The following is a 121,896-nucleotide window of genomic DNA, read 5'->3' on the forward strand; positions in this document are numbered from 1 at the left end:
AGAAACCTCGCAACTAGTTCAGGGCAGATCAGGCCACTACTTTGATTGTTTCAAAGGGCAGCGCGATGGAGAAACACCACAGGCTGCACATTTAAGAGAAACGCAGCCAGCTGCTGCAAGGGCAGGACCTCGTTAGGAAGAAAAGAAAGATGACGGCAAGTAAACAGACTCAGAGGAAATGTTGCTTCATGGACAAGATGCAACTTGAATGACTTGAATGTTCTGTTTCTGTAAAGTTGTCTCTATCTTGATTGTGGTTACTGTTAAATACTGTTAAGTCTCTGCTCAGCCAACAGAGAGCAACAGCAACCCGGCTTTAAACAAAACTTTGATGTAACTCTTGAGGATTTTGAAGTTTTTTGATACATTAATGAAACAATTAGTAGATTTTGTGATTTCATGGGTCAGAACATTGACATGTAACAATTTAAAATTGTTAAAATTGTTTCTTCTTTACGTATTAATTCTTCATTTACCCTTGATTCGGGTCAGACGGTGTTGTTTTCTTAGTGATGGTAAACTGAATTTTCACTCAGACAAAAAATAAGTATTCTGAATTAATCAACTTGGGCTCCTGACAGCATTTTTTAAAAATGATTCTTTGACATTTTAGACCAATTAATTGATTTAAAATAAGATCAATCAAAAAGTATCTACAGTAAAGTAACTGCACATAAAATACAGCTACTGCTCAAGTAGAGAGGAGGTTTAACGGCTGCAGTGACGGTCGTGATGTGGTTATGGAAAAACAAGGTGACGATAAAGAGTGGAGCTCAGAGTACAGAATGACTCACATGCTGCATATGATGGTGACCATGAAGATCATCAATGTGGACGGCAGACATCACTACATTGTGTCATTCGGGGCTGGATGACATCACAGGAAGTGGTGAAGTGAGGTGACCCTGAAGGCCTTTTTGATTTTCTTTTTTTATTACGTAAGCTACTGAAAAACACACACTGGAGAAAGCAGCATGGAGCCGCTTGTCTCAGTTAGCTTCACAACATACAAAGAGAGCACAATGAAGACAATAGCTGAGAGAAAAAGCTGGAGGAAGATGACTGACATGGCTGCTTAATGTCCCAGAGGCGAGGATATCTCTGAAGCTACCGCTGTGCCTCTGAACGGGGTTTGGCGTTTTTGAGAATATTCGTCACACGGAGGAGACGACATGTGTATTGAGGTCACGCAGAAAACACAGATGCACAGGGGTTAATGAGAACAAAACGTGTTCTATACCTTCCCTCTGTAACTGCTTTTCCAGACGTGACCTACTTACAGTGAAACAGCCGTGCTCCAACAGGAGCTGCTACAGAGCAGCGAGCAGGGAACTGGACGGAGGGAGACGGCTAATCTGTTCAATTCAGCATGGTGTGTTGGATTTGATCTTAAGATGGCTGACGATATATATATCTAATAATGTTGTCACGGACGTGTTGTGCCTTTTAACATTGTCATGGTCCTGAGTTTCGGTCATTTCCTGTTTTATGTTGAAAGCCTCTCCTCGTGTGTCTCGTTTTACTTTACACTTCCTGTCTTTGTCTCATTTCCTGCCTGTTTTCTGTGCTCACCTGTGTTTCATCTGTTAATCAACCTCAGGGTAATTAAGTCTGCGTTCTGTGTCTGTTCGCCTGGTCCTGCGTTAGCTCCACGTGTTCCCCCGTGTTCCTGCTTTTGTTCCCCCATGACTTTCTCTTCTTATTCTTAGATTTTTGTTTCACTCTGTAGTTTTTGTTTGGATTCTCTTTAGCCTGGTTTCGTTACATTTGTACCTTTCTACTGAGATGAAATACTTTCAGTGTCTTTGCGTATCACTTGAAACCCATCTCCCGAAGTTCAGTCTACTGTTTGCAAAATGTTGGGATCGCCACTAAATTTTGAAACACAGTTTTATAGATTTGAACACTTATTGGCTGCAGAGCATTAGCTTTTAACTTCTGGTAACTATGGCTATGTGACATACCTTGCATATTGTAAAGAAACAGTTAACCCTAAAAATGAAAATTCAGTCATTAGCTACATATGCTAATGGAAAGCCCGGCAGAGTTTTGAAGTCCAAAAATAATTTCTGGCGCTTCGCAGCAAAACAGGTATAATCCAAGTCTCCAGAAGCCCCGAAGTCGCAAACTGATTTTAAAAGATTAGATTAGATTAGATTATTTAAAGCGAGCTCTATGTTTTTTGTTGTTTTTTTTTTTTTTATTTTAAAACAAGTCTCTGTCTATTTCAGTTGTTTAGTTGCTGTGAAGCTCCTGAAATGTTCAACCAGCTCTCCATCAGCGTGGGGGTGAGTAGATAGTGACTGCATTTTCATTTTTGGGTGAACTGTTCCTTTAACGTTCTGCAGGCTGAACTGTCAGTTCATGTACACATTCAGGTGTGCACATAAGCATGAATTCACATGTGTACCTGTGAGCATATGTGGCCCCTTACCTCATTGTACAGGTCACTGAACTCCTCCACCAGGTCCTTAGGGATCCTCTTCCCGGCGTTGGTCTGGTAATGAGCCACGCCGTTCTTGGCGTACAGGCTGATGCGTCCCACGCTCCTCTCCTCGTCCGTGGTGTCCTCCAGCAGCCCGTTTTCCTCCGCCAGGTGGTACACTGGGTTCCCATTGGCACCATGGATCCAGGTGGCTCCAAGCTCCAAAGTTGCTTTGCCTACAAAAACAAAAACAAAACACACACACACACACAGATTACTATGTATTTCACAAAAAGTGGTCTCTTTCATCCCAGCATCTCCTGAATGAAACTTTATATCTGTCTGCTTTTGTAAAGGCACATTCACACTTGAGTGTTAGATAACTGGCACGTTCAAGAGAGGGTCAACTCTATTAACACACTGCACCCTGAGGCCCACAGGACCACCATTAATTAAATATTCTTCCTGAGGACGATGCCATTGCACACTGTATGTTTTGTGCAGCTGTTTATATAATAAAAACAGGCCACTGCGAAGACAGAATTGGCAGAAATGCATCTATGCTTATGTAACGTCTAAGTGTATCAACATGCATTTACATAACAGATGCAGTTAATTGTGTGCCTGACATATGGCTTTATATTAAACAGTGTTTCTACATGTGACCTCTTTTATGGTCCGTGAGCAGATGCTGATTTCATACTCCCTTGTTCTCGCCAGTTGAAAGAACTCACATAATGGTAATCACCGACATTCAACCTTCGTCGGCCTGCAGTTCAGCCGACTTTGTTGGGAAAATCTACCAGCGTCGCTCAAGCACATCAGCTGAACAACCTCTGTTATTTCCCTCGGAGCCAGACATGTGTCCGATCCAAGTGTATTAATTCAGCTTATTAAGGGAAACAAAGTTGATGGAGCGATTGTACGGTTGGCTGATTGGACTGTTTTCTGAAAAAACTGTTCTTAGATATTAAAGATAAAACTGTTTAGTGCAGCACGGCTCCTAATCATGTAACTTGTATCAATAGATTCTTTGTTCATAAATCAGCCGTCCGCTGGTTCTGGCATCATGTTAAGCATTCCCAGAGGAGTAGGTCCTCTCATCTCATCCTCTGCAAGACTGCAAATGAGCATATTTATGTATGTATGATTGATTGATTGATTGATTTAAAGTCGATAACAAACCATGAATTGCGATATATTTAGAAAAAAAAACGTAAGAGGAAAGTTAAACCCCCGTGTAGTTCAGTGTTCTGTGAATGTGTTTGAGATTCAGCCTGCATGTGAATTAATGCACTTCACTCGGGGTTTAGACTGTAGGTGTTGGACAGTGATTGATTTTGCACACTTGCGCTGTTAAGGCGTCATAAAAAAAGTTGAACACAAAGTTTAAGGCGACAACAAGTAAACACAAGGCGCATCCTCTCACCGTGCTGAACACTTTGAACTCTCCCGCCGACGTGGTCTGATGCCTCTAGGACAGTGACATCCGTGAAGCCGCTTCTCAGTAATGTCCTGGTCGCAGCAAGGCCGGCCAAGCCAGCACCGATCACTACTATTCGAGGCTGCCGATGTGTGCGTAGGCCGCTACTAAGAGGATCATCAGTGCTGTCTGAGGAAATTTCACAACTTTGCATGCCGTCCAAGCTCCTCTTCGATATAGTCTGAGGACAAAGGAAAGAAAAAGACCCAAGTTAGATGTTAATATTAGCAGAATATTGAGTGAAAGAGAGATTTTTTTATTGTCTATAAACGACACGTAAACCCTGAAATACCTTGGAAAAAACATACTGTATCCTTTGATGCAAGTTATTTCTTGACTGCTACCCCGCTGGTTATTTTTTAGCTACTGATCACCATTGCTGACGCGGACTGTTAGGTTGGTAAATGTTGCCCACATTTAAGTTATTATTAAACTCAATGTAAAGGAATTTTGTTGAAACATAACAGAAAAAAATCAATACATTGTGTTCTGTAACTATAGAGCACCTGATTCTTATCACTGGAAGCATGTCATCCTTCGCCCGGCAACCCCCACCCGGACACGTATATGGTGGAATCTAGCCGTAGAGTCAGTCTCAGGCCCACAAGATGTGGATCTTATCCACATACGCTGCTATCTCGCCAATGTGAACCCAGTGTACCTCCTGCCATGTAATATATAATCTACACGATAACAAATTATGATAATAGGTTAATCTTGTCAGCGCGACACATTATCTTGTGCTCACAAGGTATCGGGCTTGTGAGCACAAGATAATATGTTGTTGACTTATTAACTTGTTCACAAAATATATACGCTGTAAAAATGATGACGATGACCTGGATGACTGTACTGTACAGAGTTCAATCAGGTCGTTAAAGAAACGGTATCAGCATTTAAGATGACTTCCCAGCAGGCTTTGTTTGAGACTCAAAACTGAAGAAAACTGTGAAAGCTATCTGATATGTAATGAAAACACTGCTAACCATGAAAACTTTTAGTACTGAATTCAGTCGTCAGCGCCTCACACTTTGAGACTGTGAAAGAATTAACTTGGAAACGTGTCATTTCAGTGGTTACGGGCCCCCTTTGGCACCCTGACTTGGTGTTCCCCCCTTGTCAGTGGCCATGACGACATCTCTCATTCACAAAGTTGATGTTACTAAGTTGGGTAAAGTAGGTATTTTAGGTAGACTCAAATGTAAATTAAGTCCTGTGAGTTTCAGAAAAGTTGAAAGAAATTGTAAAAATTGTGTTGACTCAACTAAGACGATCCTGTAGGAAACAATTTTTTGTTTTGTTACGTAAACCAAATAATTTAAGTACAACTGAATTAATATCAAGTTTACAGGATGAGAAAAATGTGGTTTGAATCATAACACACCGTGTGGAAAGACACCATACTGTCAGTGTTTAAATCTCATATTTCAGTGCTGGGAGGCACACAGGCTAAATCCGCCTGACCTCCACTGTGGAGCCAGAAATCTCAGAGACGTATCTCAGAACTTGGCATGACTAGATACCATTTTGTTATATGAACCGATCCTTTAAAGAAAAAAAAAAAAAGACCAATGTACCCTCAATCTTGGCGCAGATAATTTGGCTTCTTTAGAGCTCCTGTGTCTCATTAAGTGCTTACTACACAGAAGCCTTTTACAGCTGACACGTTATCAGCATTCACCCGAGTATGACCTACATTTACAGCTGTATTTGTAACAGATTAACTTAATTAAGAATCTTTTTACATGACGTGACTTCATTATTCTGTATTATTATACCTGCTGTTGTGTAACCTTTTGTACGACGCTGTTGAATGAGCCCAAATTAGGAGTCCTGACACAACCTTGTTATTTCTGTAACAGAACAGACAACGTATACAATCAAAAACTGGATTTCTCTAAACATTGTGCTAAAATGTATCCAGGGACACTAACAATCAGAGCGAAGAATAACACCAAACACAAGCAACCTTGTTATCCCAGCACACAAGGCAGCTTGCTGTGGATGTATGGACAGCTGTGTGTGAGAATCACACAGTGGGAGTCTATTCAGGAGACACCCCTGTTGACCCAACAGAGAGATTTACAAAGAACAGTAATGGTAATTGGCCGTAAGTGTTATCTGTGAGCTTTAAATATGAATTGGGTCTGTTTCTTTCCACGTGTGACATGTAGGAGAAACAATATCAAGTTCTCGGAGGCTCTGTTACACAACACACACATGCACACAAACACATGCATACACATGCTCCCTGCTTTGTTCCCACAGCAACACTGGACACAGGGTAGTACATATGGTGTAGAAAATACACACTGAGTTTCCTCCTCGGCGGATCTGAATATCTAACTCGAACTGGTGTGGCGCCCTGTTCATCTTAAAGGAGGCAGTTTATGCTAATTTCCTGGTTCATAATTTTATTTCGGGGTACTACTAGAATGCTTTAGTGCTCAGAAACACACCAGGCTTCTCATGTGTTCCTGCACAGCGGCACTGTCCTCTCCTTCTGTCTGAGAAGCTTTGTATTAGTTCTCGTCTCTTTAAGGCCCCTCCTCCTGCTCTGATTGGTCAGCTCACACGCGCCTGAGTCAGCACCGCTCGCCGTGTCTGCGCTCAGCTAGGTTTGTGTTTTTCGCCTTCCAGTTAGTTTCACTTCGACCGTGAATATAGGTATAAATTGTGAAAATGTGATGGGTGGTGATGGGTGATGTCACAAAGTCACAGATTTAAGGGGGGGCTGCTGACGAGGCATTTCAGGGGCAGTGTTTTCTGTTGGAGTTGGTGTGAACTTTGGACTTTGTTAAGTAACACAGAAAGAAAGTAAAAAAAAAAAAAAAAAGAAGAAGCATAATAGGTCTCTAAATTATATGAGGTCCTCTGGCAGGAACTCTACAAATCAAAGCACTGGGACTACAGATTACTGTGACCCAAGATAGAGGCTATCATCACTTGCTTTGAATCTTGACTCAACTTTTGAGAAACTGTGCTGTTAGCAAGTTGTCACTCCTGACAACGCAGCTGGACGAGTCACATGAACAACAGGCGCTGACAAAGAGGAAGCAACCGGCCAACTCTGCAAGAAAAGATGCTTATGGGTGACATATGTTGAAGTAGGAAGGAAACTGTGGTGTCAGTCGAAAGAGAACATATGGAGGGATTTCGGTAAAGCCCTATAGGTTCTTGTTTCATACTGACCTCTTACACAGATCTTGATTACAGCTGCTAATCTGGACGGGTCAACACGCAACATCTGACTTCACGACCCCTGTCCCGAATGTGGGTCGGACACGGCACAGATTTATTGAACGGGCGTTTCTATTAGAAGTGTCATTATGAATACAGGAGACAAAACCTGCCTGCTGCTGCCTGAGATTCTGTTTGTAATGGAGTTTCCATCATCTCATTTCCAAGTGTTTTAGTCCACTGACCCATATTTCAAAACTGACTCCCAAGACTTCCCAACACATCGCTGCTAAACCACAGACTTACACTGAATTACGTCTTTCTAAGAGCCAAATAAAGCCCAGTTTCAGTTTCAGTTCTGTGTCTTACCCCTGATACCGGCTGTGAATGCTTTGGATTAAATCTCTGCGGTGAGTACGATGTTAATCATCAGCTGGGTTTCCGGAATCTGACCTGAAAAGTCGATGCAACACCAGCATGAATACACTCATTCTTGGGCTTCAGAGAAAAGTACAGGCTGATGTAAGATGATGTTGGTTCAACTTGTTCTTGTGTACTTTTGTAACAACTATATTAACAGAGGAATGACCTTAAATCATCTATCCCGTCAGATTTTTTAAAAATTAATTTGACGTCACACAATCAAGCCTTCCAGTCCCTTTTGCATCTGAGCATTTGAATAATTAAGGTTTTATAACTTCGGTCGTGTGAAGTTATATAATTGCTATAGAGTAAAAAATACTGATATATGAAAATATTCCCCTGGGACCAGCTCTGTCTTTATTTATGTATTTATTTATTTATTTATTTATTATGTATTCATATTCAGTTTTTACTCAGAACGTCTTGTTGTTGGGCTCGGCCTATAAAATAAACCTCGTTTCATTAGGATTTTAAATGAACGGACGGATCTGATTCAGGGACAGCGTCCGATGACTTCACCCGCTGGCCTCTGTGACAGATTGTGCATCACTCCCCTGTGGTTGCTTGTAATTCCAAGGCTGGTAAATACACTCGCCACATGCCACCACTCCACGCTTTCCACCAGCACCACCGCAGATTAATATGTGGGGCTGGCCCTGGATAGATAGACGGATCAGGGTGGGGAGGATGAGGAGGGAGGGAGGGAGGGAGGGGGCTGCTGCTGACCTAGAAATGGCAGTGCAGTTCGCCTGTCGGTGGCCTTTTCAGGAGCAGGACCGGCCTTGAGCGGGAATATCTGACATTACTGCGTCATCTCTCCAGTGTTGCTCTTTCCAGCTGTTTCCACACTCGCATCTGCATTTCCTGTATCAGTCCCATGTGAGTATCAACATAGGGTCAAACATTTTCTACATCATAAGAAGGGGGAAAAAAAAAAAAAAAAATCCAGTGGAGCCTCAGGGCTTTGTGCCGAGGGCCAGACATTCCACACTTCTTTCCCAGCTCCACTTTTCCCAAGCTGGGATGATGGAGTGGAGACACCACCAACACCACCGACACCACCACCACCACACACACACGCTCCACTGCTGTGCTACTGTGCACCACACTGGTTGTTTTCCTGAGTTCCCTGACACTATTGTAGTATTTCCAAAGACACACATAAGTGTCAGAGACTCAGATGAAAAGGCTCAATATGTCAGGGAATCAGAAATCCACTCTGTCCTTGTAACACATGATTTTTTTTGAGCTGGCGTGTGACATCAGACGCAATGCTCCGTCTCTTTTGCAGTCAGCTGGTATGCATATTTCAGTTTCGTGTACGACTACACTAACTGGTTTAAATTGGGCATGTGGAAAATGACAGACTAACAGCGTAAGATAACGTAAGAGAAGTTCCTCGAGGGTGGGAATAAACAAAGAGAATTTTTTTTAAAAAAAAGAATTTTTAAAAAATCCTCAAATAAATAGGATGAAATAGAATATAAATGCTGTATACAGCAGATGGATCTGTGTGTGTACACCTGTGTAAACATGTGATATATGAGAGATATTTCCAGAGGCGCTTAAACAAACTAATACTAATAAAAACTAAATTCGCTTTAAGGCAAACTTTAACTCTTGTGGTTGTGAGTCTATTGTGTGCCCTGATTTGTGTGACAGGCCAGCCCAGGGTGAGAAACCACAAACTGTTGTCTTCTGTCACTGTGACATGCTGCACAAAAAGTTGTTGACTGTGTGTACTCCCGGTCCAGCTGCGCCTTTGATTATCAGAAATGTATAAATCATTCACCAATGCCTTATAGACGCATTACGAGGTGAGGTTGTATGAAAGAAACCCGGTTGCACTAAAATCCACTTTTAATAAACAGCAAGTTCACTTGCAGAGCCCCGGACACAGACGGGATTAAGCATATTTTAAAGATTTTCTCGTTCCTTACCTAACCTGACCTGTTTTCCTACATGTCAGCTTGCTTTAAAGTGGTGCCAGAAATGTAAAGTAGAGTAAAGACATATGACTCAAGACAAAGAAGGGGGGGGAGAAAAAAGAAAAAAAAGAAAAAAAAAGAAAAAGAAGTGTTCGACGTCCTCTGTGTCTTCCTATAATAACACGCTGTCGGGCTCTATATGAAGAGCGTCTGCTGCCACGTATAAGCTGTGATGCCAAAGTGGCAGCAGTTCGACTCAAAGCAGGCAACTTTCACTGAGAGACTCCGAGAGCCCCGCTGATCATCTGCGAGTGGAGGCGATAACAGTAACACATTTTAAACACAAAACCGTCAAATCAGGCGGAAAAACCACTCATGAAAAAAAAAAAAAAAAAAAAAAAACACAAATCCACCTTGTTCCAGACAAAACAGCTGGTCCCGTTACACGCACACACTCACACTCACAGCGACCCACAATAACGCATCGGTGTCAGTGACGTGTGCCTGTGATGTGCAGTACACAGGTTGTTTTCGCGCAGCCTTTTCTCCGTCTTACCTACACAAACTGTGCTGACATGTAGTTGGACGCGTCTCCGGGTCGCTCTCCGCGCTGATAACTACACTGAACCAGCTTCCCCCTCCCTCCCCCCTCCACCACCACCACCACCTCCTCCTCCTCCTCCTCACTGTGTTCACAGCGATGAACACAACTGATACAGCAGCCCGGTCAACATGTACCACCGCAGCTCTCACCATCACACCGTGTGTGTCTCTCTCCGCGATACCCTCCTGTGAATGTGTGTCGCGGTGTCGCGGCTGGTTTACCTGACTCTCCTGCTCTTCAGCTTTAAATCCTCTGAGTGCTCCGCTCTCCTTTGTGCCGATTTTCCCTCAGACCCGGCTCCGCTTTGTATTTATGCCTGGAAACCAGAAGCAGCCAGTTTTTCCCCGTGGCCGCTGCCCCCTCATTAATTAAACATGAGCAGCGATGACGACAGAGGACCAGCCCTCCTCTCTGAGTAAGCCCACAGTCACACCGCTGCCGCGTACACACACATACACGCACACATTCTGTATGCTACATGTAATAAACACACACGCGCGCACGCACACTGTATCAATAAATTATATATTTTTGGATTTCACATTTCATTAGACGGACACATTGATAATATCTTTGCCGTCTCACATACATCTGAACACGTCATGCACCGTTTATGTACTCAGGCCAGTGGTGGAAAGTAACTAAGTACATTTACTCAAGTGCTGTACTTGAACATTGCCAATAAATGTCATTTTATAGCTGCTTTAATCCACTGCAGGTATTTGAAAACTCAGTTTACTTGATCATTAGTCGATAGATAGATAGATAGATAGATAGATAGATAGATAGATAGATAGATAGATAGATAGATAGATAGATAGATAGATAGATAGATACTTTATCGATCTCCAGGAAAAATTAGACATCCAGTAGCAACATACAACTGACAACAACAAACATGACATGAAACATCTGTCGCATCTACCATCTAAAACCCCGCCAATCTAAAACCGTTAAATAAAAAATACATTATTCTGAGGGTCATCCTGCATGTACTTTCATTTTTTCATACATTTTGATAGCCTGAGTCAAATATTGTGCTATTAACAAATATATCATATTATAACCTATAGGCCACACAAACACATGAATTGAAAAGAGGAAAATAGGATTTTCTTCATCACAAAATTTCTGTCCTCATGAAAAAGCAAACACATGCTGTCAAGCGATGTCAGGCGCATGCCACGGCAACAGGTGGGGATATAATCTCTACAGTATCAGAAGCCTGCTAAAAGGGGAGGGAGCAGTCTTCCAAAAGCTCCATTATCAGTGACCTGAAACAAGGCTTATGTGTGTACAGAAGACCAAAACACATAGAAAAAGCTTTGTTTTAAGAAACCCCTGTGTTCGTGTGTACAGAACTTATATTATATCACAATAAACAATGCATAACCATCTGCTTTAGGGATGGACTATATGGCATTCAAAAAATATTGTGATATTTTTAGGCTGTATCGCGATATACAATATAAACCTCTATATTTTAAAATCTTCAAGGCACTTAACACGTGCAGGACTGGGAGACAAAATCAGATATCACAATATGTTTGACCAAATAGGCTTTACTTCTATATCGACGTTGCAACAATATTGCTGGTAATAACCACCTACTTACCCTGATGTTTCTGGACCTGTAAAATGAAAAACAGCCAGTCTGCACAAGACACATTTAACATTGTTTTGTTTTTTTTGTTTTTTTTACTACAACACAGACTGGTGATGCTGCAGTATCTGCATGTCCATGTCCTCTCTCACTGTTGATGCTGATGTATTATCAGCTCATTGTGACTTTATAGTGCATGTCTTGTTCACTTATAGTTTTAGTAAAGGCATTACATATTCTTCAATGACCGGAGAGAGAACAGCGAATTTGGTCAGCAGTATGCGTCCCAGCAGCCCACTCGCAAACTGAAACAGACATATTAGAGCCAAAAGGGGGGCAATCTGTTGTTCATTTGACAGGCATAATTGAAGTGAGGATAAATGATACAACACTGAGTCTCTCACCCGTTACAAATCTAGTTGTTGCGAGAAGATTATGAGAATATAAAGGTCGAAAAAACACTCTTTAATTTTCTGAATAAAGGTGTTCACAAACTCAAGAAAAAAAAACAGCAAGGAAGATTTTTCTTTTCTGATTAGCGTTTCTTTTGCGTACAGTGTGCTCCTTTAATATCGGATCCAATAATCAGTCGACCCGTAGTATGCATGTGGGTATAATTGTACTTTTCCTTAAGTACATTCATTGCCAGAAAAAAAATCCTCTGATACTTTAGTTCATTTAGTTTCAGAATAATTTCATTGGTGTATTCAAACAACTGGTATCCAGTAGAGCTGATGACATGGTGTCGCTCTGGTCAACTCTGGTTGACTCCCAGTTCATTTGCATTGTGGAGATATGTGAAATCAACAAACTTGTTTATCTTTGCTGTCATTTTCAGCCGTAACTTTAACATTCAAAGATTTATAGTTGAACACGATGGTCTGAACTTTCTCACGTCTCTGTTTCTTACCTCAGGCCTCAGACCTAAGGTTAGTGAAATTGCTGTGATTAATGAGAAATGACAGCACCAGACGTGCATTTTAGATGAATCAAATATATACACTTTGAAATAACATATTAAGAAAAAAGGCTGTTACATTTTTGCAAACCACAACAAACATTCGTATTGTTGCTATAGCAACAAAAAGAAGAACATCACAAAGGGAACATCAAAGCAGAATGTATCAAAGCATCAGTGATGTCATTCAGACATTCTAGAATCTTGAAATAGTATTAAGGAGCTTTGACTTTACATTTGCCATTTGTGCACTGACAACTGTTTGATTCGGACACACTTTTCTTCGTTACAATGGAACGTACACAGAGCAAGGCAAAACAAGGCAAGAGAGGAAAAGCAAGCAAGAAGGGAGACGATCCAGAGGAGAGTAGAGGAGGAAGAAGCAGTCGGAGAGATCGCTCACAGGGTAGGAGAAGACCTACAAGCCTCAGCAGACAAGACGCTGAGGACAAACAGTGTAAAAAGCTGCAAGTCTCCAAGAAGGCCAAGCCTTCATTTGCTTCTTTTTCGCTTCACCGAGACTTGCTCTGCGATGAACCAGAGGAGCAGACTGAAGTGAGGACTGAACTTAGCAAGACCCTTCAAGACACATCACAGGAGATGAAAAATATGAAGAATCTGAAGTCAGAGGAGATCGATGATCTGAAATCACAGCTCCATACGGTCTCAGAGAGATTGAAGGCTCAGCTCCTTGACATGGAACAAGCTGAGCTTGAGTCTCGCACAAAAGCCGAACAGCTAGAGGCCGATCTTGTATTCGAGAGGGCTCAAGTTCAGAAGCTGAAGGAAAAACTAGCCAAGAAAGAGAAGGATGCTGAGAAGACCCGGGCTTCCCATCAACTCCAGATTGAGAAGCAAAGAGAGGAGAACAAGAAGATCGTATCTGCCCTGAAAAAGGCAGAGGATCTGCTGGAGATTGAGCGCCGCTGCTGGCAGCAGGAGAAAACCTCCCTGCTGGAAGAGACGGAAAAATCCAAAGCTCTCTTTGAGGCTCAGCTGGACGAGCAGAAGCACCAGAATGACACCCTCGTGGCTGCTCTGAAGGATGTTGAGCAGAAACTTGAGTGTAATCAGGTGGAGTGGCAGGAGGAAAAGACATCCCTCATTCAGGCCACAGAAGACTTCAAGAAGACGCTGCAGGATATGCAAGAGGAAGCAAAGGAGGCCGTGGAAAGATCCCAGGCTTCTCATCAAGCCCAGCTTGAGGAACAAAGAGAGGAAACCAGGAAGATCGCATCTGCCTTGAAAAATGTAGAGGGTCTGCTGGAGACCGAGAGCCTCAGCTGGCTGCAGGTGAGAACCTCCCTGCTGGAGGAGAGGGACAAATCCAGAGCTCTCTATGAGGCTCAGCTGGATGAGCAGAAGCGCGAGAACCAAACCCTCGCGGCTGCTCTGAGGAATGTTGAGCAGAAGCTGGAGAGTCATCAGGTGATGTGGCAGGAGGAAAAGACATCCCTCATTCAGGCTACAGAGATGATCAAGAAGATGCTGCAGGAAAAGGAGCAGGAGTGGGAGGAGAAAGAAAGCTCCATGAAGTCCCAGCTGGAAGATCTGCTGACCAAGAAGAAGACAAAGAAGAAATGGTACAGGAGGTTCATCTAGAGCCCAGATCCACGTTCAGGAACCGAGACAGACTCTAACACAAGCATTTGTTCTCCCTGAGCTACAGGTGGTTTTCCCCGGGTGCTCCGGTTAGCCAACCTTTGTTGAGGAAGAAATTCTTCAATGAAAATTAAGAAAAAAAAAAGGCCAAATTAGTTCAGGTGTGGAAAACTATCACCTGAACTAGTGAGGAGCTCACAAATATGCAAGAACAAATGCACATCACACACCCAGCCGTCCGAGGAGAGGGGATCTCTCTCTGAATTGCCTTTCCCGAGGTTTCTTCCCATGTCCACTCGAGGTTGTTCTGAGGGTCATGGGGAGTTGTTCCTCGTCTTCTTAGAGAGCTCGGGCTGGGTACTGGTTCCTGATCTGTACCAACATTGTCATCAAGGCTGAACATAACAATAAAATGAATTTGATGAATTTAATGAATTCAAATAAAACAAATTAGTTTAAAAAGAATAATAATAAACCTAAATAATGTCACGTTTGTCACTTGAACTACACACAGGTCATCTGACTGCAGAACCCGTGCTTTTACTTTGGATACTTGAATTACATTCAGCAGGTTACACCTTTACTTAAGAAAGGTTTTGAATGCAGGACATTTAATGAATGAATTCTATAAACTTATCATATACTGTGGGTGTTAAATCTTCATGTTAAAGTAAATAAGTAAATGCAGTGCAACAAAAAGTACAGAAATCATACCTAATTCGAGGTTTAGCTACTTTACACCACCATCCAACTGGAGAGGAACCAGCAACCAAGCTGTGTCTCCTGGCCTAAACCGCACCTCCACACCTCCGCCCACACAAAACAATCATTGACAATTTATAGAAACAATATATCCATTAGCAACACTATCAGGATTGTTTAGCAATTTGTCTGCTAAAAATATGTTTCTGGTGTTTTCTCACTGACGAGACACAGCGTTTTAAATTGATGATGCTGCCTGTGGGGGATTTGTTTCATGTTGTCGAGCAGGAAGTCCCTCAGGAAGCAGGCGCTGTTTGTTTTGGTGGGTTGACCCTTTAACTTTTTTTTCCCCAAAAGGCCATCCCCAGCTGTTTTGTCTACAGGTCCGAACCCATAAATCAACAGGAAGTCACAGGGATGATTCACTGGTGCGGTGCAGCTCTCGGATGTCATCAGTGTTTTTCTGCGCGTGTGTGCAAATAATCGCTGCAGTTCATCTTGCAGGTCGCCTCCCTTCCTGCGCTGAGCTTTTGTCTGAGCTTTGTTGAAAGACGGATGTTTGTCAGACAAGTGTTTCAATAATCAGCAGAAAATGGTGCAAGGTGCTACAGAAAAATAAAGACACTTACATCAACCGTTATACTGTAGGCTGTAGGGAAACGTGAAAACATTAGTTGAAATATGAATAAAAAAACTATATCATACACAGTGACAATTTTAGTGCTTTTTAATATAGGATGTCGTTACAACCATCTGGGGCAAAATAAACATCAGCCACTGAGGACGCTAAAGGTTTGTCCCTGGAAGTGTCTCTGGATATTCAGGAGTCTACACCTTTGAATTTTACTGTTATAGGCAAAAAATCTGAGCAGCTCTATTTAATATTTTTTATAGAATAGAATGGAAAAGAATAGAACATGTCTTTGTTGTCACTATACACATGTGCAGCGAAGTTGTGAATGGCTTTCTCTTCAGGTCAGTAGAAACAAGTACTGCAAAGTAAGAAAAGGAAAGTACACCAAATTAAATATTTACTAAAAACATACGCACATATACAGTAAAAAAAGAAAAACAGAATAAAAATATATAAGCATATACTACATACAGTAAAGGTATACACATTCACAGTGTAACAAACGATTTCAAAGAGGTCAGTCGCATAAATATTGAAAATTATATATTGATTGACGTTTGCGGGGGGGGGGTCATTCACAGGGTTTTCCCTCCAGAGACTTGGATTTGTTTTTAATTCATGTTACGTAACAAAGTTAATGTATGTAAATTAGGTACCTTGAAGTGATCGTCTTTTATGTTAGTAAGTGTTGGTTGCGTCACATATGTAACTTACATTACGAGACTGAATGTAGTTATTTAAACCAAAAGTATTTTCTTTCCTAACCTCGCTAATATTTATAGCATGTCATACTTTGTGATCTGTTTGCTCCGTGAGCTTCATTTTGACAGTCTAACCAGACGCTGCATATCGCTGTTATTGCTCACTAGACTGTGAGCAATTATCTGAAACAGCCTTTTGGATTATCATACAGGGAGATTAAGTCCACACCAAACAGTTGAACCAAATTAGGGGTTTGGGGAAATTTGCACTTATGAGCTCACTATTTCAGGTTTTTGAAGTGATTTTCAGTGTCACTGCTTTCACATGGATTTTAAAATCTGCTTCTCCAGAGTGCAAAGTCCTCTCAACTCTCGTCTGCTCGCATGCAACATTATCACACCTGAAATCTGATTTCCACAGAACCAACCTGACAAACAAAACAGCTTGAAGCAGCGAAAGAAGAAAAACATAAGACAGAGCACACTCATTACATATATATATATAAGGATGATACTTATATGTTTGATGGAGTCTGTACATCATAAAAGTCAAGATCTTGAAGTTCCTCTACGTAACTTGAATACATGAACGACTAAACATCAGTGTCCTGCTGGAAAATGTAGTGTATTTTTTTCAGCTAAAGGTATCCTGAGGAAGAGGTAACACTTCTCTTTGATCAGTGGATGATTGTTCCCAACTCTAAAATAGATTAAACATCCTCCCTCATGACTCTTTCACCACCTTCACTGACCTCTCATGCAATATTTGAACAATATTTATGTTCCACTTCTCATCTGGGAACATTTAAATATGTGTCGGTCCATGTTGGAGTTCAGATTCGAGCCTCTTGGTCATGTTTTTTCTTATTATTCGGCCCAGATGTTGCTCTTCTCTGGATGAATGTATTTCTTTCTACTACGATGGTGGTGTTTTTAAAGGTCAGCCTAATCATAATGCTTTGAATTATTTAGCGCTATGAAAATTTTTTGAGTGTGCTTATCCTCATAGACATTGTACTGAAACTATAGTGCGCTGTCAAAGACCTCATTAAAGTTCATCAACCTGTTTACAGCTCTGTGGAGGAACAGTGTGTGGGCAGAATACAAGCGCTTAATTACACGTATCAGTGAAGTAAATCGTGGTTTGGTTTTCCTCACCCATGTTTGAACATCATGTGGGCACATTAAATGCATTGATTGGCATGCTTAAGGCTTTGTATGTCAAGGTTTACTTGTATAATACCGTCCAAAGACAAAGCAATTCAATGCGCTTTACAGAGGACAGCAAAGGACGCTGAGACAAGATGTGAAAAGAGGCAAAATAAAAAGACACAAAAAGAAGATTTAAAAAGAATAAGAATGAAATCGCATCAAACCGAATCAGACAATATTTAGATTAGTGTATTTAACACTTGCCTTGTATTAGTAGAATATGCATATTAATAGGATTTTTGTTTTGACATGAGATGGATCCATACTGTGCTCACTGGAGCTAAAATTGTGAGGGCACAGCAGGAGAGCCTGCGGGTCGCTACAAGAAGCATCAACACTGATTAACCAGTCGGCCTCAGTCTCTTATTGACAGGATTACACAACAACATTACAAGACAGTTATGTCCTATCTATGCATTGGTCTGCTTTGATCACATGTGCCTTTGCTATCTTAATTACTTTACAGGGTGTCCCGGCTGAGGTGACGTGATCAGCACGTGAATATGCATGTGTCGGCTGCATAATTAAAAGTGCTGGAGGAATGCTGGCGTGGGATTGGTGGAGCGGTCGGATCATGAGAAAGGCCTCTCTGTTTGTTGGTCCACCAGTGCACAGAGACCTCACATTGTGAGTCCGGCCAGCACTGGGTTAGTGTATTGTCCGTGGTTTTCCCACCTCCCTTTCGCTCTCCTGCGCAGCCACGCACCAGAGAGGGGGAAGAAAAGTGGCTTTTCATTGATGGATCAGTTGGAACACACACAGGAACTCAGTGAAGAGGGGAGTCAGTCAGCTGGCTACAACTGCCTTTCATGATCCTGCGCCATTACCCAGCAACCAGCAACCTGCATGAATGCTACAGAGTGACTCATTACTGCCGCCACCACCAAGAAGGACCAATCAGAGTGCACTCACTAATGGAGGTTTTATTGTTACAGTGTAACTCGCTCAGTGGTCAGACTTCAAAGTCCGCTGCAGAGTTCAGTGCGGGACAGAGGGCATTCAAACTTATGTTAGAGCAAATAAAAACCTTTTCAAGTTGAATCTCGTGACGTTAAAACACATCTCCAGTAAGTAGACTTCATCCAGCACCTGACGCTTGCTCATCAAGGTGCTAACAATGGTGCTGTCGCCAAAATTGTAGACATATTAATGTCAAGAGTCAAACCGATCAGTTGTTAACAGTCCCCAAGATCAAATGTTGGCAGTTAGCATTTCTCCAAACCATCGATACATTCACATTTCTACGTCATTGGCAATGTGCCGTATTGACATTTCTTCAAAACACATTTAGATTAAATGTTTATGATCTGAGTTATGGGCGAGAAGGCTGTTAAGCCACAGACTGCAGTTCAAGACTGTGTTTCAACATTTGTAAACGTGACATCACTGGATGTTTTCAAAGAGACTTAGGGACAATTCCCAGCTGCACGAAGAAAAACCTATTTTTGATGAGAAGACAGAACCTTTCTAGCCCAGTTAGTTGCAATGAAAACACTTATTTTAAGACAAAACATGGTGTTTTCCTATCCCTACCCAAGTGGTTTTTGTGTGAAAACTCAACCTGGAGAAACATAAAGATGGAAATATCTGTAGTATGCAGAAATGTGCCAACATTAATTCTTTTGTCGCTCTTATCAGCTGTTGCTAGCTAGCTAAGTGGGCTAATGTTAGCTTTATGTGTTGGTGTTAAAACAATTCTTGTGAACAACTTACCTTTTAAGCTAATATGCCAACATGGCTAATATCTGCAGGGGGGTTGGGCTTTTCATTATTTATTTTTTCACTTAAGAATTCAATAAAATGTGATATATTGATGCTAAATTGCAATCAGCATGTAAAACACCTAAAGTATTTTAGGTCTGAGTGAGGTCCTCCCCCATGGCCCTCCCAAGTTGATAAAACCCTGGCATTCACAGAAAAATACTGACGACATTTCCTCAACTTCCTCAGCAGTAAGTACAGCCCTGTCCATGAAAGTATTAAATTACAGTAACTCTAGATTTAGTCACATCGATAAAAGGCACTCTCTGAGGTAAGGTAGATGTTTCACTTGATGGAAAATCATGTGTAAAGGAATTTCACCACCGACAAAAAAAGTTAGGTATGGATCACTTAAATGTGAAAGGCACAATAAACACAACATAACACTCACTATCATTCCCAGATACCAACTGTTTCTCTCCTCCCCCCTTCATCCCCGTTGCCCCTTTCTCCTTTCCACTCCCTTCTGTGTACACTATCACACCACCGGTTGCGCAACAGGTCTTGGCCAGAGGTCTGAGTTTTCTGTTGTTGTAGTGTAACAAGGAGCCCTGTCACAAAGTGTTTTTGCCAAATCCTTCCCCCCCTTCGCTGAAACTGATGCTCCCTTCCTCCTCCTCCTCCTCCTTGTCCTTTACTCCCTCCACTCTCAAGTCTCTCTCGATCACACATGTTAACCAGTAAGCTGCCTTTCCTCACAGAATGACCCAAAGGCCAAGCAGCTTATCCAAAGTCAGGCTGAGGAGTGGTACCAATGTGCACACACACAGTCTGAACAAAACATTCTCCACCCTCGCTTTATATTCTGTTATGTGTTTTCTTTTTTTCTTTTTTTTTTTTTTTAAAAAAGGCAAATATGTAGTGATATTGTTGATACATGGATCATAAGACCCATGTTTGTGCCGCTACTGTGAAAAATTGTTGCTCAGAAAAGCTCAATAGTGACCAAATAATCAGCAAATAATGGGGAGATTTCAAATGTTATATAGAGATTGTTGTAAGTGTGTTTGTTATCAGCACAAAGTTACTGGAGAAGTCAGAGAAAGAAAGAAAGAAAGAAAGAAAGAAAGAACAGGGAGAGGGCTCACTTCTCAATGCTTTACCTACATTTAACATGTCTGTGACCATCTACATGAAGACTAAAAGCATGTTCTCAGATGTGTACACTGCCACCTCCATGTTCTGGCTAAATTTAGCCTGACAGACCTCCGCTTTCCCTTTTAAAATCATCGTGATTGAAGAAAAACGCACGAGCAAAGACACGAGAACCCACTTTTTGATATTCGACTGAACCGCATCTTGTAAATAACGTTTTGAGAGGCCATGTTGCCTCTGCGGTTTTTCGAGGCATTGCTGCGCCCTCTCTAAGAATTTAACAAGGTTTAGCCTACAAATTGGAGGATTATGTGAGTCTACACAGCACCCACGTAAATCTGCTCTGGGAATTTCAGTGTGAGAATGAGACAAAGGGAGTGAGAAACAGTGGTACTTGAAGGAGCGCGGCTGAGCTGTGCAAGGCTTGCTTAAATTCATGTGAGACACTATGGCGCACGTCTACGCAGATTGTACGCCAAGCTAGAGGTATTTACGCTCTGTGCTTTGCTGGCTGCAGTAATTCTCCGTAACGGCAGGGGGAGAACAAACCAAACATTCGGTGAGGAAGAAAGTCGTTAGTGAGTGCTTGCCAGAGGAACGCAGCTAAGTGCGCTGGCCTATCGGTAATCACTGCTAAGACCTGTTTCTAGCTATAAAAAAGAGATAAAAGCGACACAAGTGACACGCCTGAATCAAAGCCAATCGTGCTCAAAGTGAGAGATATGATGACTTTTTGATGGATTCTGGTGCGCACATCCTCGCGAGGGGGACACTGTGTCAAATATAAATCTAGCTTGTAATAAACAAATCATCAGAATTTCATTTAAATAAAGAACATGAAAATATATACTTAAATATATACTAATAATCAACAATTACAGAAAGACTGTCTCTTATTTTAATTCTGTTTAACTCCATGAATTATGCTCATTTGATTTTTGGGGGGACAAAGACACCGAACCAAATCCCAACAGTAAAAGTGTTACTTCTTTCCTTCATCTTGTTTTTATGTTTTGTGAGTATTTTCCTTTTTATTTTATTCGTCTTGATACCAAAAAATAGATCTCATTACAGTTTTTGCAATGTTTTATATTTCCAAAGCTAAATCCAACCAACAACACATTGTCATTAGTCATACTTGCTCAGTTTGTCAGTGCCCAATCTGTTATTTGTTTGTCTTGTCTAGATGTTTGTTTAACCCAGCATATTCAATTCCTTGGTCCGTTTCCACTTCTCTCTCTGGATAAGCAGAACAGGCTGCAGCCCTCCTTGTACTTGTTTTTTGATTTGTTTTTCAAAACTAGTTCTGTCTGGTTGAATGGAGGAAACAAATTTGCAAAGAGGACAAAGAAAAAATGCTGAAGACACATTTAAGGTCAGCTCTTCTGGTTTCATTTGTAACTCATGCAAAGAGCATCATGTTTGTCACACTTACACTTCGGTGTCATCTATTATATGCACCCATGTCATTTCAACTGGTTTAAGATATAAATTTTTTTTTTTAAAAACTGAAGAGTGAAAAGATTGGTAAAGAAGTTGCTGATGTTTGTGGTGATTTAATTCTGCCTTGGACACACTCCCTCATCCTATTTATTTCAAGCTCATTCAAATATACAATAAAGCAAAAGGAAGAAGAGGATGTAAGATGAGCTTTGGGTTTTCAGGAGGTCGGAAGCGGACAAAGATAGAAATGAAATGAAGAGGGAGGGGCGGGATGATAAAGATACCAGCTTCCTGCCTTATCTTTGGCCCAAAGAACAAACAAAAAAAAATAGATGACGTATGATGATTACTGTATTGTCCCTTTAGGGTGTCTCATCCGGTAGTCGTACAGTGAGGACATGAATGGGATGGGAGAGATAACCCTCTGACCTGACCTGTACACATGAAGGGGTTATTTTAGAAGTCCAGGAAAGGGATGAGGGACCAGCGCCCTGACACAGTCGGACAAGGTGCGGACAACATTTCTGAAGTTTTAGAAACACTAGACAAAAGGCATGGAAAGGCAAGGTGTTACAGATCAGAAGTTGCGGCCTTGTGAGGGGCTACAGAACAACCTTTAAACACATTTTATTATCTCATAAGGTTGATGTTTAAATGGACCTGCATTTCTATAGTGCTTTTACAATCTACATACTGCTCAAAGGGCTGTAAAACACTGGTCATATTCACACACTGATGAGGCTGCCATGCAAGGTGAGAACAGCTCATCAGGATAAATTTAGGGTTCAGTATCTTGCTCAAGGATACATGAGATTCAAGGAGACCAGCAGCCTTCCGATTACTAGACGACCCGCTCTACCTCCTGAGCTACAGCCAAACAAATGGCCCAAACACTTCAAGAAAGTCCAATATTTAATTGTTTTTTGCTCAGTTTTGGTCTCCATCAACTCCTGAGTAAACAATCTTTAGCTGCTAAATGCTCCAGTAGGTTCACCATCTAGTCATTAACTGTATCTGTGGGTAGGTATTGCAGATTCAGTTAAACAGAGCTGAATAAAACCAAACATACAAACAAAAAAGCAACTCTTTATGTTGCAACTTTTATGATTCTTTAGGTTTAATGTTCAGCTTTGTGTTGCAGCGACAACTCGCCCTCGTACCCAAATGACTCAGTAGGTTGCTTGTCACCGTCCCCCTAAACAACATACAGAATATCACCGTTCCCCTCCACAACATCACCACTGCAGCCTGCCAGTGACACGTGCACCAGACCTTTGTCGCACAGTCAAGGTTAGGTTAGGTTTAGGTTTAGGGTTCAGGGTTTAGGTGAGAAAACTACTTGGTTAGCTAGATGACAACAATATGGTTTGGGTCAAAATCCCCATGTTATTTTTGTCTTTTCTGTAACAGACATACCAATGTTGCCTAAGTAACTTGCCCACATCACTTTGCTATGTGACTTTAAAAACCTCACTGTTGGCTTCTGGTTTCATACCAAAGCAGTGGTTTCCTGAATGAAACTCCTGTGCCTATTCGAAAACCTCATACCCCCCTTGCTCTGTGAACTTCTCACTCTTTGTACTACTTCTCCTCACTTCCTCCTCTGCAACTTTAATGATTGCTACAACCAACAGAACTCATGCCCAACAACAAACAGGTCAGTAGGACTTTTTTTTTTTTACCCAATGAGGATATGCTCTGAGTCAACACTTAGCTTATGGTCTAGGTAGATTAATAGAAGAAGGGATATGAAACAGACGGTAATGCAAAAAACAATGCTTTTGGGTGATACATAATTTTTAATTCCCAGAGAAGTTTATTGTTTCTGTGTGTGGACATCATTTTGTTTTTGTTAAGCTGTAAAATATCCTTCCCATATTACATATGAGTTTTAGTCAACCGTCTTAACCACATTTGAGGGATCACATTGCCCAAGGTCCTGCTGTTAAGAGAGATTTCTCCAGATCTCGGTGACAGGTGATCGGGAGCTATTGGGTGCACCTGTGATCAGCTGTAACGGGGTTGGAGTTCCCCCGCTCAGTTGGTTGTGTGTCTTCAGGGAGTCAACACCATCGGTTGTGTTGTTCTGTCTGTCAGTTTCTATACATTTTATTTCCCCCTTGTTCAGTGACTCCAATTTCACCTTTAGTTTTTGGGTCCTGTCATTTTGTTCGTCTATCGTTTTGATAGAATCAGTCAGTGGCTGTGTGTTTTATTTCCGCCGCCACCTTCGCTCTGATCCTTTTTGTGATTCATGCAGTAGCACCTGTCCTTCAGGTTTTGCTAAGGTAACAACTGTGGGTTTGTCCGGGTTCTAGGGGTAAACCAGTTTTTAAGGAATTTGTTTATTGTTTCTGCAGTGTGAAATAGTTTGTTAACTGCAGGTCAACTGCAAATTGCTCGCCAGTTTGAATCAGAATCAGAATTCCTTTAATGTCCTGCAGACGGGGAAATAACAATAGCAATAGCGAAATAGACAATATGAAATAGACAATATAATTAAAAAGGAAAGAAAATAGAATTGGATTTACGTATATACATATTTACATGACATAGTGCAAGAATGGACAGTCATTTTTTTATATACATATTTTGAATGTGTTTAATAAATATGGGTGATGAAATGAATTTGTACAGACTATTGCACAGTGCAGAATACAGAGTGAGGTCTATATGGAGCAGTGCTGATTGTACAGTCTGACAGCAGCAGGAAGGAAGGGCCTGCGATACCTCTCCTTCACACACTTTTCACTTGCCATTGCAGTGACAGCAGGAAGTGGGAGAGATGCAGTAAAACAGGCTGTGGTCACCGGTTTGTTGGATGAACTGATCCTCACTGACGAATTTGAACCCAAATCAGGAAGAGTGGATGAGGACGGTGACAGTGAAGGGAGGGTCACCGAACCAATGGCTTTTTGTGACTTGTGCAGTGTTTTTGCTAGTTTCCCAACTTGCGACCCCTGTCCTTCAGGTTATGCTTTCTGGGGGAAACATAACACATGTATTGTACATACAAGTCTGAACATATCTTTGGGTTGTGGAAGCATAAAACGAGACCCCTCTCTTCCAGCAGTGACTGGGCTGTATATGGAGGTGATGGGAACAGCAGAGTCTGATAATTCTCTGTAATGACAGTAATTATGAAAATAAAGATTAACGGAAGCTTGAAGTGGTTTGAAGTCAAATGAAAACCAGTGTTTGATGAGGGGATAACAGTGTACAAATGTATTTAATTCTACCGCAGTCTCTCAGACAAATTGGCACGTCATACAATGACACAATGCAAAGAAAAGAAATGTAGCTGTTTTTCAATTAATGGTCCTTTTAGCATACTGAAGATGCAGTTGTGCAGTGATTGCAGCAACCCTCCACCATGCTCGGCTCCATGTGAGATCAGCAAACACACTCTTGTTTCCATCTCGCCTGTGTTTGTCACTGGATACGCCGCATCGTCACAGGCGAATCTGCTATGTGTGTCTCAGCGGGAGAGCTGTGGGAGTTATGTGACCGTGGACCTCTCCTGTTACAAAACACAGACTGCAGCCGCACAACCTTGCTGATTCTAAATGTCACAGAGACTGCAGGAGATGCTGACTCTCTCATGTCCAAGGTGGCTGTTCATTTAATTTTCAATCCGAGCTGGCAGACTTGTAAACACTGAACAAAGTACTGTCTGGCTGTGGCTGATTTGTAACAACGGCTGCAGATTTGTAGGCAGAAGGGTGTTGACTCTGTGTTAAGGTTGGTTAATAAACCACAATTTTGTGAAAGAAATGCATAACATTGACATTGCGCATCTCTCAAAGCCAGGAACAACATAAGAAAAAACAAATAGTCAGAGCATCTGAGGATTATATGCATGTATTGTATTCAGCATTATGTCACTGTAATACATACTTAATAGACTCACTGTTCTGATTCTACCACTGCTCAGTCAGCTTCGGATTATCTTAGGTTGTCAGAGATGGCTGTTCACTCAACAGGATTTATTTTGTTGTTACAAGATAGCATGAAGCCAAGCAGATTAGCTACATCAGTGAGCCACTGATGCAAACACGAAAGTAGTGCTCGGCCTGAACCAAAGTATTATGCAACACTTTTTTTTTAAAATTTAGGTCTTTGAAATAAGAGGTAGTTAATACAAGATAACACACAGAAGGAGACCAGATACCCAAAAGATTTTATGCTTTTATAAACGAGCAGTGACATTTCAAACGATCAAAGTAGTCCAGTGTACTGGGGTGAGGAGCTCTGCTTCATCCGTCCCAGTAACAACTCTCATAACTCAAGTGCTATTTTGAACAGTCCTGGACACAAATACACTAGTCCAGTACCTGAAACATAATCATGACATTTGTAATACAGTAAATGCTCCGGAGTAGAGGTCATTTTCAGGAGACTCCACAGTTGCCCGAAAAAAAGCCCCACTCTGCCCTCTACCGCTGCTCAAACAACAGTCCAACACAGTGCAGCTGAGGATGACATGAATCACTCTCTACAGCCTGCTTTCAATGAATAGAAAACTGTATAAGTACATAAATAAATGTAAATATTCAAAAAAAAAAAAAAAAAAAGCACAACAATGGGTAAAGACAACAATTTAGGAAATATCTCATAGGCTACATATGATAATCTGACATACAACACATAAAACAGGATTATTATTATATAAAATCTTTTATATACATGACTTTATTTTTTCTGTATCTTTTTCTGATTCCTTAAGTGACATTGCATGAAATACACCACATAAACATAATTTCTGAGTGTTTTTTGAAATCTTTCACATACTGTACTTTGGAAGCAAATGAGCTGATGGTGTAACACACACTGATCAACACTAGAGGGTAGCATATAAATGTTAATGTGCAAAAAGCAACATTCAGCTATTACAAATTGTTACCTCCCAGTCTCTCAGTCGTCTACATAGTACAGTATGTCTGTGAGATGAAAATGACGTGAACAATTTAAAGGTTAGTTTTAATGTTTTATTTGTTTTTTTCTGGTAGTTGACATAAATCTTCAACTTGAAGTCCTGAAAAACAACAGGGTGTCACTGAAATATATGTGGTGGAGGTAAGACACTGCAGGGAAACAATATGCAACATATCTAGTAGATGTTTGGTGGAGTGTATAATCTGCTCTATTGATTTGTATTACAGTAAGTGAACTATGTGTGTTTGATTGTGTTATAGTGCTGTGTTACTGTAAGTGCTGCTGAGGAGCTTTACTGAACCTGCTGCTTCGGAGACAGAGTGCAATTTTCCTCATGGTCTCCTCATCCATCCTCTGTGCACAAGCTGTCAAACAGTTACGACTGGACAATACAAAACCACCATTATATCTGTTTTAATGCAGGGATAAGCACATTTTAAACTTTCCCCGTCATATCATTTCTTTAGCAGCTTGGCTAGTGTCAAAGGCCAAAACAAATTTGACTGAGAAAGCCTGATATGTGGTATGAAGAGGTGGAGTAAAACCCCTGCTGTATCATCAGTTAGGTAGGTTTGGTAACTTTGTGATCCAGTAGAAAGAAGTCAGTTTTTAACCATCTTCAGTCCTGCTGGCAAGTGGTGGGGGACACATACAGTTTCAGCAGAGTAACAGACTTTGACACAACACTGCCGATCTCTCTCTTGTTTAATCTTGGTTTCTATCACACTGCCTCCTTCATCAGCGGAGTTCTTTTTTTATTCCAGTTGTTTTACTGTTACCTTGGCAAAAATGCCTGTTTGAAAAAGGCTGACTCTCGTGCACCTGTGCGATATTGTGTTAGAGTTGCGGAGATGATACATATGGAGGACCTTTATTTGGTTATTGTGTGTTTCACGCTTGGGATTGTCACATTGTTGATTCTGTAATAGACTAAGCTACGCCCTACTGATGCACCCTCATACTGATCTTCATATTACTCTGGCCAAAAGGCATGTTTCATACCATATAAAAGAAGCCTCTTCATCTGAGCCCTCGTATCCTCTCAACGTATCAAATCAAACTGATTTTAAAAAGCTGATGCCCTGATGAAGTTTTTCTTGATTTTTTTTTTTTTTTAACATTTTATAGCCAGTTTAACTGGTATGGCAGCATTCATGAAGTTGCACCATTCTTCAACCTGACAGCGCACACATTTGCAAATTAAATATTTGTTCTAGAAAGAACCGGAGACAACAAGATTACGATTATGGACCGTATGCAGTATGTTTGATCCCAGAGAGGGAAATAGTAAACTATCATTACTTCTCCTGATGAAGCAGCTATCATTTTAGGGGTGCCAGATAATAGAAGTGTTGTTGAATGCATAAATTGCCACATGTTTTGCTTTTTTCGATCACTACTTTTTGTAACTGAATAAAATGTCAGTATTTGTCAGTTATTACTTTGACCGACGGCAGAGTCAAAAGATACATAATTACATCTCCACAAATCTCATTTTGTACCCTTTTGTGTGTTTGTGGTGCGGAAAACACAATAGCCTATTATTAGGCTGTGTGGTAAATCACACAAGACAGTATTGTATGTGCAGGAGCGGACATAATGGCCATCAACAGACTGAAGGAAGTGTAACATGGTGATTATAAACCTCCTCTCTCCAATTCTTTCCGAATAGTCCCTCCATTCAGTCAGTACCAAGCAGCAGCCTCCTCCTGCCATCCCCTGGAAGGGAAGGAGCACCAGTGCCAGTCTTGTACCTAGTCTACAATCCCTCAATGGGCCTTTGTGGATGCTGCCATCCTTCCCCCCCGGACAACCCCCGGCGGCCCATTCAGGAGTGTCACATGGCACTCCCACTCTGCACCCATCTCACAATGCAGCCCCTGTCATTGGCACCTCATTGACATGCACTCATAGTGATGTGCATTGGGGAATGGTCGTGCTCCTCCACTAGTTTCAAAGGAAATGAAGTGCCGGGCTGGGTGGCCAAAGTGTGGCTTCCTGGATACGGTATTCATATTTCTTAGGAGGAAGTGCTCAAATGTGTGTATGTGTGTGTGTTGGGAGATGGCAGTGAGTTTCAGTTAATGTGTCACACCAACCTCCCACAACCTTCAACTGTCAGTTACTATGAGAAAATCTTTGATTGTTGTAAATGTTCACCACATGATGTTGCTCACATCTTACAATGAAGGATGGAAGTCAGATTTGAGTCTTAGTGCTAGACTTTTATGTGGAAACTGTTACCTTTTCATATGAGAGATAAAGTAAAAGAAGGATGGTGTTGATCAGGAATGAAGACTCTGGCTCCAGACCTCAATTTCACCTTCCACATCTCATGAATCACATTATCAGGCTGTAGACATTTGTGATTTTTTAATCTTTGGTTATCCCAAAGACTAAGCTGGTAACTAAGGGTGACTCTGGAACAGAAACGTATCAAACCTTTTCTTTGAAAACTCTAAATATTTTTTTTCTAGGCTCATTGCTTGTTTAAATGTGTTATTGTGATTGTTCTGGTATTCTGGTTTTGATGTCTGTGTACTTGCATAAAATGATCTCATGGTTTGTTTGTCAGCAGGATTGCACAAATGCATTTCCATGAAACTTAGGTGGAGGATGGGTCTCACTGTTATAGGGTGTCACTGAGATAACAGAGAGAGAGGTGTTTTTAGACAATTTTGTCAATTTCTTTTCAGAGAAATATTTGTGAATGTTAATGGAAAAAAAAGATGTATTTAGTCGGCTGGTATCTATGAATGCTTTTCATGATCATGTAATGTGTGAGAATTGAACATTTCCCATACCCACATAACAACAACTGAAACATATCATTTTCAAGAGCATTTCTACATCGAGTGAGTGATCAGACGAGTACAGCTCTCTCTTGGACAATCAGAGGTGAGCTTGCAGCTCTCAGCCTCCTGCCTCTTGGTGGTAATCTTGTTAAATGTGAGCCGATAAATGACACTGAGTCTTCGCGGGGCAGGCAGCGCGGATTACTCCATCGTCAGTCTTTCAAAGCTGAGATGAGTGTTTATGTCTAGGTGTTTAATTCAATGTGGACTCAATGGAAGTATCTGATGTAGTCGCAAATCTGGTATATTTCATACCTAATACCACAGAATGAGGGGCAAATTGTTGGCTGATATTGATGACATTGGTTCTCTTTGCATCGTAGTAGAGCACAGAGAAGGACGATTAAGAGCTGACTGTGGCTTAATGTCAGAAACTTCACAATACAGCGGCTCTACGACATCCATATTTGACTATTAGCTAATTGTAAAACGCACAGAAAAACTTCCAAATAGCTATATAAGACAGGCTGAGTTTCTGTTGTAGTTTAGTGTTTCGATTAGAATTAAGAGTATATTATTGTTCACACATGATCTTCAGCATACTGGGAAAGTTATTCGTGGTCCCTTCAATCAATAATTAGTCACTGATGGTGTCTGAATTGCCCCCCCCACAAAAAAAGCCTCTAAACCTCAAGGTCACATTAATTCACATTTGGGGTTACATTATCTATCTTTGTTGTGAGCTCATTTTGTTCCATCCCCGCACATGACGTGTTCCAGAACAAACTGACTGTGCCTCCATTTAACAGTAAATGCCCAAAATCACATGAAGGGGACAAAAAAAGCCCTAAAAATAACCATGACGTCCATTTCATGCAGTTTTGAGTTGATGACTGCCATTTGTGTGACTGTCTTTCTCAGCCGTCTCCACCCCTTACAGAAAGAGTTGAGAATCACCATCATCCGTCATTGAGAAAGGGCCAGCAGCTCACTACAGCAGGCAGACATGAATAAACACTGCTCCCTGCTTATTGTAACAACTACGCTCAAAAATAAAAAGTTCAATTTAGAACCAGTGGTGGTTCTCAATGGTGAAGAATTTAACTTTGTCTTTTTTTTGTTTTGTTTGGCGCCTATAACAACATATACTAGTGTGTTGTTTTTTTTTAGATGGTTCTTAACGGTGTATGTACTTTTGTACGGACATTTATATCATCCTCATTTCCCCATTTACTGTGATTTTCTGTACCTAGATGGCTGCCATGTTAGCGTTGGTGAAGTGGGAGAGGGAAGATGTAGTTCACTGAGCGGTTACATACAAAACTAGCCAATATTTTACTGTAATTAAGACAAACAGCGACTTTCTTGACTTGACAAATGAGCTTTTAAATGAATTTTCTCTCTCCATTCACAACCATAGAAAGTTGTTCTTTTCGAAATAAGGTACCATGGCACAAAACTATTAAATGCCACAGACTAAAATACTCTAAAGTCTGGGTGAGCGGCGTCAGACAATGCTCGTGTACGCAGGGACCACTTTGTCAAACAAGATGGCAGCCATTCATGTTGCCTTTAATCCGATGTTGTTGACCCAACCTCGCTTGAAATAGTTGCATTGCCCAGGACTTGCATAGTACGCCTTCATCAGGCTAGACGTCTGGTACAATAGGAGGCCTACTGGACTAAATTATTTGTGATATCGATCGCCTCCACGCCAGGATAACCAATCAACCTGTGCGGAAAAAAACACTTTCCCGTAAAGTGTCGGGATCATATGTACCAACATGTCTAGACATTTTCTGCTGATACCTGCAGGTCCATCTAGGACTTTAGCATATTCACTCTCCTCCGTTGTTCTTCACTTCCTGCCCCCCAGTCGAACTTTCTCAGGATCATTAACTGCAAACAAGCTACAGACTATCTCAGGCTGAAGTGCTTTTTGTTTTCTCCTGAAGACAAATGTGACTAAAGCTCAGCTGAATCATCCACTGTTAAACTGGAGGTAGCTGTCTCCCTGCTAATTTCATCTGATCTCACCACTGAAGAACCAGCATTGGTTCCAACTTGAACCATTATTTGGTTCAGGCTCACCTCACAATCAGCTACGTGACCATGTGCAGCATCCCCTCCCCTCCCTTCCCTTCCCTTCGCTCCTTCCCTCCCTCTCTCCCTCAGCATCACACCCCTCGTACACGCTGTCCTCAAAACCTCCGGCGGCACTGTACGCGTCGGTCTGTGTGTGCTGAGCCGTCAGGGAGGAGGAGGAGGTGGGATCTAAGCTTCTGGTGGTAGTGGGCTAGTATACGTTGACGGGCGAGACGTGCAGGTCGTCATTAACCGCGATTCTCACTGGTTGTTTTGGGCCCATCGCAGGATTCCCTCCCCCCCAACCTCCCCACGCAACATCTCTGCGAACGACATACACTCATCCACCGCTGTCTTTAATTATCGCCGTTTTCCTCTCCCCGCGGAGATCCCAGCGAGGCTTCCCGTTAACCGCAACCGCCACCATCGTCAACATCACGGGCGAACGGGGGGCTGTGTTGATGACCGGGTCGCCCTGCTGCGGTGTTTTGGTGATGTTGAAATAAGGCAGCTCTCGTCGTCAGGACAGTCTTCGCTTTCACTTTGGGGTCGGTTTGTCGCTTTTTTCCCCCAACTTCTCTAAAATAAAGCCTTCCAGCACCCCGAGAGTGTGTGTGTGTGTGTGTGAAGAAACACACACCAGAAGAGCACGGCTACTACTGGGGCTGAGGGAACCGCTGGTGAGTGAACGGTCCTCTTTCTTATTAACCCCATCATGTTTTAGGTTAGCTGCTAACCGTGAACGGTTAACGGCCGAATGCGCTGAACTTGGCGACAGTCATTGTCACGTTACGAGTTCATTATCAGAGAAAGGCACGGTTTGTTTACTAGTTTAGCGTGAAAGTGATTATATAATGTCATGCAGACTTTTTTCCTCCCTCGGGGGAAACGTGCTAATGTTTGTGCTTTGACCTAATGCTATTTAACATGATTTTGGTTCGTTAGATTCGGACCAAACGGCTGCTCTGGTTTAGACGTTAAGTAACGCTATGTCATTTGTTGCTAGGTTAGCCGTTAACGCTGCTAGTTAGCTAGCGAGCCCACGCCCAGTTATCCCCCTGTCCTGCAAGAAGCTGTGAACGCACCGAGAATTGATTAGCCTCAAGCAAGAGGAATTCCAGCATGCAGTCATGCAAACAACAACAACAACGCTGTGTGAAAACCATTTAGAGTTAGCTCTCAAAGCGCCCACTGACTGGCTTAATGATGTCCTATCACCGTGACAATCCCAACATTTTTCGCTCATTATCGTCTTGTCAGTGTGCTTCACAGTGGCGTGCACTGATGGTGATAGTGGCTTAAAACCTCAACTCCACTCTACTGTTATCCAGACAGTGATGACCCTTGTGAAAACGCATGGCAGGGGGAAAACAGTAGGGCTTTTCTCTGCGTTTCCGTCAACACTGACAGCATTGTTTGGGCTGTGCACGCCTGTGCTATAACACGCTAATCCTCCGTGGGCATGGTTGGCAGCGGTGCAAGTATGAGACTGTATGGGGCTGTATGGGAAGCCTCTGCCCTCCGCACTTTGCCTCAAGAGAGAAAAAGGTATATGCGTAGAAAATGACTGCTCCCATCTGATTGAGTGCTGCGTGCGATGCAAGAGGGGGTTTGTGAATCATTGCAGTCCTCATGGTGCAGAAATGATCGTATTTTTAGCTTACTGTTAAATTAGTCATGTCAGTAGCCTGCCAAGCTGTCACCATACCGGGATCTTAGATTTTGACATAATACCAGTGTGAGAAAAAACCCCACTTGATTGCCTCTTTCGACACAACAAACACATTTCGATTCATTTGTAATAATGTTAATATCTGCAACCATTTAAAAAAAAAAAATGTTTTAATAGATTTTGTACTTTTGATACTATCAAAGATGGATGTCATATTATTTAAAGTACCAGTACTTTTGACTAGTGATAGGGGTAGACCGATATGCCATTTTTGAGTCAATACCGATCAATAGAAATCAAGGAGACTGAAAACCAATATTTGGGACCAATATGTATTTGCAGTAAATCTAAATCATGGTGTCAAAATAAAAAAATAAAAAACAGTGAAAACAGTAAAATTTCCAGGTACTTGAGTATTTCCATTTTCTATACTTTCTTTCCACTATATTTAGTTACTAGTTACTTACCAGATTCAAATTATTCAATATTTAAAGGTTATTAACTGTGGTGTTTTAACAATTGTAAATATTGTTGTGGGCAGGACATTGTGTGAGAGGATGTTTCATCATGGCCAATATCTTTAGATTAGTTGTATTATCAGCATTCTGACAAAAGGATCACTGTCAATTGGAAAATGCTGAATATTGTCCCCAATAATCGACCATGGCCGATAATCGGTCTTTAGTAATCTTTAGACAGAATATATTAAATCTCAACATACTTTTTACCCCTTTTCTTCGATTAAATAGTCTAAGGATCAGTGTTGTTTTATGTTTCAATTCCCTCAGTAGTTTTTACATCTGTATGTCTGATTTGCTTTACTTAAAAAGTTACGCTAAATCGTGTGATAGATGGTGACCTGTATCAAAAGTTCAAATTGATTAAACCTTATACGCACTGACCTTGGTGATACCATGATTGTGCATCTTGTCCAAAGTGGAGACTAAATCGATTGGCGGTGTCCTTGAAAACACTGACTATGCTCATTCAGACACAAGTAGTATTGTAAGTGAATCATGCAACCCTGATGGTGCAAGAGCATGAATACATTTCTGAATAGTTACTTCTTATTGTGAAAGCACAAGGTAAAAAAAATCAGTGTCCCAAAAATCGCTATCCATCTTAAATCTGCGGACAGACTTTTGTCTTCATCCACATTGTATTGAATTTAGGTAATTTGACAGATTACAATCATGTGCCAATGTGGGTAATGGGACAATGAACTTTGCCGAAAGCTCAAATTTGATCAACCTTATGTGCGCTGACCTCTGAGAGCGATGCCATTGAGTTGACTGTGTAAATGATTGGACCTCTAGTACAAAATGGAGAAAGGAATGATTATACATTATACAGCATTCTAAAAAGTACATGGACTACGGATGGCAATTATACCTAGGTAAATGCCATATTTAGGTGTAGAACTCAAGTCTTGAGGGGCTTTGAGACTATATTGGCAGAGTTCAGACATGCTTTACAAGGTACCTTAGCACTCACTTAGGGCTGGAGGGGTTAAACATTGCAGTGCACTTTGCATTGCACAAATTTGAAAGCACGCTAGTATTAGCATAACCTGCTCTTAAATGCTGCTCTTGAATTTCCTCCGGGATCAATAAAGTATCTATCTATCTATCAATACATTAAGCTCTTTTCAGCAGCCTTCATGTTCAGAGACCATTATGTGTTTAAGCAGTTTCAGAAACGGTATCAATAAGGCAGGAAAAATGAAAGGAAAAACAGACAGAAAGAATCTGCCAAAGAATCAACTCAGTCAGTATGTCAAAGCAGGCAGCAAACGGATTTATATATGATCTGCAGGCATAAGCTACTTTACAGCTATAAGGCTTACGAGAAATAAATACAGTACACAATAATACAGAGCACTTAATCATCTGGCCTACAGCTTTTATTACTTTGTGCTGCCAAAGAAGCATCGGGGATCTGTTTTCACAGCTGTTGATTTGCCTAGTATTATATGGACCATCTATCTAGCAATATTAGTAAATCATTTAGCATGATTTTGCTTCCCCTAGAGGTAAACCCAGAAAATATTTTCATTTTTCAGTAGAAGGCAAACCAAATTACATCATTATTAAAGTAGCTCATTTACATATGACGAGTGCAACCAAATCCTTAAGAAAACAATTGTAGCTGGCGCCTTCTGTCATTTGCATATACAAAGTTATAGGGTATTTTATCCCTGAAGGGATTGTGTAGTTGCTACTAGGCTACACTAGGCTTCTGTCACTACTGTAAGGGTTTAGTGCTTATACAAGTTGTGTAATTTTCCACTAAGGGGAAATGAGCATTACTTGACATTCATGAAGTGAGGGGAACTTACTGGAGGCCCTCACATTCAAGGCAAAGGTTAAATAATCAAATACCACGTTAGATAACAGATTTAAGGGAGACTTGTTGTTTCCTTACAACAACATGTTAAGCCAGTCCATCGTGTTTTGAATACTAGTTTCTCCCCCTGGAGACAGTACAAGCTTGACTGCTGCAGCATTTGAGACGTAGGTGATCAAGAGACATCCTTCAGTCTCCTCCAGTCTCCTTCAGTATCTGCATATCATGAAGGAACAATATGAAGAATTAGTAAAAGTGGGAAAGGACCTAATGGGGATTTTTTTTTCAGTGTAACACATTATTTTCATATGCTCTTGTAATTGGTGGCTAAATGTGACTTGTAGAAGCATGTAATTGTCTGAAATATATTGGCTGTGTGCTTATGTTAGTTTAATATAATAAGAAAGGATAATGATGGGACAGGAAAATTTGGAGCGATAGGTGTACAGAGGACAGGAGCAAGAGGAAAGGGGCACAGTAGATAGATTGGAGAAAGGCTGTATGGACAGGTCTTGAAGCATTTTATTAAACGTAATCTGACACCTTCAGCTGTGTACGAATATTTGTCTGAAGCCCTTCTTGTGTCACTGGACGTGTTAAATATCTTATAACAATACGAAGGGGGGGAACACTTAAGCAACCAAGTACCAAAGGCTTCATTTGAAACAATACTGGCAGAGGTGCTTTGCAATGGTAGCATTAGCACTTACCTGATCTTGAACTGGAGTGGTTAAATATTTAGCTGCAATATGTGGAGCACAAACGTGAAGGCCTGCCAGTATTATGTGCTCTTATACACATGAAGCTCTTCTTTGCAGGCTTCAAGCATTAATGTTTGGAGACTGTCATGCTCAAGGCATTTCAGGCACCATATCAATAAGGCAGGGGCACAACAATACAAGTAGATTGCCCAGAGAAACGGCTGGACGCTATTGTGTGTATTCGTATTGACACTCCACATCAGAGAACACAGCAGGTCCTTTGTTTAGGTTGCAGTGTCTTTTATGTAAGCGTGTAGGGGACAGCTTTGTTTGAGTTAAATGCCAGCAGAGGGTCATGCCTGAAGCCTGCATGTGCATTTCATGTTGGTCAGTGATAGATGACCCCAGGTTATCTGACATGACTTGCAGAGGTTGTTTTCATGTTTCAACTTGACTCACTCACTCTCACATGACTACAGGTTTTATTTATAGTGGATGTGACCCTGCGTTTGCAGGCCAGGTCTCAAGTTTCTTTGTGGAAGGTTGCTATGTACATTTCATAGTATTAGGCTTGGTACAAGTTGAATATCATATTTTTTCAGTGATTTTGTATTAAAAGTATTTTTAAATGTATCCTCTCAGTTCATTATTTAAAGGGGCATGTGTGTGGATTCTAGATAAACCTATCTAAGAGTCAACAGACTACAGATTAAGATGAAGTAGAAAAGAAAGTAAAACTAAGACAGTTAAGTGGCTTCAGGTCATGAGGTGACATGGTACACTGCGATTTGAAACAAACCCTCCAGAACGGGCACTAGATACAGGGAGACAAGAGTGCCATGAGACAGCTGTGTGTGTCAGTTCCTCTTGTTTGTGTCAGCTTGTGTTACTATCAGAGTCCAATGAGGAATGGGCTTTAAGGGCAGGGAGAGAGAAAGCAAAGCAAACGTTTTCAGTTTGCTCCCATTTAGGTAATTCAAATAAGAGGTATTAAGAGGTTTGGTACTCAGTTTGCCTTTTTATAGATAGATATTAGGCCTATATTCAAAATTTGATGATACTCAATACGTTTACAGATTTCATACCATTTAGATATATTATTTAGATACATTATGATTATTTTAAGTCAGTCATAGTAATCAGACACTTTACCACTAACCCAACTTTTCATACTCCGTCAACTACTTCCTCATACAAAATTAAGCCAGCAATGCAGTTAAGCTTCAGTTTTTCAACAAACCTTAAAACATTCCACATCTTCCAAACATTATAGGAATTATTTTGACTTTCGAGGCTAACAATGAACTACATTGTTAGCTTCGAAAGTCAAACAATTCTAGTAAATTATTCTAGTTATGACATGCAGTTCAGCCCCCAGTTATTAGTGAAGACATGTGGTTTTGCTCCCAGCCATTATTCAAATCATGCAGTTCAGCCCCTAGGCATGAGTGAACCATAGAATTAATCTCCCAGCTTATACTATGTTTTGAATCCTTCATTCCTTTCCCAAGTTTTCAACTGTTTTTACTTTTCTAAATTTGTATCTACTCATTCATACTTTAAACCACAAATTCAATTTGAACTGCATTCAAGTTTAAATTCAATTCAACCATTTTGTTCCATGTCGTTCATAGAATATGAGTTTTTTTCAGCTTTTAAGTCCAATGCATGTGAATTAGACCCTTTCTTGCTCTTGCAACTCCTCATTCTCCTTCATTTATACCACAACGAACAAATTACAGTTAGCAGTGCAGTTCAGTGTCAGCTTTTCAACATCCAGCATTCACGCCACAATTTCTTTGCAAATCCCTCCTTGATAACAGCATTCGATGCTTTCAGTAATGTGAGATTGCAGTGACAAGACACTGAGAATTTGTTGCATTAGAAGTGAGAAATGATGACTGCCAAGGTTTGATATATGCTTGTGAATATATAAGTGTTTGGTGGTACATGTAGTGGCATTAGATGTAAAGCCAGTAATTGGAATTCTATCAGCAGCTGACATCAGGTTGACCTTGTCAGCTCCACTCAAGTCCTGTGCCTCCCACATCTCCATAACTGGAGTTAAAGTTACAGCGACCTACTTACTGTAGAACTTGGCCCAACTTTAGAAAAACAAGCGTTTTATAATGCATATTTCAGGGCTTCAAGAGGAAAGACAGTTGGCCACTTTCATAAGTAATGGGGTATGTGATCATTAATATCATCATCTTCATTCCTCCTATGAAGTAACACAATAAAATGCATTGCCTTTGTTTTATCAAACAAAGGACCTTTTTGTTTTTTTTTTATAGTTTTCTACACACATCAGTCACAGTTGTATCCTAGGTTTGGATTTTGTATGCTTTCTGACTAATCGGTTTACCTCCTTTCTGGCTAAAAGGATGATTTACCAAGCCACTCTTGTCATAAAACATTAAAACTAGGAGCCATTATGTTTTGATGGATGGTCAGGTATCTAAATGGCCAGTTCCCCATGATTTACCCTGCTGAAATGGTTGGAAATGTGGTATGTTTGTTCAGTATCATCATGAATGTGGGCATTTCATTGACCACAGCCTGCACATTTTGAAGAGTCTCTTGCTCTGCCTCAGAGGCCCAAGTTTTTGTTGCTGCCCTTTGGTATATTAAGTTTCAGATGTGCAAATCTCACGGCTGGCCGTTGCTGCTAGTGGAAATTTCCACTTCTCGTTTGGACAGCGTCTTGTGAGTATGATGATGTGGGCTCATGACAAGAATCTCCTGAACAGAGTTAAGGTTTTGGGGTTGTTTCTAAAGAGAATTTGATGTGATAAAACAAGGGAAGATTTACAAAAAACTTCAAAAAGTAACAAAGGAAAAAAGTACATTAGAGGCACATTAAATTCCTCCCCATTGTTTAAGGATATGGCAACCTTTTTGTTGGAACAAAACAAATGGTAATCAGCAGTTGCATGACACTTATTTGTTCACATGACAAATATGAAATGTCATGGGTCTAAAGTCTATTATCGGTTCATGTGATGTATCTATGGGTATAAAAGAGCACTAGGGAGGGTGGGAAGAGTAGCTTGTTCCTTAGGTTTGATTAAGCTCAGTCATCACATAGCATTGACAAAGCATGAAAACATCAAGCTGAACTGTGATACTTTTCAAAGTTGGTTTAAGGAAATCTGTGTACTTGTTTGACAGGGCAAAGTTCACAATGAATCTATGTTACCCAAATAAGTGATTACTCATTGGCCTAGAAACGATAGTCCTTCAGTCAGTATTGAAAGTTGTAGGATGGTTAATAAACACTCGACAGGGGCAAACGTTTCATGCTGAGGCAGTACCTTTGCTACACTTATGGCGAGATGTTATCCCCAGGCACATCTAAGAGTTCCCAGCACAGCTCAGTGGAAGCAAAGAGTATAGTGTCCCAATTCCCAACCCTAACACAATTTAGATTTCATGTTGGACTGTTTCTCAGTCCAGCATACAAGGAAAGTGAAACCCAAAATACAAATGGGTGACGTTGTGTGACATGACATGTGTGCAGTTGTGTCCTCTTTATAATTTCACTGTGTCTTGATGGCCAGGTTTGGGAAATATGGTTCTCTGATAATTAATATGTTTTGAGAAAAATGGAAATAATTATTTATTTTTTATAATTTCGGTGGACGGATAATTTAAGGCTAGCGGAGGAGGTTAAAATATACAGTACATATTTTCTGTTCCATTATACCACAGGAAATGGTGCACAATGAATGTGATTTGCTCACTTGCACTCATTTCCTATGAATGTAATGTGCTGTGCGTGGTCTCGTTGCTGGTTATGTAATAGGGTGAGGCCATGTGAAAACGTCTGAGTGAGAGAGGCAGATGGTGGCAGAAATGTTGGGATGAGGAGAGCAGATGCAAATCACATCTGCCCTTTACAACCAGAAGATGCGGTTCCTTGCCAAGTCATCACATTCACTCTGAATGCTTTTTAGTCTGATTGTTGGATTATCCTCTTTGTGAGAGGCACACACAAAAACAACAAGCTTGTAACTGGTTTACATCTCTACTTCTGTAGCTGTGCAGTGGAGATAGCTCTGTCGGCATTGCCTTACTGTACATTCACATTTCACAACTAGTTTTAGGCCAATACCCAGTGAAGCATGCAAGTTTGGCTTTTGTCCTGAGTGGGCCCTTCAGTTTCAAAGAGGGAGAGGGGCAATGGGGTATTTTTAGATGCACAGGAAGCTATTTAGTTGCAGGAAGCATCAAGGAGGGAATTTTGGTCCAAATGTTAGACCTTGTGCCTAGACTGCATACAATTTTAAAAGTCATGGCTGAGAATTGCTTTTCTTTTTTTTATTTGACTGCAAGATGTGTTAAAATTTGTGGAAAACAGATGTGTGGCAAATAAAAACCCAACATTAGTTGTCTTTTCAAGCCGCCAGAGGAGCTTCTACAGGCCGTGGCATAGACTACAAATCTGTTTAACTCAAAAGACTAACACTAATTTTCCAAAAGGTTATTCCTCATTAGGTGTTTTGATGATGGGGATCATACTCATCCAGTCATTCAGTCATCTCCTGTGGCCTACAAGCAAGCAGTTGTAGTTCTGTTCCTCCAGTCGCTCAGTCAGATTTTTCCTTAAATTTGTGTGTATGCTGAATTGTATCTATATTTATTTCTGATTGTTTCACAACAGTTCTTACAGGGAAGAAGGAGTTTAACTATTTTGCTCAATGAGTGGTTGCACTGTCACACTTTTTCAGTTTTAGTTCAGCAGTTGGTTCATTTGTAACAGACCCCCTGAGTTTGACGATGCAATGCCCTCAAAAGTGTGCTTCTGGTATGTGGGTTGTTTACTGCTAAGGGGTCCGATTTCTGGATTGCCTGATGAACCCATAATCCACTAGGTCAGTGAATCTTGATACTGTAGGCGTGTTGCACTGAGCAAAGAGGGACAGCCTTGGAGCAGAAGACTGACTGAAAGTTGGACCTTTAAAATCTGTCATATGCTCTTACCCGCATTGAATTACATACTCTCACCTCCTAAACTCCTGCCAGCAAAATGACGCGCCTGTCCTGTAGCTTTTCATAGAACTGTAAAGGTTGATTTATGTGTTTGCATTGGGTATTACAGCAGTTCTGCTATAGCTCCCTTAGAGGCAGAAACTGAGTTACACTTTGGTGTAGATATTGATCCATTAATTGTCATCACCCCACAACTACTTTAGATGAATGACTCATAGATTTTCAGGCCATGTCATGCATCTATTATATACATTGATTTAAATAAATTGTTATAGAGCGATGTTTAAGAAGGGTAGCCTTGTTTCAGTCCTTTTTTATGGTTATTTTTATAGCTAAATGTTGATGGTTTAAATCATCAATCGAGAAGCCCCCAAGGAGTGAATTACCCTAAATGTTTGATAAAGAAAGAGAACATGGGCCACAAGTACATGACACATTAAAACACCCAAATCCCACCTACCTAGCTTTGTAGCCAGCTAGCTATAGGGAAAGATGATGTCTGACATATTATCTTAGCCTCTCCAACTGGTGGTAAACAGCTGACCATTAGCACAACACTAGACCTATTTAAATGACTGAACAGACTGGAGATGTGAGTTGTGATTCTGAGGTCTGGAGCCAGACTAGCCCCATCTGGCTTTTGAAATGTTAACTACTTTCATGCATAATTAATGTATCTATTGTAACGTCAGATTGATTCACAATGTCTTCACTATCGATAGTACACAGCTCACTATTTAAAACTGTTGCCAACAAAGAAGTGCTAAAAATGTCCACATCACAATGTGGACATGCTTTTACATACATAGGAATTAGCTGTTGGTAATCCTAGTGGCTAAAGGAGTTGTAGCTGACCGCTGGCAATAGAGATAATCAGTTGATGGCTGGATTACAGTTTTCCTTTGTCTTCGGGAACAGAAATGGACTACTACTAAGGCTCCAGAAGAGTTAAGAGTGATGTGAAGGTTGAGAGTCAAAGAGTTAAGTAGAGATTGAATTATATGTGGAGCTTGTTTGAACAGAGAAAAAGAGAAGGCTATGAGACACACAAGTCAACCAGAGGCAACCAACTGAGAGGGTTCTCAAGGACAACCCAAGTAACTCCTCAAGGACTTGAGTTATAGATCTACAGACATTTCTGCTCTTCAGCATGAAGGCACCGCTCGGGTATGTGTACAGCACGTTCACCACCAGGCAATCTTTATTTAAAACTGGAGAAAAGTAAATTTATCAGTGCACAGTGAAGAAGTTTGCTAGTTTCATTTCATTTGAGCTTGAACTATTTAGTAATTTCTCTGTTTTGTAACCTTTTCAATTATATGGAATTATTTCAAATATACAAGTTGACAAAGGTTACCTAATCGCATACTGAGGAATGGAATGTCAGCATGTCGGTGTCATGTCTTTCCAGAGGGGCTTGTTAGTTTGTATGAAAGGCATGTAGCACTGTAGCATGATTGTGTGTTCAGATAAGCAAGGGGAGGTTCTCTGGGCTGTGGAGGCAGAGACTAAGACAAAAGCACGGCTTCAGTTTGGCATGGAGCCTTGAAGTTGAAGTTGAATACCAAAAATGTACCGCTTGATTAATCTTGATACAGCTGGTAGTTAACTGGCGTAATCAACAGCTAAAATGTTTGCCAAATTGCACCTGCTCGAGTCATCATTCGATATAGATATGGTGGGGAATTGTGCGCACAACTATGGCTGAATGAATCATCATGGCTACACCTGGACCGGAAGGGAGACGTTGCCTCTCCTTCCAGAAGCCTCAGTTTATAGGCATTTTATTTGACTACTGCTGAATTTAATTTCAGTGCCTCTGTTCAGACTCTCCAGGCCCCAATATAATGTCCTGAAGACAAGAGCTGCGGTAAAGTGTTCCTGTGTCAGTAATTCTCTCCCCTCATGGGAACTGTTGGATGAAGTTCTCATGGCAGTCCTGTAAGCTTGTGGGTTTAGTATCTTCTTGTTTGCCTTTAAAGCCAGCACACTCAATCTCTTGTCTAAGCTATTTGTCCCATAAAATGATGTATCTTAAATGCTAGACACAGTGTCCCAGCCACCTTTTGAAACCCAAGGACATGATGATGCTGTCTTTTGGCACTCGCATCAGCAAAACATGCCAATGATATTTACCCTGATTGCACACACAATGTGTTCGATTTGCCAACTTGTATATGTTTGTATATGTTTAATCTGCCTGACAACATATGGTGTGAAAAGGCAGTTGTTGGAATAAGATTATCTTGTAATATGGTGAAAATTTGAAACATGGAAAAAACACTTCAAGTTACAAATCTCATCAACCCCTGATATCAAGAGCCAGGTGTCACTGACACTGTCTAGTGGCTCCACTTTGAGGCGTCCATCATGACTGCCAATACTGTCTGGAGTAATGTTACATAGTGATATTGAGAGAGTGTCCCCCATGCTGACATACCAAAGTTATTTAATACAAAGCAAGGTTTGGGGGCACTGTCATATACATATGGTGTAATCATGAGCAGGAGAAGATTGTTAATGGCCTCAGCAAAACCTTCAAAACTTTCCACTGTCCAGAGTGTGGAGGAATGAAGCTCTCTGTTTAGTGAAGAGGAGGGGCACAAGACACGGTTCCCAAAGGAGCAAAGTTATTCCTGTCCTCGCCTCCTCCTCTTCTCTGGGTAGGTGTATTCATGTCTGGTCTTGTCCCTATGGTGTATTGTGTAAGAGAACTTGACCAATGGATCCTTGTTGGTGCGCTCTGGCTTTTTATGAATCACCTTTTCAGAAGGATACAGACACAGACACAGTATGAGCAAATACATGTAAATATCTTGTATTTATAAAAATTGTTATTTTTTTACTTCTTTGTTAGCAGTGCAACAGTATGTATTTTAAAAAAGTATATTTCAAATAAGAAAAACATAATCAAGAGCTTTCTTTCCTGATAGTGACTCGCCTTTTTTCTAGAAGATAATCAAGGCAGTTGAATATAAAGCTTTAGCTCAAATTCTTTTTTTATATTGTGCCATTGCCCTACTGTTGACTTTCATGATATAATTTGAGGTTTGGGCATCAGACAGAATTAAGCAAACCCCAGACCATGAGGGTTTTGCTCTGTCTCCTAAATCAGCTGTGTAGGAATGGCCATTGGCTCATTACTGGAGGGAGGAGATAAAGGGGCGAAGTGCATATTTCTCCATGACCTACTCTAGCTTTGTATTGAATTACTCTAATTTACACTATCTGTATTTCTGGGAACCAAATCACCTTTCTACCAATACTGAACCCACTTAACCTAGTTTGATAGAACAGGTGCCTCAGCTGCCATGGCATGTAGAAACCATGTATGAAACCTATTAGAAATTGGAACAATTTCATAAATTGATATGTACCCTGCCCAGCCTATATTATGTATGTTTATTAATGTAAATTACATATATGTATTTGTATAAATGTGTTATATACAAACTATACATAAGCATAGAAAATTGTGAACATATATATGAAATTGTTATTTTAATGTATATATGTAATGTTTCCTCACATAACCCAAGGATGTGAGTAATATCATATATTGCCTTATCAGTAACAGTTCTGAACAGCTGTAGCTGAACATGTGGAAATGTTCTACAAGCTGATAAAGCCAAAGATAACGTCAACATTTACAATAACACTAAACTGAAAATGAAACCCAACCCTGATATATGTTCCTGTAGTACTGAGAGTGAGCTAAAGTTAAGTTTCAGTTTTCTTCTGTGTCATTTATTGCCATCTCATTATTGGTATAGGTTTTTTTTTTCTGTCAACAGTGTATTTGAAGGTGTGTTTAAATACTTACAGAGTCATTTGTCTCTCTCTACCAGAATATCCATGAGCTCCGACTTCCCACACTACAGTTTCAGGATGCCAAATATAGGGTTCCAGAACCTTCCCCTTAACATCTACATTGTGGTGTTTGGGACAGCCATCTTTGTCTTCATCCTCAGCCTCCTCTTCTGCTGCTACTTAATAAGGTAAGACCCATGCAACCATTAGCTTTGGATTGGTTCAGCGTACAGTTTGGTTTTTTTTCTTAATCGTGTTTCACGTTGCTTTGCTGTTGGATTTTGTGGCAATAAGTGTCATACAGTGCTCTCTCTTTGGCGAGTCAACATCGTGTATTCAATGTTGCCGACATCTTATATTAGATGGGTGCAACAAGTCAGTAATCTGGTGGTAGTGTAATACTCACAGCCACTTTCCAAAAAAACAGGTTGTAAAACACCTAGAAATATGTATTTTTCAGCCTTTATTGCAGCCTCACACATAGATACCTCCACAAATATAACAGCACTGAAAGATTGCTGCAGTTTTATTTTGTAATGATGTGGTGCACTCTAGTTTTGCTTGTCCTACAAGGTCGCATTTACACATTCAAATAAAAACGCAAATTCCAACCATTGTTGTTTATCATTTAAACAGATTTTAAATTTACATGTGAATTTACAAATCAAGGTGCTTTGTTCAGAAAAGGCTTTGTGCAGCCTGAAGACCATGACAGCTTTGAACGTACTGTACCTCCTTTGACAAGCAGATTGTCAGAACCACCACTTATGTGAGACTGGAAACATATAATGAGGACTGAATGTTGATTGTCCCTGACTGTCATTATGCATCTTTCCTCATAACACCTCCTTGTACATTTCAGGTCATGTTGGCTCATGAATTATTTGTTCAGAAGTGCCCGCATATACTTCTTCACTGTAGTTGTATCGTAATGGCTCATTACTAATTGCAGCTTCATGTCTGGTAATTTAAAAAGTAAAAAGACTTGAAGGTCAGTACTAAACTTGTGTGCAGCCTGAACTCATGTTCTTGAAATCTATGCAAAATAATGAAATGAAATGTCTTATCTTTGTGTAGTTCCTATCCAACAAACTGTATGACACTTGTCGCAAGAGCTTTTAGTTGTAGTTGAACCAAAAGGATTTCTTTTTTTTCTCCTTTTGGAAATGTGTGATTTTGTATGTTGTGCTAATAGTTATTTCACAGGCGGGCAACATCTTTCAACAGCACAGTTTGGAGAAGTTTGCCATGATACCTCAATTTGGTAACTTTAAAATCTAAATCTATAAGAAAAACAGTAATATTCCGAGATCCAAAGCTGCTTGTCTTCATTATTAAGATCATGGCACTTGGCGTCAAAGAAACTCTAACCCACTTAACCACCTTAATGTCCTCACGAGTTCTTACTATTAGTCAATTACTATAATACTATATATAGTATATTATATACATCAAATTTGCCTTTGGATGTTTGAATAGCTTATTTATAACCATTCATATTTACAATGTTGAAGCTTCCTTCTCAAGTGTTAAGCCTTGAGTGTAATCCAGTAATTATTTCCCATAAAGGAAAGCTGGAGGTGGTTACTAGTCCTTCCCTTGCCCCTTTTTTAAACCTCACTGGTGTAATCAAATTTTCTGTTGCTGCAAGAGGTTTTCTCCTGGCAGCAACAAACTGAACCTAAATAATGTCCAACATTTTTTTATCTAAGACAGTGAGAAGCAGCAATTTCCAACAAATTTCACCCCTCACCTCCCTGTCATATCCTATCTTGCAGGGCAAATGGTAAGTAGGTTAACAACTACTCTGTTCCACCAATTCCTTATCCAATTGTAAAGTGACACTTTATGACTTTGATGCAGTACCATGATTCATCACTGAAAGTCAAGATAACCGGCGTCAATCACTTAAGGAAAAAGAGCGATTTTGCTCCATAAAAGGCATCTAAAGATGCAGTCTCCCAAAGAACCTGCCCAAATGACTTAAATTATTTGGACCATGATGCATGTTGAAACCACAAATTGTTCTGGCTTAGGTAAAGGCCACCGTAACAGGGAAAACCTAGAGTCTCTATACAGTAGTTGTTTACATTGACAGTTGAACGAAGGGACCAGGGAATTTACGTTAGAACTGATGTGTGAGGAGTCATCATTCCAACAAAAATAAACATTCACACGTAGTTTGACACAAGGCAGACTCTCACAGAAATACTCAACCACCTCCATCGCTGAGTCTTCATTCCACACACACACATGTGTGAAATATGCAATGCAGTGTACATTACAAGGAATGAAAAGTGTTTATTGAGCATGGGGTGTTTGTTAATGTAAGGGACAAGAGGATTGATGCACTTGGCCTAAAGGTTTTTGAATAATCAATGTAAAGAAACCGGTTAAAACTACAGTTTGTAACATTTATTCAGTGCTTATGATTGTTCAGGGAAGTGACCTAACCATTTGGTCGTGTTTTACTACACTGCTCAAAAAAATGAAAGGAATACTTTAATCACATATCGGATCTTGATGAACAAATCATTCAAGTTGAAAATCTTTACTGATGTATATTCTATAATTTGTTGCGAAAACAAACAAAACAAAAAAAAAAACAGCAGTCAGTGGAAACCAAAGTCATCCACCTATTGAGTGCTGGATCCAAAATCACACAGAAGATCAAAGTAAAAAGAATCAATTCAGGCCGATCCAACTTATGCAGATTTTATTATGGCAACACATAATGCCACTCAGTAGTGTATATGGCTCCAGAGTGCCTGTAAGCACACCCGACAACATCTGGGCATGCTCCTGATGAGTCAGCAGATGGTGTCCAGGGGGATCTTCTCCCAGTCCTGGATCAGGGCATAGTGAGCTTTCCGGACAGTCTGTGGCCATACCTGGGGGCGTTGGATGCACCGATACAAAACATCTCGTAGATGCTTAATTAGATTTAGGTTTAGGAGAGGGCGAGTTCTACCTCAGCAGCGTAAGGTCTGATACTCGCTCTGAGGATTTCAGCCGGTACCTCACAGCAGTCAGGGTACCGTTGACTATGAAATGGAGGTCTGTGAGGCTCTCCAAATATGCGTCTCCCCAGACCATCACTGACCCACCACCAAACCGCCATGGTGGATGATGTTCTAGGCAGCATAATGTTCATCACGGCGTCCTGTGGCTGCAGGTACTGCCCCATGCTACCAGTAATGACAAGGACACTAACAGAACACAAAACTAGAGAATGATCAGTCAGGAAAGATGAGGAGAGAACAATTGCCTGTGACCACCACATGCAAACGACAGCCTTTTTCAGGGTTTGTCTTGCTTTTGCTTCTCCATTGCACCTGCTGTCACTTTCATTTTGCAGCAAAACAGGTGAAACTGATTCACAATCACATTTGTTATCTAAATGGACAGTTTCATATCCCTGAAGTTAAACTGACTCAGTGCTACACAGTGACGATTAAGTGTTCCCTTGATTTTATTGAGCAGCGTATAATCATGACTGTTTGATACATTTATGATTCATAACAGTCAAATTATGAGAATGATGATTTAGCTATGGTTTTAGAGGAAATTGGGATGCCTGATTCAACTTGGCTACTCTCCTTGCTCACTTTGACTTTGTACTCAAGGGTCATTGAGCAACCCCCATTAGTCACCCAAGACCAACTCACCCATGACCAGTTGTCAACTAGCCTTGGGAGTATCTGCACCTTTTCCTGCTGACCTCTTTCCAAATGTCAGTTTCTCTCCTAGACTGTGCTGCTTGTTTTACAGATCCCTCTCACTCTGCTGCGAGAGGTTAAGGTTACTTATAATGGAGGTAAATCTTACAAACCTATGAATTTCTCCTATCTCTCTTGTTCTCTTCCTATTTTCTACATGTTGTATTCTCCTTCTCAGTACCTAGATTATTTTCTTCTCCAGTGCTCATGTTTTGTTTTACTCATTTATAAAAGCGATGTTAAGAGTTAAACATTGATTGCATCTGTTATGAGTTTAGCAAGCCATTTTAAAGTGTTTCAACAACCTGCAGTAATGCTGTTATTGTCTGATTCAATACATTTTGGGTGATATTTTGAGTTGACCTATTATTTTTCTGTATTGGAAAGAAATAGGCCTAAGGCCTAAGCCCTTAATCATATCTGTCAATATGTGACTTGGATTTCTGTTCCTGTGCTGAGCAAAACAAACATAACAGAGTACAGGAGGGTGTTATTCTGGCTCTTTGTATTATTTGTGAATCTAATTAATATTTATTCTATCAAAAAGTCACACGCTTATTTTTCTACTGCCTACCTGAGGCATAATGATCTATAATGCAGAGCATACACAACCCAGACATGTTTATTTAAAATGGTTGTCTCTTTTTCAGACATGTAATTTTTATGAAATATAAAACTGGTATGCATGCCAAGTTATTATTCTGTTCTGTATGGATGGAGAATTGCCTTTTAATTATAATTATTGGACACCAGAGTGTTAGACTAGAGCAGACTGGTATCTGAAGGCAAGTATTTAATAAAGAAACTGCATACAGGTGTGTCATTTTTCTCTCCTTTTCAGGGATGTAGAACTTATTTGTCTCTGTTTTGAAATAGTCAGTCTGAGCCACTTGGTAATCAAAAAGATGCTTTGTCTTTCCATCTCCCCAGGTTACGGCACCAGGCACACAAAGAGCTATATGCATACAAACAGGTAAGCACTCCAGTGACACACACACATATGCACACTGCAGTTCAGAAAAGTAAAATAATATGTGACCTAATGTAAGCAGAAAATAAGTGTCAGAGTATTGTGTACTTTAGTCAAGATTATCATGAAGTGGTCCCTAAATATCGCCTTAGCTGGTGCAGGAATTCATTTGCTGACTCTTCTGGCAGTTTCAGGTATTTCGAGAGTGCCTGTTGAATCTAGCCCATTTAGAATTATTTACAGGTTTTTGGCGAGCACAAGTGTACTACCAAACATTATGAACTGCACTCAAGCTGAAGGGAAACCAAGTGGCTCAGCTCTGCTTAACAGTTAACTCAGGCTGAGCATGATGGCAAAGTATAGCCTGCAATGCCAGTAAGAGGGAATGATTGAGGGCATAAACATGACTCTTGCTACCTTCAATTATATAATAACAACATGCAAAATGAAGCCAAACATGTCAGAGATAAACACACACTCACACACTGGTGACGGAGATACAATTAACTCTGTAATTTGTTTCCTTACCCAAACCCTAACGCTGTTTATCCAGAGGAACTGATTGCTATGAGTGTATAACAGCGTTAGTGACAACGAGTGACTAATCTCTCCTCATCTCTTATTACTCCTCTCAGGTCATTCAGAAGGAAAAAGTCAAAGAGTTAAATTTGCATGAGGTAAGCAGCTCTCATCTTCTTTTGTTCAGTTATTATCAGTGATTACAACTATCTTTTATCTTGTGGACAGAACATTCTGTAATGTAAGATGGAAGTACAAAATGTACTGTCCTATAAACAATGCTTCTGCCACAATGTTTACTATATACTCAGGCCATTTCTTTGTACTCCCATCCTCGTTGGAAGTTCTGATACATGGGAAGCCACAAACCCCACACTGTGCTCTCCAATAATTTAAGATAAAGGGCTAAGACTCGGGCTGTCATTATCACAAACGCTGTCTGTTTCAATATGGATAATGAAAGGTTCCTAATGGTACACATTATGTAATATGGTATAAGCCTGCAGAAGGTTAATTATCTGTGCTTCTGTTTTTCTGGGTTTTGTTTAGATGCAATGATGATGGCCTACAGATGATTAAGGGTGCACAATAATATCAGTACTTCATTGGTATCAGCAGATATTGGTTTCAAAATGGAACACCAACATCGGCCTTAGATGAACATTACTGCTAATATAACTTGCTGATAAGATGACACACATGACTAAACTTTTTCATTGATCGCACTGCAGCGTCTGATATCCAGGTCAGATTTTAAAATATTTTTCTTTTTGTGTGCTGTGAAGAAAAAAAAACACATCTACTCCTTCATTCATATGATTTGGTTGGAATCTAAATTAGAATGTGTTACTGGTTGCACGTAAATTATGTGCTGGTGCACCTAAATGAAGAAGTTAGGCACAGCAGTGCAGCCAGCTCAGAAGGTTAATTTGGGGTTATCTATGTACATGTAACAAACTTATTTTTGAAAATAATTATGTTTCTGCATCTGCCTGTAGGCTATCATCATAGAAGTAGATATACATATGTTTATTCCACTGTAGGAGAGTCTTGACGCTTTCTACAATTAGGCTGAAAAAATAATTGCATTTGCATTGTATCAGTTTTGGGATCAGCATTTGACCAAAATTCAATATCGTGCATCCATGTTATTAAACATTTATGTGTCATGTGTCTTTCGATGTGAAAACTACAATCTTGTGGTCAAGTCATGAGTGTTTATCCTTGTGATTTTATGTAATGCTGTATGTCAGCTCACCTTGGTTGGAAAGTGACATCCAACAGTTGGTGAGTCAAGTGGCATCACTGGCTTTGGAGTGGAAAAATGGTAGTCCCCAGCCAGGAACACTATCCCTTTAACACTGTGGTGCAAATTAAATGTTATCAATAGCGTCTTCATGTGTGCTTGCACACAGTCCCTTGTCATCAGTGTTGGAATTTCCCACTGTTCCAACAAGCCTCAGACTTTATTGTTTATGTTATTAGAAACTGAGAGAGAGCATCAGAAGGTGTCATGTGAGTGAAAACTGTGACAGAATAACCAGCTGTATTTGTTTAAGGACAGTAATACACACATGCACTCGCACAAGCCTGGGTGGATGACCCAGTTTTAGAGGCTCCCACACCAAAGGATCATCCTGGAAAGACGAGTATAGACTGATCTGCGAGGACTCAATCTCAGCATTTTAAAGGAATTTGTTGAATAGGAGTGCTAATATGGAATCAGTTTACAGCCCAAGTCATGTTCAGATTTGTTTGTGTAACCTGATCAGTTTGAAGTGTGTCTTTGACCCCACCCCCAGTTCTACTGACCTGTATTTGCGTGTAAAGAATACATGTCAAGAATTCATTCCATACAATACAGTATGAGAGTAAGTTTAGCTGTGGGATTTGCTTCAAATAAGCAAGCTCAGAACACAATCAAAATGTGCTAATGTAGAAATATAAACACTCAGCAATGGATTAAGGGCATTAAAAGATGAACAACTAAGGCTGCAATTACACTACACATTGAATAATTACATTAAATCAGCAGTATACATTATCTCCTGTTACTTGTTCAATCCTCATTTTAATGCATACAATTGATGCATAGAATTACACTTTGTATGCATCAAGTGTCCTGCAGTCCCTTTGTGCAGTGTCCTCTAATTAGTCTCCTTCATCGTGTGCTGCTTCATTATCATTTGATGACTCACTATCAATTTTTAGGTTGGCTTTCTCAATATTAATGGATAAGATTGTTTCCTGTTGTTTTTTTTTTCTATCCATATGGGCTTGAGTTAATGACATCACATTTAAAACCTTTATGATAAAGTAGTCATATATGGCATCATAAAGTTCAGTATGACCACTGCTGTTTTCATTTTGATAATGTCACTAGTTCTATGTTGACAGTGTTTTTGGTAATAGATTAGATTGAAGGCTTGTTAATGCTTATGGCATAATATAGCTAGGAAATGGCTTTCACTCATATCTCCATGCTGAATATTGACTTTAGTGCCGACTTTAAATGTTTACTTAAACACTGTTAATTTGTGAAGAGTTTTTTGCATGTTTTTTTATTGTGCAGGAAGTCCAGTACATCCAGCACCCCATTTATCCATACTAGTATCTTCTCTGTAACTTACACGTTTATTTTATCTTTGTGTCACTGAACTAGTTTGTTGCCACATGGACTTGAATTCTTTTTTGAGGCAATGACTTGTTAATTTTTCTTTACACAACAGAAAGTACTTAACTTTGTGCCAAAGATAAGAAACCAGTGGCATCATGACCCTATCACTAGACATCCAGAAAGAAAGGACCTGTTTGTGTGAATACCCAATTAGGATAACTGTCGTTTTTGAGGATTATTCTAAACCTTGGTACTTTTCTTCTTCTCACTAAATCTTAACCCCACTCTATTGCTTGACTCTCTTGGATTAGGCCGTTTTTTAATAGTACATTAATTTTGTAACTTATTTCTCCTGAACATCTGTCAAGTAAGTAGAACCATGAATCTTAAGGTCTGCTTGTCTTGATGAGCATAGGTTAATGTGTTGTTCTCTGATCTAATCCATGATCTAGGAACGTTTTTCCACAAAGTTGAGTCCATGCGTTTTGCATGGAATTTGTAACGAAAGCTTACAGGGTTTATTCAATTAATTGGGAGAAAAGGGTTCTGTCAAAAGTTGGTGTAGGGTGCCAGATCCCACTGTGAGTGTGACACCGTAGACAAGGCACTGAAAAGAACAAAAACACTGATCTATTCACAAATAAAGCGAGCAAAGCTGACATCTTAACAGAGGATTGTTCTCCTTCCAAAAATGATCAGGAGTGAGAGCTAAGAGCCCCCGTGCTGTTCTTTTCATCCTTCCTTGTCCATCCATTCCCAATCAAGTAGAGCTGAGAAAAAGAGAGTCTGTGTGGCCAAAAGAGTAATAGTTGCAGGGTTAGACAGCCAAAAAACTAGTGTGCCAATTTAAAACCCTCTCTCATGAAAGCAGTTATCCACTGGTTGGATGAGGTTTGGTGGTGGGAGGGCTGAGTAGACTGTATCCCATTTTCTCACAATTTGGAATCTCCAGTTCAACGCTGTTGTCCGTGTCATTGCAACTCTGATGTTCGTCTGGTGATGATGTGATAAGCCATCTGCTACCGACATTATATGTGGTGTTCCAAGTAAGAAAAAGGGAACTACATTGCAGATTGGATTGGGGCCGATATGGGCATTTTTCCACTGACTGGGAATCAGCAATTTTGAACGTGGACCCAAGTCTGATTTCTTTTTTTACATCAGAGCACAATTTGTGGCAGAACGCAGATGTGCATGTTATGTTACTCTGGCAAACATGTGGCAAAAATGTCTGCTTTGTGGAAATATTTTAGATAAGAAAGCGAAAGCAGTCCAGCGACATGTAACATCTGCAATACGACCGTATCGTGAGGGGGTATCAAAAGAGCTGCTTTTAATTCATCACTCTGGATAACAAGCTCATCTCCATGGTAGAGGATCAGGGTTTTCTTCGTCATCTGGAGTTTTTGAATCCCTGGTATGCCCTACCATCTTGGCATTACATTAGTTAAGCCAATTATCTCTGATTGGGATCGGGGTAAAAAAAAAAGCTTGATCGGGACTTCCCTAGTTAGCACCCATAGACACCCATTGTACTTCCCTTTGGATGTGTATCAGGTTTAATAGTTTATTGGGATCCCCAACTTGGGATCTGTAGGAAGAGCTGGAAGATGGAGATGGCAAGAACATCTGCTTAATCTGCTGTTACTTCGATCTAAAATAACAGGGAAAGATGGTTGGTTGGTTGGTTGGGTGGCCATTGTAGCTTGTGTTTTGTTATCACATGCTTCATACTTTTTCAGCAGATTCTCGAATAGATAGTACCTGGGAGATATGTAAAAATTGTACATGCATCTTATTTGCAGTATAACAATGATATTCCAGCAGACAGTTGTTTAAAATTCAACACAACAAGACAACAAAATGAAGGGAAATTGACAATTTTGAACTGGAAAAGACCTCCTTTGCTCCTCCTTTTTTAGTTGAGACCTACAGGTCATGACCTGTCAGTGTTGTTCCTGCTGAATGCCTGCATGAGTATGTGTGTTAAACAAACCTATAAAAAGACAAACAACTCTAACCTGTCCATCAGGATTTCCTCAGTGACCCCTAAAATGACACAAGTTATCATTCATCTGTTTTGACAGAAACCAACAGCACTGAGATCATAGACTCAAAGAGTCTGGTAGAATGTCCTGAGATTGATAGCCAGTAGAAACGTGGTGATGGTCAACTTTTGTGCATCTAGGTGTCTTTCAAATCCTTCACTCGTTATTAGTCTTTGGCTTTTCAAGCGAAAGCTGAATAAAAGATTCTTCCTCTCTATCACAGTGATCTTTGGCCACTAACGGTAGCCTCCGTCCACGAACTGAACAAGTCCCCAGTGTCTGAGTTATATAACAGAGCATAGCTGGACGGTTACAGCTCTGTTGTTTGTGTCAAATTCTTTGCAGATGTTGGCCAAAGTTGTTTTTTTCCATGAGTTCTTGACCTCGGCTGTTTGGATAGTTTGTTTCCAATCTGCCAACACAAAGATCAGATTAAAACTGAGAGAAACAATCCACCAAAGAACAACCAACAAATTCAAAGCTGTTGCATTGCCTACTCCAGAAAATGTGTCTAACTGCCACTCTCTCTTTCAGATATGTGCAGTGTGCTTAGAAGAGTTCAAGCAGAAAGATGAGCTGGGGATCTGCCCATGCAAACATGCCTTTCATAGGAAGTAAGTATAAGGTTTTGTTGACATTCATTTACACACAAACACACGTGTGAACACACACAAAGTCAAGGACACATACATCAGTCCAGATAAAAAAATGATTTTTTTTTTATGTTCTTATTACTTACCCCCGTAAAGACAGACTAAAGACTAAAATGACGTTATTGAAAAGTCATTGCTTGGATGAAGTATATGTTTGTGTCCTGATACAAAGTTCATAACTGTGTATTTTTATACACAAAACTAAAGCCATGTGTGTAATGACGGGAGGAACTACACAGGACATGATGGATTGCTTGAGCCAGCTTTGTCCCACACGCCCCCCTCCCTGTGCCCCGACCGTTTCGACTGAGTTGTTTATATCAGCACGACACCTCCCTTGGCCTAGTTTCTTCCCCCAGTTGCAGCAAGAGTGGTCACCACTCACTGAATCCACTGTATAAACACCCCCTTCAGTGTGTGTGTGTGGACACAAGTCAAGCCGTGCTGTTTTCCAGAAAAAACAGACATTCCAGGCGGACCGTTACCGAAAACATTCAGTGGTGAAGAGCATGCTGTCTTCTTATACAGATAAACATAAAACGTTAACATAGATACACTGTCAAAATTAAGGTTAAAACATCACATTGAAGAATAAATGTAATGCTCATGTCACGCACACTTTTGAAGTTACGACTGAAGTTACTCTTTGCAAACTAAAGGGGTTCTTGATAATCTGAAATTAAAATACCATTGTTAATGGTAGTCTAATAGACCTCGCACTTCCCTACTCAGACACAACTTCAACAATAATGTGAGGTTGCTATTAACAATTCTTTTCATTATTGATTAATTAAGAAATAATCGGAAGATTGACCGATCAGTTGTTTTGTCTTTATATGCCAAAAAAATGACCCGTTAAAATATCCCATGGACCAAGGTGATGATACCTTCAAATTTATTTTTTTTTACTAGTCAACAGTCAGAAACCCAACCATGTTAAACTAACACTGATTTAAAATAGGCTTAAGCCGCAAATCCTCACATTGGTTAAGTGCGAGCCAAACCGGTGTTTTGCTTTCTGGCTTGAAAAAAAAAAATAGTCTAAAAAAATAGTAAATAATTGTCGATTCATTGCCTGTCAGTTGGCTGATCAGCTATTGTAGGGCTTTTTAAGATCTACATGAAATAGGTCATGTTATGCTAATTTTCAGGTTCACACTTTTATTTGGGGGTCCTAGTAAAATAGGTTTACATACTTACATTTTGAAAAAAAACAAAAACAAATTATTTTTCTCAAATAGTACATTGCTGCTGGATCCCTTTTAGACACTATCTTGAACACCTCTGTTTTAGCTACAGAGTGAGACATCTTGCCTCCGTTCAGTCTTTGGTGAGAGTTGCACATGTGCATTAATTAACAGCCAGGATGTGGCTAATCAGAGGCAGAGTAGAGTGGGTCATGCCGAGCAAGGTAGTGTGATCCAAAATAACGCTGCTACAGCTGGTAACCATGACTGCAGTAGTGTTTTCTGTGGGAGAGAGAAACTCCCTTTGGTGTGGACTCTGGGCCTTTTCACTTTGCAGACCTTTTACATGAACAAAAGTGCCAGATAACACAAAGAAGGACAGGCAAAACCCCAAAAAACAGAATATGAGCTCTTTAGAGTCGCTCATAGATCAGAGAACTGTTGGATGCAGTGGTAATATGGAGGCTAGAGAGTGCACAGCTGCTGCCTCTATGTCAGTGATTGACAGTGCTGGCACCCCAGCTGGATGTGTTGATGTGCAATGTGCCACATAATGTTTGACCTTACCCACTTAGTCAGTGTGGTTGTAGAATGTGATTGTGAGCTGAGTATATTTAGCCGTGGTACGTGCATAGCCACCACATACTGACTCTGAATAGCTGCCTCCTCCTATCCCAGTGATTCAGTATTCCTGTGGGCAAGGAGGGTGAAAGCTGGGCCGATGAGCTGCCCCTGAGCCACTCAGGACTACAGCATAAACAGCAGCTCATAAGAGTTTGTATACCACTGAACATCCACACAAAAAGTATTTTTTCTACTGTGACATAGTGGCTGCAAAGGTTTGTAGTTTGCTCCTTGACAGAGAACAGAGGCCGTGGTCAGCTTGGATTCTTGGCATTTACAATGGATTCCTATAATAACAAGTTTCCTTTGTGAAAAAAAAATATAAACATAAAGGAAATCAAACCACTCATGCACTGTTAAACACTTACCTGCAGTCTGTTTATATTACAAACTTTTTAGGGTAATACCAATATCATAATTGGAGAGTTATGATGGGATAAAAATGGGATATACCATGATGATATGTGTTAACCATCTTTAACTGTCACTTTACAATGGTTCACTTCAATTAGTTTTTTTCAGAAATGGTCAAAGAGTGGGACATCATGCATGTTGTAGGTACATTTGTCTGTGCCCTCTGGTGGATACATTATGTAATGGCAATATGAGCTAATATGATACATTTATGATAACCTAAATGTATCTGAGAATAACAGATATAGTACTTTGTATAAGGGCTTGACAGGTATATTGATTTGCTGATATTATTGGCCTATCAGCTATACATCAGTACTGGCATATATTTTGTCCGATATGCAATGATATGAAACCATTTTCCTGCAGCATACGAAGCTCACTACTTTTTCTTTTTTCCAGGTGCCTCATCAAGTGGTTGGAGGTGAGGAAAGTGTGCCCGCTGTGCAACATGCCTGTCTTGCAGCTCGCCCAACAGGCCGGCAGCATGGATGCCACAGTGCCAATAGAGCAGCCTCTGCCTGGGATCGAGAACCTGGTGTAGCGGACTCAAAAACCTCTCTTACAGTACACTACAGTCACACAACCCATCACTCATACGCTCACCTGTACAGGTACACTTCGGTATGAGTCTGTGGACCGACCGGAGAAAACTGGAGTTACTGCGTAGATACTCATAAGAACTGTGAATCTGCGCCTCTCTTATCCTTGTATCGTTCTCAGAAAGGATTTCCTGATATCAGTTCAGACTGATAATCAACTGCTTTCATGTTTTGGTTTTTTTTTCTTTTTCTTTTGGCGGACAATGAAGAAGATGATAAAGAAGAAGTTTCGTTCTTGGCCAAGACGTGGTCGATAACTTTCTCACAACCAAAGCACTTTTTCTGGGAACACCAGCTAAAGACCAGGAGAAATCACAAAAGCCAAGAACTACAATACACTAAAACATAAATTGTTGTTTTGTTTTTTTTAACAAGCACTTTATGAGAAGTCGAACCTTAATTGCTTGTGATCTTAGTAGCAAGGTCATGTTTTATATTTTATCATTAACTATTATTTCTATGTACAGTACAGAGCCACATGAGTTTTCACTTTTAATTGGTAAACTTTTGATTTTTAAACATACAAAATATTTGAAAGGGACAACAATACCTTCAGTATGTCGGTAGATGTCAGGAAATTGGACAGTGCTTTGTGGCATAATTGCACACACACACACACACACACAAAATTAAGCTCAAAGCAACCTCGAGACATTACGTCTGACTAAATGTGAAAAGTTTGAATGTGTTGAAACCCAGAAATCTTCACACAAAGCCTACAGAATTTTGTTTACCCTCTTCACCTGTTTGTCATTCGCTAACAATGTGACTCTTGTTATTATCCATTTATCTTATTCTGTCAGTACAGGAAGGGTTAGGGAGATGCAGAAGAACAATTTTATTTTCATTAAAGGACTATACCAGATAGCTTCCTATACATACGAGTACTGGTAGGTAAGTGCAGGCTTGATAAACCCTGGACAGAAAAGCAATCCAGGACTTCTCCAACAAAAAATCAGACTATTTCAACTACTGTGATTATCAGTATTAGCGTTATAAACTGGTGCTTTATATATAGACCCGTTAAACAGAACAAACACCAGAAATGATATTAATGATATTAAACGGAAAGATCTAGAACATGTAACCTTAATGTTTCAGTTTGATTTTGGTTAGCTGCTGCATCGAGCTAAGTAATTGTTACAGTGGCTTGTTTCCCAAAACAGAAATTCCAAAAGTCTAACTGTCCTGATGATTTATCTTGAACTAGTGTTGCATATCCTGCAAGAAAATGATTGCATATTTAGGAATAGACCAGGATGAAGCAAGCTTTTGCCTTCCCAGCTGTTTAACACCTACGTAACACGTGCTGCAGACACAGTTGCAGTTAGTTTTGCTTCCGCCCTGAAAGATCATTCGTATTTTTAAATTTTTTATTTATTATAATGTCTTGGTACAGCCGCATAGATCGAACGAGTAAGCAGACCGACACCTGTGTCAGAATCACTGCCCTCAGCATATCATCAGCATATTGTTTGCTTAAGATACACTCTACTTTGTAAAACACACACACATGCGCAGAGGGAGGGGCTCGAGCCGTCCCCTGCCCGGGCTGCCAGAGAGTCTGTGGTCAGCAGGTTGTAATAATGCAGCATTTTCATTCATACACAAACACACACATACAGGGTAGTTGTGCTTTTTTGGCTGCAGCATTCTGGTGCTTTCGCCACTCTCTCCCTTTTTCTGTACGGTACAGGGTGCTTTTTGTTTTGCGCCACACTACAGTGACTCTGAGCCCCCTCTCTTTTTGTCCACGTCCCTTGTTAGCTGCATTTAGTGAATGTGTTGTGGGTAAATGTGCTGATCTACAAGGGTTGCTTTAAAAACAGCTGCGCTTCAGAGTGATGGACCTAAGATAAGCTGGAGAATGTCTTTTACCTGTGATATGTATTGTCAGATGACAATCACACATTATGTTTAAAGGCACAATCTGTCCAAATGTAAACAAAGGATTAGTCCCACTATAAGAAAATAAAACTTGCTCAGGACTGACACAATTTATCTAATTTTGCAATGTGTTGTGGTGCTGTAAACAGCTTCCAAAATAACCAGAGCAACTAATAATCAATTGATTGATTCCTTGTCAGCTATTGTATACATTTTCAAAATACTTTGATAATCAATTAATCATTTTTTAAAGAAAAAAAGCCAAATTCTTTGATTCCAGTTTCTTAAATGTGAATATTTTCTGGGTTCTCTGCCCCTCTCTGACAGTCTACTGACTATCTTTAGACAAAACAAGACATTTTAGGCCTCTGGGAAACACTAATCGACATTTTCACCACGGTCTGACATTTTACAATTCACACAACTAATTGATTATTTGAAGAAAAAATTGGTCAAATGGATTAATAAACAGTGAAAATAAGCTGCAGCCCTGGAAGAACAAATGACTAAACAGGCCTCCAATTGGTGTAGAAACAACACCACCAAAATCCAGTTTTAGTCAGACAACAAAATGTGTCTGGATTGTGCTTTAAAAAATGCTAAATCATCTAACTCCAGCTACTCTGTCATGTAGTTAAACAGGATTATGGACGGTTTTAAAAGGAGACAGTGCGTGTCATCTTTTATGGCAGGTGAGCATTGTGACTCCGACCTCTGTGGTGCGAATGTTTGTCATCTCTGTTGAATGTCTGCCCAACCCCCCACAGGTATGACCTCCCGCGGTTGGGTCAGAGCTTGCTGCAAGGTGAAAATGTCAGCTCTGAGATGAGAGCCAAAACAGGATTTCTCTCCCCTCTGTGAGTCAGTTGTTCCACGCCCTTAACGAGGTCCAGACCTCTGACACATGAGGAACTATTAACATTTTAAAGCAGCTCAAATTCAATTGTCCACATTTGCGTCATTTCAACAAAAACTGGCACAGTTACAAAAAAAGAAATCAACCAGGGCTGTGTTCATTCGCAATATCATATAATGATAATACTTTATCAGAAAGTCCTTGTTATTGCCTTGTCTGTCAATGAAGAGGTTGTGGTTTTATATACAGTGTGTTGTGTGATGTACAGTGTTTGGTACCTTTTTTTTTTTTTTGTTGCCTCGTTAGTTCTGAAGAGGCTACGACTGTTTCTCAACGTGTATCTCAACATTCTCTCTCATACCCTTATCCCCAAAGCCTCACTCTATAAACAATACAACGGAGAGTATTTCTGCCCATCGCCAGAAAGATGACATATTTTGTAGCTCAATGCTAGTAACGCAAGTCTTAAAGCTTTGTTCCTGCTAACGATGTGTCTCAGAATGTAAGGTTCGCGAGTGAAAACCAAGAATACGAGGAGATTTAATGTGAAAGCATGCTATTTTGCATAGTGAAGTTGCCACTGATATCACCATTTTTAAATGTATGTAGAGAGTAGTATCAGTAGTAGTGTATTTATACATGAGGTGCACAAAAAAAAGCTCCTTCATAACAAACTAAATGGCAGCTGAACACTTCCTGCCATTTGGCCATCTTAAGTGTTGTGTTTGATTGTAAACACTTTTAGCCTTTTCCACCTGAACTTTCCTGTTTCCTTCCTGTGTGCCGTCCTAATCCCACTGAAAACAAAGTGCCAACTCAGAATGAGCTTAAAAAAAAAAAAAAAGATGAGAAAGATGAGATTATAGACGAGGGTCGAGCGTCAGATTTATGTCCAAAAACAGAATGGAAACTGAGCCGGTCGTGAATATAGTAATAAATGGCTTCCCGCAACTGAAATGGCCATTGACGTCACTGCTGCTGCTGAGTAAACTCCATTATAAATAGACGAGACACAATCAGATGGAATACGACGGGCGGGAACACCGATTTGCATCAAACATTTAAGAGAAGAAAGTGTCTGAATGATGGCATCAGAGGCCATTTATATTATTGTCCCTTGATGGCGGACATTGTTGTAGAAGAAAAAAACGTTTTAGTTAAAAAAACAAAAAGAAAACACACACACACACACACACACACACACATCCTCTGTAGATGAGGACTTTCACCGTTCATCCATGGTTGGTTTTAGCGACCAGACCCTTTAGGATTATCAATCTCTATCACTGCCTCCCTGAAGTGAACTTTCTCTGTTTGTATGGTGTGTTATTTATTCCCATGTAGCTCTCGTAATGCCCTTCCAACTCACAAATAACTTCTCTGTCCAAACAAACCTCCCACCTCTACTCCCCCCCCCAAACCTGCCCACACACCCCTTTTTGTTAACACTGATTATGTTTGTGGACTCTCACAGACATTGTTTGTAAAACTAAGAATTCTGCAGCAGAATATTTTTGGAGACAATTGCTGTACAGTATTTGTAAGCTCTATTTTTGTATATTGCTATTTTGGAGAAAATAATATGCATTTTTTTTTTCTTTTCTTGTTTTTGCTAATTTCATGTTTATTCATTTTAAGAAAATGTTGCATGTGACTGACTTGAACTGTAAATAAAATTTCCAAGTTTTGGGAAGAGCCGAGTGTTTTGTTTTTGTTTTTTTTCTTTGCCCACACAGTCAAAATGTCTCTCAGGAAAATCTACGCCAAATATGATCCAAAGTTATGTAATGCTTCAGGTAGATGTTTAGATTGTTATATTTCTACCTCATACAAGTCAGACATGGTTTGTTGTCCACATTCACTTCAGGACTCATCACAGTCTGACTGAATTCAAACTGACTCAAGTTGACAGCGACATTTTTAAAGATTGTGTCATACCGCCACCTTGTGGTTAAATTACAATAGTGTAAATGGTTTGAATTACCCCTCTATCTGATGGCTATATTTACACTGTCCTCGAGGTTTCATTAATTAATTTAATGGGGACATGTTATCGTCTTTTATACTGAGTATAAACTTGAGGCCTTCCTTTAAAAGGCTGACGCTGGAAAGGGAATTTTAACCGTCCAAACCACTGACACACGAGAGACATCAAGTGGGTCTGGAAGCCCATTTCCTCCAGTAAAGGAAACAATGTGATAAAAATTAAGCTCAATTAAAAACAAATACCCATGTAAGAAAAAAAAAGGAAAAGATTTGGGGGGAAAATAAGATGTATGAGGTAAAAATCTAGACTATGAGATTTAAAAAGTGACGTTAAATAACTTGTCATTATGAGATAAAAGTAATCTTTGGGTAAGGTCGTGGTTATGTAATGCAAATGTAGAAGATATGAGATACAAAAGTCATAATTTTGAGAGAAAGCATCAACAATTATTTAATGATTTACCTTTTGTCTTTTTATCTCATAATTTATTTTGATCTACTATTTATGACTTCAGTTTTCATCCATTTTTTTTTTCTTTAACTGGCAGAGACAGCCATCCTCTAGACTAGGGTGGGAACAGCAAATCAAGAGGCCTAAAGTGACGAAACAATAACAGGATACAGTCAATCAGACTGCTTCTAGCAAACACTGGAGACTGAAACATAAAGTCAAATCACATCAAAAAGAACAAAATGCTTCTGGAGCCAGAGTTTGTGACACTTTTTGCTTTATTATCAAGATTTTACACATAAGAAGAATTTGCCCTTTTATATTGGTAAAATGGAAAACTCTGGTAAAAGTTTAGTTAAAGTGAGTCATTTAAAAATCATTTTTAAATGAAGGGAGATGGAGAAACTTTGAAAAACAGCAGTCAAATGTTTTCGAGGTGGTGACGAAAAACTAGAAACCGAGATACTCTGAGTTCAACCAAAATTTTATTTTAACATGTTAACACACTGGATCATCTAGATTTCCCAAACCTATCAACACTTGTGCGTCATAACATGATGATTATATCCTAGCATAAATAACATCCCCAGGTGGGTAACAAAGACTGTAGTCCATGAAAACAGATAACATGACCCAGTTACACTGTAAAGAGGAACTTGTAGAGCACAGTGCTGAGGTAACACACAACCAGACTGCTCGTGTACATGATCCCGGCATGTGCTGCAGCAGCAGCGCTGGTAGCAGTGGTGTTTGTCGAGACTGTCGTGGCAGCAGCAGTTGTTGTAGCTGCTCCAGTCGTGGCTGTGGTGGCTGCGCCTGCAGTTGTCGTGGCTGCGCCTGCAGCTGTGGTGGCTGCGCCTGCAGTTGTCGTGGCTGCGCCTGCAGTAGTCGTGGCTGCGCCTGCAGTTGTCGTGGCTGCGACGGTCGTAGCTGCAATGGTCGTAGCTGCGGCAGTGGTGCCGGCCGATGTAGCTGCAGCGGTCGTCGTGGTAGCTGCTGCGGTTGTGGTTGCCTGGCCATTTGCTGATGCTATCAGGCGATAAATAGTGTGTCAGTAAAAGAGAGGGCTTTTCTTTCTTTAAAACAAAAACTGCAACACAAAAGAAAAATGAGTTTTACTTACCGAGGATCAGGAGTTGTATCAGAATTGGAAGAAGCATCTTGAATCTCTAAAAGAAAAAAACAGATTTTTTTTTTACATCAGCGTTTTCTAGCGAATTTCACTTAAAGAATCAGTCTGAATGATGCAGTTAAGTCTATGCAGTAAAACACTGTACACACCAAGCGTCTCTGGATTTCACTCATTAACAGACTAACTGACTTTGTTCACTTGTCTCGCTCTTTAATCACTTCACCCCTCAGATGTGCACCAGTCTGAGTTTGTCAGTGTCTTTATATAGCCAAAGACAGACATGAAAAATGATGTGAAAGAAACACAGCTTAATGTACATGTGATGGATGATCATTCCTTCCACGTTGTTCACCTCTGTGTTACAAGTTGCTTTGTTCACCTGCACATTTTAAAAGGACGCGACATTATTCTGCTGCGGCTGAAGGGATTTACAAAGCAAACAAGTCGGTGACTAACTCCACGAGACCTCAGTGTGTCCTTGGTGACTGTGAATTATCTGTGCATGGGATGCTAAGGCAGATGAAACAATGACCGTGTCATGCAAAGTCAGAGGAATGAGAATAAACGAGAGCGGAAAGAAGCGTGTCTTTGTACTCGACCTGCTCTCCAAATTTACTCTGCTATTTTAGGTTCCTTCAGCACAGTGTTTTTGACTAAAACTATGACTTCATTCATGCGGCATTACAACGCCATGAGTCACAGTCGTTAGCAGTTTGCATGAATAAAGCTGTGCCAGTACTGAACATTAACAAAACATTATTATTCAGTTTCAAAAGCTGCTCCAACCGCTTCAGTACGTTCATGTCCTCATGCGAGAATCTCAGTCAACCTCATGTTTTCAAAGGACTTTTGAGCACCTCAGTTCAAAATGTCCAATAACTATTGATGAAGGTTTAAAAAAGATTTGCTAAGCGATGAACAAACAGGTGAAACCGTTGGATAAAAGTAACAAAAAAGTGGTTTAAATAACTAAATGCAATGGATAAATGGCTGAAATGTCCTGACATTTGACATATGTTTCTGACACTGAACAATATTGTCTTACAACTCACAATTCCTTTTCAGGCTCAAGACAGAATATATCTTCATATCTTTAAATGTCCTCAGAAGGACTTCATGAATGCTAGAACTGGGCGACGAGATGACCATGTATTTTGACCAAAGACAATAACTTTAGGGATGACATTTTGTACTTTCAAAAACAGTCTACTAAGTTTAAAAAATTACCTCAGTTACTGTATTTCAGCCTTAAAATCCAGGAAAAGACAACATTTGTGCCATGTCACAATATAACAATGTATTAAATCTACAAAAATATAGAGTCTCATATCACAATTATTATAAAAATGGCAATATATTGCCTTGTCTTGCTCCAAAGTGATAGTAGAGTGAATATAAAGTCGACCAAACATGTATGGATAAAAACCGTAAGAAAAAAAAATCTCATCCAGTTGAAAGTATGTTTATAATATAGGAATATAATTATTACTGTTATCAGAAATATAGTTAGGTATATATTTCAGCTTATCTATTCACATTTCGGTATACACTTATATATTAATATTGTATATTCATAAATATATTGACATTTTAGTAAGTTTTAGATGGGAAATACTTTTAGATTTGTGTATCTTTAAGACGTATGTTGTTACATTATTTGAAGCAGGCACTACTTTTCCGCTCTGTCGGACTCAAGGGTGGCAATAAGGCCCCGAGGCATGTGCCTGGATCACGCCCAGGTGTTGATGTAGGGGGTAATTCAGTTTATATGACATGGCTGTAGGGCTGCATTAGAGAAAAAAATAGTTTGTTTCATTCATATCAAGGGTGGATTGTGACCGAGTCTCTCAGAGCCATGACGGCAGTATCTCGCTTGACTTGTTGAAAAATAAACAGTGAGTCTGTCCCACCCTAAACCCTCACACACTGTACATCCCAGGTGATTCCACAGTAGATAAAAGTGATTATTGTTTTGATTACTAGACACATTGTTTTGCCTGTAAAATGCCAGAGAGTTATCATCTCCACAGGTCAACTTCAAATCGCTTGTTTTCAGTCTGAAGTTCAAATATATTAAGCTAACTACTGGATAAGAGAAAGAAAAATGTTGAAAGCCTCACAGCTGAGAAGCTGGTAATGTTAGGGTAAGTTATTTGTTATTTTAAAAATGAAAAATAAGTCGGCCTTCTGATTCTCTTCTACTCAACGAATCACTTTGTTTTGTACCTCATAAAAATTGAGAATATTAACTTGTATACATTTTTCCTTCCAGCTAGTTTTTAAACAATAAGGATCCAATAGAGCAATATCAGATCTTCCAATATGATCTGTGATACACTTTTAAATATTTAAACTTGTCCAATTCATCAGTTGAGTTTTACAGTAAACCTACAGCATGACTTCATGGGTCGACCCAAACTTGAATACAGTCATAAAAATACCATTTTTACACATTTAAGTTGTATTCTGTATTCTATATTTGCTAAAATTGTCATTGTGCTCTAGCAGAGAATAAGATACTGGACAGCCCTCTAAAAATCCATTGTCTGTGGCTCCACCCAGTGGCCCTAATATGATTTGCAAGAATCCACTGCTCAGGGATGAACACAACCAATCAGAGCCAACGGGCATGTCTGAGAAGTGTCAATCATGCCCGTGCTGGCAGCCCCCCTCCCCCTGTGCGTAGTTACTTGGCAGTGCCCCTCCCCCCGGGTAGGCAGCGCCAGCTCTCACCTGGTCAGATAGCTCAAGCTCAAACTGTAAACAATGGTGGAAAAGCAACAGCAGAAAAATGCCCCACCATCCCCCACGTCAAAGAGGAGAAATAAGCAGACTGATGAAGGAAAGCAGTGTAAAAACAAAGACTTGGACCGAACCAGAGAGAAAACGAGGACAAATGTTTAAGCGTCATTTCAGAGGTGGAGGGAGCTGCGGGATTTGGAAGGACCCAAGTGCTACGCAGAGTTGGACGCTTTTCTGCTAAAACAAGTAAGGACCCCTGCTTGATATATGGTTAATTCTATGTTTTAATCACAAAGCTATGGTGGTGGCGGTTACAGTAAGACTCACAATAGCGCATATCGCCATATGATGTTGCAGTCGCGCTACATAGCTTGTTGGTAAATCTGGCTTGTTAGCTTGTATGCTAACTCCTGTGTTTAGCTTTGTCTTTATGGCTACTGGTTAGCAAAAATGTGACCAGGCAGTTATAATTAGGGTTGCCAACTCCCTGAATAAGTAAATAAAATATTTGACTCGAATCTGAATTTAATTCAATGCATGTTTTTGAGTAATACGAATACATATGATACATATAATATACAAAAAAATATTTAACAGAAATCTGTCCTGCTTATCTTGACAGAATAAAATAAATATGTATTTGACAGAACTGTCCTGCTAAACTGAAAACAGTTTAAAAATAACACAAAACAATAGAAAGTTATTACTTCTTACTTTTTATGTATAGTTCATGTGTAGTATGTCAACTGCCTGTGCAGTATAAATTATTCACGTTACATCCATCTGTCTGTCTATGGACTGTTTGAACTGACATGTGTAAGATTGTATATGTATGTATACAGTATAGTCTGTATTCTTTATCTATTATTCATCTTTTTTATGTGTTCATCTATCAATCACAACATTTTTTTGGCCATAAAATACTGGTATTCACTGGACTTACCCTTATTAACCTTAACCGGCAGGTAAAAAATTTTTTAAAAAATCTTATTTTTTAACATACCATATCTGCCTCTGGGGTTGTCTGTTTGACAACAAACCTGTCAAGGCGACATTTATTCTGTGTACTGTGTAGCATAAAAACTTTAATAATAATAATGGATTTGTATGGCGCTTTTCTAGACACTCAAAGCGCTCTTACAGGGTTCCAGGTTCCATTCATTCACACACAGTCATACCGGTTGTTGGAGCCATTTTTAGGTCATTTTTTGTTACTCATTTAAATACATGAGAAAACTGCCAGCCATACATTAACAGCAGCTGAATATAGTTAACCTAATAACTCCAGCAGACTGTGAGATAAAGTGCTAAGTTGTGAGAAATGTCTCAAGGTTCAGGTTTCATTTAGGACTCCTTGGTATGTGCAAAACTTAGAACTTACAACAGAAGTCTTAATAACTCTGCCATTTAAGGCTATTGCTTTCAATAGCACAGAGAGGCACATGTACATGACTACAGACAGTCACGAGCAATAACAGTGTGTTCTTATCTGGGAGCACATGCTCTGCCCCCAGAGCCCCTCCCCTTTGCTGTCATTTGGCAGTGTGAAACTACCAGTACTAAGTCAGGATGGCCGAGCGGTCTAAGGCGCTGCGTTCAAGCTGGGGAACACTCGTCCGTCAAAGAGGGGGAAGAAGGGGGAGGAAAGGGGGAAGAGGAAAAAGGGAGAAAAAGAGGAAAAAAGGGAGAAAAGGAGGAAAGAAGGAAAACATTGGCCATCTTGCACATTTATAAAGCATTTCTAGCCGCCTGAACGCAATTTGGAAACTTTTGATGCGTTCAAGTGTTTTTGACACACCGCGGCCTGGATTCGAACCGACGAACTGTCGCTCCTTGACGCACATTGCCTTATTTGGACATAACCACCGGCGATAGGGGTATTCCCTAGCTTGGGCGCTGACGGGGCCTCCATTTCCTTCCTTAGGTTGTAAATATTTAGGCAATAATTAATAAATGCTTCCTCACTTAAATGAGGATCATTTGGCATCTTTTTATAAATAGTGACACTGCCCACTGACAAAGGCTCATCACTTGGATGGCAGATCTTTCCATTGCTGACTGTCATTCTGAAATTCCTGCGCATGTTTACAAGAGACCACCTCCATCATTTATCAGTAAAAAAAAAAGCCTTTTCTGAGCATGTTTCTTTCTCTCTGTTTTCATAGAGAAAAATGAACATGCTGTTGATGTGCTGCACAACACTGTAACAAAACTGTAACAACTTAACTGTTGCCTGTAACTTTTAATCTTTTCCTGTATAAATGAAATGAAATAACATGCTGTTTTTTCAAGAGTTGTCAAGTTAATTAAATTGTAAACTGTTACTGTTGTTGAATGTTGTCGTTGTCATCATTAAAAACATCCACTTGTACATTTGGTGTACACCAGCTTTGTTTGTTCATGGAGAGAAGAAACAGAAACTTTGGAAAGATTTAATTACAACAGAATCAAAATATAGAAAATTAGATTTTTTCACACCACAGTAGCCATACTTCAATAAACAACATTTAAGTAACAACCAAAACTAAACCAAAGTTTACAATACAACTAAACAACTAATAACAACTAGCTTAGTAACAACTAAACTAAACTTTACATACAATACAATTGTCAATTACCATTATCTATTTACAATGGATATAACTTTTCTTTTCTATCAAATGTAGAAATATTGAGTTATCATACAACTATTCACAGTAAACAGGATAATATATTAATACTTAAACAAAGAATATTTCAAACTATTTACAATTTAACTATTATTTACAAGGATTATTTATTTACAATATATTACAAGTTATTTTGAGAATTTCTTCCTCATTTCCTCCAACCACTGCTGTTTGGTGAGTGTATCAAACGCAGGGCAATACACTCTGCCACGGTACTGGCTGTGTCCAGTCTCAGCAGTGCGGAACTGGCCACACCTTTTACAGGTGTTTGCCTCCACTGTTCTCCTGTAGGGCCTCTTTGGTGGAGGTCCAGACTCCGCTGTGGTGTTGGGCTCAGTTATTTGAGGGTTGGTGCCCTGAACCGGTGCAGGAAGGGCCACTGTGACAAAATGAGGAAGAATTTGTCCTGTTGCCGTGGCGATCTGAGGTGCTGGGGGCATGACAAGCACAAGCCTCTTCACTGGTGCCTTTGGCATGATGGGGTGACTAGAGGCTGTCGGCCTCTGTTGTGCCTGACCTGCTGTGCTCTCCGGCAGGTGGTACTGGTGCTCGTGTCGAGCTGACCTGGGCTCAGCAGGGAGAGCTCTCGCTTCCTGAAGAGGCTCCTCAGACTCAGGAAGGGCTGGAGGCAACACAGTACCCTGAAGCAGCACAGAGAGCTCCTGCCTCTTCTGCCTGCTGTTGTGCCACTGGATGAGGGTGTTCTGATTCACCTCCACCAGCTGAATCTCTGATCCCTGCATCACCAGAGAGTTGCCAACAACAAGCTGCCTGATTTTGTGGTAGTCTCTCAGAATTAAGGACCACCTTGAGTCAGCCCCCTTGCCTTTCCTCACTGGGCCTTGGTGGAGATCACAGAGTCTAATAAAAATGTTCTCCACCAACCGACAACAGTTTGGCCACTGAGCAGGAGCACTACTTGCACCTAACATGCAACGGGTGGTGCTCTCCACACCAGGAGTTTGTGAGGGCTTCTTCGGTGTCCTGAACCGTCCACTCAAAAGTCTCCCCTGGTGTCGTGCTGCATAAATCACCCGCTGCTTGTCACCTTCGTCCAGCTTCTCCCACAGCGCTATAATGGCACTGGTCTGCTGGTTGGTGAGATAGAGAGACGTCTGCTCCCGCAGCTTCACCAGATACTCAGCCAGTCTGTCCACGTGCTGGTATCCAGGAATATTTTGGTCATCAACAGCCTGTGAAAATAATAAAACAACAAACCTTACTACCTTCACAGTTTATTTAAAATAAATATCATCTAGACTGTGTGCATCTATACAATGTTTAAGTGTGTATATGTAAGAGTTGGGCTCATATCTATACACCTAAATAATTAAAAGTGAACACACACACACACACACACACACACACACACACACACTTACCATATCTTCATCTTCAGCCTGCATATCCACTCCAGCCTCAGCAGATGAAGTAGAGGGCATGATGGATGCACCAGAGGCCATGGAAGATGTGCGAATAGCCAGGACTGATGTTCCAGGAGGCAGGGCTGCAGGAAATGTTAAGAAAAATCACAACAAGATTATTTTGTATTGATATTACAGCATCACAGTTTTAATTTTCACTGCAAAAAACTATTGGAATTATGATGATGCAACATTTTTTGGGGTCTGTACCAAATGAACATGTTCTCTTACATCTGTGGAACATGATTTGTAGGCCAGGCATCTCTGCGCTACATCATTTTAGTGCAGTTTTGTCATTGCACTTGCAATTTCACTAGTATTTTGAATAGTTCATCCATACCAGTATCTATGGTGGATGAGCCGAAAACCGCTGAGGATGTGCCCACGCTCAGGGTGGATGTGCCAGGAGCCATGCCAGATGTGGTGATCACCAGGGTGGAGACGGTGGACACCAGACTGGATGAGGGAGCAGGAGTGAGAGACGCTGCAGGGACCTCCAGGTCCGCCACTGTGGGGTCGTCTGGGATGTCAGCGAAGCCCTCATCTGTTTCCACATCATCCTCGTGCTGTTCAATCAACTCAGCAGTCTCCTCTGAGTCAGGGTGCATGTCCTGCAGTGCCTGACCAGTCTGCCGGAACAGATACTGAAGCCCTATGAGCTCTCCTGAAATAATTGAAGTAAAGTGGATATTTTACAGTGTTAATAAAGGATTTTAAAACCGAGTTGAATACCAGTGTTCACAAATGCTTACCAGTGTAACGTGAGGGTGGACAGAACTCTGGTGCCACCTTCTTGCCAAACAGCGTCTCGAAGTTTTTGTTTACGCAGTGAAGCAGGTCACCCGAGTAGCTGCGTAAAGGTGATGGTGTAGTAGATAGCGCAGCACTACCGCGGTCCTGGTTCCACCTATGGAGTCCCTCCAGCAGGTATGCCTGAAAATTCAGGCTGTTGGCACTGGTCCCTAGAAGGACATTATCAAATATTAAATTATGAAATACTCTTGGATTACACAGCACATGAAAGACACATGTCTGAAAGACACAAACCTGGTATGAAGCGGTTCAGATGGAGATGAAAGGACTCCAAAGATGTCGAGCCTCTGGCACATCTGTACGTCGGTAGCCGCAAACCTCCCTTTGTGAGTTCCCCTGTTTTGGTGTACAAAGCAACACCTGGCAGATCCTGGATGCACTTGATGTGCTTTTTCTGGACATGCCAGATGTGCTGCATCCTCTCCCTGTCAAACAGCGGAACTCCAAGGGAGTCGTTCCCGCTATCACCCATCAGCCCCTGCAGCAGCTCCTCCAGCAGCTTAGTGGTGGTCTCCTCACCACGGGTCCTCCTCCGGCAGTGGAGAGCCAGCTCCTCCCTGGACAGGTGTCTGCTGATGTCCCCATCGGTGAGACAAGGCCGGCCCTGAGACTGAAGCTGCTGTTTTTTTGCTTCACGCAACAGAGCTAAATCAGCTGCATCCCACTCAAACAAGCATGATGATAGGCGCGACATGAAAACTGGGTACAGCTGATGAGCATCTGTTGTGCATCCCAGGGCAAGTCGGCGCATGAAGTGCCAGATATCCAGCCTTACTGTCAGGTCTGGCCACCCACTGAATCTGACCTTCAACTTGGTCTCCACCGCCTCAGCACAGCAGCCACAGTCCACATACAGGATGACAGGGGGGTCCACACCTGCCCGCTGGTACCGCTTGACCAGATCCGCCGCCATCATGTCCAGGCCAGTTCCCTCCTGAGCAGTCAGCACACTCATCAGTATCTGACCATACTCATTTCCCACTGAGGTGAGCCAGAGTGCTGTGCCCTTGGCAGTCCCGGCAAGCTTCTTGGTGATCTGAAGCACACAAAATGTATAGGGTCTCTGTCAACATGATTCAGAAATACTGAAAAACAGGCATGTATGTTTTATATATATATATATATATATATATATATATATATATATATATATATATATATATATATATAGTATCAATATGTAGCCAATTTTCTGAAGCAAAAAAGATTGTTTAACCTTCTTAGTGGAATCCATCTTTAGTATGTTGCCATAGATGGAAGTGATTCTGGCCTTGATGTCCTCCAGCCTCGTCAGAATATCCTGGCTGTAAACGGAGAGGAGCCACTTACAGCTCGGCACCACAGCAGGCTCTGGAGGCTCAGGGAACGCCATGGGCAACAGTCCGGGCCGCTGGAGGAAGTCCACACACTCTGTGGTGTACCGTGCCACACGGTGAAGCCATTCCTCTGTGTGGTTCTCCCTGAGCTGCTTCAAAACCCGTGTAGGGCTGTTCCCCAGGCCTCTCTCCCGCAGAAGTCGGATCACCCGGATATCACAAGCAAACCTTGGCCACAGACAGATGTATCAGTAAAAGTGTTTAACATAACTCTGTTTGACAATGCAAGAAAGACAGGAGATGTTACTCACTTTTGTGTTAGGATGACCCGAAATTCCGACCTGTGTGCCAAGTCCAGTTGTTTCAGGACAGTCTGACTCCAAGACACGTGGTTGGCTCTACACTTGGTGCAGGTTAGAGTCTCTGTCACCATGTTGTAGATCCTGTCCACATCCAGAACCCGACGTGCCCTCTTGTGCAGTCCTGCTCCTGTGAGTTGGTGGCGTCCACAGGCAGGGTTGGGACAGACCACCCTCACCTTCCACAGTTTGTAGGGCATCCAAACAAGAAGTGGGTGGGCGAAAAACCGGTCTGGAGCAGGAGCCTGGTGGTAGAGGGGACTTGGCTGTGGTGGATAGTACCAGAGCTTCAAGTTGTCTTGAAGCTCTAGTTTTCCCCTGGGCCCCATCTTCAAAACATATTTTTCAATCCATTTGTGGTCTGCAGGTGGCAAACCCTCTGACCACAAACGGGGCAGCTGAAGTGATGTCTCTGTCCTGGGTTGCGCAGCCTTAGTGATAAAAAAAACAAAACAACAAAAAACAAAAACACAATGCATAAACACACTTAGTACTTGTAGAAGACTGATTATGCTCTACACAGAATGATATTAAATGTTATATTACTTACTGTGACGGTGGCACACACTGCTGTGGTGCTGAGGACAGGCACTGGACCTGGAGCATCTGTCACAATGTCTGGAGACTGTAAAGGCAGGGAAAAGATTCAAATTCATATTATTAACAACATAAAAATTGCGTTGTTATTTCATATAGCTGCTCTACATGAAACACTATTATTTAGCTTTCAGGTGTCATTTCTGATTTGAGTGTGTCTTTTTTAATACTCTTAATAATCTTGAGAAAAATATGGACAGAAATACATACACTTTAACTGTCTGAAACTGAGTTATATCGTGACTTACTGAGACAGCAATGCTGGCTGGGGAGCTGGTGCATGATTCAGTGGGGCTGACGACTTGGGTCTGTAAAGAATTCAATCCAAGTAACTTGTACAAACGAACTTAAATTTGAACAGTTCCAATGTGATCTCCATTTACCTCTGTTGCTTTTCTGGCTCTGCTCAGATTTGGCTTTGCAGCAGCAACATGAGCGCCACCAAATCTCGGCTTGGTAAACTGAAAGGAAATAAAGCAAAGGATGGTGTCATGACAGGACCTTGTTGTCTAACTATCATTCACTGAAGAAAATGTCAAATATTCATCGTCAAGTTATGAGTGTCACAAATACCATTGACAAATTTAACAATCTCTGTTTATGGCCGGCTGTCACTTGTCCCACGGCTGCACTCTGCTGGCCTGCTGCTGCACTCTGTGGGCCTACAGAGCCCTGGACGGAACCTGATGCTGCTGCACTCTGTGGGCCTACAGAGCCCGGGACGGAACCTGCTGCTGCTGCACTCTGTGGGCCTACAGAGCCCTGGACGTAACCTGCTGCTGCTGCACTCTGTGGCCCCACAGAGCCCTGGACATGTATATAAAAGTATATAAAATCACAAATTAGCTTGTGTACTATTACACACACTAAACTTGAGTATTGAATTGACCAGTGTTACCCTCTGCGTGTGAAAATGACACACACACTGCCTCTCTTGCCCAAACAAAGACCTCTGTCCTGGTCTCTGCATTGGACATCTCTCGATCTAAAAATAACATTTGTACATTTGATTGAATCAACCACAGATTAAATCACTGATTTTCATTTGTGTAATTACACAGATCTAATACAAACTATGTGTTCATGACATGTTTATTAACTCATAGGAACATGGCCTTTAGTGCATTTTATACAAATTATAATAAGTTAAATGTATTGTGAGAGTAAATAACAATGATTACAAAATACTGTATACAGTGAATATACTGAATATACTCTTACCATCTGATAGAGGGCAAACCATTTCTTCTGCCTGGGAGCTGGCCTGTTTCCCTCACCTGCAGGCCAGACGCCACTGCTGGCAAACTTCCTCAGGCGGGACATCCACTCTGAGTCCGCCATCGCCTTGTGGGACTTGGAAGATGTTGCCTTTGGTGACATAAATGCATGAACATTTTTTTAAATGAATGAAAACAACGTGAATACTGGAACATGACAGCTAGGACATGACAACCAAAGCCAGCTAGGCTTTGATTGCATCTGTGTTTGTAAATCAGCTGTAGAATTAAACTGATTTATATCAAAAAATATGTATTCTTATAGTATGTTGCGGGAAATATCATGAATTAGAAAGTTAATGCCTTTACAGTTTGAATAATCTTATTAAAACAGAATGAAGTTTTAACGAGTCAGCTTCTCAGAAGCGTTATAAATCGCACGACACAGTGAGTTCAGGATTCCACTACCACCCCCATCCTGACAGTGAACTTCCTGTGACAAACAACTTACGACTTTGACTGTGTAAGGGATACATGGAACACTTAATGGACACAATTAAAGTATATCTCCAGCGATGAAAACGAGCGTTTATCATATGAAAAACACTAGAGTGAGTCTTATGAATTGGCTTAAGAGGCAAATTCAAGCTAGCCAAGCTAACATTCATTCATCGTAACATGAGTGTCAGCAAACGCGACAAAAAGCAAACTGTCAGATATATAATTTAACACAGCAGGTGTAATTACTTGTCTATATAAAGTTTTAATGTGTACAGCAGTGTGATAAATGTGTAAATACTCGCCATTTCACTTGCTGTCCAACTTTTCTCGTTAGTCGCCTCAAACTCCGTTTCAAAAACGACGGCCGTTACCGCAAATCTTCTCGGCTTCCCTCGGCTTCGCTCGGATTTCGCTCGGCTCCGTCCAACATTTCTCCGTCGTGATTGGTCAAATGTTGGAGCTGGGCGAAGACGATTGGTGGGGGAATGTTGGAGCCGCGGATTTGATTGGCCGTCATCCTCCAACATTGCGAAATGTTGGACGGCCACGCTGCCGGCTGCTGGCGTTCAGGTCGCAGTCTCCCCTGGAGGCGTGGGTTCGAATCCCACTTCTGACAGTAACCTTTTTGCCTTCTATTGCCAGGCAAGAAAAAGTACATTTTAAGACTTTTAAGCTGTAGTATGTCTTCAAAGTAAAAAGTAAAGAATATTGAGCTATTGAGCTACTTAAACTGTCACACCAGTTTAAGTAGCTCAGATTTCTAAGTACGTCCTTCCTGGACCTTGGCATGGTTCAGTCTTCCTCCACTTAGTATGATATGCTGTTGTCATAAAAAGGTCTGAGGGTTGGTGAAAGCACATAATTCTCTACCACAGAATGTTTCCATCTATAAAAGCAGTTCAATGTCAGAGTAAGAGTAAAGACCCAATGAAGTCGATGTGATGAAGAGACAGGCAGAATTTCAGATGATACTGGACTAACCAATGTTTCAAACAACGGGAGCAGTCAGTAGTTGAAAGTCTCAACTGTATTGAAATGAGAGTGACATTCACCTGTCAGGAATGTAGTGTTTCGCCGAATAAACAAATTGCGAGTGAACGTCCAAAGAAAATATTCTGAGCTGTTGTATGCCATAAAAGGACCTTGTTTATCTTGTGAACTGCAGAAAAACAGTATTTTCTGTAGCAAGAATCACAACAACCTTTTAGTTTGTGGGGACTAAAACTCTTACATTATGTACTTCATTAAAACAATCATTAGAGAAAAAAAATGGCCCTTACCCCTTAAAGTATTGTGTTAATGACAAAACAGATTATATTGTAAATCAAACATTTTTTGAGGATTATATTTGAATTCAAGTAAACTCCTAACCTTAAAAACACAACAATTTAAAATTAAACCCCAACAGGTCAAAATGAAAATATTTCCAAATATGAATGAAAGCTATTCTCACTTTAATTTCACAACTTCACTCATACTTTAAGAATAAACTTAAGACGAAGGTAATGTCACTCTGAAGTGCATCCATGTCTTTATGTGACATGGAAAAGCACATACTCAGCATTCTTTCATTGAGCCTTTTTTATCCTTCATGCAGCTTTCCCAGCAGACCATTGGTGTGATGATTTTAACAACAATTAAAATGTTTTTATTTAAATACATTTTAGAACCCTGCCAGTGAAACAGTGTTGGTCACATGTGATGCTTCACAGACACACAGGATCTTCCATTGCCAAAAAAACTATTATTTGTGATATTTCTGTATTTCTGTCAGACACATGCTTGTTGTATTCCAGACATCCAAATATAAGACGTGTACACAAAAAACTGAACAAATGCATTTTTTATTATGTCACAGGGTCAAGCTTATTACTTTTTGGCCCTTTGGCTTTCACAGTCTGCTTCTGTGACTTCTGCAGCAGGGCCAGTGTGTCTCGCTTCTCGATTTTCCTCAGTTGTTTCTTCTTCATCCTCTTGATCTTTGCCGTGTTCTTGATCTGTGGTACAAAAGAGAGAAGAGAATATAAACAAAGCTCAAATCACCAAAGAAAAAGACTTTGTGCCAGTGTTAATTAACAGCTCTCTTTTCACTTGACTGCCTTTGCGTTTGTTGTACAAATCAAATTATGAAGCAGCTTACAACTTTCATTGTAACTTTGGAGCAACATTACGTAGAACTGTGTCTGTGTTTTGTGCAATTTGGCTCCCTGAATTTAATGCAGAAACAAGTGATAGAGATGGAGACATCATTCACTCTGTCACAAGATGCTATACCATCAACATGATTTTGAAGCTGTTATTTAAGGCTAAAACGTGACATAATGTTGCTTTAATCATACTCTAAACAGTTAGAGAACATATTTCAGCTAACACTACCTTGGTAAACTAGGGCCATATGGTATGACTGAATCATATTAATATTAAAAATGTGTATTTCTATATAGTAAAAATGTGGCAAATACATGCAACATACATTAAAATAAATCAAGTAAAACCAATTATTAGTGTTCTACTTTTTGTGCAATTAATGTTAATTATTGTGCGGGATTTTAAAAATGTGCTTACTCAAGTTGAATATTGGCTCTTTGTAAAGATTTTATTAATGTTTTTTTAGAGACTCATGTTCCATTCTATGCTTCAGACTCAAATTCTCAACCTTGAATATATTCAATACTAATAAAAAAGGCATGGATGATGATCTATATTAGCACTTTTATGCCAAAATTAGCATGTAAATATGGGTATTGTATGTTGTAATATTGTGTGTGTAAATATTAAATCAATAAAATTCTGAGTTGTACATGTTTTTCTGAACTGATACAAAAATTGCTGAGGAGTGAGACATCTCTGTTGAGAGTTGTTGATGAGCACAGAAGCCACTGACAACAGGTACTTTAATATATTATACTTAAATCTCTTAACTCAGCACTGACTGCACAATGTCTTTATTTTGGCCATTAAAGCAAACTTCAGGGCCAATCATCTGTTAAGGGACATTAATTGTATCATTTACAAAAGACAGGTGGTGTTGCACTGTGAAGCTGCAGCCCATCTGTGCGTGATTTAAAGACTTGTGCATGCCTAGTTGCAGTTTTAGGAAAAAGTTTGATAATATTTTCCAGTATGTTTACAACATGAAATATGCCTGGCAGAGGTAGACAGTATGAGGAAGTATTAGTTCGTATTAGTTGTTTTTCCAGTTCTTTTTTTATTCAATCGAACTTGTAAAAAAAAAAAAAGCTTCTGTGAAGCAATTTACTTTCACTTCTTGTATGCACTGTTAAAAGCTCATTTTAACACTCCAGTGGTTTATTATACAGTGTGCTCTGTTATATTTTGCGGACTGCATCTACAGAATTGTAAATGGTGTGTGGTGTGGCATTAGGGTGTCAGAAGCTAGTCAGAAACAGTTGACATACCACTTGCACAATCTCCGCTTTGCGCTCGTTCTCTGCGCGCCGTTTCAAGTTTTCTTCTCTTCTCTTCCTCTTATCCTATAAAGCCAGGAAATACAAAATGCATGTGAAAAGGTGCACATACTTGACAGTATAAAGGTTAAATTATCTCACGGCTTCAGCTCACCTCTTTCTGTTTGGCTTTCTCTTCTTTAAGCTGCAAAGAATACTGTTTCAGCAGTTCCTTCTCCCGCTTGGCTGCCATCTTCTTTTCCCAAGAAGAGCATAGCTGCTTATCTCTCACCACTGCAGAGAACCTAAAACACAAAATCACATACAGAGAATAGAAAAAAAAATAGAGAACTCCAGACTCATAAACAAATTAATTGGCAATCGTGAAACTCATTAAATTACTTGCTTCTTAAATATGAATATTTTCCTGTTTATTTAGTCCGCTATGGCAGTAAATTGAGTAACTTTTGGTTGTGGACAACACAATACATTAAAAGATGCCACCAGTCGACATTTTGCACCATTTTCTGAGATTTTATAAACCAAACAACTGATTGATTTATCCATTAATAACCAACAGATGAATCGACAATGACACTTATTGTTGAAGCCCTATCTCTCTGTTCGTCTGCAATTATTTCTGTCTACTTGAATTTCCCCTCTAGAGAGAAATTAAGAATATCTAAAATTATTATTCAAAATGATGTTATATCTAATCCATTGATAACTTCAACATGACAGATTTGGATTGTTGCAAATACATCTGGTCTGATTCTAAAATTTAAGTTCACCTCGACCCCGCATAGCATGACTCCTCTCGTCCTGAATATGTAAAATAAAGTTTTGTATATATCCCCATTTTCTAAAAATCAGGCCTGAAGCTGAGTAAAAGTACCTCCAGCAGAGTAACGTTACTTGAGTAAATACTATAAGTCTTCCTCACCTCTGTTTGTTGCGGTTCTTCCACACCCTCCCAGATTTGGGTTTTCCCAGCGGGATCACCGGGCTCTGGTTTCCACTTGACCCCAAACGAGGCTTCTTCTTGGGGATGGTCGCGGTACTTGTGGGCGCTGTTTCTGCCGGTGCTGGCTCGGGCAGATGTCTATCTTCGGCTGTGTGTGTGTCCGCTGCAGCCTCGGTGTGCGGCTCCGGTTCAGCGGCAATGCTGAGCTCCTCCTCGGGTAGACTCTCGGGTCTCCGCTCGACCACCTCCGTGTTTTTCTCCTCCACTGCCGGCAGCTCCTGGAGGACAGACCTCCTTGTTCTCCGGGTGGGAGTCCTCACCGGGGCTTCGGAGTCTAGCAGTGCGGCAGGAGTGCGCACTTTGCGGCCGCTGCGGGTCCGTCTGGTCTCAGGCGGCGGTTCCTGGACCTCCTCCTCCTCATGTCCCACTTCAGAAGCGGTGTTTTCTTCTGACATAGCTCTCTGCCTCTTCGACATGTTTTGATAAACTGAACTTACCACATTACTCTGACAAGCCTGCGTACCCACGTGTGACCAGCACCAGCGTTGTGTACGTTGAAGTACTTCCGCCTCTGTGGCGGATGGTGAAGAACATTGAAGCGCATCACCGCCACGCAGTGGTCAGGAGGGAGAACTGCATCCTCCATTCTGCACTAACTTTCTTCTTCTTCTTCTTCTTCTACTTCTTCTTCTTCTTCTATTCCTCTTCTCCTCATTCTTCTTCTCTCCCTCAATTCTTCTTCTTTATGACAGTTGCCATCATTTGAGTGCCATCACTGCCTCCCTGTGGCTCACTTCATCTCTGCATCTTTAGTTGTTCTATACTCTTTTTGATAATCCTAGTTGTTTTCAAAAAGATTGCTTTGCTTCCCTCCAGTGTATCCCCATATCCAAGCAGATCCCTGACCCTTGTCCTTGGTGTCAGTAGCACAACATCATGATGATAGGTCCCGGTGCAAATATTTTTTTTGTGCCCCCCCCCACGCCTGCCCTGAACACAAGCACACACTCGTGCGCACTGCACACAAGAACAACCACTCAAGAGATTTGCTATTGCAGGGGTGGACTGGTCAATGGGAGTACCAGGATGTTTCCTGGTGGGCCGATCAATAATTTGCCAATGGACGGCCGTCTTTGTTTTGTTTTATTTAATTTAATTTTATTATTTTTTCTGCTGCGCCTTGCCTTGGTAACTATGACAACTCTCCCGGCCCAGGGAATGACACATGCATCGGCACAGCCCACAATGCTCAGCTGCTGACACAGCAGAGAGGTAACCCTAAACATGATCTTGTCAACTTTCATCATTTGCTTTTTTTCTTGCTGAAAGGAGAAACAACTGACGTCATTTCATCGCGACTCATCATGGCTGACAGGCATTAAAATGATAATTTCCTCCTCCTATACCAGCAACTCAGTGTTACCTTACAGACCCGCCCCCAGCTTTTTCATTCACCAAAACGGGCCTGTGGCAATTCTGGTCTGCTGTTTATTTTTTCAAAAAAATTTTTTTCTTCCTTCATGGTCCCCTGACGGCATCTGGGCCCCGGTGCAGCTGCACCAGTTGCTCCACCGATACTTCAGCCACTGCTTGGTGTCGGTTTCTCCATTCCTCTACATATTTCCTACACATCATCAGGATGTGCTCCACTGTTTCTGCTTCCCTACATTGCTCACAATGTCCAGTTGCTCCTGTCTTTGTCTGACCCTAAAGTTAATTCATACAAACACCACATTAAGCTAAAAGAGTGAATATACCATTCACTGAGTAACATCAGAGATACACATCAGACAGAAGATGAAAAAAACAAACAAACATCAAATTAGAGTTAGGAAAAAAAAATCCTATCAATACAGAATTACTGAATACATGTAAATTCAGTTATGAGTCAGATTATGATGTGTTGACCTGCAGCTCGGGGCAACTTGTTCATTCAGGGTGGATTACAAGAATGAAAATAAGGAGCTGCCATGAAGAGTAAAGAGCGAGAAAGTAAGACTATCTGGTAAGTTTTGGAAACACGTCTCAGCACAGCATAACTCTGAACGATCTGAACTCCATTCAGTGAACAAGAATTTTAAAAGTTGTTTTCTTGTTGTCCTGCCAGTAGACCTCATGAAACATGAATTCAGGCTTTTTACAAGGCAAAATGATGATGCTGTTATTTTTGCGTCCTTTTGATCCATTTATCGCAGTCAGATCACAAAGACATTTTTTGATTTGGGTTCATACCGAGGTAGTTTGTGGTTATTTTATTCATGATCCAATTCTAAATGTGGCTTGAGATGTACTGTACATGGCAGGACTGAACGCCATCCAAATGTAGGAAGCGCAACAGAATTTAGAACACGTGTTTGTAACGTCAAAAACTTGTTTTACATTTGTAATTGTGAGGGGCTTTCTTCTTTTTCAGAGAGGAGAAACACTGAAGATGGGTGTTATATCATTCTTTATTAAATGCAGAATAGAGTGAGAGGAAAACATCTTAGTGACCAAGGCCATACAGGTGTTGGAGCACAGAACGATAGAGACAAGATCAGAGTTTTTGTCTTCTTTCAGTATTGGCCTTTTTTGACACACAGATACATGAAATAACATAAAGTAAATTTAGCAAGGCATAGGCCCCTAAAATGATTTAAACTTCATCATGACGATAAGTCAAGAGGCACAGTTAACTTCTACAGCGTTACAATAAGTGTGTAAAATAACATCATTCCCCCAGTAATATAGTTTGATTAGATGCCCTGTATGTTCACTAACAACATACGTTTTCTAATATGGATTTAGGATATAAAAGAGTACATTTTCACTGCAGTTAAATCAAGTAGGCTGAATGAAAAGAGAAAAACATCAGCGTACATGTGCAGAAGTATAGTTATCAGTTAAAAACAGAAGAATGCAGATCCTTTCTCATTTTTGTTAATGTGAACCTGACTTTTGCAGACAGGTGTTGGAGCACAGGACCATGGAGACAAGATCTTGTTCTCTGGTGACAAGAACCTCCATTCTACTATATAAAACAAACTATGTTCTGTGTGCCAACTCACATGAGTTGAAACAGACACGGTGCACTCAGAGTTTTTATCTTCCTTTCAGTAACACACAGATACAGATTTTTAACACACAGATACATAAAACAACATAAAGTAAATTTAGCAAAGCGTAGGTCCCTAAAATTATTTAAACTTCATCATGACGATAAGTCATGAGGCACAGTTTACTTCTACAGCGTTACAATAAGTGTGTAAAATAACATCATTCCCCCAGTAATATAGTTTGATTAGATGCCCTGTATGTTCACTAACAACATACATTTTCTAGTATGGATTTAGGATATAAAAGAGTACATTTTCACCACAGTTAAATCAAGTAGGCTGTATGAAAAGATAAAAAGATAAGCGTACACATGCTAACATGCAGATCCTTTCTCATTTTTGTTAATGTGAACCTGACTTTTGCCCACTGCTGAGGAGCTCACATCATCTGATACTCAGATGGCCACACTATTTTCAACCATATCTGGTTTCAAGTATGTGTATGGGACTTTCAGAATCTCTCTGACTTTGATGCGTGTTTTTAGCACTTTAAGCCTTCCATTAAGCTTGTTTATCAGCTTGCGGGGAGTCTCCTCAGTGAAATGCTCCTCTGGATAGTCGCCAAGACGGACCTGATGAGATTAATCACACATTATTTATTTATTTTTAGAACATTTCAATGTTTAACATAGACTATAGGCAACATAATGTAAAGTTATAACAAGTAAGCAGGGTTTCTTGCGTTGGCTCAAAGGTAGTATTTTGGCTGTAATGCTATATTGGTCTACAGTACTTTACACAACTTGAATTGTTCATGAAGCACTTACAAAGTCAGAGGACTGCTGGCTGAGTAGCCACGTGGTGGCCATTCCATTAGCTGTTGTGTTGACATCAGGGAATGTCTCCAGCATCGTGGCCTCACTTGTTGTCCCCTTTTTGGTTGGTGGAGGAAGTTGCAGTGAGCTGGGGGCGTTGGGCATCCAGCCAGCATAGTCATACTGCAATGAATGATCGACAGATTACTGATTAAAGAGGCCATAGTGGACCTTTGGGTTTTTAACTCTTCCTCTCGTGTGTTATATGATATTATATTAGCTCTTATATTAGCTTTCCATTAATCTAAAATGAGAGGGGGTGAGCTGATGTGGGCTTGCTTTTAGCTCCCCAGCTCAGCCACCATGTTTTGGAGTTTTCCCAGGTGAACGAGAGGGATAGGTCTCTCACTGTTGTTTCGGCTTAAGGGCTGAACAGCAGTGTAGAGTACCCGGCCTTCTTGGAGGCCATGGGAGGGGTACTGGAGAGTGCTCCAATCTGGGACTCTGTTGTTCTACTTGGGGGCTTCAACGCTCACGTGGGCAGCGACAGTGTTACCAAGAGGGGTGTGATTGGGAGGAACCTGAACCTGAATGGTGTTTTGTTGTTGGACTTCTGTGCTAGTCACAGTTTGTCCATAACAAACACCATGTTCAAGCATAAGGGTGTCAATACGGGAGTACTCTATTAAGGGCTGTACGGTCCTGGTACAAACGGAGCAGGAGCTTCGTTGGCATTGCCGGCAGTTAAGTCAGACCTGTTCACAGTGCATGTTGGACTCCGGCAGGGCTGCCCTTTGTCACCGGTTCTGTTCATTATCTTTATGGACAGAATTTCTAGGCACAGCCATGGGCCGGAGGGGCTCTGATTTGGGAGCCACTGGATCTCATCTCTGCTTTTTGCAGATAATGTGGTCTTGTTGGCTCCTTCGAACCAGGACTTCCAGCATGTCCTGGGGCGGTGTGCAGCCGAGTGTGAAGCGGCTGGGATGAGAATCAGCACCTCCAATTCCGAGTCCATCGTTCTTGACCGGAAAAAGATGGCTTGCTCCCTCCTGGTTGGGGGAGAGCTCCTGCTTCAAGTGGAGGAGTTTAAGTATCTTGGGGTCTTGTTCACGAGTGAGGGAAGGTTGGAGCATAAACCCGTAAACCCACAAAATCCACAAAAATAGCATTAAACCAGTATTAAGAAAATTGACCTGTCCAGAGTTGACAGCTGCGTGCTGTGCTGAGCAGGTGAAGATCACCATGGTGACGAACTTTACCATCTCAGCCACAGAGGTGAAGCTCTGAGGAATTCCTGAGAATTATAAAGAATAAATTCCACTGTTTAAAGACATCTAGGTGACTATATTAAAGTTTGATTTATGCTTGCATAATTATAACGAAATGGTACATTAATGAGCATTATTATGGTTGAGTTTTTCTCTATAGCCCACCTGTGCTTTCCTTGGAGAGGAATCCATGAACAAAAATGTCCGAAATCCACTTCTGCAGTTCGGAGTCTTGCTTGACCTCAGCATCATTCTGGTAGTAGTAGCCGAGCACTCCCTGCACAAACCTTTGAGAAATGTGGATAAATTCTGTAAAACACATTCCTAGTTGAATTGTACATTATTTATAAACACAGCAGTGTTAAGACACTCTGCAAACTGAGACAAACATATTATGACTTACTACAGTAACGGCAAAACAGAACTTTGACTGTGACAACATGCTGGTACCTCTCTAACGCCAGGACAGACTCCCAGTATAGTGAGCAGCGGCAGTTGTTCAGTCACTAAATGAGGACCAAAAAGCACACATCCCCTGAGCCTAATGAAAGAGGGGCAACACACTCCTGTAGTGGCTAACGTTAGCATAAAGCATGCAGCCCCTGAGCTGCAGCGGCAGCCACAGCCTCCTTTGGAAGCTCATGTTAGCATTAGCCCACATAGCCCCGCATTAACTATCAAGCTGGGGAGCCTAGCCTGAGGTACATTCGTGACAGTTATTTTGCTGGTGTTAACATGATTGCCAGTGAACACCATGGGGTATTCATCCTGTCTGTAGTCAGGCAGTGTGCCTTCCTGCGTTTTGGAGGAGTGGGTCTGAAGAGAGATGTAAGACTTTTTCGTTGTATACTATCAAAATAAGGCTTGATTTTGCTGTTTTACAGTCTTACCATTCCCAGCTTTAAAGGAAACACAGGTGAAATGATGGTTAAAAAGAATATTTTATTCTATGCAGATGACATTAAAAACATCTGTATGAAAAGAGAGTCTGTGTATGGTGCACTAACATGAAATAAATTGGCCATACAGAGAAGTAATTAGTTCAATTCACTTACATCCACACAACACAGTGTGACTTTTTTGTATCCTCCCCTTTAAGCCCATTTGGTAAATAAATGCATACATAGACATTTTGTTATTAATTGTATAGTAATATTAAAAAGTAAAATCACGTCATTTTTATTTTGCAAAAAATATCAGCTATAAACAAAATGCATGGTGGAAACTGCCTACTGTACCTGTGGATGGATTTCCACAGCCTGAGTCCATCATCCCTGTAGTAGAAGTTCGGCACAGACTTCAGTCCACGCTCCTCAATGTCATCTGGTATACAGAGGGAGCTGTAGGTCATGGAGGACGTGAATCTCCTCAGGATTTCGATCATACCCTCTCCACCAGACGCTGCAATCTAGGAAAACAGTCAAATATGTTAAAATGTTAGAATGTAATGTTACATGCTGACGTTGGTACAACTACAAGTCTTCTTCAGTATATATCACTGATTCAAATGTGGAAACTGTGCAATAGTTTAATTGAGATATTAAGTGTTAAATGTGTAATACGTTTCATTGTTTAATTTGTCAAATATGATATCAAATGGGAACACAATAATAATAATACTGATAATAATAATAATAATAATAATAATAATAATCATAATCATAATCATAATCATAATAATCATAATAATACATTTTACTTGATGGCGCCTTTCAAGGCACCCATGCTCACCTCACATAGAATAAAAGCATAGAATAACAACATCACAGATTAAGTGCCAATGTAGAGGCTTTTTGTTGACACAGGAAATTTTGATTATTTATCTTTATTTTTATTTAATCTATTATCATTTGCTCTAACAAGCAGAGAGGAAAATAAATCATGTCCTGTAATTCAGTGCATCTGTAACCTTTATACCAGTATATTGGAATCGGTACTCAGTATCAGCAAGTGCACAAATGAAAATACTCATACTCGGTTTGAAAATGATGGTATTTGTTCAACCCTAATGCGGTATGAAAGAAAAGAAGCGCTTAAGTAATAGTCTACTGGGCATGTTGGTTATTTTGTACCTGTGTGAAAACTCCGCTCTCAGATATCAGACGATTTCGAGCCATGTGGTTGATGTGCAGAGTGTAGCGAGTGTGAGGTATGAGGAGCTGAGGGAGAAGAGGAACATTTAAGTTACACTATTACTTCCTAATAAAGTCTGGCATCTTGATGCTTCTATGTGAAATAATTGTAAAAATATACAAACTAAAACATTTTGGTTCATTCACTTTTAAGTTCCCAAAACCAGCAGGTTGAATACACTTAAACTACAGTGAGTTCAGTATTCTCCCTCACAGTTACCTTGTACAGAGGATGCACCATGGGTAAGTTGCGCAGCAGTGACACTGTGAACACTTCAGGCAGCAGGTGAGTGCGCAGCAGGTGAGCATTGAGTTGATGCATGTTGAAATCTGCACTTCTCACAAAGATCTTGGCCATCAACCAGTCATACTCAGAATCAGTAGGAAAGAAGATGGGGTTGTCGTCTGCTGGAGTCTGCTTCAGCTGCAGGAGAAGGAAGGAGGATGAGGTTCAATCAGTCCTTTTGACCCATCACAAGGACTGGTTAATAATAAACAAATACTTTTTGTATGTTTGACTCTTTACTGCAGATCTGTTCTGCTGTGCAGATTATTCTTTGTTCCCAATTCATATTTTCAGCAATAGTTGTGTGTCAGGTATATACAACTGACTTGACTCGTGTTTGAAAAACAAACACAAAAACAAGTCAAACCATCATCGGTTCCATGATGGCTTCTGGTTGAAACACATTTATTTTTTGCCCACAGTAATTAAGAAGACTATTTATCTGTAGCTGGAGTTTTGTTTATTTTGGATTCTTATCACGACCGTGCACCTGATATATTGTTTAAGTTTTGGAGAACTGTGTGCTGCCGTTTTTTCATTGACTTCTGTATGTGTCCCTACTGTCAGCCTGTCAAACTTAGATATCACCACTGGAGAAACATTTTTATGACTTGGGCATGTAGGTATTCCAGCTGGTGTGATATTTGAGAGCTAATCTCACCTGAATAGCAACTGGCATCAGCTCATCTTCAGGTGTTTTGTGCAAAAGCACCAGCGGAGCCATCAAGTACTGCTTCTTCCCATTGATGATGTTTGCTTTCACTCCATCCAAAAGTTTGTAGTCAACCAGGAATATGTTGCCTTTCTGTCAGAAAAATAAGTAACGACTTGGCCCACATGTATACAGTGCAGATATTATGTATACTAAGCGAACATGTAAGTGCAACGTGTAATTCCAGCTGTACATATGTGTCAAAACGTGACTCTAATACTAGGATCAGTCAAAGTCAAGACAATCACCTTCATTTCTTCTTTCAAACTAGACTGACCACGGAGGAAGACCATGCCATCAGTAACAGGAAAGTTATTGGGCAGGGTGGTGCAACGTCTGATCAACATGGGGTTGATTCCGTTTAGAAACTGGTAGCCAAAAAATGCGTCCTCCTTCCAATGTTCCTGTACATATTCTGGAAAAACAGGGATTTGCAGTACAACCTCACTCAATACCTGTTATTGGCTTCTACTGCATGTGAAATGCATGTGTTTCAGAGAAATCAGAGTCACAGATGTTACGTCACACATTCACTCATGTGCCTACATTTAGGAAACTTCTGCATGTTTAGATATACACACATTGCCCTCCATATTTTGTTTTTCCATTCAGTGAGCAAAGTATTCAGTCAAAAGTCATGGTTTATCTCAGGAATAAAACCAATTATAAAAGGTTTGAGGTAGCGTAATAAATATAGCTGGATGTATAATATTATGTATCAAGTACCAATTCCATCTAACTACCATAATAGAACAGTACCTTTGATGGCAGTCTCTTTGCAACAGAACACCCTTTTGATACCCTCAATGTCCGTCCACTTTTTCTTGCAATCAGCCAGCCTCTTCAGTTTCAGCTCAGCCAGCCTGGATAAGAAAATAAAAATAGTGACTTTATTGTTTTGCATCAAATAGTTGAGATAACCAGGCAGGACAGGAACATAGTCATATAGATAGATATCTGATAGAATTTGAGGACTTTACCCTGCAGCTGCAGTGAACTTAAACTCAGTAGACTTGGTGTAGGAGAAGAGGACCTCTGGAGGCAGAGAAGATTCTTCTTCTACGTCCATGCAGTGAGGTATTCCCTCTGCATACACTTTCCAGCTGAGAAAAAAAACAAGCTTCCAACAGTTAGATACCACTGTATTTGCTGTTTTAATTTAGATTATTCAAGCATAATATACTTGACATATTCATGTATTCAACATTACAATTTTCAACACGTTTATGCAATTTAACAAGGTAATCACTGAAGTAATTACAGCTGTTGAAAAGCTGATGCTCGACGAGATGATTAATGAAATAACAAAACGTAAGAAAGATGTGGAATATTTTGAAGGTGCTATTTGTAAGAAAAGCTGATTTTTTAGTCTCACTCCCAGCTCATCAAAAACTGACCCTTTGGGATTTTAGGACGAGTTGGCCAAAACCCTATAGTGTCATTATTTGATGTGTTGGAAATAATCTCAACTGATAGCTTGTATTTGTACAGAAATGTAGCTGACGTAAACTGAATAATTAAAACACTGGGGAAGAGTCAAATACTTTGAATGGGACAGAAAACATACAAATCTCATGATGTGTTAGATATGAGGTAATTACAGTATTTGAATGGACTTCCTTGCTTAAAGAATACACTTACAGTGGTTGGAAACGTGTGAAAGAGATAATTCTGCAAAACACAATGTGAATGTGTTTGTACATGTGTGTCCATATCTGTGCTTCAAACTGCACTCATTAGCGGATCTGTCTCATATGTCCTGCCAGTTCAAAGGCTGCCATGGTGAGGGTGAGGTACTGTTAACTGTTTGACTCAAGAGCTCATTTCACAGAGATTTCAGCAGGTTGACCTGTCGTACACCTTCTCCTTCCTTTAAAACAGTAACTGCTGTTAATTCAGTTGAAAATTGTGGGACATTGCATTACACACTAATGCAAAACTCAGAGAATGGTTTAAAATGGTGAACCTTCAAACTGTGCATGTGTAAAAAGTATGAATGATATGAACACAGTGAATTAATATAAGAAAGACACAGTTACTGTGCATGTTTCAGTGTTAATGTCTCTGTATAGATGTATAAAGGAATAGGGAGGCTAGAAATAAGGGAAGAGAGACAGATTCACCATTCAATTTAAATGGGATCACATCAATTGATAACATGAATATGTTTCCAAACAAGACATGTTCGTTTTGGGGTGTATAAATCTAAAATGTGTAAGCTCGGAGATCTCACCAATAATCTTCTGCTCGCTGCTTCAGCTCTTTTTCCCGACTGTCCCTGCCGAGAGGATTCTTGTCTTCAAAGACTTTCAGAGCTGAAAGAGAGAAGCACAAGAAAGTTTCAACTTGTTGATATGTTTGCATAGCTCTTTCTAAACCTCCTTATAATCTAGCGTTCACAACTTCTTTCTTGCATGTCTCATTATGGTGAAGTGCAGGTGTCAGGCAAGCAATTTCCACAAACCTGTTCCCTCTCTGAAGTGATGCACCTCGCTGTCAGTGATCCAGCGGTAGATGGGAAAGGTGTAGATGTCTCCCTCAGGGGATTTTACTTCCACCTTGGCAGGGAACCAGTCATCCTCAAATAAGTAAGACTGTTTGTTCAGCTTTATCAGGACCAGCTTTCCAATGGATTCAGGGCAGGACAGGGTAAAACCATACTCCTGGAACAAAGACAGAAAATGTTGGAGAAACATCAAGGTGAAGATAATTTAGATAACTTTAATTTGATAACCAAGTACGGAGCTGTAATGTCATAATAACTTGCATACAGTTACTAAAAGTAGAAGGGAACTTTGCATACGAGCTTATAATGGGATTTTTTTTAGGACTGGAGAGTTGTGTTCCAGCACATACCTTGTTGAAACACATATCTGAGTTGCTGAGGGCTTACCTCGGCTTTTTAAAATTGGTGTTAAAGGTGGCTTTGTATGATCTCATGAGGAAAGGACTTATACAGTTTTTAGATGGATATTTGAGACTTACTGTTCCTGTTAGGGAGGATAAAGATGCTTTGGCCCATGTGTGATCGCTCTCCCCATCTGTGCCCACCAGCTTAATGTAGACACTGTCAGAAGTGGTGGCATAGAGGTGATCTCCAGTGAATATGGTCACTTTATAATCCACCATTTTCACTCTGGAAAGCAGAAGAATCCTGATGGGGAGAGGATGATGATAATAATTCTCAGCACCGATTAGGTTGACTGTCGTTACAGGAACCTGAATGCAAAAAATCTTATATAAAATACTGATATAACAACCATTAGCTTATTAGCAACTTTTCAAGAACTGAGTAGAAACATGTTTGCCAGAGCAGTGCAGCACTTGTAATAGTAAAAGATAAGCCCTAATTCAGACTATCTGCAGACTGAAACCACACCTGCTGCTCCACAACAAAGAGGATAATGCACATGGTTCATGATACATATTTGTAACATATTTGCAAACTTCACACAAGCATCTGTATATTGATTGCATGTTTGATTACACTTGCAGCAATGTCTGAATGTTTTTTTATGTAATAATGATAATATGACAATAGCACCTCTCTGTCTGCCTTCAGACCACTGGAAAAACATTGAAACTGTGTCAGAATCTTTTGCGAATTTGACAGATACTCTATATCTATGAAGGTCTGAAACTCTTTCATAAAGCACCTCTCTTACCTCTCTTTGTTGATGAGTTCCTTGGATGAACAGCTCTTCTGATTAAATGAACCACCACTGATATCTATTTTATATTTGTAACGTTTGGTAGGTGTGTCCAATGTTGTGACTCAATGTTCGTGACAGAATGTCGTTGATGTTCCCTCTTATGGGAAAGATAGAAGCATCATTAACTTTATTTGACCTTTTTGGGTGAAGTTACGTGAACAAAATTTCAGGTAAATTCTACTTAATCAATCTGACTAATCACACTCCATATCTGTTAGTAACCACCCCTGTAAACAGAATATTGTTTTCATCACTTTAACACAATCGACTGAGCCAATCTCTGCCCCACATTTCTCAAGAAAAATTGAGCAATGAATTCACATGTTAGCACCATTTCTGCTCTTGCACATGCATCTATTAGGCTACCCATCCCAATCAGACAAATTTCCCTCAATTCATATACAGTCTATGATTAGATGCGGGGTTCTGTGAGCATGTTGTGTTTGAGCATGAGCTGTAAAGTTCTGTTAAATGAATGCTACCGGTTACGCAAATTGTCACTTATTTTACCTTTTGGCAGTCCACCAAAATCTGTTTTTATGGGACAAAGAAGCAACATTTGTGCAGTAGATGTATAATTGACAAGCTAAAGATTGAAACCCCTCCCCAAATTGATTCTCACAGTTCATATATTTCTGCCACCTGTTTGGTTGAGGTAACTTAAAAATACAAGTTGGAGCAGATTGCTGAAGTTAACACCATGGAAAGGAAATTTATCTCTTATCTGTTATGTGAATGTAACTGCCAACTGTGTTTTCAGCTCAGTAATGTAATGTGTAACTAGAACTCAAACTCTTCAGTGTATTCTGTATGTAAGTGTGTGTGTGTGTGTGTGTTTGCGCGCGCATCCCCACTGTGCCTTCAAAGAACAGAAAAATATTTCAAACATATTGTGAGGCCGCAATGATTAATTGACCAATCAATCAATCGACTAGTTGTTAACTGTTGAATTAATTGCTAACTGCTTTCTATAATCGATCGACTCAAATCAGGAAGCATGTAAATGTAACTGCCAACAGACGAGTTCCAATTTGTTTGCATCATTTCTTGAGAAAAATTGAGCAATCTGTCACTGGTCCCACTCCCACTTGGACATAACTGCCAACAGATAAATCATTGTTATTGCTTTGTTGAACACCAACCTCAGTCATTCAAACAAGCTCCAGTTTGTTTGCGTCATTTTTCTTGAGAAAAATTGAGCAATCTGTTTACTTAAGCAAGAATCTGTTATCTGTTATGTTGCTTTGAAGTGGTGGCATCAGAAGTTGCGTTGTTTTAAAATTCACACCCCACTGAGTTTACCCACAGCTGAGGTAAGACACATCAAATATGCCCGTTGAATTTTTTCTCATGGACAACAATCTGTCACTGGCCACACTCCATATCTGTTAGAGACCGAAACTGTCAACAGAATATTTGTTCACACTTTAATGGACACAATTCTAACTTGTTCCAACAAGCTCCACTGTGTGAAATGCCATTTCCTGAGAATAACTGAGCAATGTTTTTACCTCGTGGATGACCCTATGATAGATTTAACCCTACCCATGTCCTTGATGGTGCCCTTCCAGCTAACAAAACCTAATAAAGTGCCCTCTAAGGAACCCCACAAGTAGCCTTTCTGCATGCTGGTGCCCTTTGTATTTTTTCACCCCTGCCACTCACGCACCTTGAGTGCACCACCTGGTTTTCAGTGTGTTTTCACTGTGTGTACAGTGTGTGTTCAAACTGTTTTATGTGTTTTCAGTGCGCGCGTGTGTATGTGTGCAGAGTGATCATAGTGTTCCCATTGTTTTCAGCTTTTTCAGTGTTTTTAATGTGTTTCCATGTGTTTTCGGTTCAGTACTGTTTGTTACTAGAAATCAAACTCTTCTGTGTATTCTGTATGTGTGTGTGTCTGTGTGTGTGTGTGTGTGTGTGTGTGTGTGTGTGTGTGTGTGTGTGTACACCTGTACTCTATATGATCTAAATCCTCATTGTGCCTTTAAAGGCCAGAAAAGTATTTTAAACATATTGTAAGGCTACAAGAATTAATCAATCGATTGACTAGTTGTTAACTGTTGAATTAATCTCTAACTGCTTTCTATAATTGATCGAGACAAATCAGGAAGCATGTCTGAGCAAGTCTCACTCCATGTGCTTTACTCTGATCTAACCCCGAACCTGGATTGACATTTGAAAATATAAATAAAAATCAAATGGAAGAAATCAGTTTAATCTCATATCATAGATAAAAGTGGCAACTTGGAGATGGGTCTAAAATCACTGAAAACAAAAGTTTGTAGTCAACCAGGAATATGTTGCCTTTCTGTGAGAAAAATGAGTAACGACTTGGCCCACATGTATACAGTGCAGATATTATGTATACTAAGCGAACATGTAAGTGCAACGTGTAATTCCAGCTGTACATGTGTGTACAAACGTGACTCTAATACTAGGATCAGTCAAAGTCAAGACAATCACCTTCATTTCTTCTTTCAAACTAGACTGACCACGGAGGAAGACCATGCCATCAGTAACAGGAAAGTTATTGGGCAGGGTAGTGCAACGTCTGATCAACATGGGGTTGATTCCGTTTAGAAACTGATGATATGATATGATATATGATATATGAACCCACTAAATTAATATGAGAAAAACACAGTTATTTTGCATCTTTCAAAGTTTGAATTGAGTCTTTGTGTAAATGTATGGAGGAATGATGGAAAAGACACAAAATGTTGGGCTTGGGTTTTCTAATTGACTTCCATGGCAACTAAGCTTCTAATAAAGTTGAATATTCTGGAAAACTGTTTTAATGTGATTTAAAAGTTGAATACCTTTAACCTTGAAAAGGTGTGGAACATTTCAAAGGTTGAATGGAGCGTTTAGCTGAAATCATGAATGAGCAGATGAGAGTTGAAAAAGCTTGAACAAGTTTGAAAATGGGGGATTTCTGCACATTCCAGCATTTGATTTAAAGGAGAATATATTTTACATGAAACACTGAATATATTGAAAAGTATGTATGATATGAAAGAGATAAGTAAAAGCACACCATTCTCAGTTTAGCTAAATATTTTGATGTTTGAATGATGTTTTATAATGTGGAAGATACAAATTGAAAAAAAGTTGGTGGAAGAAATTGTAGATTAGAATATTTTGTTAATGATTCACAACCATTAATCCTTTGCAAATCTAAAAAGTAAAAATTCTGATCATTTAAAATTTTTTCCAAACAAGACATGTTAGTTTTGGGGTGTATAAATCTAAAATGTGTAAGCTCGGAGATCTCACAGATAATCTTCTGCTCGTTGCTTCAGCTCTTTTTCCCGACTGTCCCTGCCGAGAGGATTCTTGTCTTCAAAGTCCCTCAGAGCTGAAAGACAGAAACACAAGAAGGTTTCAACTTGTTGATTTTTGCACAAATTTGCTCTTTTTTATCCTGCTTATAATCTAGCTTTCACAATGTCTTTCTTTAATGTCTCATCACGTTAAACAGCGCAGGTGTCACCCTTGACAAATACGCAAACAAGTAATGGGGGCAGAGTGACTGTGACAGAGACACTATTCATCTTATTACAAGACACTGTACCATGAAAATGATTGTGGAGCTGTTATTTTAAGGTAAAGGTAAAAGTAAAAGTGTCATGTCTCCTGTTTGTTTTGTTCTTGTTTCTGGTTTTTGGTTTCTTGTATTTGATTTTCATCCTTGTATCCATGTCTTGTGTTATGTTTTGCTTTCTCCATGTCTTGTGTCTCGTTTTGCTTTCTCCATGTCTTGTGTCTCTTGTTTTGATCTTCCATGCCCTCATGTGTCCTTTAAGTTCTCCCCTCTGGCTCCCTCTGTCTGTTGTCTTGTTCCCTCCTGGTCTGTTCCTCTGTGCTCCTCCCCCTCATTATCACACCTGGTTTCCTTCCTCCTCTCTCCTCACCTGTGCCTCGTCATGTCGTTAGTGTCTGTGTATTTAGTCTCTGTGTTCCCCTCACTCCTTGCCCAGTCATTGTATTCTGTTTGTTGGATTCTGTCTTGTGGATTCTGTCTTGTGCTATCTGTATTCTGTTTGTTGGATTCTGTCTCGTGTATTCTGTTTGCTGATATCTGTCTCTTGTCTACGCTCCTGTTCTTGCTCTCGTCCATGTTCCTGCCCATGTTCCTGTCCATGCTCGGTATGTTTTTGGTTTTGAGTTTTTTTATGTTTGAGTTGAACTTTGAATTTTGTTTGCTACTTTGTCTTGCCCTTTAAGTTGTTACTTTACCTGTCTGATTCTTGTTTGCTACTTTGCCTTTTGCCCTTTTGTCTGCTTTCAGATTTTGTATTCAGCTTTAATAAAAGCTCGCTTTTTGTTCTCCTGATTTTGCCTCCGGTGTCACTGCATTTGGATCCACCTTTCCCTTTTATAGTTTTCCCTTTTCCCCAACCTGACAGAATGACTGGGCCGTATATCAAGGACCCAGCAGTGAATGGCCTGGAGATAATCAGGTGGTACCAGGACTTTGTGACGAACCCTGCTAGCAGGGCGCGCCAGATAGCCGCAAGCAAACTTTTCTTTGAAGCTCATGACTCAGCCCTTGCCTCAGCCCATGCCACAGCTCCAGCCTCAGCTCATGCTACAGCTCCAGCCTCAGCCCATGCCACAGCCGAAGTGTCTCCGTTCTGGGGAACCCGGCTTGCTTACAAAGTGCCCCCACCGAGAAAGCGACGAACCCGTCCACGTCCTGGCTCCCTGAAGTCAGGCTCAGGGGCCTCAGCCCCAGCCACAGCCGAGCTCCCAGCCCAGGCCGCAGCCACAGCCGAGCTCCCAGCCCAGGCCGCAGCCACAGCCAAGCTCCCAGCCCAGGCCGCAGCCACAGTCGAGCTCCCAGCCCAGGCCTCAGCCACAGCTAAGCTCCCAGCCCAGGCCACAGCCACAGCCACAGCCACAGCCGAGCTTCCAGCCCAGGCCGCAGCTTCAGCCGCAGCCGAGCTCCCAGCCCAGGCCACAGCCGCAACCACAGTCGAGCTTCCAGCCCAGGCCTCAGCCACAGCCGAGCTCCCAGCCCAGGCCACAGCCGCAGCCACAGTCGAGCTTCCAGCCCAGGCCACAGCCGCAGCCACAGTCGAGCTTCCAGCCCAGGCCTCAGCCACAGCCGAGCTCCCAGCCCAGGCCGCAGCTTCAGCCACAGCCGAGCTCCCAGCCCAGGCCGCAGCTTCAGCCACAGCCGAGCTCTCAGCCCAGGCCTCAGCCTCAGCCACAGCCGAGCTCCCAGTCCAGGCCTCAGTCTCAACCCCGTCGACACCTGCCAGTGGCCCCCAGTCGGCGTTCCGGTCGACACCTGCCAGTGGCCCCCAGTCGGCGTTCCGGTCGACACCTGCCAGTGGCCCCCAGTCGGCGTTCCGGTCGACACCTGCCAGTGGCCCCCAGTCGGCGTTCCGGTCGACACCTGCCAGTGGCCCCCAGTCGGCGGTCCGGTCGACACCAGCCAGTGGTTTTCAGTCGGCGGTCCAGATGAGGCCTGTACCTGCACCTCGGTCGGAGGACCGGCCGAGGCCTGTTCCTGCACCTCGGTCGGAGGACCGGCCGAGGCCCACTCCACGTCTTGTTCTTGCACCTCGGTCGGAGGACCGGCCGAGGCCCACGCCACGTCTGGTTCCTGCACCTCGGTTGGAGGATCGGCCGGGGCCTGTTCCTGCACCTCGGTCGGAGGACCGGCCGAGGCCCACGCCACGTCTGGTTCCTGCACCTCGGTCGGAGGATCGGCCGGGGCCTGTTCCTGCTCCTCGGTCGGAGGCCCGGCCGAGGCCTGAACCTGCACCTCGGTCGGAGGACCGGCCGAGGCCCACGCCAGGTCCAGCGCCTGTTCCTGCTCCTCGGTCGGAGGACCGGCCGAGGCCCACGCCAGGTCCAGCGCCTGTTCCTGCTCCTCGGTCGGAGGACCGGCCGAGGCCCACGCCAGGTCCAGCGCCTGTTCCTGCTCCTCGGTCGGAGGACCGGCCGAGGCCCACGCCAGGTCCAGCGCCTGTTCCTGCTCCTCGGTCGGAGGACCGGCCGAGGCCCACGCCAGGTCCAGCGCCTGCTCCTGCACCTCGGTCGGAGACCCGGCCGAGTCCCACGCCAAGTCTTGTGTCTGCACCTCGGTCGGAGGCCCGGCCGAGTCTCACGCCAAGTCCACTGCCTGCACCTCGGTCGGAGACCCGGCCGAGTCTCACTCCAAGTCCACTGTCTGCTCCTCGGTCGGAGGCTCGGCCGAGTCCGGTGCGTGCTCCTCGGTCAGGGGTACGGCCGAGGTCGTTTGTTGCCAGAGACCCTTCATCGGCTCTCAGACCACCATCTCCCGGCAAAACTCCGTCGGTGGTCCTGCCAAGAACCTTGAGGGTTTCCCAGCCAGTGGTCTGGTCGCCAGTGGGTCTCCGTCCACGCCTTCGCCACCGGTTGCCAGTGGGTCTCAGCCCACGCCTTCGCCACCAGCCTCCAGGGGGTTCCAGCCCGCACCTTCGCCGTCGTCGCCGGATTCCAGTGAGTTCCAGGCCACTCCTATGTCTTCGTCGCCACCCTCCGGCGAGTTCCAGGCCGCGCCTACGCCTTCGTCGCCGTCCTCCGGCAAGTTCCAGGCAGCGCCTACGCCTTGGTCACCGGTCTCCAGCAGGTTCCAGCCTGCGCCTCAGTCCACGTCCCTGGTTCCCAGTGGGCCCCAGTTCTCGCCTCCACCTTGCTTATTTGAACCTTGGCCCTCCCCCTGAACCCATCCACCCTCCCGGCTTTGACTCTGGCCCTCCTCCTGACCCCCTCCACCCTCCCCACTTTGACACTGGCCCTCCTCCAGACCCCCTCCACCCTCCCGGCTTCATTTGGACTTTGAACCCTAGTATTGAGGGACATCTGGGAGCTGTCCCTTAAGGGGGGGGTTCTGTCATGTCTCCTGTTTGTTTTGTTCTTGTTTCTGGTTTTTGGTTTCTTGTATTTGATTTTCATCCTTGTATCCATGTCTTGTGTTATGTTTTGCTTTCTCCATGTCTTGTGTCTCGTTTTGCTTTCTCCATGTCTTGTGTCTCTTGTTTTGATCTTCCATGCCCTCATGTGTCCTTTAAGTTCTCCCCTCTGGCTCCCTCTGTCTGTTGTCTTGTTCCCTCCTGGTCTGTTCCTCTGTGCTCCTCCCCCTCATTATCACACCTGGTTTCCTTCCTCCTCTCTCCTCACCTGTGCCTCGTCATGTCGTTAGTGTCTGTGTATTTAGTCTCTGTGTTCCCCTCACTCCTTGCCCAGTCATTGTATTCTGTTTGTTGGATTCTGTCTTGTGGATTCTGTCTTGTGCTATCTGTATTCTGTTTGTTGGATTCTGTCTCGTGTATTCTGTTTGCTGATATCTGTCTCTTGTCTACGCTCCTGTTCTTGCTCTCGTCCATGTTCCTGCCCATGTTCCTGTCCATGCTCGGTATGTTTTTGGTTTTGAGTTTTTTTATGTTTGAGTTGAACTTTGAATTTTGTTTGCTACTTTGTCTTGCCCTTTAAGTTGTTACTTTACCTGTCTGATTCTTGTTTGCTACTTTGCCTTTTGCCCTTTTGTCTGCTTTCAGATTTTGTATTCAGCTTTAATAAAAGCTCGCTTTTTGTTCTCCTGATTTTGCCTCCGGTGTCACTGCATTTGGATCCACCTTTCCCTTTTATAGTTTTCCCTTTTCCCCAACCTGACAAAAAGGTTACATAATGTTGCTTTAAAGCGCACATGATTTTAAAAATCACACCTTGCTGAATTTACCCATAGCTGAGGCAAGAGACAGCAAAGATCCTAACCCCTCTGCCAGTTGAATCTTCTCTCATGGAAAACATGAATGTTTAAAAATATTTCAAATATATTGTACGGCTGCAATGATTAATCCATCAACTGACTGCTTGTTAACTATTAAACTAGTTGCTAAATGCTTTCTACAATCAATTTATTTGAGTAGTTTTTTGAGATAAACGAAAAAATGTAAATTCTCTGATTCCAGCTTCTTAAATGTAAATATTTCACATTACAAAAATGTCAACTTTTGGAAAGATTGGGAGGAAATTTTATGACAAATCAGAAAGCATGATGCCCAGAATCTACTTTAAGGAATAACTGCTCAAAATGTAACTGGCAAGACTTCAAGTGTCACTCAACGTCAACCTCAGTGTGCTTTAGTCTGATCTAAACCTGAACCTGGATTGACATTTTTTTTTAAAAAATGTAATTGTTATATTTAAAAGATATCGGTTTTTATCTTATATCATGGAGATGGCAGCTTGGAGATGGGTCTAAAATCACTTAAAACAGATCGATCAAGAGAGGGTTTCTTTTAAAGGGGTTACTAGTGGCATGTTTGAAAGTAAAGTGGGAAAAATCAGTAGACAGAGTGGTTAATAATGGCTTATATAGCTAGAATAGTTTGAAATACAGAAAAACCTAAGAGGCAACAGTGTGTTCAGAACAAACTTCAACTTCTTTTGCAGTTGTCTTATTATTTTTATATTTGTCTTTTTATGGAGGAAAAACACCCAACATAGCTTTTTGAATAATTTCTTTATTATTAACATTATATTATTATATAGTTTCTTTCATGAGTGTCTAAGGGCTGAAAGATGTTTAACAGAAACAACTGACTCATGGAGTACAGGACCATGGAGACAACATCTCTTTCCCTGGTGACATGAAACTCTTTTCTTCCATTAGGGAAATATTTTCTGTGTGATGAGCAGAACTTTTCACATGAGATCAAACAGACACATGGTTTGCTCATATGTTTTTTTTCTTCCTTTCAGTAGAGTATTTTTTTTTGACACACAGATACATATAACAACATATAGTAAACTAATCACAGCATAGATCCCTACAGTTATTTAAACTTCATTGTGACAGTAAGTCATGAGGAACGGTTTACTTCTTAAGTGTTACAATCAGTGTGTAAAATAGTATCCTTCACCCAGTAATTCAGTTTGATCAGGTTCCCTGTATATTCATTGACAAAATAATGATGAATAATGATGCGGATTAGGATTTAGGATTAGCATACAATTATCACACGTAGAAGTAAAGTATCAGTTGAAAACAGAACATGAACGTCCCTTCTCTTTTGTTAATGTGAACCCGATTTTTTGCCCACTGCTCACACCATCTGATACTCAAAGGGCCACACTATTTTCTACCTCTGTGGGATTCAGATATGTGTATGGGACTTCTAGACTCTCGTTTCTGACTTCGATGTGCGTTTTGAGCACTTTAAGCCTTCCTTGAAATTCCTTTATCAGCTTGCGGGGAATCTTCTCAGTGAAATGCTCCTCTGGATAGTCGCCAAGAGGGACCTGGTGAGATCAGTCATACATTTAAAGTGGAAATTAGCAGGATGTTTGCAGCGGCTCAAAAGTGGTATTTTTTCTATATATTATTATATATAGACCTACTTTGCACAACTTGAATAGAAATAGCATGTCATTTATGTCATTTTTGAAGAAGTCCTGGGCACTTTGTAACACAGTTGTAGGAAGTGAGCAGGATGATATTTTGGCTGTGATGAAATATTGACCTACAGTACTTTACACAACTTAAAAATAAATATGGTTTATGGTTTTTCATGATGTTTTGTCACTTACAAAGTCAGTCGACTGCTTGCTGAGTAGCCACACGGTGCCCATTCCATGAACTGTTGCGTTGACATCAGGCAATGTCTCCAGTATCATGGCCTCGTGTGTTTTCCCTTTACTGGTTGGAGGGGGAAGTTGCAGGGTGATGGGTGTGTTGGGCATCCAGCCACCATAGTCATACTGCAATGATTGATTGATGAAAGAGACAATATCATGGTTTTTGGATTTTCCCTTTCCTTTAGTGATTTAAGCGTCTTTTTTTTTTTTTTTGCATGTAAAATGTCTGTAAATTTACAAACCCAAATTCCATTGCCAAAGGGAATCATTCTCTTCAGACCTGGTAGCTCCGCTCATATTTTATACATTTATGGACTTCTACCAACCGAGGATATCAGGAGTGAATTTACTTTATTTTTGGCATCTATGTGTAACATTACAGCTACCTGGGAAAAAGAAATGGTCAAACTTCAGGAATTTATTAGTTTGTTCCAGTAAAACTATACAAAGACTATTACAAATCTGTAACATTTAGTGGCCTGCTGGGCAGTGAGGCTGAGGCTAATACGCATCAGATTCCCTCTCTATCATAAGGCAAAGTTTTTGGTTAAGAAGCGACTGTTGCAGTGATATTCACAGTAGAAATGCAGCTAGCTGGAAGCTTAAAACACCAGTATGAGACCATCGACAGTATGAGAAAAATAATGTGTTTTTTTATTACAGCATATAAACCTGTTCTTGTAGGCACATAAAATGATGTTCCGTCATCATAGCCCCCAGAGGATGAACCCTGTGATACCCTCAATGTTCCTCTAGTGCCCCATGAGGTTCACACTGAGGTGAATGAATGTCACAGTAACTTTCAGCCAGATTCCCTCTGAGTTTGTTTCTGACATCTCTCACTGTGACAACATTGTTGATACTCTGACTTTTCATCAGATCATAACATTTATTTGTAAAACAAGGTTGTGACTGTCGTAAACATCATACCTGCAAAAAAAAAAATCATTTATATGAGTCGGTTAGCATTTGTTACATTTAGCTCAAAGCACCTCTGTGTTGAAGTGTAACCTGTCTGATTTCACCATGTTGGTGTTGTTCCTAAAATACTATAATGTTGCTCCAGGACAATGATTTCTGATTACGAAAGTCTGCATTTCGAGCAAGTTGTTGTGGCTTCATAGTTGAGTGCAGGACTCTTTCCCAGGAGACTGAGGTTTGTGTCCCGACTGAAGCGTATTAATATACTATGTTCACTTACTATTTTTATAGTAAGTTAACTTCTTAATTTCTGTTTTTATTTAGTTTTCTGTCATTGTTGGGTTAGACAGCAAAATTAACCCACTTTATAAGATTTAGGAAAACATGGTTTAAAATACTCACTTTTAACATGTGTTACAAAAGATAACTTCCCCCTTTGTGTATTTTTCCATTTTTTTCCCCTCAAATTGCAAAGCTGTCACATAACAAATTGGTTTGTTGCAATAATGGTCCTGGAGCAACATTTAGTATGATGTTAAAGGAACAACAGTAACAGAGCGCTTTGAGATCAACATATTTCACAAAAATAGCATGGAAACAGACAAGAGGATTCACCTGTCCAGAGTTGACAGCTGCGTGCCGTGCTGAGCAGGTGAAGATCACCATGGTGACAAACTTGACCAACTCAGTCACAGTAGCAAATTGCTGAGGAATTCCTGAGAATTATACAGAAAAAACTCAATTACTTAATGATGTCTAGATATCTAAATTGAAGTTTGATTTATGCATGCATTATGATAATTAAATGGTACATTAATGTGTCAGAAAACTTGCCACCTTTACCCCTGAAGAATCACCACCTTACTGTGGTGTAGGGGTTTGTGTGCCCCTGTGATCTTTGGAGCTAATGTTGTCAGGGGCAATAGCTCCTGGTAGGGCCAAGACAAATTGGTCTCAGGGGAGGGACCAGACTACGAGCAATTCAATAGGAGCCTATGAATTGGCAGACACAGACACAGGGTATCTCGCCCAGTACGGGCACACTGGGGCCCAGTCCTCCAACCAGACCTAGGAGGGAAGCTTGTCAGCAGGTGTCAGGCTCAGCCCAAAACTGCAACGTGGGAAAAAGGCCCCTCTTGACTTACCACCCGCAGGGAAGAGAAATGGGGTTGGCAATGGTGCATTTTGTATTGGCTGGGGGGGGGCTATCACAACAAACAGGAGTTCAGATTACCTGACCCTCTTGGTGTCATTTGGTGGCATCCTAAAATGGTTTCTATCTGGGGACTTTGGGATTTAAACACTCTTGTGGGCAACAATGGAGAAACCTGGAGGGTAATGGTTGGGAAGAATGGCCATAATGAAAACTATGTTTGAGCATAAGGTGGTTCATAAGTGTACTTGGTACCAGGCTATCTTGGGCCAAAGATTGATATCAACTTTGTCATCTTCTCAGACCTGGGGCCATATGTCTTGGACACATGGATGAAGAGAGGAGCAGAGCGGTCTACTGATCACCCCCTGGTGATGAGTTGGATCAGATGGCGGGAGAAGCTGTAGAACAGACCTGGTAAACCCAAATGAGTAGTGAGGGTGAACTGGGAACAGAGGCCCCAATCCATTGGTCCCAGGGGAGGTTGGGGACATGTAATCCAAATGAGCCATGTGCAAAGCTTCCATTTTAGAGCCAACTAGGAGCTGTGGTCAGAAGGTCACTGTTACCTGTCCTGGCAGCAATCTAAGAGGCCATCAAACTATTTAAGGGGGCCTTTCAAAGTAAGTTGGTTCAGGGGAAGTAGTAGACAGGTAGTGGGCGGCCTGAAGGGGTGTAGCTTCGGTGGTCACTGAAGCAAAAACTTCAGGTGTGGGAGGGGTTGGAGAGCCTATGAGAAGGACTTCCATTCGGCCATGAGGAAGTTCTTGTAAACCATCCTGTGACACAGCAAAGGGAAGGCTTGGCTTTTCAGTTGGTGAGAAGAACTGCTGACCTACAGCAGACATTGCGCCAGACCATCGAGGTGAAAAGGGAGCTGTGTCGGAAGGTAAAGCTTTAGATTTACCAGTACATCTAAGCTCAAACCCTCACCTATGGTCATGAGCTGGGGGTAGTCACTGAAAGAATGAGATTGCCAATACAAGCTGCCGATACAGTTTTCCTCTGTAGGATGGCTGGCATCTCAGACCTTGGACATCACGAGGGAGCTCAGAGTAGCACAGCTGCTCCTTTGTTTCGAATGGAGCCTTTTGAGGTGTATCAAGCATTTGACTAGGATAAGCGGACAACGATGGCTGGATGGATTGATGGATTGATGTGCACATTTATCATCATTAGGGTTAAGCTTTTCTGTAAAGTTTACCTGTGCTTTCTTTGGAGAGGAAGCTATGTTCAAAAATGTCTGAAATCCACTTCTGTAGTTCAGAGTCTTGTTGGACGTCGCTGTCATTCTTGTAGTAGTAGCTGAGCACTCCCTGCACAAACCTTTAAGAAATGTGTTCTTTAAAATACATTCCAAGTTGACTTATACATTTGCATATGCACTGCAGAAGCAAGACACTTTTTGTTGTTAATGGACATCTCTTTCAATTGAATATGGAATAATGGAAATCTTCCAGTCAGTACATTACATCTCTTCCATTTAAGCCATACACAAACAGAATTGTAAAAATGACAAGTTATGGTTTTAGGGGGAGTTACATGTTTCTATTTCTATCTATTTCTTGGTAAACATCAGCAAGGCAAAGTGACTCCCTGGAGTGTCTTGGTTCCCTTGGCTTTGACATTCTGTTGTGTTGTATTGAAATGTTTCTAATAATTTGACCACACCGTTATGCCGTCTATTAGTTTAGGCTGGTTAACCAAATAAACTGGCAACTGAGTGCCTCGCACGCCATGTAATAGCCTTTCACCACTGACGGCTACCATGCCACAGAGACTGGGTCAGCTCTGGGACGTGCAAAGCTGTGTATTGAAGGGAAGGCAACAGAATTGCAGAAGGCGTTATAAATGTCACAATCTTATGATTTACTTGATTTACATGAACAACACACCCAGTTTTATATTTACACCACTGAAAATGCCTAAAATCATAGCCTACAGGATTTTATTCATTTCAAGTGCTTTAGCACTCATCTGTCTTGCCTATGTTTTCAGTGCAACTCTGCAGATTGGTGAAACAGCTTGCAACTCCTGGCAGCACCATCAGCTGCTCCGAGATGCCTCTCTCAGTAGTTGTTGTCTGGCCCTTAAACATTAAGCATGTTTGATTTTATGGGGGTGGTCACAATGAGCCTGTGAGCAGTTCGGGAGGCTTTAAACTGGATCCATAAACACCTCACCAGAAAATCTGTGCCAAACAGCATGTTTTGAAGGCCTAGGGTCATTAAAACATGTCTAATTTAGTACCAAGATCAAATAAATTAGAAACATTATGCATCATTGAAATAGTACTTGTGGATTATATCCCAATGCTGGAGTCCATCATCCCTGTAGTAGAAGTTTGGCACATCCTGCAGTCCACGCTCAGCAATGTCATCTGGTAAACAGAGTGAGCTGTAGGTTATTGAGGACATGGATCTCCTCAGGACTGTGAACATACCCTCTCCACCAGATGCTGCATACTAGGGAATAGTCAAATATGCAAGGACAACAGTTAATGACAAATACTGTAGATGATATTGAAAATAAAGAAACGTTTACTTTGTGGACTACTGGACAGGTTGGTCGTTTCGTACATGAGTGAAAACTCCATTCTCTGATATCAGAAGAAGTCGAGCCAAGATGTTGATCTGCAGAGTGTAGCGAGTGTGAGGTATGAGGAGCTGAGGGAGAGAAGGGATTTTGTCATTGACAATATTACCTGTCAAGAAAGTCAAAAAGTGAAATAGATTAAAATTACAGTGAGTTCAGTATTCGCCCTCACAGTTACCTTGTACAAAGGATGCACCATGGGCACGTTGCGCAGCAGTGACACTGCAAACACTTCAGCCAGCAGGTGAGCGCGCAGCAGGTGAACACTGAGTTCATGTATGTTGAAATCTGCACTTCTCACAAAGATCTTGGCCATCAACCAGTCGTACTCAGAATCAGTAGGAAAGAAGATGGGATTGTCGTCTCCTGGAGTCTGCTTCAGCTGCAGGAGAAGGAGACAGGATGAGGTTCATTCTGTCCATTTGATCCATCACCAGGACTGTTTGATAACGTTTAAGATTTTTCTGAAAAGATGTAACTATTTACAACAGATTTGGCAGGTTTGTCATTTCATCCTGTTACACTATTCATCCCTTAACGAGAAATTAAGTTCTCAATGTTTTAGTGTCATGTAAATATAACTGACTTGTGATGGGGTCAGACTCAATTGTCAGCCTGTCAAAATGGCTTGGGCTCAAGCAGGTAGTAATAAACTGCCTTTCCTAGCAGAGAGAATCTATAGCTGCCATCCAGGGGGCCAGGGGAGCCATCAAGTACTGCTTCTTCCCGTTGACGGTGTTTGTTTCCACTCCATCCAAAAGACTATAGTCCACCAGGAATATGTTGCCTTTCTGTTGGAAATATAGGTGAGGGAGGTTAAGAAATAATTTGACTCAAATGCATCCAGCATACCTGCCAACTGTGGATTTTCATATTTCACTGTACAACACTACAACAAAAAATAAACAACAAAATAACAGTCACAAACGGCAGTGACTCAAATTCTAATAGGTTGTCATGTTTTCTTGTCAGATTGTAGATTGCTAACCAGTCACAGAGCACCATGCCATGGAGCACTTTGGACTGCCCAGTTGGCCACTGAAAGGAAGCACACAGTGCTTCTGCGTCCTGCGTGTCCTGCACTAGTGAGACAGGACACACATTAGTGCAAAGTCTTGCAACAAGTTATGTGAAATTTGGAAGTGTAGGGCTTGCTGAGAAGTTCACACGTTCCCATTCAAACATTTGTTTGCTATGGGCGTCAATGTTTTCCCAAGCTCGGGACACATTTAGATTGAAATACCGTCTTCCAACTTGCAATGGATTGCAGTATAATACAGCTATAATCATGTTATTCACCTCCATTTCATCTTTCAAATTAGACACTCCAGGGGTAAACACCATGTCATCATCGAGAGGAAAGTTACTGGGCAGGGCAGTACAACGTCTGATCAACATGGGGTTGACTCCATTTAGGAATTGGTAGCCGAAAAACGCATCATCCTTCCAATGTTCGTGAACATACTCTGGAAAAAAAAAGGTTACCCTTGTTGAGTTTCATCCTTGCTTTAAAAATGTTATAAACTTAAGTGACTACTGCATGTGGGTCAAACATGATTGAACACTGTAACTTGTAAAACCTTTTTAGGACGCATAATACAATACAGTTTAAAATCTGAATAAATACAGTTGAATGTATACTATTACACATACAGAATTGGGTCTTCCATTCATCTACATGACAGTACAGTACCTGAAATTTGAGTTCTGTGCCAGAACACCTTATTGAGATGATACATATCCGTCCACTTCTTCTTACAATCAGCCAACCCATCCAGTTTCAGCTCTATCACTCTGGAATGTATAAGCAAGTGGAGACATAGTTGTTATACATTATACAATAAATTGTGTTTTATAAACAGGTCAGGAGGCAGGTAGAGGTGCATAGTTATATAAATAGATATCTGACAGAATTTAAGGAATTCACCCTGTGATTGCAGTGAAGGCAAACTGCATGTTCTTGGTGAAGGAGAAGCGGACCTCAGGAGGCAGAGAACAAGGGTCTTTTGCCTTAATGCAGTGGGGCATTCCTTCCATGCACACATCCCAGCTGGGAAGAAACAAAAAGTAAAATGGAACAGTTAGATATCAGTGTATCTGCACTTTTAATTTAGAGTATGCAAGCATTATATTCTTTACATAATTTCAGGCATTCAGTATTTCAATTTTTGCAACATATGGTATAATACAATTTTAGGGTCATAATTAAAAAAAAAAATCATTAACATTCTTTTTTGGAGCTTGCAGAAAGGTGCACAATAAAAGTATCTCTTTCCCCTTTAACTGTGAATTGCTAATTTTACGTTGTTGGGCTGGTAGTATTTCACAGCTCACTTTAGGGAACTCTTGAGAGGCTCCACAATCCGTTATTGCTTTTTTTTAAAAAAAATGTTCATTGAACGGAGATGACGCAACTCTCTCTACTCTGAGAGGGCTCTGGTCACTATCAAGAGTCTTGGTAGTTGCAAGTTTGAGGCAAAAAACCTAAAAATGGCTGACTGATGCAGTATGCATCCAGCGTAGCATGCTGCCCTTACATTAGCTAACAAGCGGAATTAACATCAGCCAGCGTTGTTTGATGAAATTCCGCATTTAGTAGCTAAATGTTATAACACCTTTAATCAATCAATTAATCATTTAATTGATTAATCATCATATATCATGGACCAAAGGTGAGGGAAGTTTGGATGCATGTTAGTTTTGGGGTGCATAAAACTGAAATGTGTGCAAACTCTGAATTCTCACCAATAGTCTTCCTCTCGCTGCGTTAGCTCCTGCTGTCGACTGTACCTGCCAAGTTGACTGTTGTCTTCAAAAACTCTCAGAGCTTAAAGAAACGACAAGAGAGTTTAAACTTGTGGATTTGTACAGTGTGTTGACTTGATTTAACTCCTTATAAATATCCTTACAATTTAGCTTTCAACACTTTCTTGAATTCGTCATTAGGTTGAACAGGATTACAGGATTACAGAATAACAGACAGAACATTTCAACAAACCTTTTCCCTCTCTGAAGTAGTGCACCTCGCTGTCAGTGATCCAGCGGTAGATGGGAAACGTGTAGGTGTCTCCCTCAGGGGATTTCACATCCACCTTGGCGGGGAACCAGGCGTCTTCAGGCAAAAGTGGGAGACACTTTTTGTCTAGCTCTATTAGAATCAGCTTTCCGATGGAGACAGGGCAGGACACGGTAAAACTAGATGCCTGGAAATGACGGAAAAAGTTTGAAAACAACTAGGTGATGATAAAGTGTATTTGATGACCAAGAGGTCCAAGAGGATGCACGAAATGACACTTTGCATAAAATACCAGCTTATGGAGCTCAATATGGGGATTTGTGGGCATTTCTCATTGTCATTGGGTTGAAGGTTGAAGAGTTGCATTGTAGAAAAATACCTTGTTGCAGCGCATATGAGTCTGAGTTTGTGAGGGTTTACATCAGCTTTTCTAAACTGGTATTAAATGTGCCTTTATATGATCTCTTATGGGAAGCATTGAGGAAGTGTTTTATACATTTAGAGAAGGATATTTGAGACTCACTGCTCCTTTGATGAAGGATAAAGGCCCTTCGGCCCACGTGCAGCAGCTCTCCCCATCTGTTCCCACCAGCTTAATGTAGACATTGTTAATAGTGGTGGCAAAGGCCCGATTTCCAGTGAATATGGTCACTTCATAATGCACCATTTTGGTTCTGGAAAGCAAAAGATTCCTGGACGAGGGAGAATAATAACAAATCTCAGCACTGATGGGGTTAATTGTAATTATACATGAACCTGAATGGAACAAATAAAACAAAACATTTTCATATGCTGATATCATAGCTACTAATGTGAAAATGCTATTTTTCCATTTATCTAAGCAAGGTGTTCCAAAGTGAAATCATTTCATGAAGCATCTCTCTACAACTTCCTTTGATGAACAGCTCTTTCGATTAATCAGCTCACTGCTGATTCTATCTTAAGTGTTCAGTCAGTACAAATAAGTCAACTGTGCTGAGAATCAGCCCCCAAAATTGATTCTCCTGTCATGGAAAAAAGCTAATAGCTTTTACATACACACTATCCGTTTCAATTAACAAGAAATTTCAAGTTGCAGCAGTATTGCTGAGGTAAATTCTGCTGAAAGCAACTTTATCTATAACTCTCCATGCTCCATATCTGACCAACCAAATGTTTGCTTTTTATTGTTTTATTGGATCAGTCCAAGGTTGCTCAAACAAGCTTCAGTCTGTGTGTGCCATTTCCTGATAAACATTATCATCTGGCAATCCTAAAAGTTTGTTCTGACATATGGTGTATGGGCACTACTGCACTGCAAGTGTTGCAGTTCCACAGTGTTAATGGATTGAAAATGGCTTTCTTGGCGTTGAGTAGAGTTGAGATGATAAAATTATAGCAACACCAATACAAACAAAGCAGCAGGCTGCAATTTCTGCTTCTCTTTGTATTAACAGTAGCTGTATTGAGATAACCTCCATTAACTGCTATTCAGTGAGAGTTCACTATGTCAAATTGTATACATAAGTTGAGCATTGCATGTCCTGGTGTCACATTAACTAGCTTAGTACTAAATGTCGTTTCAGTGCTCTGATTTGATGTTGGTCTTTCTAATTGCACCCAGAGCCCGTCCCTTGCTACATGGAGTTATGTAGATAGGGCTACATGATAAAGATACTACAGCTTTTGGTTTTGCTGCTTACGTGTGCAGTGATTTGCTGCAAGGTCTTAAAGAAACTCTTGTACCTCCAGAACTCTGTTGATTGCCTGCTAACCAACTCCCTCTATCGTGACAGCATCACCCCCCTGTCCTCCAGAACCTTAGTGGGCTCCCAGCCCCACAGTGGATCCAATTCAAAATCCTCACCCACACAGTCTTCCATAACCAGGCCCCTTCCCACATCACTGACCTGCTCCACCGCCACACTTCTTCTTGCAGGCTCTGCTCCTCTGATGCCTAATCTTCTGTCTGCACCTCTCAGGACTAAGCATCGTACCTGGGACTTTTGAATAGCTGCCCCTCCCTCTGGGACTTTCCCAAACCACATGTGAAATTGAAAAGTCACTCTCGAGAGCACTTTACCGTGTCTAGACTGCCGGTAGGACAGGGAGGGGGGATTTGACTGTAATACTTACTGCTGTCTTGATATTTTGGCATCTCCTGCTGCAAACAGCTATACCAGCCTCCCCCATTGATTTTCTGTGGTTATTGTGAATGTTCCAATTATTAGCTTAATTAACATCAGTTATGAACATGACAACATTGTCTTCCATGGTTGTTAGAACAAGTGTGATCATTGGTCAGTCTTGCAGATGACCTATTGCCTAATAAAGGGGAACAGTCTGCTTTCAGTTCACTCATTGCCCAAGATTCCCAAGACTACTTAACAGAAGCGGTTCAGAGACAAAGGGAGTTATTTCTCTGAACTGCTTCCCGTTTTTTTTGTCGTTTTCGGAGTCTTGGGCACTGAGTGAACTCACAAGATCCTTTCTCTGAAAGGGGAGGCAGTTCATGAAAAGAACTTCCTCTTTCTTTGAACTGCTTCCCTTTTCCCTTCCTCAAAATTATGGTGCAAGTTTACAAAGAATTTCCGAATATAAATTGAAGAATGTAATTCGACTAAGTAGTCTTCGTTAAGTGACACAGCAGAGACAGAAACAGTAGTGTCAGCACCACTTTGGAAACAACACTTGAGTTTACCAATAAACTGAGACAAGAAACAGTGGGTCATGTAGGCTGAAATGAAGGTCATGTCTTTTACATATCCACTGCCTGTTTGGTTGAAGTGGCATAAAACTTCCAGTTGTAGCCGGCTAGAGGAAGTAAATTCTACTTAAAGAAATTCCAGTCTCCATATCTGAGTATTGCGGAAGCGAAGAATGTTTGCTCTCGCCAATTTATTACCCACAATCAAGGGTTGTTCAAACAAGCTCCTTTCATCATGTGCTGTTTCCTTTCCAAAGGTAAGTCATTTGCATATTACAGTAAAAGGACACCAATGTAGTCATGCTTCATTTGCTGTGGCACATGCATCCAGTATCAGAACATTATAACTGCCCTAGTGCAAACACAACAGCAGGCCGCAAGTTTGTATTAAAGGGGCTCTTTGGAACAATTACAAGTAAATGTATTTTATTTCATGGAGACACTGAAGAGTGGAGAGGGGAACACAAGAGGGAGAATCACATTGTCTAGTGAGAATTTAAACACAGGTGCACTCTCAACAAGACTTTACTTGACTTTACTTTTGATCAACTGTTGATCAACCTCCCCTTCCTGGAAGTTGCAATATCGATATAAGGAAAAGCACCATTACTTTGAGTAAATATGTAACAGAGACCAAGGAGTTTTCTGACATTTCATTACAGAATTCCTACATACCATATCTTTATATACTATACCGCTGCTGCAAACGAATGCTGTAGATTAAGGTTGAGCTTCTTTTTACCTCTTTGTATACTGTTGTGTAGCTTAATCTACAATAAGACATTGTATTCTATCTGATCATCATATGTTTGCAGCATAAAAGTCCTGTGAGAACTTTTTAATGAAAAACAACATGTTTTCAGTTTTTGAACAGTATAGCTTATACAGCTGATCCAGGTTTGGCTTAAATATCTCAAACAATTCAGAACAAACTTCTCAAACCAGCAGCTTCATGTTGTGTTAGTAATTATGACCCAAATGTTTTCTTTGTTATAGAGAGACAAAATGCAACATAGATGGTTTGAATAATTTCTTTATTATTATTAAAGAGCTTCTATCTCAGTGATTTACAGAAACAACTGACTCGTGGAGCACAGGACCATGGTGGGAGTATCTCTTTTTCTGGTGACATACTGCACTGAACATAGTATTTTCCATGTGATAGGTACATATAGATACATATAACAACATATAGTGAATTTAGCAAAGCACAATTGATTTAACTTCATTGCGGAAATTTATCATGAGACACAGTTTACTTCAAAAGCCTATCTTTCACACCAGTAATATAGTCAGTTACATTCATTTTGTTTGATTAGATGCCCTGTTACAGAGGCTGTGGCTCAGGGGTAGAGCCAGCGTCTTGTTATTGGAAGGCCGTTGGTTCGATTCCCCTGGTCTGCATGTCAGAGTGTCCTTGGGCAAGATACTGAACCCCAAACTGCTCCTGATGTGCTGGTCAGCACAATGCATGGTAGCCACTGCCATCAGTGTGTGTATGAATTACTGCAAGTGACTTTGGAGGAAAGCATATGTTAAAGGCCCTAAAATATAAATTAACAACATAAGTTTTAAACTGTGGATTTAAGGAGCACATTTTTACCACAGACAAATCAAGTCAGCTGTATAAAAAGCATCACATGCAGAAGTACAGTTATCAGTTCAAAACAGAACATGCAGATGCTTTCTAACTTTTGTCAAAGAGCCAAAGAGCTCACACCATCTGATACTCAAAGGGACACACTATTTTCCACCTCAACTGGATTCAAGTATGTGTATGGGACTCCAAGATTTCCATTTCTGGCTTTGACGTGAGCTTCGAAACCTTCAAGCCTTTCTTGAAATTCCTTCATCAGCTTGCAGGGAGTCTCCTCAGTGAAATGGTGTGTTGGGTACTGGCCAAGAGGCACCTGATGAGATCATACATACAAACATTTCATGTTTTGTTTATTAAACATAGACTATTATGAACACGATGTACAGTTTTAGAAAGTGTGTAGGATGTTTATCAGGGTCTCAAATGTGGCATTATATATAAACCTATGTAAACACTTTAAGCTAGTTAAATATAGATATTATTTTTGTAATTTTTAATTAAGTCTTGGCACTTACAAAGTCAGTGGACTGCTTGCTGAGTAGCCACACGGTGGCCATTCCCTTAACTGTTGTGTTGACGTCAGGGAATGTGTCCAGCATCGTGTTCTCATTTGTTGTCCCCTTTTTGGTTGGTGGAGGTCGTTGCAGGGAGCTGGGAGCATTGGGCATCCAGCCGTCAAAGTCATACTGCAATGAATGATCGACAGATGACTGATTAAGGAAGTCATATTGAGCAAAGTTTCACACTCTGGGACATAATACTTATGCCTAAATTCCACATATGTGTGTTACTGGTGTTCATACATCTGTAACGATATCGATAATGCCCCTAGTGTCAAACGCAAGGAAATGCATTTCTGTACAAGTGAATAGAAACTACCTGTTTAGCCATATGTGAATGGCTAATTCTGTCTGTTTTACGACACGTGAGGTTGAGGTTGGAGCACTACATGGACAAGGACCAATAATGTTAGCTAGCTGCAGCCTCAATTTGTGTTATTTTTTTCAATTACATTTTTTACATTCTTTGTAATTTATATTACAAATTCTGGTCCAAAATATTACAGAGGGGAGGAGTTTCACAGGCACATCAGATATCATACAGAGATTCTATAGGTTGACTCTCCTCTGTGCACATACATGCTGTATGTTGAAACTAGGTGTTTCCTATGCTTTTGTACCAAATATAAACTAAGAAAATGACCATAGTTAACATCATACCTGAGTATATCATCATTTCTTGCATTTAGCTCAAAGCAGGACTAGTCAAAGTACAGCCCCATTAACCGTGGCTGTAGACTTAGATTAACAAGATTCACCTGTCCAGAGTTGACGGCTGCATGCTGTGCTGAGCTGGTGAAGATCACCATGGTGACGAACTTGACCAACTCAGCCACAGAGGTGAAGCTCTGAGGAATTCCTGAGAATTAAAAATATTGTATTTAGATAATTACATTAAAAGTTAATTCATATTTGAACTTTAACAATAAAATGGTACATTAATGTACATGTATCACCATTAGGATTTGTTTTTCAGTAAAGCCCACCTGTGCTTTTCTTGGAGAGGAATCCATGAACAAAAATGTCCGAAATCCACTTCTGCAGTTCGGAGTCTTGCTTGACCTCAGCATCATTCTTGTAGTAGTAGCCGAGCACTCCCTGCACAAACCTTTGAGAAATGTGGATAAGTTCAGTAAAACGCATTCCTGATTGATTTCCACATTTCTATACACACTGCAGTAGAAACACACTGTTTTTGTAATGCTAGCAGAACAAATAGATACAATTATGTCAGTAAAACAAGTTACCACAGGAGATATGATGCTCAAAATAAAAATAAGCTACATCACATGTGTTCATCACGTGATGTACTGATCACACAGTTTGGTCATTGTGTCAAATTGACTTCACAGTCTGGCTCTGCTGCTGGCTTGTGTAAACATCATTTTAAGCTTAAGTTACCAGCCTTTTTGTTTTGTTCTTATTTCATGTTCTCTGACAAATCCTACCACTGTCTTAGTCTTTACACTGTAAAGCAGAATAAATACTTTTAGTGACTTCATGTAACTAAGACTTAAGATCATAATGCATACAGTACCTGTTGATGATATGCCAAAGTCTGAGTCCATCATCCCTGTAGTGGAAGTTTGGCACATCCTCCAGTCCACGCTCAGCAATGTCATCTGGTATACAGAGGGAGCTGTAGGTCATGGAGGACATGGATCTCCTCAGGATTGTGATCATACCCTCTCCACCAGATGCTGCATACTAGGGATCATTCACATATGTGAGGAAAACAGTCAGAGAGGAATACCGTAGATCAGTGGTCCCCAACCACCCAGTCTGCAGGTCATTTGCTACCAGGACGAAGAGAAAGAATAAATATGTTGGAAAGTTGTTTTATTTTGAAAAACGGATTCTCCATCTGTTCCTCTTGGCGTACTTGACACGTACCTGTTTCAGTTACGATATACCCTAAAAAAACGCCCTCAAGCTAGCTAAAATGAGTGGAAAACAAATGTCTTCAGAGAGCTACTTTGCAAAGAAAAAAGGAATTATGATAAGACGGAAGAATGGGGTGGCTGTAGCTCAGCGGGTAGAGCAGGTCGACTAGTGATTGGAGGGTTGAGAAAGCTTGAGGACCACTGCCGTAAATGATATGGTTCTACGGGTCATGTTGGTCTTTTCATACCTCTGTGAAAACTCCTGTCTTAGATATCAGAAGCAGTCGAGCCATGATGTTGATCTGCAGAGTGTAGCGAGTGTGAGGTATGAGGAGCTGAGGGAGAGAAGGGACTTTGTTATTAACACTATTATTTGTCACCCAATCAGGAAGCTAAAAAACAAAAATAAGCAGTTTAGACAGAGTTAAACTACAGTGAGTTCAGAATTCTCCCTCACAGTTACCTTGTACAGAGGATGCACCATGGGCACGTTGCGCAGCAGTGACACTGTGAACACTTCAGCCAGCAGGTGAGTGCGCAGCAGGTGAACGTTGAGTTCATGTATGTTAAAATCTGCACTTCTCACAAAGATCTTGGCCATCAACCAGTCGTACTCAGAATCAGTAGGAAAGAAGATGGGATTGTCGTCTGCTGGAGTCTGCTTCAGCTGCAGGAGAACGAAGGAGGATGAGGTTCAATCAGTCAGTCCGTTGAATACATCACCAGGACCGGTGGATAATGATTTAGATTTTTCTTATATGTTTGACTATTTATTACGGATACAGCAAATGTCCCTGCACCTACCTGTGTGCAGCAAAGTGGATGCTTCCTGTTACAGCGGAACATACATCTTACAGTTTGAATCATATCATGCGTCTAGCTTGCAGCTTTATTATTGCCTATATTCAGTGATGCCAGATTAAAAATTTTATCTGACTACTTTTTTTCAGTAACGAGTTTCAAACCAGTAATCAGATTAAAGTTACTTATTCAAGTCACTGTGCGCTATTATTATTTTTGTCATTTTTCTCAGTAAAAATATATATTTTTATATTTTTAATATTCTTCTTGCGTGTCGGAGAGTAATGTCGCGCACAGGAGAGGGGGGTTGGCACCTGCTGAATGTAACTAATAAAATAACTTGTAATCTGACTTAGTAATCAGTATAGTAACTAAGTTACTTTTTAAAGGAGTAATCCGGAGTATGTAATCAGATTACTTTTTCAAGGTAACTGTGTCAACACTGCCTTTATTTGACTCGTCATCTTACCTGAATAGCAAGTGGCATCAGCTGATCTTGAGGTGTTTTGTGCAAGAGGACCAGGGGAGCCATCAAGTACTGCTTCTTCCTATTGATGACATTTGGTTTCACTCCATCCAAAAGTTTGTAGTCAACCAGGAATATGTTGCCTTTCTGTTGGACATTTAGGGAGGATGAGAACTGACTTGCACTCACAAATGTGATTCTAATACTAAGATCACTCAAGGTCAAGACAATCACCTTCATTTCTTCTCCCAAGCTAGACTGACCATGGAGGAAGACCATGTTGTCAGTGACAGGAAAGTTACTGGGCAGGGCCGTACAGCGTCTGATCAACATGGGGTTGATGCCGTTTAGATACTGGTAGCCAAAAAACACATCCTCCTTCCAATGTTTCTGAACATAGTCTGGAAAAAGAGGGAAGTTAAGTGAAACAGAAAAATGGGAGAACAATTTGTTTCATATAAATCAGAGTGACAGACATGATTGGACACTGTTTCTAGTCGTTTCAATCATTTGTTAGTCAGAGTCTTAATTATATGTTTATTAAATACAGTTACCATGTAGACATAGACATAGAAAACCGAGATACTAACTCATTTCCTTTCGAATTTTTCCATTTAGTGAGCCAAGTACAGAAGCCAATAGATTATCAAGCATTCAGTCAAAATGAATGACTTATCTCAGGAGCAGAAACAATTTAAACATTTTTAGGTAGCATGATACATGAAGTTGACTATCTGAGTAAATACAGTTGAATGTGTACTACTATGCAAACAGTATCAAATATTCCCTTACACTACTATGATAGTTCAGTACCTGCCATGTGAGTTTTATGCCAGAATGCCCGATTAAGATGATGCATATCCTTCCACTTCTTCTTGCAGTTAGCCAACCCTTCCAGTTTCAGCTCAATCATCCTGGTATATGAAAAAAAAGAGACTTAATTGTGAGATATGTTGTTTTATAAGCAGGTCTAGAGAGCTTAAAGCTGCAATATCTGACAGAATTTGAGGAATTCACCCTGTGAATGCAGTGAAGCCAAACTGTATAGTCTTGGTGAAGGAGAAGCGGACCTCAGGAGGCAGAGAACAAGGGTTTTTTGCCTTTATGCAGTGTGGTATTCCCTCTTTATACACTTCCCAGCTGGGAAAAATAGAGCAGAGAAGTGAGGACAGTCCAAATACCAGTTTTTATATATATATATATATATATATATATATATATATATATATATATATATATATATATATATATATATATATATATATATATATATATATATACACACAACCAAAAAGTGTAGCAGGCATGTGAGATCTCACCGATACTCTTTCTTTCTCCACTTTAGCTCTTTCTCCCGACTGTACCTTCCCAGATGGTGGTTGTCTTCAAAGGCTCTCAGAGCTTAAAGAAAGAACCACAAGAAAGTTTAAACTTGTTGGTATATAAGGAATGTTGGAATTAATTTACTCAAATTAGTTTTATTTATCAAGCCCAAAATCACCATCACATTGTTTCAGCGTGCCTCACAATCTGTACAGGGTCCTTAGACCCTCGATTCGATGGTTCCTTATTCACCTTCTCATAATCTAGCTTTCAGAGCTTCTCTTTCTTGAATGTCTCATTACAGTGAACAGCGTACAGGATTACAGAATGTCAGACATCAAAATTCAAAATTCTGCCGTGCTAGTGGCAGCCCATCGTAGCAGATTCTGGTACTTTGTATTTTTTTTTTGGACAATGAAGGGCCTGAGCTGGCTTTTCTTCCTGAGGAGGCTCTTGTCACCATCTTCTTCGCTGTCTGTCTCTCTGTATATCTGTCTGTCTGTATGTCTGTCTGTCAGCAAATTTCCACAAACCTGTTCCCTCTCTGAAGCGATGCACCTCACTGTCAGTGATCCAGCGGTGGATGGGGACCGTGTAGGTGTCTCCCTCAGGGGATGTTATCTCCACCTTGGCAGGGAACCAGTCTTCTTCAGGGAACAGTGAGAAGCGCTGTTTGTCTAGCTCGATCAGAACCAGCTTTCCAATGGAGACAGAGCAGGACACAGTAAAACTAGACACCTGGAACAAAGACATAAATTGCCAAACACATCGAGATGAAAATAAAGTTGATTTGACAACCAAGAATGGAGCTATGACATCACATTAATTGACATACAATTACTGAAAGTAGAAGGCAGAAGAACACCATCTCATGGAGCTCATTATGGAGGGTTTTCTGTATCATTTGTGGTCATAGATTGAGGTTTTGCTCTGCAGCACATATCTTGGTGATGTACAAATAAGTCTGAGAAGCTTGTTGTATATTTAGAGAAGGATATTTCAGACTTACTGCTCCTTTGATGAAGGCTAAAGGCCCTTTGTAGTCTATGAGCCGGGTGCGGTGGCTCTCTCCATCTGTGCCCACCAGCTTAATGTAGACATCGTTATAAGTAGTGGCATGGTCGAGACTGCCTGTGAAAACTGTCACTTCATAATCCACCATTTTCACTCTGGAAGCAAAAATCCTGTTTGGGAGAGAATAATAATAATAATAATAATAATAATAATAATAATAATAATAATGATAATAATGATAATAATAATAATAATAATAATAATAATAATAATAATAATAATAATAATAATATCAATATCCAATCTCACCACCAATTTGTTTAACTGTCATTATACATTAACCTGAATGCAAAAAAAAATATTATCGCAATCATGTAAAATTGATCTTTTTCCATCTATCTAAATGTAGTCCAGTCATTATGAAGTGTAATTATTTCATGAGGCATCTCTCTTGCCTGTTGATGAGTTCATTTGATGAATGGTTCTTTCGATTAAACGAGTCGCCCCTGATTCTGTCCGCAGTGTTTCAGCCAATACAGCCAACTATACTTAAGGTCATGGAAAAAGTTAAGTTAATTTACATATTAACTACGTGTTTGTATGACGAAACATAACTTCAGCTTGAAAGAGGAAGCAACTTTACACATCACTGCAGTTGAATGATTGACTGTGTCAACAGTGTGTCATTTCTTGAGCAGAGTTGAGTTACTTATTAAAATGACATCATTGCCGGTGGAATAGATGAGACCGCAAACTCAGGCTTCATTTGCTTGGGCACATGCATCCAGCATCTGAACATTAAAAAAACGCTAATGCAAACACAGCAGAAAGCCCCAAGTTGGTATTAAAGGGGCTTAAAGGGATGTGACTTCATGTAAGTTCTAGCACAACACACAGGTCTCACTGAGCCCCTTTAACATTTATCGTGCTTCGCTAGCTTCCCTATGCTCCTATACAGAGGGAGCCTACAAGCTTACATTTCCTCAATGCGTTTAGCCGTGCATGCTCTGCTGCCAGTTTATGTTGCTCAGCACCACATCGCACTTTTTTTTCACTCTGATTGGTTGTAGGTCTATCCAGATGTGTACAGAGGCATTCTGAGAAAAGTATCAAATGTAAAAGTACTTACTATGCAGTAAAATAGTCCATGTACAGTAAAACTGTGTCAGACTCTCCACTTTGCCTGAGCCACACACTGTTTTTCAGGGATCTGGGCTGTTGAGTCGACTACACAGATTGATGTTCTGCATTTTTCAGACATGTGCCACGGACACAAAGAGTGTAGTCTCTTAGACTTTGTGTGATGTGGATATCCAGTGTCATAATTACACCTCAAACTCCATCTATTCATCAAATTGTCTTTGTTTTGTGCGTATATTTTCTGTTCTACACATATTTTCAGCTGCATATTTGCCCTTAAAAATGTGTTATTGAGAAGCCAATCAGCTCTTATAATCTTATTATGACTGACTGTTTCCCCTCCCTCATCCATCTTTCCTCCTAGTTCTATTTGTTGTATGGTATTTTTTTTTCAG

The 121,896-nt window shown here is 40.8% G+C and overlaps 7 protein-coding genes across 11 annotated transcripts in view; 1 reads left to right on the forward strand and 6 right to left on the reverse strand.

The window, feature by feature from the left end:
* Window positions 1-10,400, reverse strand: part of smox (spermine oxidase) — a 16,036-nt gene extending 5,636 nt beyond the window's left edge. Inside the window, exons 1-4 of one of the 2 annotated variants that reach the window (XM_037102399.1) lie at window positions 10,265-10,328; window positions 5,687-5,761; window positions 3,855-4,089; window positions 2,435-2,661 (exon numbers count right to left, since the gene is read on the reverse strand). In XM_037102399.1, coding sequence (XP_036958294.1) covers window positions 2,435-2,661; window positions 3,855-4,062 — 435 coding nt within the window. In that variant the 5' untranslated portion in view covers window positions 4,063-4,089; window positions 5,687-5,761; window positions 10,265-10,328. Of the gene's footprint in view, window positions 1-2,434; window positions 2,662-3,854; window positions 4,090-5,686; window positions 5,762-10,264 lie in introns of both variants that reach the window. The other variant, XM_037102393.1, reaches the window with a different exon arrangement.
* A 21,245-nt stretch (window positions 10,401-31,645) lies between these two features.
* Window positions 31,646-62,881, forward strand: rnf24 (ring finger protein 24). The gene is made up of 6 exons (XM_037098328.1): window positions 31,646-32,249; window positions 45,129-45,278; window positions 49,740-49,782; window positions 50,415-50,456; window positions 55,498-55,577; window positions 58,244-62,881. The coding sequence occupies exons 2-6, from the start codon at window positions 45,136-45,138 to the stop codon at window positions 58,383-58,385; spliced, it is 450 nt and encodes a 149-aa protein (XP_036954223.1). The 5' UTR covers window positions 31,646-32,249; window positions 45,129-45,135; the 3' UTR covers window positions 58,386-62,881.
* Window positions 62,882-69,143: 6,262 nt separating this feature from the next.
* On the reverse strand, window positions 69,144-77,008 carry LOC119020437. Of its 3 annotated transcripts, none has more exons than XM_037099745.1 (15): window positions 76,696-77,008; window positions 75,897-76,043; window positions 75,574-75,660; window positions 75,449-75,482; window positions 75,249-75,364; window positions 75,059-75,136; window positions 74,924-74,983; window positions 74,629-74,703; window positions 74,031-74,509; window positions 73,620-73,947; window positions 72,638-73,439; window positions 72,343-72,552; window positions 71,931-72,254; window positions 71,549-71,673; window positions 69,144-71,359 (listed from the first exon to the last, which is right to left on the reverse strand). In XM_037099745.1, the coding sequence occupies exons 1-15, from the start codon at window positions 76,918-76,920 to the stop codon at window positions 70,295-70,297; spliced, it is 4,155 nt and encodes a 1,384-aa protein (XP_036955640.1). In that variant the 5' UTR covers window positions 76,921-77,008; the 3' UTR covers window positions 69,144-70,294. The 3 variants fall into 3 exon arrangements, with proteins under 3 accessions (XP_036955640.1, XP_036955632.1, XP_036955625.1); XM_037099737.1 differs by having other exon boundaries at window positions 75,249-75,409; XM_037099730.1 differs by having other exon boundaries at window positions 75,249-75,482.
* Window positions 77,009-78,218: 1,210 nt separating this feature from the next.
* ccdc86 (coiled-coil domain containing 86) lies at window positions 78,219-81,341 on the reverse strand. Its single transcript, XM_037099906.1, has 4 exons — window positions 80,744-81,341; window positions 79,976-80,105; window positions 79,813-79,887; window positions 78,219-78,390 (listed from the first exon to the last, which is right to left on the reverse strand). Exons 1-4 carry the CDS (start codon window positions 81,238-81,240, stop codon window positions 78,241-78,243), a joined length of 852 nt encoding a protein of 283 aa, XP_036955801.1. The 5' UTR covers window positions 81,241-81,341; the 3' UTR covers window positions 78,219-78,240.
* Window positions 81,342-83,203: 1,862 nt separating this feature from the next.
* LOC119020499 (polyunsaturated fatty acid lipoxygenase ALOX15B-like) lies at window positions 83,204-92,169 on the reverse strand. Its single transcript, XM_037099850.1, has 14 exons — window positions 92,001-92,169; window positions 91,480-91,678; window positions 91,249-91,330; window positions 89,996-90,118; window positions 89,775-89,878; window positions 89,264-89,430; window positions 88,965-89,108; window positions 88,238-88,441; window positions 87,958-88,044; window positions 87,124-87,293; window positions 86,051-86,172; window positions 85,811-85,911; window positions 84,627-84,797; window positions 83,204-84,431 (listed from the first exon to the last, which is right to left on the reverse strand). Exons 1-14 carry the CDS (start codon window positions 92,142-92,144, stop codon window positions 84,255-84,257), a joined length of 1,995 nt encoding a protein of 664 aa, XP_036955745.1. The 5' UTR covers window positions 92,145-92,169; the 3' UTR covers window positions 83,204-84,254.
* Window positions 92,170-101,616: 9,447 nt separating this feature from the next.
* Window positions 101,617-111,992, reverse strand: LOC119020523 (polyunsaturated fatty acid lipoxygenase ALOX15B-like). Its single transcript, XM_037099884.1, has 14 exons — window positions 111,921-111,992; window positions 110,555-110,723; window positions 110,014-110,218; window positions 109,761-109,842; window positions 108,943-109,065; window positions 108,709-108,809; window positions 108,315-108,481; window positions 107,194-107,397; window positions 107,000-107,086; window positions 106,716-106,885; window positions 105,625-105,746; window positions 103,883-103,983; window positions 102,299-102,469; window positions 101,617-102,010 (listed from the first exon to the last, which is right to left on the reverse strand). The coding sequence occupies exons 2-14, from the start codon at window positions 110,696-110,698 to the stop codon at window positions 101,831-101,833; spliced, it is 1,857 nt and encodes a 618-aa protein (XP_036955779.1). The 5' UTR covers window positions 110,699-110,723; window positions 111,921-111,992; the 3' UTR covers window positions 101,617-101,830.
* A 1,742-nt stretch (window positions 111,993-113,734) lies between these two features.
* LOC119020488 (hydroperoxide isomerase ALOXE3-like) lies at window positions 113,735-121,582 on the reverse strand. Of its 2 annotated transcripts, XM_037099829.1 has the most exons (15): window positions 121,491-121,582; window positions 120,357-120,531; window positions 119,881-120,085; window positions 119,344-119,425; window positions 119,042-119,164; window positions 118,838-118,938; window positions 118,259-118,425; window positions 118,028-118,171; window positions 117,221-117,424; window positions 117,006-117,092; window positions 116,412-116,581; window positions 115,861-115,982; window positions 115,633-115,733; window positions 114,830-115,000; window positions 113,735-114,627 (listed from the first exon to the last, which is right to left on the reverse strand). In XM_037099829.1, exons 2-15 carry the CDS (start codon window positions 120,507-120,509, stop codon window positions 114,448-114,450), a joined length of 2,010 nt encoding a protein of 669 aa, XP_036955724.1. In that variant the 5' UTR covers window positions 120,510-120,531; window positions 121,491-121,582; the 3' UTR covers window positions 113,735-114,447. The 2 variants fall into 2 exon arrangements, with proteins under 2 accessions (XP_036955724.1, XP_036955734.1); XM_037099839.1 differs by lacking the exon at window positions 119,042-119,164.
* Window positions 121,583-121,896: the final 314 nt, after the last annotated feature.

Source organism: Acanthopagrus latus, chromosome 1 (genome assembly GCF_904848185.1).
Source record: "Acanthopagrus latus isolate v.2019 chromosome 1, fAcaLat1.1, whole genome shotgun sequence".
NCBI classification, from domain to species: Eukaryota; Metazoa; Chordata; class Actinopteri; order Spariformes; family Sparidae; genus Acanthopagrus; species Acanthopagrus latus.

Coding starts and splice junctions, on each gene's coding strand:
- rnf24 (XM_037098328.1), top strand. CDS start 45,136: ATGAGCTCCGACTTCCCACACTACAGTTTCAGGATGCCAAATATAGGG. Junction 50,457..55,497: donor AAGAGTTAAATTTGCATGAG/GTAAGCAGCTCT, acceptor TCTCTCTTTCAG/ATATGTGCAGTGTGCTTAGA. Junction 55,578..58,243: donor AAACATGCCTTTCATAGGAA/GTAAGTATAAGG, acceptor TCTTTTTTCCAG/GTGCCTCATCAAGTGGTTGG.
- LOC119020437 (XM_037099730.1), bottom strand. CDS start 76,920: ATGTTGGAGGATGACGGCCAATCAAATCCGCGGCTCCAACATTCCCCC. Junction 75,483..75,573: donor GTCATTTTCACACGCAGAGG/GTAACACTGGTC, acceptor ATACATGTCCAG/GGCTCTGTGGGGCCACAGAG. Junction 72,553..72,637: donor TCTGAACCGCTTCATACCAG/GTTTGTGTCTTT, acceptor ATGTCCTTCTAG/GGACCAGTGCCAACAGCCTG.
- ccdc86 (XM_037099906.1), bottom strand. CDS start 81,240: ATGTCGAAGAGGCAGAGAGCTATGTCAGAAGAAAACACCGCTTCTGAA. Junction 80,106..80,743: donor AAGAACCGCAACAAACAGAG/GTGAGGAAGACT, acceptor TTTGTGTTTTAG/GTTCTCTGCAGTGGTGAGAG. Junction 78,391..79,812: donor AAGCGGAGATTGTGCAAGTG/GTATGTCAACTG, acceptor TTTGTACCACAG/ATCAAGAACACGGCAAAGAT.
- LOC119020499 (XM_037099850.1), bottom strand. CDS start 92,144: ATGGTGGATTATAAAGTGACCATATTCACTGGAGATCACCTCTATGCC. Junction 91,679..92,000: donor TATCCTCCCTAACAGGAACA/GTAAGTCTCAAA, acceptor TCTTTGTTCCAG/GAGTATGGTTTTACCCTGTC. Junction 87,294..87,957: donor AGAGCGGAGTTTTCACACAG/GTACAAAATAAC, acceptor CTGTTTTCCTAG/ATTGCAGCGTCTGGTGGAGA.
- LOC119020523 (XM_037099884.1), bottom strand. CDS start 110,698: ATGGTGCATTATGAAGTGACCATATTCACTGGAAATCGGGCCTTTGCC. Junction 109,066..109,760: donor CAGCGAGAGGAAGACTATTG/GTGAGAATTCAG, acceptor GTTTCTTCCCAG/CTGGGATGTGTGCATGGAAG. Junction 105,747..106,715: donor CATTGGGATATAATCCACAA/GTACTATTTCAA, acceptor CATTTCTTAAAG/GTTTGTGCAGGGAGTGCTCA.
- LOC119020488 (XM_037099829.1), bottom strand. CDS start 120,509: ATGGTGGATTATGAAGTGACAGTTTTCACAGGCAGTCTCGACCATGCC. Junction 120,086..120,356: donor TAGCCTTCATCAAAGGAGCA/GTAAGTCTGAAA, acceptor TCTTTGTTCCAG/GTGTCTAGTTTTACTGTGTC. Junction 118,939..119,041: donor GGCTTCACTGCATTCACAGG/GTGAATTCCTCA, acceptor TTCATATACCAG/GATGATTGAGCTGAAACTGG.